At 44.5% G+C, this 144,179-nt stretch overlaps 2 protein-coding genes, 2 non-coding genes and 1 pseudogene across 10 annotated transcripts; 3 read left to right on the top strand and 2 right to left on the bottom strand.

Annotated features, from left to right (window-relative positions):
* Positions 1–564: 564 nt before the first annotated feature.
* LOC138095649 (U6 spliceosomal RNA) lies at positions 565–671 on the bottom strand. Its single transcript, XR_011146394.1, has one exon. It is a non-coding gene; the product is annotated as a U6 spliceosomal RNA (small nuclear RNA).
* A 19,270-nt stretch (positions 672–19,941) lies between these two features.
* TRNAG-CCC (transfer RNA glycine (anticodon CCC)) lies at positions 19,942–20,014 on the top strand. The gene has a single exon. It is a non-coding gene; the product is annotated as a tRNA-Gly (tRNA).
* A 21,076-nt stretch (positions 20,015–41,090) lies between these two features.
* LOC138094931 (large ribosomal subunit protein uL1 pseudogene) lies at positions 41,091–54,624 on the bottom strand (annotated as a pseudogene).
* Positions 54,625–54,917: 293 nt separating this feature from the next.
* Positions 54,918–63,275, top strand: ARPIN (actin related protein 2/3 complex inhibitor). Its single transcript, XM_068990885.1, has 6 exons — positions 54,918–55,108; positions 56,368–56,443; positions 59,764–59,896; positions 60,891–61,097; positions 61,517–61,680; positions 62,514–63,275. Exons 1-6 carry the CDS (start codon positions 55,017–55,019, stop codon positions 62,520–62,522), a joined length of 681 nt encoding a protein of 226 aa, XP_068846986.1. The 5' UTR covers positions 54,918–55,016; the 3' UTR covers positions 62,523–63,275.
* A 3,850-nt stretch (positions 63,276–67,125) lies between these two features.
* Positions 67,126–109,854, top strand: AP3S2 (adaptor related protein complex 3 subunit sigma 2). Of its 7 annotated transcripts, none has more exons than XM_068990887.1 (6): positions 67,126–67,237; positions 71,746–71,837; positions 72,529–72,640; positions 78,605–78,676; positions 105,956–106,063; positions 107,660–109,854. In XM_068990887.1, the coding sequence occupies exons 1-6, from the start codon at positions 67,169–67,171 to the stop codon at positions 107,786–107,788; spliced, it is 582 nt and encodes a 193-aa protein (XP_068846988.1). In that variant the 5' UTR covers positions 67,126–67,168; the 3' UTR covers positions 107,789–109,854. The 7 variants fall into 7 exon arrangements, with proteins under 7 accessions (XP_068846988.1, XP_068846987.1, XP_068846990.1 ...); XM_068990886.1 differs by having other exon boundaries at positions 107,612–109,854; XM_068990888.1 differs by having other exon boundaries at positions 67,166–67,216.
* Positions 109,855–144,179: the final 34,325 nt, after the last annotated feature.

The following is a 144,179-nucleotide window of genomic DNA, read 5'->3' as shown; positions in this document are numbered from 1 at the left end:
GGCTACAGTCATTTTTTGTGTCATATACCTTTTGGTGTATGTGTGTACATTTTTCTGTTGGTTATTTACCTGGGAGTGGAACAACTAGTCATCAGGGTTACTTACATACATACAGCTTTCATACCTACTGAAACAGCTTTTCAAATGATTGTACCTTCCCATCAGCTGAGAATTGTAGTGGCTTTATGACTTTAAAGTTTTTTAATTAAAAAATTTTCAGCTTTATTAAGGTATATTGACCCAAAGTATATATATTTAAGGTGTACAATTTGATGCTTTAATATGTTTACATCGTGAAATGATCATCACAGTCAAGCTAATTAACCTATCCATCACCTCACATACTATAATGTGGGAAGAGGAAAAATATTTTTTTCATCCCCTAAAGTTTTGATGACCATGAAAGTTTGGGATACCCTACTGCTGGAGTCCAGCTCCAGCCGCCAGGGGATCAGCCTGAAGGGATGAGTGGTGGTGGTGGGAAATGGTGTAGCCTCGGACTCGAGGTACGGGACTACATGTTTATTTCAAGCATCAGGTTCTCTTCTATCCTTTTTTTTTTTTTTTAATATGGAACACTTCATGAATTTGCATGTCATCCTTGCACAGGGCCCATGCTAACCTTCTCTGTATCGTTCCAATTTTAGTATATGTGCTGCTGAAGTGAGCACATACTTTTTCTAAAGCATTAGGTCAGAGGTTTGACATATTCAGTTCCCCCTTACCCAGATTATTGTCTCATCGTTGCCCTTCAAACAGCATTCCTGCTTCAGTGATTCTCTCAGAGTCGTGTTTACTTGTGATTACATTGTAACTCATGCTGATGTCTGGGCTGTATACCACATTCCTCAATTTATTTCTCATCTTTCTAAATCCTGCTTGCCCCTAGTATCCTAAGCTCATTATCTCCTAAAAGGGTTTCTAACTATTCTTAATTATTCCTAATCCCTAAACTCAGAAAATTTCCTTTGCCATAAACATTTTCCTCACAAACAGGTCTCAGATAACAATCCTTCCCAAGGCCTCAAGCTGTGGCCTACATGCTCATCCTAGGACATTCTTTGTAAAAATCCTTGAACAAATGTCAATGGTTACTTTATAGATTATTTTCTGGGCACAACTGCAGAAGGCTTTGTGCTTTCTCATGCTTCTCTCAAGAACAATAAGCACCTTAACATTCTTTCCAGCCAACTCAACCGAAGAAAGGAAGAAAAAAGTCAGAATCACAAGAGCTAACCCCTTCATCCAGGTCCGTGCCTGCGGAATGAGGAGAGGGGGCTGGGGCCGTGCCTCCATTTTGTCAGTAATGCCTAACCTGGCTCCCGACACCCTACTCATTCTGGAAACTATGAATGAGATCCTGGGACAACAAGTAAAAGCTGGCAAAAAGGTAAGAATTCTTACCATGCCAGCCTTCTGCATTTCTATCTGTGGTGTCTGGTTGAGAAAAGAAGGCAAGAATTTTTCTTTGTCTTCTTTCTCTCCAAACGTAGATTAATAGGAGAAAACATTTGTGTAGACTACTTCTTTTGGTTTGGGCAGCTTTGATTATTTGATATCAATCCAATTCTCTCCCAAGGGAGGATTTAATTTTTTTTTGTCTTTGTCTTTGGTCTTATTTGTCATAATGAAAAGAATCATAAGATAAAACATAAACATAGGTCCTATAAGCCTACCACCTGAGCTGGCCTCAAAAGTAGGTGAGTTTAATTTTCACTGGACTGTCCTCTGTTTGGATGAACTATGTGGTGAGTCATCAACTTTTTAAAATAGTTATTTATTTGTATTTATTTATTTGGCTGAACTGGGTCTTAGTTGTGGCATGCAGAATCTCTCAGAAGCTGTGACCTCTAAGTTGTGGAATAGGAGATATCTAGTTCCCTGACCAGGGAATGAACCTGGGCTTCCTGAATTGGGATCACAGAATCTTAGCCTCTAGACCACCAGGAAAGTCCTTTATCATGCCTAATTAACCTAGGAGAAGGGAAATACCCAAATCTAGCAGGCTCTAGCCTTCCACCTGGGAGAAGTGAAATCCCTAACTCCTGTGCACTCTAGCTATACCATCCCAGCTAAGGCTGGTGTGGAGATGAAGAAGCACTTATGTATGAAGTTGATAGTTCAGACGGGCTGGCTCACTAAAACACTCAGACTTAGTCATAAGACTATAGAATGCTTCTCCTCCCCCCAGGATTTAAACCACATTACTTAAGGCCTATTTACAGCAGTTATTTTTAACTAACATATCTTGCCCAGCTACCAAGAAAAAAATCACAAGAAAAAAAAAGCAAAAAACACAGTTGGAAGAGAGAGAGGGCAAACTTCAGAACCAGGCTCAGATATGACAGGGATGTTGAAATGATCAGACTGGAAATTTAAGACCACTATGATTAACAGGCTAAGGGCTCTAATGGATAGTGTAGATAGCATGCAAGAACAGATGAATAATATGAGCAGAGAGATGGAAATTCTAAGGAAGAATCAAAAGAAATGCTAGAGATCCAAAACACTGCGATAGAAATGAAGAATGCTCTTGGTGGACTTAGTAAACTAGAGACAGCTGATGAAACAATCTCTAAGCTTGAGGATCTCTCAATAGAAACCTCTAGAAGATAATGTCAGCAAGCTGGCAGAATAGGAAGTTACCAGCCCTCATCCTCCCACAAAAACTGTGATTCAGGGCTTCTCTGGTGGCTCAGTGGTAAGAATCCACCTGCCAATGCCGAAGACACCTTCCCATCCCTGGTCTGGGAAGATTCCACATGCCGCCAGACAGCTAAGCCCGTGTGCCACAACTACACAACCTGTGCTCTACAGCCCGGGAGCTACAACTACTGAAGCCCAGACATTCAAGAGCCTGTGCTCAGCAACACGAGAAGCCACTGCAATGAGAAGCTGGTGCACCGCAACCAGAGAGGAGCCCCCACTCACTGCAACTAGAGAAAACCCTGAGCAGCAACAAAGACCCAGCACAGCTGAAAAAACAAAAAAAGCCCCAAACCAATGATTTGGTGGCCATCACAGATAACAGTGCCTTTGTGGGAGCTTTGGGATCCAGGTAGGAGTTTGTAAACCCCTAGGTGAGCCCAAGACTGAGGAGGGCCTCTTTGAGAAGGCAGACCCTGCATCCCGGTGGCCGAGCCATGGACCATGGCCGCAGCGGCAGGCCCGGAAGAGCCCTCTACCCCCGTGGACTCGGCTCCAGGCCTGCTTATCTATGGTCATGTCCTCAGCAGGGGAACTAGAGTGTCACACTTGTCACGCCGCTGGAATGACCCACAGACTGGAGAGCTAACTGCACACCTGGAAGCAGGCCCTTCTGCTTTGCTCTCCCGTAGTCCTAGAAGCAGTCCTGATCACCGGGGCCCTGGGTGAGCCATGCCACTTGGCACCTTGGTAACAGGTGTGTCGACTGCAGGCTTGACTGTGGGCAGCCCCACGACCTAGCTCTGGCCCCGTGCTGTGACAGTCCAGAGGTAGTTGTGCCAGTCCAGGGGTCCAGCAGGGGCCTGCCCAGGATCACCCCATTCATGCCCCTGTCACCTGTGGGCCTGACTGTGGACCTGGGAGTGCCCATGAGACCTGGCCTCAGTCCACCTCAACCCTGGTCCCAGAGACACTCCCTTAAGTCTTGGGATCTTTGAGGAACCACTCCTGCCTGGGCCACTGGTAATAAGCCCACTATGTATGCATTTATGCTCAGTTGTTTCCATTGTGTACAACTCTTTGTGACCTCATGGACTGTAGCCCACCAGGCTCCTCTGTGCATGGGATTCTCCAGGCAAGAATACTGGAGTGAGTTGACATGCCCTTCTCCAGGGAATCTTCTTGACCTAGGGATGGAACACAAGCCTGCTGTGTCTCCTGCATTGCAGGCGGGCTCCTTTACCTCTGAGCCACTGGGAGAAGGCCAGTAAGCCCCTTAACCAGATCCAATTGCAGACCCAGTAACAATTCCATGACCCAGCTCCAGCCTGGCTTTACCACCACCCTGGAGGCAGTCTTGTTGTCCAGGGACCCAGCAGGAGAAAACCAGGAGAAAGCCCTGCCAAAACCAGTCTGTAGAGACTAGGAGAGGTATCTGTTCCTTCTAATGCACAGACACCAGTGTAAGTCTACAAGTATCACCAAAAAAAATCAGTTAATCATGAGAAAACAAAAGGAAACTAAAGAATGCAAAAAGTGAAGAATATATTCAGGACTTACCAGGATAGCATCAAATGAGATAACATACGCACTGTGGAAGCTCCAGGGAAAAAGAAAGAGAGACAGAAAGGGGCAGAAAGCTTATTTAAAGAAATAATGGCTAGAAAAGCAAAGTGGAAGTATAAGTCACTCATTTGCGTCCAACTCTTTTCGAGTCCATGGACTATAGCTCACCACGCTCCTCTGTCCATGGGATTCTCCAGGCAAGAATACTGAAGTGGGCAGTCATTCCCTTCTCCAGGGGGTCTTCCTGACCCAGGGATTAAATCCAGGTCTCCTGCATTTCAGGCAGATTTTTTTACCATCTGAGCCATCAGGGAAGCCCTACCAAGGATCAAACCTGGGCCCCCTGCGTTGGCAGCTTGGAGTCTTAATCACTGGACCATGAGGAAAGTCCTCTTGTTAATCTGTCTTTGTCAATTTAATTTTCAAATCCAGCCAGGGACCCTAAGAGGGTTGAGGAGTACCTTTTATTCCCCAACAAATATGTACTTCTAAATGAAAGAAGCCAATCTGAAAAGGCTATAGACTGAATGATTCTAACTATATATCATTCTGGGAAAGGCAAAACTATGGAGACGGAAAAAAGATCAGTGGTTGCCAGGGATTTGGAAGGAGGGACGAATGCGTAGAACACAAAGGATTTTGGGGGGCAGTGAAACTATTCTGATGTAGTGGTGGATACCTGTCATTATACATGTGTCCCCACGCATAGAATGTACAACCAAAGTGAATTTGAATGCAAACCATGGACGCTGGGTGACAATGATGTGTAGGTCCATTAATTATAACAGATGCATCAGTCAGGTGGGGGTGTTGATAGTGGAGGAAGCTATGCCTGTGTGTGTACAGGGGGTATGTTGAAAACCTCTGTACTTTCCACTGGATTTTGCTGTGAATCGAAAACTGCCCCAAGAATAAAGTCCATAAATTTTTTTTTTAATGACTCAGTGTCTTCGCCAACCACAGAATCATTCTTGTTTACTTCAGGACACTTTCAGATTCTGTAAAAAGTGAGGACATTGGGAAAATAATTGTCCTATAATTAAGAAGAAAAGGAAGGGAGAATTTAATAGTGATTGCCCTAGATTTCTGATAATAGGCAAATAGGCCGCTTGAAGTCCTCTTTAGAGGAAATCTACATCTTCTCTGTCTCCTTGAGATATACATCTTACTGAATCTTTGAAATATAAACATCCAAGGAGATAACTCTCAGCTAACAGAGCCATCTGAGACTAAAAGGAGTAAAAAGGGGGAAAAGAGGCTCTTTGGAAACAAACTGATACTTGCTTTTTCTATAGAGTTGCTGGCCCTAAATTTAGTCCACATTCTCCATAATAGTATATATCAGGGCAAATAAAAATTCTTACAATTCTTCTCCAGGAATATTGGTAAAAAGCTTTAGCCCTCATGAGCAGGTAATTTTAACTGTTCCACTTGCTGGAAACATAATTCAGATTAAGAAAAAAAAATAAGGCAAGGATGAGAATCAACTAATAAAAATTAGTGAGATATGTTTTCTGTGTTTATACCTAGCTGGTGGCCTAAAGAGAGAGGAGGGAGGGAGAGAGAGAGGGAGAAGGAGGGGGGGGTCAAGCCAGCTAAACTGACTAGTTTTATTGTAAGGATTAAATGAACTTTTATATCAATAGTGTACAAATGCAAAAGTAGATTTTTGTTTTCATTCTTTCTGTTACAAGGATGCAATTTTCTTGGATTATTGGTCTGCTGTTAATGAGAGATTGTAAAAAGGGTGCTGTTTTTGTATTTTTAAGTATGATGAATAATTTTCCTAGGAAATACAGATTTGATGGCTTATCAAAATATAATTTCCTGTGCTTCTTGTTGACTTCATTAGGTCTTTGATTAGTTATAAAACCAAATCTTCTCAATATTAAAAGAGCTAAGGTGTTTTTTTCTTTGGTCTCAAGTATTTTACTTCCTATATTTGCCTTTGATATTTTTTATTGTCACTTTGGTAAATGAATATGTAACTATTGTTTCTTAGTGATCTATGATCCTATTTAATCAAGTGTTCAAACCTTTTGCCATTTTGACAAACTTTAAAAAATAAAATTCTAAATAAAATCTTTTTGACTTCAGAGTAACTTTGAGATTTCCCAGAAGGCTCCTAGAAAATCTCAAAGGATTTGTTTACTCACCTGGTAGAAAGAGAGATGTTAAATTGATTAGATTTATTTTTTATGTTAAATTGCATGGGCAGCATTGTTAAAAAAAAAAAAGATGTTTAACCTTCTTTAGATTATATTTGTTGGATTTATGTTATTAATACAAATCTTTCAGGGACTCCTCTGGTGGTCCAATGGTTAAGAAACCACCTTGAAATTCAGGGGACTCAGGTTCTATCCCTGGTCGGGGAATTAAGATCCCACATACCTTGGAGCAGATAAGCCCCTGAGCTGCAACTGTTGAGCCTGTGTGCTACAACTAGAGGGTCGGTGTACATCAATGAAAGATCCTGCATGATGCAATGGAGATCCTGCCACTAAGACCCAACACAGCCAAATAAATAGACTCATAAACATTCTCAACTATATTTATATGTTTCAGCAATAGTGTAACACTCCTAGAAATTTGTTAATGTCCTTACTATCTATGGAAAATTCTGAAAGAAATGGGAATACCAGACCACCTGACCTGCCTCTTGAGAAACCTGTACGCTGATCAGGAAGCAACAGTTAGAACTGGACATGGAACAACAGACTGGTTCCAAACAGGAGAAAGAGTACATCAAGGCTGTATATTGTCACCCTGCTTATTTAACTTCTATGCAGAGTACATCATGAGAAATGCTGGCCTGGATGAAGCACAAGCTGGAGTCAAGACTGCCAGGAGACATAACTTCATTAACTCAGATATGCAGATGACACCACCCTTATGGCAGAAAGTGAAGAGGAACTGAAGATCCTCTTGATGAAAGTGAAAGAGGAGCGTGAAAGAGGAGTGTGAAAAAGTTGGTTTAAGCTCAACATTCAGAAAACTAAGATCGTGGCATCCAGTCCCATAACTTCATGGCAAATAGATGGGGAAACAGTGGAAACAGTGACAGACTTCATTTTTGGGGGCTTCAAAATCACTGCAGATGGTGACTTCAGCCTTGAAATTAAAAGACACTTACTTCTTGGTAGAAAAGTCATGACCAACCTAGAGAGCATATTAAAAGCAGAGACATCACTTTGACACCAAGGTCCGTCTAGTCAAGGCTATGGTTTTTCCAGTGGTCATGTATGGATGTGAGAGTTGGACTATAAAGAAAGCTGAGCTCCAAAGAATTGATGCGTTTGAACTGTGGTGTTGGAGAAGACTCTTGAGAGTCCCTAGGACTGCAAGGAGACCCAACCAGTCCATTCTAAAGGAGATCAGTCCTGACTGTTCATTGAAAGGACTGATGTTGAAGCTGAAACTCCAATACTTTGGCCACCTGATGCAAAGACTGAGTCATTTGAAAAGCACCTGATGTTAGGAAAGATTGAAGGTGGGAGGGAAAGGGGACAACAGAGGATGAGACTGTTGGATGGCATCACCAACTCAAACGACATGAATTTGGGTACGTTCTGGGAGTTGGTGATGGACAGGGAAGCCTGGCGTGCTGCAGTCCATGGGATCACAAAGAGTTGGACAAGGCTGAGTGACTGAACTGAACAATCCAAAAGTACTTAATCCTCAAAGAGATTCATGGAAAAGACTCTGACAAATACTCTGGAGTACAGTTCAGTTCAGTTCAGTCTCTCAGTCAGGTCCGACTATTGGCGACCCCATGAATTGCAGCACGGCAGGCCTCCCTGTCCATCACCAAGTCCCGGAGTTCACTCAGACTCACGTCCATCGAGTCAGTGATGCCATCCAGCCATCTCATCCTCAGTCGTCCCCTTCTCCTCCTGCCCCCAATCCCTCCCAGCATCAAAGTCTTTTCCAATGAGTCAACTCTTCGCGTGAGGTGGCCAAAGTACTAGAGTTTCAGCTTTAGCATCATTCCTTCCAAAGAAATCCCAGAATGGACTGGTTGGATCTCCTTACAGTCCAAGGGACTCTCAAGAGTCTTCTCCAACACCACAGTTCAAAAGCATCAATTCTTCGGCACTCAGCCTTCTTCACAGTCCAACTCTCACATCCATACATGACCACTGGAAAAACCATAGCCTTGACTAGATGGACCTTAGTTGGCAAAGTAATGTCTCTGCTTTTCAATATGCTATCTAGGTTGGTCATAACTTTTCTTCTAAGGAGTAAGTGTCTTTTAATTTCATGGCTGCAGTCACCATCTGCAGTGATTTTGGAGCCCCCCAAAATAAAGTCTGACACTGTTTCCACTGTTTCCCCATCTATTTGCCATGAAGTGATGGGACCGGATGCCATGATTTTTGTTTTCTGAATGTTGAGCTTTAAGCCAACTTTTTCAGTCTCCTCTTTCACTTTCATCAAGAGGCTTTTTAGATCCTCTTCACTTTCTGCCATAAGGGTGGTGTCATCTGCATATCTGAGGTTATTGATATTTCTCCTGGCAATCTTGATTCCAGCTGTGTTTCTTCCAGCCCAGCGTTTCTCATGATGTACTCTGCATAGAAGTTAAATAAGCAGGGTGACAATATACAGCCTTGACGGACTACTTTTCCTATTTGAAACCAGTCTGTTGTTCCATGTCCAGTTCTAACTGTTGCTTCTTGACCTGCATATAGGTTTCTCAAGAGGCAGGTCAGGTGGTCTGGTATTCCCATCTCTTTCAGAATTTTCCACAGTTTATTGTGATCCACACAGTCAAAGGCTTTGGCATAGTCAATAAAACAGAAATAGATGTTTTTCTGGAACTCTCTTGCTTCTTCCATGATCCAGTGGATGTTAGCAATTTGATCTCTGGTTCCTCTGCCTTTTCTAAAACCAGCTTGAACATCTGGAAGTTCACAGTTCACGTATTGCTGAAGCCTGGCTTGGAGAATTTTTGAGCATGACTTTTAGCATGTGAGATGAATGCAATTGTGCAGTAGTTTGAGCATTCTTTGGCATTGCCTTTCTTTGGGCTTGGAATGAAAACTGACCTTTTCCAGGCCTGTGGCCACTGCTGAGTTTTCCAAATTTGCTGACATATTGAGTGCAGCACTTTCACAGCATCATCTTTCAGGATTTGAAATAGCTCAATAGGAATTTATCACCTCCACTAGCTTTGTTCATAGTGATGCTTTCTAAGGCCCACTTGACTTCACATTCCAGGATGTCTGGCTCTAGATGAGTGATCACACCATCGTGATTATCCGGGTCATGAAGATCTTTTTTGTACAATTCTTCTGTGTATTCTTGCCACCTCTTCTTAATATCTTCTGCTACTGTTAGGTTCATACCATTTCTGTCCTTTATTGAACCCATCTTTGCATGAAATGTTCCCTTGGTATCTCTAACTTTCTTGAAGAGATCTCTAGTCTTTCCCATTCTGTTGTTTCCTCTATTTCTTTGCATTGATCGCTGATGAAGGCTTTCTTATCTCTTCTTGCTATTCTTTGGAACTCTGCATTCAGATGCTTATATCTTTCCTTTTCTCCTTTGCTTTTCTCCTCTCTTCTTTTCACAGCTATTTGTAAGGCCTCCCCAGACAGCCATTTGTCTTTTTTGCATTTCTTTTCCATGGGGATGGTCTTGATCCCTGTCTCCTATACAATGTCATGAACCTCATTCCATAGTTCATCAGGCACTCTATCTATCAGATCTAGGCCCTTAAATCTATTTCTCACTTCCACTGTATAATCATAAGGGATTTGATTTAGGTCATACCTGAATGGTCTAGTGGTTTTCCCTACTTTCTTCAATTTGAGTCTGAATTTGGTAATAAGGAGCTCATGATATGAGCCACAGTCAGCTCCTGGTCTTGTTTTTGTTGACTGTATAGAGCTTCTCCATCTTTGGCTGCAAAGAATATAATCAATCTGATTTCGATGTTGACCATCTGGTGATGTCCATGTGTAGAGTCTTCTCTTGTGTTGTTGGAAGAGGGTGTTTGCTATGACCAGTGCATTTTCTTGGCAAAACTCTATTAGTCTTTGCCCTGCTTCATTCTGCATTCCAACGCCAAATTTGCCTGTTACTCCAGGTGTTTCTTGACTTCCTACTTTTGCATTCCAGTCCCCTATAATGAAAAGGACATCTGTTTTGGGTGTTAGTTCTAAAAGGTCTTGTAAGTCTTCATAGAACCGTTCAACTTCAGCTTCTTCAGCATTAGTGGTTGGGGCATAGGCTTGGATTACTGTGATATTGAATGGTTTGCCTTGGAAACGAACAGAGATCATTCTGTCGTTTTTGAGATTGCATCCAAGTACTGCATTTCAGACTCTTTTGTTGACCATGATGGCTACTCCATTTCTTCTGAGGGATTCCTGCCCACAGTAGTAGATATAATGGTCATCTGAGTTAAATTCACCCATTCCAGTCCATTTTAGTTCACTGATTCCTAGAATGTCAACATTCACTCTTGCCATCTCCTGTTTGACCACTTCCAAATTGCCTTGATTCATGGACCTGACATTCCAGGTTCCTATGCAATATTGCTCTTTACAGCATTGGACCTTGCTTCTATCACCAGTCACATCCACAACTGGGTATTGTTTTTGCTTTGGCTCCATCCCTTCATTCTTTCTGGAGTTATTTCTCCATTGATCTCCAGTAGCATGTTGGGCACCTACTGACCTGGGGAGTTCCTCTTTCAGTATCCTATCATTTTGCCTTTTCATACTGTTCATGGGGTTCTCAAGGCAAGAATCCTGAAGTGGCTTGCCATTCCCTTCTCCAGTGGACCACATTCTGTCCGACTTCTCCACCATGACCCACCTGTCTTGGGTTGCCCCATGGCATGGCTTAGTTTCATTGAGTTAAGACAAGGCTGTGGTCCTAGTGTTATTAGATTGACTAGTTTTCTGTGAATATGGTTTCAGTGTGTCTGCCCTCTGATGCCCTCTTGCAGCACCTACCATCTTACTTGGGTTTCTCTTATCTTGGGCGTGGAGTATCTCTTCATGGCTGCTCCAGCAAAGTGCAGCTGGTGCTCCTTACCTTGGAGGAAGGGTATCTCCTCACCGCCGTCCTTCAGGACCTTCAACAAGGGATAGCTCCTCTAGGCCCTCCTGCACCCGCGTAGCCACCAAACTTGTACTCTGGAGTACAAGTTTCTGATAACTCTGAGATCTTATCACTGGACTGGGTAAGAATTTCCAGAACTCTAGTAAAGAAACTGATGGATTCATAAAACTGGTTAACTCAAGATAAAGCAGAACAGAAATTAACTATACAGGACTGAAAAAACTGATGAGGATGACTATAAAATTTTTATGATCTGTCTAAAACTTTGCTAGTTCTTCCCAGGTGGTTCAACGGTAAAGAATCTGCTATCAGTGCAGGAGATGCAGCTTTGATCCCTGGGTCAGGAAGATCTCTGGGAGAAGGAAATGGCCACCCATTTCACTGTTCTTGCCTGGGAAATTCCATGGACAGAGTAGCCTGGTGGGCTACAGTCCGTGGGGTCACAAAGAGTCGGGCACTGCTGAGTGACTAAAACAAAAACAACAACAGTTCTTTAATGTTTTATTTTCTGGATATAAGGGATTTTTTTTTTCTTTTTTCACGTTATTTATAACTTACAGCAATTAATAAATAATACCATTATAAACAGAAGTAAAATTTCCTTATCACTTGCATTATAATGAACTCTAATCAGATCTTCAGTGCTACCTACAGACTAATTGTTTAGTGAGTGACAATTGCTGAGTTGTGTCTGACTCTTTGTGACCCCCCCCCCATGGACTGTAGCCTGCCAGGCTCCTATGTCCATGGAATTCTCCAAGCAAGAATACTGGAGTGGGTAGCCTTTCCGTTCTCCAGAGGATCTTCCCTATCCATGGATTGAACCCTGGTCTCCCACATTTGGGGCAGATTCTTTACAGTCTGAGCCACTAGGGAATGTCTGTGCCCCCCCAGGTTTGTATGTTGGAATCAGACTCCCAGAGTGATGGTATTTGGACGTGATTGGATCATGTGGGTCGAACCCTCAGGAATGGGACTAGTGCCTTTATCAAAAGAGACTCCAGAGAGCTCCCCTACTCCTACCATGAGTACACAATGAGAAGACAGCTGCCCGTGAACCAGGAAGTGGATTCTCACCAGGCACTAAACCTCCTGGCAACTGGATCTTGGACTTCCCAGCCTCCAGAAAGGTGAGAAATACATTTCTGTTGTTTGTAAGCCACCCAGTCTAGAGTTGGAGAAGGAAATGGCAACCCACCTTGCCTGGAAAATCCCATGGACAGAGAAGCCGGGCAGGCTGCAATCCATGGGGTCACAGAGTCAGACACGACTTAGTGACGAAACCACCAGTCGAGAGTACTCTGTTACAGTAGTCTGAACAGACTAAGATACTCCCTGATCCCTCCAGGGTTCAGAAATTCTTATTGAGCCTTGTAACCAATATACTGAGGCAACAGGGAAGCTGTGGGGTTTCCCAGGATGAGTCAGAAGAAGCTTTGCAGTTTCTGCCCTGTTCTCTAAAACACGCTCTACTGAAGCCCTTAGACACCAAATTAAATATGACTGTATAAAATCTGACTGCCCACCTGGGAAGACAATGTGAGGGAAACTGGGGACTACCTAGAAAAGTAGAAAAACCAAATTGAGCCCAATTTGGTTTGCAGTTATTCCCCCCAAGGCACGAGGCATGAAAATGAAACCTTCTTGGACCTTCCAGCCTAGCCCAGCTGCCACCTGAATATCACCTAGTGACCTTGTCAATGCCATGTGAAAGCTGAAGAATCAGCCTTGCTCAAATTCTTTTTTTTGGCTGCACTATGAGGCTTGAAAGACTTTAGTTTCCTGACCAGGGGTTGAACCTGGGCCATGGCCACATTCTTGACCCAGATATTTTAAGATCTATTTCAAGGTTTTTTTTTTTTTTTATGTTTATTGAAGTATAGTTGATTTACAATACTGTGTTAGTTTCAGGTGTATAGCACAGTGATTCAGTTTTATAAATATATGTGCTGTGCTGTGCTTAGTTGCTCAATCATGTCTACCTCTTTGCTCGGCAGGCTACTCTGTCCGTGGGAATTCTCCAGGCAAGAATACTGGAGTGGGTTGCCATGCCCTCCTCCAGGGGATCTTCCCAACCCAAGGACTGAACCCAGGTCTCACATTGCAGACAGATTCTTTACTGTCTGAGCCACTAGGGAACCCAAGAATACTGGAGTGAGTACCTATCCCTTCTCCAGGGGGGGTCTTCCTGACCCAGGAATCAAGCTGAGGTCTCCTGGTAAGTAGATTCTTTACCAGCTGAGCTACCAGGGAAGCCCATATATATGTGTGTGTGTGTGTGTGTGTGTGTGTGTGTGTGTGTGTGTGTGTGTGTGTGTGTGTATAAGTGTAGGGATATATATATAAAATAGTGTGGGCTCAGTAGCTCAGTCATGTCCGACTCTTTATGGCCCCAAGGACTGTAGCCCGCCTGACTCCTCTGTCCATGGGATTTTCCGGGCAAGAATACTGATTCTTCACCACTAGTACCACCTGGGAAGCCCAACACAGCAATCTCTCTCTTGAGTATACCCTTTCCTCGCCTCACCTGCCCCAAAACTGTCTTGCAAAGGTTTCTAAGGTTTACAGCAACCTTGTGTGTCATAAAAAGGACCTGGAAGCCAGCTAGATCCAACACTAGCAGAAAGGAGGAAGAACAGGGGCTAGGTTTTAGATTGAATGATATCAGGGAAAAAGACCTAGAGTCCATGAAGCAACATGGTAAGATCTCAGAAATTTACAAGCTGAGTGTAAAAAAGTAAAAACCAGGACATCATTTAAAATAGGACATCAATTGTGTAACTTTAAAAGTATGTACATATACACCTGAAACTGGCACTACATTGTAAATCAGCTGTCAGTTCAGTTTAGGTGCTCAGTCGCATCCGACTCTCTGTGACCCCATGGACGGCAGCACGCAAAGCTTCCCTGTCCATCACCAACTCCTGGAGCCTGCTCAAACTCATGTCCATCAAATCGGTGATGCCATCCAACCATCTCATCCTCTGTCGTCCCCTTTGCCTCCTGCCCTCAATCTTTCCCAGTGTCAGGCTCTTTTCAAATGACTCAGCTCTTTGCATCAGGTGGCCAAAGTATTAGTTTCAGCTTCAACATCAGTCCTTTCAATGAACACCCAGGACTGATCTCCTTTAGAATGGACTGGTTGGATCTCCTTGCAGTCCAAGGGACTCTCAAGAGTCTTCTCCAACAGCACAGTTCAAAAGCATAAATTCTTCAGTGCTCAGCTTTCTTCACAGTGCAACTCTCACATCCATACATGATCACTGGAAAAATCATAGCCTTGACTAGACAGAACTTTGTTGGCAAAGTAATGTCTCTGCTTTTAAATATGCTATCTAGGTTGTTCATAGCTTTTCTTCCAAGGAGCAAGCGTCTTTTAATTTCAAGACTGCAATCAGCATCTGCAGTGATTTTGGAGCCCAAGAAAATGAAGTCTGACACTGTTTCCACTGTTTCCCCATCTATTTGCCATGAACTGATGGGACTGGATGCCATGATCTTAGTTTTCTGAATGTGGAGCTTTAAGCCAACTTTTTCACTCTCCTCTTTCACTTTCATCAAGAGGCTCTTTAGTTCTTCGCTTTCTGCCATAAGAGTGCTGTCATCTGCATATCTGAGATTATTGATATTTCTCCCAGCAATCTTGATTCCAGCTTGTGCTTCATCCAGCCCAGTGTTTCTCATGAGGTACCCTGCATATAAGTTAAATAAGCGGGGTGACAATATACAACCTTGATGTACTCCTTTCCCTATTTGGAACCAGTCTGTTGTTCTGTGTCCAGTTCTAACTGTTGCTTCTTGACCTGCATAAAGATTTCTCAGGTGGCAGATAAGGTGGTCTGGTATTCCCATCTCTTTAAGAATTTTCCACTGTTTGTTGTGATCCACACAAAGATTTATACACCCCCCAAAATTTTTTTTTAAATTAGACATAATAACCTATAAGAGGAAATAATCTGAAAAAGAGCATATATATATATATATATATATATATATATATATATATATATATATATCTTCTCAGGTGGCTCAGTGGTAAAGAATCCACCTGCCAATGTAGGAGATGCAGGTTCGATCCCTGGGGAGGGAGGAACCCCTGGAGAAGGAAATGGAAACCCACTCCAGTATTCTTGCCTGGAAAATCCCATGGCCAGAGGAGCTTTGTGGGCTACAGGCCATGGGGTCGCAAAGACCTGGACGCATCTGAGTACAGCACAGCATAGGGAGTGTGCATTTTCTCACCCAGTGGTTCAAACACATTTTTAAAAACTTTTTATTCTAGATTGGAGTATAGTTGATTAACGCTGTTATGATAGTTTCTAGTGCACAGCAAAGTGATTCAATTGTTCATATACATGTCTATTCTCTTTCAAATTCTTTCCCCATTTAGGTTGTTACATAATATTAAGCAGAGTTCCCTGTGCTATACAGTAGGTCCTTGTTGGTCATCCCTTTTAAAAACAGCATAGATATTGAAAGATACCATGTCAATCCCAAACTCCTTAACTATCCCTTCTCCCAGAAGTGTGTATTCCTTTTTTCTTTCATCCTTTTTTTTTTGACCATGCCATGCAAATGTGGGCTCTTAGTTCCCCAACCAGGGATTGAACCTACTCCCCCTGCAGCCGAAGCACAGCCATCTTAACCACTGGCCCACTAGGGAAATATTGGGGGTGTGCATTCTTAATTTTACTAAGTACTGTCAGACTACTGTCAGACTACTCTCCAGACAGTTGCACCACTTTATGTCATACCAGCAAGACACGAGGGCTCTTCATTCCCCCATATTCTCCAGAACTTGATAACATCTAACTTCTTCCTTTTATAAAACGGTGTCAGTTGTTTTGATTTGCATTTTTCTTGTTACTGGTAAGATGGAATATCCCTTCCTGTGTTTACTAGACTGGTGTGTTTCCCCTTCAGTGCATTATCTAGCAAATCCTTTGCCCACTTTAAAAATTGAGTTTCCTGTCTTTTTCTTGCCGATCTACAGTTCTTGAATGTTCTAGGTATGACTCTGCTCTTGGCTTTGCACAGATTTTTCTCAGACCGTCATTAGTCTGAGACTATCATTAGTCTTTGTTTCTGGAGCACTCTATGGAACTCAAACCTTTAACTGGTCAAATCCCTTTTTTTTCTTTTTGCCTTTATAATTTAAAAAATCGTGTTTAAGAGTTCCACCCTTCCCAAGCTTATAAAGTTTTTCTTCTTCTTTTTTCCCCTTCTAATAGTTTTTACCCCTGAACCTGCCACCAGACCTCTGGGACTCAGAGTCTCTCTTCAGCAAGCTCCTTGGCATCATGAACCTTTCCTCTCAGTGTTCCCTTAGCCTTTACTTTCTTTCTCTAAATGAATCCTAGCTCTCCCCAGGAATGCTGCTGAACCAAAGGCTATTGATTAGACTCTAGAGCACACTGGGATAAATTAGAAAAAGGCATCACTTCTGGGTAACAAAGGCCCAGGCACCCGAGTGGTGAAGGGAGTGTGGATAGGACTTTTTTTCCCTGGTGGCCCTCTTGCCTGGCACTCTCATGCAAGGCACATTTCTGGACAAAGTGTGGTTTTACTGTAGCCCTTGTCATTTTTTTTTTTTTATATTTATTTATTTCACTGGACTGGGTCTTCTTTGTGGCATGTGGGATCTTCCCATTGGGGCATGAAGGATCTAGTTCCATGACCAGGGATTAAATTCAGGCACCCTACATTGGGAGCTCAGGATCTTAGCCACTGGACCACCAGGGAAGTCCCACCTTTATCATCTTTTACCCCCAACATTTCAATTCTTTTTTTTTTTTTTCAACATTTCAATTCTTAAGCGCTGTACTCTCTGACCACTTCCTCCTATATTTCTTGCTCCATCAATATCTCATCCCTGTAGGAACCTGCAATGCACTGACACCACTTTCTCCATGTGCCTCTGCCATCTGGTCTCCAGCCCCCTTCCACCAGCAACCCTCATTACACAGTTTAGCCTCTAGGTATCACATCACGATAACCACTTCCTTGAACTCTCAGCTCCTCTGGCAAGACTCCAACCCAGGTTGTTTCCAACTTTCTTCTATCTCTGTAGTTGTACATGAACTGACTGCTGAAAATTCATGATCATGCTGAAAAGCCTCACTTTTAATGTGTGACCACATATCTCAACATCCTTACTGACTATTCCTTCCATGAGGAATGTTCTTCCGCCAGATAGTGAATGGCTTACTCCACTATTTAGTTTAAGGCCCTGCTCAAATCTCATCTCTCTCACTTTTGTTTTTTTAAATCAAAAAAATTTCTTTTGGCTGTGTTGGGGCTTCATTATGGCACATGGGTTTTCTCTAGTTGTGGCACTAGGGTTAATTAGTTGTGCCATGCAGGCTTAGCTTCCCTGAGGCATATGAGATCTTAGTTCCCTGATCAGTGGTTGAATCTGTGTCCCCTGCACTGGAAGGTGGATTGGACCACCAGAGAAGTCCCTCAAGTCTCCTCTTTAGAAAGGCTCTTCTTGATAATTCTATATAAGACCCCTCTCCCAGCATCATCTATTTCCCTTACTCTGTTCTTTTTCATGTGGTATTTCATCTCCCAACATAATTATTCATTATGTGCTTGCTGCCTGTCTTCCCTATCTTCCACCTGAATGGAAGCTCAGTAAAGCCTACTTCTCTATTCTGTTCCACGCTGTATCCCCAGAACCTAGAACAGTTTTGTCACATGAGATGCACTCAGTAAATAATTCTGAAATGAATGAATGATGATGGTCTCCAGAATGGATGTCCCAAAGCATTAAAAAAAAAAAAATAGAGCAGGTGTGGCCAACACTGCCAAGAAGACCCTGAACTTATCTCCTCCCAGGGGCACACCAAAATTAGAACTATTTACAGAACAATTATTTATAAAGACAACATGAATACTAGCAGAAAAGATTTTCTGCAAATAAAGAGAGAAGGAACCACAATGAGACAGGTAAGAAGTGCATAAACGCAGCATAGTTAAAACCCATACCCCTAGGCAGGTGACCCACAAACAGAAGAATAACCACAGTTGTGGAGGTTCTCCCCTGAGACTGAGAGTTCTGAGCCCTAACTGTAGAAGGGCTAACTGTGGAAGCCCTAACTGTAGCCTTCCCTACACTGGGAAGACAAGACCTGGTAACAATTGGCTTTGAAGGCCAGCAGGGCTTGCATATAGGAAAGTCTGAGGGCTGTAGAAAACAGACATTTCATGCTTAAAGGGCCCATACAAAATCTACATGCTCCGAGTCTCAACTCAGAGGCAGTAATTTGAAAGAAGCCTGGATCAGACACACTTGCTGATCTTGGAGAGCTCCCCAGAGGGGCAGGAGGCAGGAGGCAACTAGAAGTCCCCTTAGAGATGTAGATGCTGGTGGCAGCAATTTGGGGGAATGTGTTCTACCATGAGGGCACTGGTATCGCCAAGTGCCATTTTGGAGGCTTCTCTCAAGCTTATTAGCACAAGGACATTATTCACCCACCAGTTGGCTGGCACTAGCCCTGGGACCCTTCAGACTGTGCAGTATGAGGCAGGACCTCGCAGCCAACAGGCCAGGAGCTAATCCTGCCTACCAGCATGCCCACAGTAGTCAGCCCCAGCACAACAGAAAAGTTCACAAAACTATAGTAATCAAAACAGTATGGCATAAAAGCAGACACCTAGATCATAGAATAGAGAGCCTAGAAACAAACCCACATTTATATGGTAAATTAATTTATGACTAAAGAGGCAAGAATATACAATGGGAAAAAGAAAGCTTCTTCAACAAATGATGCTGGGAAAACTGGATTGCTACATACAAAGGAATCAAACTGGACTACTTTCTCACATCATATACAAAAGTAAAATCAAAGTGGGTTAAAGACTTAAATGTAAGACTTGAAACCATAGAACTCCTAGAAGAAATCATAAGCAGTCTGCTCCTTGACATTGGTGTTAGCCATATTTTTAGATATGTTTCTTCAGATGAGGACAACAAATGCAAAAATAAACAAATGAGATCACACCAAACTAAAAAGCTTTTCCACAATGAAGGAAACTATCAACAAAACAAAAAGGCAATCTACTGAATGGAAGAAGATATTTGCAAATTATATATCCAATGAGGGGTTAATATACCCAATACATAAAGAACTCATACAACTCAGCATCAGAAAAACAACAGCAACAACAACAACAACAGTTAAAAAGATGGGCAGAAGATCTGAATAGACATTTTTCCAAAGAAGACATACAGATGGCCCACAGAAAAGATGTTCATCACTAACCATCAGGAAAATGAAACCAAAACCACAATAAGAGAGGACTTCCTTGCTGGTCCACTGGTTAAGAATCCACCTTGCAATGCAATGGTTTCTATCCCCGATAGTGGAACTAGGATCCCACAATCATGGAACGGCTAGGCCTGCACACCACCGCTAGAGAGTCTGGGCACCACAGTGAATGATCCAACATGATGCAGTCAAATGAAAAAAATATTAAAAACAAACCTGCAATGAGATATCACCTCATGTCCACTAGGATGGCTACCATGAAAAAAACAAAACAAACAGAAAATGAATGTTGATGAGGACATGGAGAAATTGGAATCCTTGTTGGGAATATAAAATGGTGTAATAATATGGTGGTGCCTCAAGAAATTAAAAACAGGAGACATCCCTAGTGGTCCAGTGGCTAAGACTCTGCACTCCCAATGCAGGGAACCCAGGTTCCATCCCTGGCCAGGGAATTAGGTCCCACCTGCTGCAACTAGCAGTTTGCTCACTGCAACTAAAGATCTTCCTGCACACATACTGCATGGAAAATCCCACAGGCTGCAACTGAGACCGGGTGCAAATCAAATGCATAAATAAAAATTTTTAAAAAAAGAAATTAGAAACAGAGTTTCCATACAATCCATCAATTCCACTCCTGAGTATATAATTCAAAATAATTGAAATCAGAGTGTCAAAGAGATATTTGTACACCCACATTTATAGCAGCGTTATTTACAATAGCCAAAAGGTGGAAGCAACTCAGTGTCCATCAATCAGTTCAGTGCAGTCGCTCAGTCGTGTCTGACTCTTTGTGACCCCATGGACTGCAGCACGCCAGGCCTCCCTGTCCATCACCAACTCCCGGAGTCCACCTAAATTCATGTCCATTGAGTCAGTGATGCCATCCAACCATCTCATCCTCTGTCGACCCCTTCTCCTCCTGCCTTCAATCTTTCCCAGCATCAATGTCTTTTCCAATGAGTCAGCTCTTCGCATCAGGTGGCCAAAGTATTGGAGTTTCAGCTTGAACATCAGTCCTTCCAATCAATAGGTGAATAGAAAACAAAACGTGGCGTATCGACACAATGGGAATTATGGTCTTAGAAAGGAAGGAAATCCTGCCACCTGCTACTGCTTGGGTGAATCTTGAAGCCACTATGTTTAGTGAAATAAGCCAGTCTCAAAAAGACAAATACTGTACAATTCCACTTAGATAAGGTACCTAGAGTCATCAAATTCATATACATAGGAAGTAGAAGGGTGGTTGCCAGGGGCCGGGGGAAGGAAGAGCTGGGAACTATTGTTTACTGGGTAAGGAGTTTCAGTTTTGTAAGATAAAAGGAGTTCTGGGGATGGATGGTGGGGACTGTTGCACAACAAAATGAATGTACACAATCCCATGGAATTCTACACCTGTAGTATTTAGATGGTGAATTCAATCCTATGTACTGAATTTTTTTAAACACAATTATTTAAAAGGTGAGATCATTGTTCTCTTACAGCAGAACATATAAAATTTGTAACATATGAAGATTTTATTTTTATTTTTTTTAATTAATTTTTTTAATTTAATTTTAAAATCTTTAATTCTTACATGTGTTCCCAAACATGAACCCCCCTCCCACCTCCCTTCCCATAACATCTCTGTGGGTCATCCCCATGCACCAGCCCCAAGCATGCTGTATCCTGCGTCAGACATAGACTGGCGATTCAATTCTTACATGATAGTATACATGATAGAATGCCATTCTCCCAAATCATCCCACCCTCTCCCTCTCCCTCTGAGTCCAAAAGTCCGTTATACACCGCTGTGTCTTTTTTCCTGTCTTGCATACAGGGTCGTCATTGCTATCTTTCTAAATTCCATATATATGTGTTAGTATACTGTATTGGTGTTTTTCTTTCTGGCTTACTTCACTCTGTATAATCGGCTCCAGTTTCATCCATCTCATCAGAACTGATTCAAATGAATTCTTTTTAACGGCTGAGTAATACTCCATTGTGTACATGTACCACAGCTTTCTTATCCATTCATCTGCTGATGGACATCTAGGTTGTTTCCATGTCCTGGCTATTATAAACAGTGCTGTGATGAACATTGGGGTACATGTGTCTCTTTCAATTCTGGTTTCCTCGGTGTGTATGCCTAGCAGTGGGATTGCTGGGTCATAAGGTAGTTCTATTTGCAATTTTTTAAGGAATCTCCACACTGTTCTCCATAGTGGCTGTACTAGTTTGCATTCCCACCAACAGTGTAGGAGGGTTCCCTTTTCTCCACACCCTCTCCAGCATTTATTGCTTGCAGATTTTTGGATCGCAGCCATTCTGACTGGTGTGAAGTGGTACCTCATTGTGGTTTTGATTTGCATTTCTCTGATAATGAGCGATGTTGAGCATCTTTTCATGTGTTTGTTAGCCATCCGTATGTCTTCTTTGGAGAAATGTCTATTTAGTTCTTTGGCCCATTTTTTAAACCAGAAACTATAAAACTCCTAGAGGAGAACATAGGCAAAACACTCTCAGACATAAATCACAGCAGGATCCTCTATGATCCACCTCCCAGAATTCTGGAAATAAAAGCAAAAATAAACAAATGGGATCTAATTAAAATTAAAAGCTTCTGCACAACAAAGGAAAATATACGCAAGGTGAAAAGACAGCCTTCTGAATGGGAGAAAATAATAGCAAATGAAGCAACTGACAAACAACTAATCTCAAAAATATACAAGCAACTTATGCAGCTCAATTCCAGAAAAATAAACGACCCAATCAAAAAATGGGCCATATGAAGATTTTAAATAAACAGGGGCTTAAATTGTATTTTAAATTTTAATGAAATAAAATAAAAACTAGGTTGTGTTATAAGCGAACCATGCCTTTAATAAATTGGTCCTTATGAAACTCAAATAGTATTGTAAATTTGTAGATCTACTCAAATTTTCTGTGGATCACAGTAAACTGTGGAAAATTCCAAAAGAGATGGGAATACCAGACCACCTAACCTGCCTCTTGAGAAATCTGTATGCAGGCCAGGAAGCAACAGTTAGAACTGGACATGGAACAACAGACTGGTTCCAAATAGGAAAAGGAGTACGTCAAGACTGTATATTGTCACCCTGCTTATTTAACTTATATGCAAAGTACATCATGAGAAATGCTGGTCTGGAAGAAACACAAGCTGGAATCAAGATTGCCAGGAGAAATATCAATAACCTCAGATATGCAGATGACACCACCCTTATGGCAGAAAGTGAAGAGGAACTAAAAAGCCTCTTGATGAAAGTGAAAGAGGAGAGTGAAAAAGTTGTCTTAAAGCTCAGTATTCAGAAAACGAAGATCATGGCATCCAGTCCCATCACTCCATGGGAAATAGATGGGGAAACAGTGGAAACAGTGTCAGACTTTATTTTGGGGGGCTCCAAAATCACTGCAGATGGTGATTGCATCCATGAAATTAAAAGACATTTACTCCTTGGAAGAAAAGTTATGACCAACCTAGATAGCATATTCAAAAGCAGAGACATTACTGTGCTGACTAAGGTCTGTCTAGTCAAGGCTATGGTTTTTCCAGTGGTCATGTATGGATGTGAGAGCTAGACTGTGAAGAAGGCTGAGTGCCGAAGAATTGATGCTTTTGAACTGTGGTATTGGAGAAGACTCTTGAGAGTCCCTTGAACTGCAAGGAGATCCAACCAGTCCATTCTGAAGGAGATCAACCCTGGGATTTCTTTGGAAGGAATGATGGTGAAGCTACAACTCCAGTACTTTGGCCACCTCATGCGAAGAGCTGACTCATTGGAAAAGACTTTGATGCTGGGAGGGATTGGGGGCAGGAGGAGAAGGGGACGACCGAGGATGAGATGGCTGGATGGCATCACTGACTCGATGGATGCAAGTCTGAGCGAACTCCGGGAGTTGGTGATGGACAGGGAGGCCTGGCTGCTGTGATTCATGGGGTCGCAAAGAGTTGGACACGACTGAGCGACTGAACTGAACTGATTGAAATTTTCTACTTACACTTTCTGGGTAAAATTTTCAAAGTGTAATAGTTCTGTATTTATTATAGACAAAAACAGAAATACATTATATTTTAATACTCACTTGATTTTATTTTTTGACACTCATGCTTTGGAGATTTGGGACAAAAATAATTATATGTATATGTTAAATTTTAAAAATGAGTCTGTATCTGCCTATCAATTCAGTTCAGTAGCTCAGTCGTGTCCGACTCTTTGCGACCCCATGAATCGCAGCACGCCAGGCCTCCCTGTCCATCACCAACTCCCGGAGATCATTCAGACTTGCGTCCATCGAGTCAGTGATGCCATCCAGCCATCTCATCCTCTGTCATCCCCTTCTCCTCCTGCCCCCAATCCCTCCCAGCATCAGAGTCTTTTCCAGTGAGTCAACTCTTCGCGTGAGGTGGCCAAAGTACTGGAGCTTCAGCTTCACCATCATTCCCTCCAAAGAAATCCCAGGGTTGATCTCCTTCAGAATGGACTGGTTGGATCTCCTTGAAGTCCAGGGGACTCTCAACAGCCTTCTCCAACACCACAGTTCAAAAGCATCAATTCTTTGGCACTCAGCCTTCCTCACAGTCCAACTCTCACATCCATACATGACCACTGGAAAAACCGTAGCCTTGACTAGACAGACCTTAGTCGGCAAAGTAATGTCTCTGCTTTTGAATACACTATCTAGGTTGGTCATAACTTTTCTTCCAAGGAGTAAATGTCTTTTAATTTCATGGATGCAATCACCATCTGCAGTGATTTTGGAGCCCCCCAAAATAAAGTCTGACACTGCTTCCACTGTTTCCCCATCTATTTCCCATGAAGTGATGGGATTGGATGCCATGATCTTCATTTTCTGAATGTTGAGCTTTAGGCCAACTTTTTCAGTCTCCTCTTTCACTTTCATCAAGAGGCTTTTTAGTTCCTCTTCACTTTCTGCCATAAGGGTGGTGTCATCTGCATATCTGAGGTTATTGATATTCCTCCTGGTAATCTTGATTCCAGCTTGTGTTTCTTCCAGTTCAGCATTTCTCATGATGTACTCTGCATATAAGTTAAATAAGCAGGGTGACAATATACAGTCTTGACGTACTCCTTTTCCTATTTGGAACCAATCTGTTGTATCTGCCTATACAACAACCTAAAACACAAAAGGAGAATTTTGTCTCAACTCAAAGTGTATTTCTCTATATTCCAGCCTTTATTATACATATAAAACTCTGCCAACAAATTGGTATTCTCCCTAATATGTCCCTAAGAGTATTTTTGTACATGTAACGAGTGTTGAACCAACGAGAGGCTGATCCAAACTCTTGTACCTGATATCTCCTGTTTTCCACCCATCTCCTAAATAAGATTTCTCTTCAGGTTAGCAATAAATACATCTGCCAAAAAAGGATAAGTAGCAGAAAGCCTCTACCAGATATAAACTATAAGTTCAGAGTAATGATAAGTTACTAGAACACTATCACCTCTAATTTGAAAACAAATGCAAACAACTGGATCAAGTTATGCAAGTGTTTATACAATCATAGCAGAATCAGGAATTATTACTGGTACCTATCATACCTGGCAAGTCTGTTCACCATACGGCCGCTGAGAACAATACAGTTCTATTATCAGTGCTGATATTACATTTTATCTTAGGAGAAAATGAACAATTACAGCTTGAGTCAAGATTGTTAGTGAAGGCTCATCAACTTATAAAATGAAAAGAGCAACACATTTAAGCATTGACAACAAAAGACTTTTGAAAGACCCATCCCCCAGCTGGGATGCACTTGCCCACAGATGGTATAGGGCCATGAACATTACTAGCCAGATTATAAAGGGAATCTTCATCACTTGGAATTAGTGGAAACCTTGGAATATAAGACAGGATTTTAGAAAATAAACGGAACAAGTTTTGCACAAAACTCTAATTCACATGGTGAAATGCTTTATCACTTGACAGTCAACAAAATGATAGGGCTCTCGCTCTGCAGAGTCAAGGCAAAGCCCTTGTCTCTTGTCTACGGATATTTATCTAATGCAATCATATTCACTGATCTATTGAACACACACTTGCCTGTATTTTTGAACACACTGAAGGTTTTTTGTTCAGATGTATTGATTATATTTGAACATGACTATATTCACAAGAATCTTAAACCACCCCTTGAGATGTGCCTCTCTGTGAAACACAACATTCCTCAAAACAATACTATAAATATATTCACTGTATTTATATATTTTCCTTATGCCATGGATTTTTTTTACACCAGAATATGGTCTGGATAAGCTAGAGTATAAATAAACTGATTACCTATCGGAGAGGAAGGGAACAGCGTGGAGAAGACAAGGGGAGAAGCTATACTTGTCTGAATGTAACTTGTTTTGCAGATTGGACTTTAGACTTATGTGGATGTTTAACATAAGAGTAAAACAAACTTAAATCAAAATGCGTTGGCAATTTGTGTCTTCCTTTCTTTTTTCTTGATCAGTTTTATTGATCATCTCAGAGAACCAGCTTTTGGCCTCATTGATTTCCTCTAATTTTGCCTGTCTCCTATTTTATTGATTTCCACTCTTATTTCTTTCCCTCTACTTATGTTGAGTTTAATTTGCTCTTCTTTTTCTAGTTCCTTAAGGTGGAAGCTTGATTTTAGACATTTTTTCCTTTATAATATAAATATTTACACAGCTATAAATTTGCCTCTAAGAATGTTGCCTATGTGTATGTGTTTGCAAAGATTTTGTTTTTGAATGATAAACCCAAAGTCTTTACTAGATACAAGAATATTCAGATTGCTATTTTCTTCTTATACCAATTTCAGTCAGTTGTGGTTGTCAGTAGCTTTTCAAGGGACACGCTGGGTGTTCAGTGCAGCTCCTCCACCCAGGCTGGCTGGAACCCAACCATCTCTGAGACTGAGTGAGCTGTGGGAATTGTTCAGCTTACAGCTTCTCATAGTTGTTCCTTCGCTGCTCTGCAAAAAAGGACTCAAGGAGTGTGCATAGCTTTAAGGGTGTTACTTCTCCCAGGCTTTCTGGGTGGAGAGAGCTAAGGAATCTGTTAGCGTATTTCTTTTCAAGATTTTTTTTTTTTGATGTGGACATTTTTAAAGTCTTTATTGAATGTTGCTACTGTTTTATGTTTTGGTCTTTTGGCTATGAGGCATGCGGACTCTTAGCTCCCCAACCAGGGATCGAACCTGCACACCCTGCACTGGAAGGCAAAGTCTTAACCGCTGGACCATCGAGGAAGTCCCTCTGTGTACATTCTCATATCTGTGTCTATTTCTTTATGTATGTATACTGAAAACCATAAATCACACAGTAGCTTCAATTCCAGTCCCATCCTGCAAGGTACCCTTTCCCTTTTTTTAGGTGTTCTCCGTTTCCCTTACCATGTTTTTAAGTCCTTTCTTTGACAGTGAGAATCTTGATTCCCACTGTCTTTGATACAATAAATTACATGGTGAATCCTGCTGGGGTTCAGCCCTGGTGGATCCAGGGAATTCGAAGGTGGGGACGGCGTTGGCGTCTTTGGAAAAATACATATTTAATTACAGATATAGAGAGAGATTAGAAACGGATAGTGTAGTAGGAGATAGTGTAGAAAAAGAGGCTGAATAACTTGGATTACGTGGAATAGCATCCATGCTCCAGATGGGAATTCAGCCAGAAAAACGGGAGCAAGAAAGAAGCGACATGGGGGATTCAGTCTTTCCAGAAACTAATCCGATTTCTTTATTTTTGGGTTTGCTTATATACCTTTTGTTACATATAGGGATGAATACAGAGTCACGTGGGGGTCAACAGTCCTGACCTTTATCAAAATCAGATGCTTTACATAAAAAGGTCTTAGGGATTTTATGATCCTTTATTTCTGATAACCAAAAAACTTATTTTTTCCAAGGGTGTTTTTTCTTAAACCAGGCACCACCCTCCAAATAAAGTTGCATTCCTATAGGGTGAGGGTGTAGTGAGTTACAATCAAGAAAGGAATTTATTTAACCCAAGGTTAACATGATTAATCTTAAAGGTTAATACTTATTTCTCCTATATGCTTAAAGGTTAATGCTTATTTCTCCTATATGTTAGTTATATTCGTTATAAGGGCAGGGAACATGGAGATTTAGCAGCAAACATTAGCCCAACAAAAGAAAATCCTTTCACCAATGCTCCCCTTAAGATTTATTTAGTCTTAAGATAGTGATAAAGTTACATTTTTACATAGCAAGGACACAGTGATTTATAACAAAGTACAGTGATCTATTACAAAAGAGAAAATTCATTAACTCAAAAAGTCTAGTATTGCTAACCTTAAAAACTACTATATTTCCTTTTCTATATTCCAAATACATTGATTAATATATTCCCAGGTGCCTAAGGATATGGAGGCCTGGCGGCAATCATTGACTCAACAAGAAGAAAAAGCCTTATGCTAATTAAGACTCTCAAAATACTCCAAAACTCTCTGTGCTGTTTATGGTTAAGAGGTAGTGGCAGGAGTATGGATAATCCTGTCACACAAGCTAGTCTGTCAGCAGAGAGGTGTGACCTGAGACATCCTTGTCCCACCCAGAGCAGGGAATTAGCAGCAATTATTGACACAACAAATGAAAAACCCTTCACCAATATAATTCCTAACCAACCCATTATACGAATAATTTCTAACTCCCCAAAAGAATTTGCCTTTAGTAAGTCTAAAACATCTCGTGCCTCTCATATTGGGAGGCTGTAAACAAACACATGTGGCCAGACGAACCTATACAGGTGGGCTAGATAACATTCAGAGGAGTCCGTAAGCTGAAACAACTCTTGTCATGCCCAGGAATTTTTATTGCCTTGGAGCTGCACGTTTACTCCTTCTCCGAGAAAAACGGTTATGGGGGAGAGCATAAAACAGACTCTGGTTTTGGGGTAGATGCTCGGGAACAGGGGGTTTCCTGAGGCTTGATCACGCCTTTGCGTATGCCAAGGCTCCTTCCTCATGACCTTTGCCATGGGCGGAGTTCCTCACGCTGGCCCCCGGCAGAATCCCCTTGGATGTAGCTAGCCTCTTATTGCTACTGCCGCTTCTCCCCATGCCCCCAGGCATCCACTCCCCTTGGGCTCTGTCAGCCCCTGAAGGATCACCTCGCTCACAAGAACTCTGTCTCATCCTTTATCTCATGCCACGTTGAACCTCTGCTCCACAGCGCTCTCAGCCCTGCTCAGACTCTGATGTCCCACTCCAGGCCGTCCCTCGGTGGGGACACCCTTCTTACCCTGCCCTGTGCATTGGCTCCCTCGTGGAGACTCCTCTCGCAAAGAGTCGGACACGACTGAGCGACTAAGCACAGCACACAAATATCATTAACCTATCACCTAAACAAAAGTAAGAGTCATGACAATAATTTATATCTAACATATACCCCTCCCCCTCATATCGCTCCTTCCAGGTATCTACCAAGATATCCTGGGGCTGGAGGGATAAATTCGGAATTTGAGATTAACAGATACACACTACTATATATAGAATATATATGTAAAATAGATACACAACAAGGTCCTACTGCATAGCACAGGGGACTATATACAGCATCTTTTTATAACATTTAATGGAAAAGAATCTGAAAAAGAACATATATATATATTATGCATTTATAATATATTTTTAACTGAATCACTTTGCTGTACACCTGAAATATTAATCAACTATACTTCAATTAAAAAAATAATTTAGGGACTTCCCTGGCAGTCCAGTGGGTAAGACTCTTCACTCCCAATACAGAGGGCCTGGGTTTGATCCCTGGTTCAGACTTTATTTTTTTGGGCTCCAAAATCACTGCAGATAGTGACTGCAGCCATGAAATTAAAAGATGCTTACTCCTTCGAAGAAAAGTTATGACCAACCTAGATAGCATATTGAGAAGCAGAGACATTACTTTGCCAACAAAGGTCCGTCTAGTCAAGGATATGGTTTTTCCAGTGGTCATGTATGGATGCGAGAGTTGGACTGTGAAGAAAGCTGAGCTCCAAAGAATTGATGCTTTTGAACTACGGTGTTCGAGAAGACTCTTGAGAGTCCCTTGGACTGCAAGGAGATCCAACCAATCCATTCTGAAGGAGATCAACCCTGGGATTTCTTTGGAGGGAATGATGGTGAAGCTGAAACTCCAGTACTTTGGCCACCTCATGTGAAGAGTTGACTCATTGGAAAAGACTCTGATGCTGGGAGGGATTGGGGGCAGGAGGAGAAGGGGACGACTGAGGATGAGATGGCTGGATGGCATCATGGACTCGATGGACGTGAGTCTGAGTGAACTCCGGGAGTTGGTGATGGACAGGGAGGCCTGGCGTGCTGCGATTCATGGGGTCGCAAAGAGTCAGACAGAACTGAACCGAGTGACTGAAAAGAGCAACTGAAGTGAACTGAACTAACTAGGGAACTGGAGTCCACAAGCCACAACTAATACCTGGTGCAGCCTAAACAAATACATAAACAAAATAAAATTTAAAAAATAAAAAGTGGAATGTATTAAAATAAAGGTTAATAGAGATGAAAATCACTACTCTGAAAAAAACAAAGCATCCTGAATCCAATGTTCATCATTCCCTTGATTTCCTTTGTATAATTTTATTGCATTTATATGTGCATGAAAAAAGTACGTATTTTTTAGTTGTTTTTCAGCTTTACAGAAAAGACACAGATGTATGTAAACTTTGGGGCCTTACTTTTTATCTTTGTATTTTATTTCTAAGACTCATCTATATTGTGTGTTTCACTATAGTTTACTCATTTTTTTGTTGTTTGTTTGTTTATTTGGCTGAGTCAGTTCTGAGATGTGGTACTCGGGATCTAGTTCCCTGACCAGGTATTGAACTTGGGCCCTCTACATTGTGAGTGCAAATCTTAGACACTGGACCACCAGGAAAGTCCCTAGTTCATTGATTTTTAACTGGTCTATATATTTGAGTGTATGAATTTACCATAGTTAATTCATCCATTTCCCTATTGGTGGGCAATTAGTTTATGTCTAGGTTTTGTTTGTTTTATAGTTTTGTCATTTCCTTGGAATTTGAAAACTTTTTCAGAATGTGACAGTGTGTGAATCTTTTTTATGTTGCTCAGAAAATTTTCTAACACCTGTGTGACTTTTCCAACTTGACCCTTTTTATTTTTTCTAGTCTGCTGCTGCTGCTGCTGCTGCTAAGTTCAGTCGTGTCCGACTCTGTGCGACCCCATAGACGACAGCCCACCAGGCTCCGCTGTCCCTGGGATTCTCCAGGCAAGAACACTGGAGTGGGTTGCTATTTCCTTCTCCAATGCATGAAAATGAAAAGTGAAAGTGAGGTCGCTCAGTCTTGTCCGACTCTTCGCGACCCCATGGACTGTAGCCTACCAGGCTTTTCCGTCCATGGGATTTTCCAGGCAAGAGTACTGGAGTGGGGTGCCATCGCCTTCTCCATTTTTCCAGTCTACAGCCCCTATAATAACTACTTCCACATTTTTTATATTTTCAGTAACGCTGCTATGCACATTCTTACATGTCTCTGGATGTGCGTGTCTAACAGCGTAGGTATATATCTAAGAGTGGACTTGCTGAGTCATAATAATCTTATTGTTTTCTAAGGTTGTTGCCTGAACTTACATTCCCATCTTCAACGTTTAGGAGATATTGTGGGTTTAGATCCTTTCTAATGCTTGACTGCATCAACCTTTTTGCTTTTGCCAATCAAATGTTTGCAAGAGTATCTCCTTGTGGTCTTGATTTCCATTTATCGGATCATTTGTAAAATCTCTCTTCATATTTTGTTGATGTATGTGGTTCCCACATCTTTTGCCTATTTTTCTATCAGACTTTGTGTCCCTTTCATATTAATTAAATAAAGTTCTTTATCCATTTTTGAGCTGAATTCTTTGTCAATGTGTGCCTTTTATTTTCTTAAGTTTTCCTTTGAAAAAAAAATTCTAAAGCTTAATGTAGTCAAATTGTCAATTGTCAATGTGTTTCATAGCTTGTTTGAGAAAATTTTCCCTCCTCCATGTTCTAAAGGATAGGTCTTTAAGCTCTCTGCTAAAAATTTTCCCATTTTGCTTTGGAATCTAAATTCTTAATTTTTTCTTTTTTTATCTCCTTTTTTTTGGCCACACCACAGGGCATGGAGGATCTTACTTCCCCAGCCAGGAATCCAACCCATGCCCCCTGCATTGGAAGCTCAGAATCTTAAACCATTGGATCACTAGGGAAGTCCCTGAAGTCTTGATTTTTTGTAATTGAGTTCTACATATCATATGAGCAGGGGTTCAATTTTTCCCTACATAGATAATCACTTTTTTCAGCTCCTTTTCCATTTACCTACCACATAAAACTATTCACTCTGTCTTTAGAAATGTCCTGGCTATCTTTGGACATCTACTTTTCCATGTACTTTTTGTAATAATCTTAACAAGTTCTATGCAAAACCATATTGAGATATTGATTGAAATTGCATCAACTATAGATCAATTTGGGGAAGATTGACATTTTAGAATAATATGCCTTTCTATCCATAAGTGTGATATATCTCTCTACTTATTTTAGGTCTTTTAAAGTATGTTCTAATAAAGATTTATTATTTTATCTTAGAAGTCTTTTATTATTTTCTCTTTAATTACATTTTCTAGCTGTTTACTGCTGGGGTATAAAAATGCAACTAACCTTTTGTGTATTAATCTTATATATTTCCATTTTGTTAACTCTCCTATTGTTTCTAATGATTTATCTGTAGATTCTTTGGGGGCTTCTATATTATTATTTACAAATAATAAAAGCTTTATTTCTTTTTTCCAATCATTATGCCTTTATTTTTCTCACATTATTACATTGACTAAAACCTCATATACAATATTGATTAAAAATAATGATAGTGGGCATTCTTATCTTGTTTGAGTTTAAAGGGAATACTTTTAAAGTATCCCCTTAGAATCACGTTTGCTCTGTTATCATTATTTTTAATATTCATTTATTTGGCTGTGCTGGGTCTTAGTTTTGGCATGTGGGATCTTTAATTGCAGTGTGTGAACTCTTAGTTGCAGTACACTGGATCTAGTTCCTGATCAGGAATTGAACCAGGGACCCGGCATTGGGTGTGCAGAGTCTTAGCCACTGGACCACCAGGAAAGTCCCATTTTTTAAAATAGACATACTTAAGCAGATTTAGAAAGTTTCTTTCTGTTTCTAATTTACTATGAGTTAAAAAATAATGTATGAATATTGAATTTTATCAAATAATTTTTCTGTACCTATTAAGTATTTACATGGATTTTGGAATCTTTTAACTTAGTAAATTACATTTGCAGATTTTCTAGTCATTCTTTCATTCTTTGGATAAATGCACCTTGGTCATTGTGTATTATATTTTTTATACACTTTGGGTTTGGTTTGATAATATTTTATTTAGAATTCTTACATCTATATTTATTGCCCTTTCTCATAATCTCAGTTTGTCTTTAGCATCAAAATTATGTTGGCTCTGTAAAGTGAGTGTGAAAGAGTTTATATTAACTTGGGTTGATCTGTTCTTTGAAAGTTTGATAGACTTTTCCTTTTTTTTTTTTTTTTTTATAGACCTTTCCTTTAAAACTTTGGGCCTAAAAAAACCGAGAAAACCAAGACTGTGTGCCTGGGATTTGCTTAATGGAAAGATTTCAACCACTGATTACTTTTAAAACATTATAATGATCTTAGAAAGATAGCAATGAGTGGTCCCAGAGAGAGATCTTAGTTCCCTGCCCAGGAATTGAACCTGGATCAGTTCAGTTCAGTCGCTCAGTCGTGTCTCTCTGCGACCCCATGAACTGCAGCACACCAGGCCTCCTTGTCCATCACCAACTCCCGGAGTCCACCCAAACCCATGTCCATTGAGTCGGTGATGCCATCCAACCATCTCATCCTCTGTCGTTCCCTTCTCCTCCTGCCCTCAATCCCTCCCAGCATCAGGCTCTTTTCCAATGAGTCAGCTCTTCGCATGAGGTGGCCAAAGTATTGGAGTTTCAGCTTCAACATCAGTCCTACCAATGAACACCCAGGACTGATCTGCTTTAGGATGGACTGGTTGGATCTCCTTGCAGTCCAAGGGACTCTCAAGAGAATTCTCCAACACCACAGTTCAAACGCATCAATTCTTTGGTGCTCAGCTTTCTTTATAGTCCAACTCTCACATCCATACATGACTACTGGAAAAACCATAGTCTTGACTAGATGGACCTTTGGTGTCAAAGTGATGTCTCTGCTTTTTAATATGCTGTCTAGGTTGATCATAAGTTTCCTTCCAAGGAGTAAGCGTCTTTTAATTTCATGGATGCAATCACCATCTGCAGTGATTTTGGAGCCCAGAAAAATATTGTCAGCCACTGTTTCCACTGTTTCCCCATCTATTTCCCATGCAATGATGGGACCGGATGCCATGATCTTCATTTGAGCTTTAAGCCAACTTTTTCACTCTCCTCTTTCACTTTCATCAAAAGGCTCTTTTGTTCCTCTTCACTTTCTGCCATAAGGGTGGTGTCATCTGCATATCTGAAGTTACTGATATTTCTCCCGGCATTCTTGATTCCAGCTTGAGAACCTGGATAGCCTGGGTGAACACTAGGAGTCCTTGTCACTAGAACACCAGGGGCTAGCCAGGAGACTTTATCTCTGGATAAAGAGCAAAGTTCCCCTGGCTCTTACCCCCACTGGAAACAAGAATGTTTCAAGGAGGCAAGAAGTATAAAAACAAGTACAAAATTTATCTTCAGAGACAAAGCACAACATACCGGAGAGCACACAGAGAACCAGTTTGTTTGTTTAAGACAGAAGCAGGGCTGAGATAACACACCCGGAGATAAGGGCGTCCTCTCTAATGAGCAGGAGAACAGTAAAGAGGACAGTCCTTCAGGGTCTTGTTTCAGTTCAGTTCAGTTCAGTCGCTCAGTTGTGTCTGACTCTTTGCGACCCCATGAATCGCAGCACGCCAGGCCTCCCTGTTCATCACCATCTCCCGGAGTTCACTTAGACTCATGTCCATCGAGTCCGTGATGCCATCCAGCCATGTCATCCTCGGTCGTCCCTTTCTCCTACTGCCCCCAATCCCTCCCAGCATCAGAGTCTTTTTTACCTTCAGCCAATTACCTTTTTTCTTTCTTCACACCTGAATGGTCCTAGGATGCTCCCCAACATGTGTGTGAATCTTTTTGCTAAGATAGATCCCACCACAGAGGGCTGTGGGTGCATGTCCACTCTTATGGGGTGTGGCCCCATTCCTTTTTGACCCCCAAGGAGTCTTCCTGCACATGTGCAAACAGGGAAGTCTTCCTTGACCTCAGGAGCGGTCACTTTATCTCTGCTTTAACAGAGCTCAGCTTCTGCCACCAGCTTTGTCCTTGGAGTGTCTGGGTAAAAACTGAGCTTCAGTTTTACTCCATTTGACAAACACCAGATATCCAGCCCAGGGGTCCCTCTATCTCCTACCTAGAGTATAAGACTACTCTAATTTTTCATTTCTTCTTGAGTCAGTTATGATTAAATATATTTTTTTGGAAAATCTGAATATTTTGTGCAAGTTCTGAAAATTGTTGGTGAATAGTTGTTAATCACAGCCTCTTGCCCTTTTAACCTGTACTTTATCTGTGATTATGTCTCTATTTACATTCACAGTACTTGTTTGCATCTTATCTGTATCTTTTTTCGTGATCAATATTGCTAGAAGCTTGTCAATTTTATTCTTTTTTAAAAATTCTTTTATTTATTCATTTTGTCAGGTTGATTCAACATTTGGGATCTTAGTTCCCTGCCAGGGAGTGAACCTGGACCCCTTGCATGGAAGTGAGGAGTCTTAACCCCTGGAGTGCCAGGGAAGTCCTGTCAATTTTCTTCTTCTTCTTTTATTGCTATGTATTTATTTTGCCTGTACTTGGTGTTTGTTGCTACGTGTGCTTTTCTCTACTTTTGGTGAACGGGTGCTACTCTCTACTCACCGTGCATGGGCTTCTCTTACTGTGGAGCACAGACTCTAGGCTCCACCGGCTTCCCTAGTTGCTGCACTGGGCTCGAGAGCACAGACTCAACAGCTGTGGTACATGGGCTTAGTTATTCCGGGGCATGTGGGATCTTTCCAGACCATGGATAGAACCTGTGTCTCCTGCATTGACAGGTGGATTCTTTACCACTGAGCCACCAGGGAAGTCTAATTTTATTCTTTTTCAAAGAACCAGTATTCACTTTTTGATCAACTCTGTTGAATCCTTTTTTTTTTTAAATCTTTTATTGGTTTCTGCTTTTGTTATCTTTTTTGTTTTATTTTGTTGTTCTATTTCTAGTTTCTTAATGAGACCACTTAGCTCAGTAATTTTAAACCTTTCCTCTACCTCAATATAAATATTTAAACAACCTGAAGCAAAGATTTGCTGTACCCCATGCAATTGAGTACAATATTTTCTATCATTCTGTTTTGGTTATTTTAAATTTCCATGATGACTAATTGTGTGTGTGTGTGTGTGTCTGTGAGTCTTTCAGTCGTGTCCAACTCTGTGTGACTCCATGGACTGCAGTCCACCAGGTTCCTCTCTCCATGGAATTCTCCGGACAAGAAAACTGGAGTGGATAGCCATTCCCTTCTCCAGGGGATCTTCCTGACCCAGGTCTCCTGCATTGCAGGCATATTCTTTACCACTGAGCCAGCAGGGAAGCCCAGATGACTAATTTTACACATGCTATTTAGTAGTATGTTTAAAGGTTTCCAAGTAAGTAGGGATTTAAAACTTACCTTTTTGTAATTAACTTCTAACTTAATGAAGTTTTACGCAGAGATTAGGATCTACATAACACCAATGCATTGAAAAATGTATTGGGGTTTTCTATATCAATTTTTGTTAAGTGTTTTGGGTGACTGAAAAAAAGGAATTGCTTTCTCTCACTGTTAGATACAGGACACTCTCCATATTTATTATTATATCAAATTTGTTAATCATGTTCATGTTTTCTATATCTTTGATAAATATTCTTCTGCTTGACCCATCAATATTCAAGAGAGATATGTTGAAATCTCCCACTTTGATGATACATTTATGAATTTCAGGAGTTCCCTGGTGGGCTAGTGGTTAGAATTTGGTGCTTTCACTTCTGTGGCCAGGGTTCAATCCCTGGTCAGGGAACTGAGATCTCACCAGCTATATAGCCTGGCCAAATAAAGAAAAAGAGTTCCACCCTATATCTTTATCCATTTGTCTTATATACTTTATTACTTGCATACAAGCTTAAAGTTGCTATAACTTCTTAGAGAATTATGTGTCATCATATGGTGAATGTCTCCCTCTTAATAGCATTCTTTATCTTAAAGACCATTTCATCTAATAATATCATTACACCCATCTTTCTTTTAGTTTATATTTGCCTGATACGTCATTATCCATCCTTTTACCTTTAACATTTGTGTGTTTTTATGTTTTTAGGAGCATTTTACGTGAGATTTTTTTTTGTTTTCTTTTGGCTTCACTGAGTCTCAGCTAGGTCATGCAGGATCTTTAGTTGTGGCATGTGGGATCTAGTTCCCTGACCAGGGATCGAACCCGGGCCCCGTGCAGTAGGAGCACAGAGTTTTAACCACTGGACTGCCAGGGAAGTCCCTGTCCTGATTTTTTTAGCTCAAGTGTCCATCTTACTACTCCTGACTACAGGCAGCTGCCTCTGCTGTCCTCTCTTTGCCACAAACAAGGGAAGAAAGCAGAGAACTCGTCTCCTATTCCTACTGTGATGCTTCAACAGATCATCTTCAAGCACCCCCAAGCTTTCTTCTGTTTCCTGTACCTAACATTTCAGCTTAGAGCCTCTACAGCAATATTCTCTTTCATGTGGTTGGTGTTGTGGTTTCCTCCTCCAGTATAGCCTCATTCTCCTCTGTCTTCCAAGTAGTTCCTCGTCAAGTCCAGAACACTCCTTGTTTTCCAGTGTTGCATAGTGTTCACGTGTGTACGCATACACACACACGTGAGCACATGCCCACGTGTGTGTGTCTGCCTACCTCTTGTCTGATCCAATAACTGTGATGTATATTCATGAAAAGAATGCAAGTGTGCTCAATCACTTCAGTCATGTCCGATTCTTTGCAACCCCATGGACCGTAACCGCTAGGCTCCTCTGTTCCCGGGATTTTCCAGGCAAGAAAACTGGAGTGGGTTGCCATGCCCTCCTCCAGGGGATCTTCCCAACCCAGGGACTGAGCCTGTGTCTCACACATTGTAGGTGGATTCTTTACCCACTGAGACACCTGAGAAGCCCTCATGAAGAGAATAATCAGTCTTATTTTTAAGTATCTAAACCTATTCTTGGACTTTATCTGAAGAAACAACAGAATAGTAGTCAGTTTTATTTCAAAGATCTCCTTTGTATCAGTACTTAGATAATAGAATTAATACTTGAGAAAGTAGCAAATCATCTTTCCAAGTACTTGCCTTTCTTTCTATTTGGCTTGAAGCATTCACCTGCCTAGAGGTGGAAGAGGAGGTGTGAAAAGGAGAAACAGTACTAGTAAATTTCATTGTAATTCATAATTTCTAAGACTGACATGTCGGGATTTCCCTGGCAGTTAGTGGTTAAGACTGTACTTCCACTGCAAGGGGCATGGGTTTGATAACTGGTGGGAACTAAGATCCCACGTGCCTCACAGTGCAGCCAGGGGAGGAGGAGGAAAGACTTAATTTCTTTCTTTGAAATTCGGGTGTGTTCTACAATCAGTGTTGTCTGACAACAGTTGTTGGCTAGGCAACAGCCATAATATGATTGTCATTGTCTGCACAAACCCAAACTTGGTCTGGAAACCTATTGATATCTTCTACAAGCCTTTTTAGGGGGATGGCTTAAATGGTAAAGAATCTGCCTGCAATGCAGGAGACTGTGCTTTGATCCCTGGGTCAAGAAGATCCCCTGGAGAAAGAAATGGCAATCCACTCCAGTATTCTTGCCTGGAAAATCCAAAGGACAGAGGAGCCTGGTGGGCTACAGTCCATGGGGGTGCAAAGAGTTGGACACAAACTGAGTGACTGACACCACAAATCTTTTTAAAGACTGGGGAGGAGCAGCATAAAAACTTGCAGGATCGGTGTCATCAGTTTGTAAGAAAATCCCAGAAGCCGTAGCAGATCTCTTAGCTCTGGGTTGAGACCCTGTGTCAACAACACTTTTGATGCACAGAAAATACTGTGGAAAAGACATGATCATCACTAACTCTGAGTTGAAAGGGATTCAGAAGAAACATTCTCTGCATCAGCTTCTTCTGTAAAGAAGTTACAGGAATACTTTCCAATTTACTTTGCTTATATTTTTCTTTCTACCTATGCACAAGAGTGATCCATGATAAAAATGTATGTCTGAATAAGTCTAAAAAGAGCTTTTCCAATAAATATAAACCAACATTCTAAATGATAAGAAACCATTGTTCATAACATAATTAGCAGCTTGTTTTTCTTCCTTAGAAGTAGCTAAAATAACAGTGCATTTTACAACTGATGTCATTCATTTCAGTGAAATGCAAAATCGTGGATAGACTGAAGAGAGAAGAAATTAATATCCAGCTTCTGACATTCAAAATAAAATTATGCAGCAAGATATTAGCCTTGCAAAATGAGTGTTTGTCTTAAGAGAAGATCTTCTAAATTCTTTTCTTTTGATACTAGGCACATGAGCATTTCAACAGCCAAGCCCAGAGGTTTCAGCCTGTGGGGTCCTCTATCTCTAAGAGGAGAAGATAATCTTTCTGGCTCTGGAAGGCAGGCCAGGAGTCTTGCTGCCCCGCCCTGAAGGGAGGTGAGGGAGAGCAGGGCAGAATGTCATCTGTCTCAGGCCCTGGGGAAAGTAGGAGATGAAAGCGATGAAGGAGGAGAGGAGGAGAGCAAGACAGGCTGAAAGGAGACCCAAGTTTGGTAAGTCAATTACACAGTGACACCCATGATGAAAGGGGCTATGCCTCTCTTCTGGCTTGGAGCTCCTGGCGGCGGCTTGCTCAAAGAAAGCCCTATGGGACTTCCCTGGTGGTCCAATGGTTAAGACTCGCCCTTCCAATTCAGGGAGTATGGGTTCGATCTCTGGTGCGGGAGCTAAGATCCCACATGCTTCATGGCCAAAAGACTAAAACATAAAATGGAAACAAATTCAATAAAAACTTATAAAAAATGGTCCACATCAAAGAGAAAGAACGTCCTATATCAATGTGACGCACAGTCACATCAAATTAAGGTGTAGTTTGGCAGGTGAAGGGGCCCGGCCGTTAAAGCTCCTGGGCTACTGCAGCACACACCTGGGAGGATGGGATCCTGACCTAGCCAAGAGGGCCTTGTGGGTTCCAGCATCCTCTTGTCAATGGTTGTTCGGCAGCTAGTTGTGATTTCAGCGCTCTCGCAGGAGGAGATAGGCACATGTCCTTCTACTTTGCCATCTTGATTTGATTTGAGAGTGCCTGGTGAAGTTGCTGGAGAGGATGACTGTGACGTGACATCCCCTACATTCAGAAGGGACCTGAGCCAATGACGGCGAAGGCCCCCGAGTCTCCCTTCCATCCCTGTCCTGGGGTCCCAGAAGCCACACCCCGTCCCCTTCTGCTCCTCAGTCACCATCTTGGACAGGAGTGGAAGACAGACCATTTTTCTTAGAAAGCCTGACCTTGCATGTAAAGTAAAGTTTTTTTTTTCCTTAGAGGCTGGGAGACTGACACCAGCCAGAAAATAGGACTTAGGAAGACAGGGGAAAATGAAAGAGCTATATCTTTTCTTCACATATCAGCTAAGTCAAGACTCTGACGCATTTATAAAAATAAAAGCTTGGAACTGAAATATACTGCAATAGGAGAATGGTTTAATAAATTATTTCATAACCATTTTACATGGCTATGACAATTATCTTCGTGGGTTATTTTAATTATACAATAAGTTGATGTCATGGAATCAATGTGTATATACTGAAAGATCTCAGTTATATATAAAAAACAGATGAGGAAAGTCATAAAAATGTTAACAATAGTTATTTTATTTTAAAAAATATTCATTTGAGAAATCCGTTTAGTTGCAACATGTGAAGTCTTAGTTGTGGCATGTGGGATCTAGTTCAGGGATAGAACCCAGCCCCCCTGCGTTGGGAGCACAGAGGATTAGCCACTGGACCATCAGGGAAGTCCCAACAATAGTTATTTTGAAAGAAGTTATTTTCTATAATGACTGTGTAGATCTGAAAAAAAAATAGATAAAAATTTAAAACAAAATCTTACAGAGCAGTGTTACAAATGGATTTCTAAAGCCCCTTGTTCTTCTCAAATCAACATACACCAACCGGAACAGGATGTGGGTGACGTAGCTGTGGGAAATGGTCACTCTTCCCTGTTTCCCAATATCTAGTCCAAGCAGGACAGTTTGCAAGGAAAAGTCAACAGGATATCTCTATAACACCATCCCTCAGAGCAGAAATATAACATTTCTCAAAGATCATTGTCACACATTGTTGTTTAATACCACCCTTTTTTTTCTTTGATGGTTTAGTATGGTTTATTAACCTGTGCCTTAGTACAGACGCTGGGGCTTGCCCATGGTGCTCTTAATGTACAAGGCCCTGACATTCTGCCAATTTTTCTTGAGCAATGATACCAGGAAGTTGACAGCTAAGTGGATGTTGTACACAAGCTCATCATCTGTCATCTTCACGTGGCCAACAGCCACTGCCAGACACAGCACCTTCTTCATCTGGAACTTGATCGTGGACTTCACTTCATCACCTTTGGCCACCATGTTCTCATTGTGGGTCAGCAAGGAATGGAACTTGCCAGCCTTGTTCAGGCCTGGGCCCAGGAAGACATCATATTTCTTGGCCAGCTTCTTGACCAGTTTCTTATTCTTGTTGAGTTTTTTCAGTGCCTCGATGTCCATGTAGGGGATATCCACAGCCTTGGCCTCATCACAATGCTGCTGGTCCCCCAAGACACACATGGAGAACTTGGGGCGGGGAGTGGACTTATGCCTGACGGTGCCCGAGAAACGTTTGTCCTTCTGAGGTCATAGTTCTTCAGGCTGATCTGAAGCTCCACCGTCTCCAAAAACTTTCTGCGCTTGCGCTGGTTCCCATTCAGGACTTCCCCACCACCTTGTAGAGGGTGTTGTGGAGACTTTGCTGCTCATAGTTCCCTATGCCGCAATAACCGAAAAAGAGAGCCACCCATTTCTTTATGAACAAATTAGTGAGCAGTTTTCCAGTCAGACTGGCATGCATCCTGGCAGGTCTAGGAAAACCCCTGACTCTGGCATTCTGACCCTCAGAGATGATTTACTTCTGCCTGGGGTACCTGCTTCTCTGGTGGCTCAGTCGATAAAGAATCTGCCTGCAATCCAGGAGACCTGGGTTCGATCCCTGCATAGGGAAGATCACCTGCAGAAGGAAATGGCAACCCACTCCAGTGTTTTTGCCTGGGAAATCCCACAGACAGAGGAATCTGGTGGGCTACAGTCATGGGGTCACAAGAGTCAGGCATGTCCTAGTGAGTCTGAGTAAACTCCAGGAGATGGTGATGAACAGGGAGGCCTGGCGCGCTGCGATTCATGGGGTTGCAAAGGGTTGGACACGACTGAGCGACTGAACTGAACTGAACTGATCACCATGGGGTATCTAAGACAAATATTTAAACACAATCAAAATGTGACCAGATACCCAAGCAGATAGCCTGAGAAGAATTACAAAAGGGAACTTGCCCTACTTGTTTTTGGAATACTTCATAGAACTACAAAAATTAAAACAGTATTGGTACTACACAGATCAGGGGACCAGAATAAAGAAGGCAAGAAATATTTACACATAGTTTCCATATTACGAAAAGAAAACTGATATGACAAAGATGGTATTTCAAATAACCTCTCAGGGATGTATTTAGTTCTGAATCAGGAGGAGCTATTACAGATTCATAAGAATTAGCTCACATTTAATCACTGTGAAGTCAGGTGGGCCTTAGGAAGCATCACTACGAACAAAGCTAGTGGAGGCAATGGAATTCCAGTTGAGCTATTTCAAATCCTGAAAGATGATGCTGTGAAAGTGCTGCACTCAATATGTCAGCAAATTTGGAAAACTCAGCAGTGGCCACAGGACTGGAAAAGGTCAGTTTTCATTCCAATCCCAAAGAAAGGCAATGCCAAAGAATGCTCAAACTACCGCACAATTGCACTCATCTCACACGCTAGTGAAGTAATGCTCTAAATTCTCCAAGCCAGGCTTCGGCAATACGTGAACTGTGAACTTCCTGATGTTCAAGCTGGTTTTAGAAAAGGCAGAGGAATCAGAGATCAAATTGCCAACATCCGCTGGATCATCGAAAAAGCAACAGAGTTCCAGAAAAACATCTATTTTTGCTTTATTGACTATGCCAAAGCCAGCCTTTGACTGTGTGGATCACAATAAACTGTGGAAAATTCTGAAAGAGATGGGAATACCAGACCACCTGACCTACCTCTTGAGAAACCTGTATGCAGGCCAAGAAGCAACAGTTAGAACTGGACATGGAACAACAGACTGGTTCCAAATAGGAAAAGGAGTACGTCAAGGCTGTATATTGTCACCCTGCTTATTTAACTTCTATGCAGAGTACATCATGAGAAACGCTGGGCTGGATGAAGCACAAGTTAGAATCAAGATTGCCGGGAGAAATATCAATAACCTCAGATACGCAGATGATACCACCCTTATGACAGAAAGTGAAGAGGAACTGAAAAAAGCCTCTTGATGAAAGTGAAAGAGGAGAGTGAAAAAGTTGGCTTAAAGCTCAACATTCAGAAAACGAAGATCATGGCATCCGGTCCCATCACTTCATGGCAAATAGATGGAGAAACAGTGGAAACAGTGGCTGACTTTACTTTTTGGGGCTCCAAAAATCACTGCAGATGGTGATTGCAGCCATGAAATTAAAAGACGCTTACTCCTTGGAAGGAAAGTTATGACCAACCTAGATAGCATATTGAAAAGCAGAGACATTACTTTGCCAACAAAGGTCCATCTAGTCAAGGCTATGGTTTTTCCAGTAGTCCCTTTGCCAGCAAGAAGATCAAACCAGTCAATTCTAAAGAAAATCAATCCTGAATATTCATTGGAAGGACTGATGCTGAAGCTGAAGCTCCAGTATTTTGGCCACCTGATGCCAAGAGCCAACTCATTGGAAAAGACCCTGATGCTGGGGAAGATTGAGGGCAGGAGGAGAAGGGGAAGACAGAGGATGAGATGGTTGGATGGCATCACTGACACAATGGACATGAATTTGAGAAACTCTGGGAGATAGTGGAGGACAGAGAGCCTGATGTGTTGCAGTCCGTGGGGTTGCAAAGAGCTGGATGTGACTTAGCGACTGAATAACAACACATTCTGCCTCTGATACTCTGATAAATGGAACTGGACAAATGAATTATCTATACAAGTAATAAATTGCATCCCTCCCTAAAATCAATACCAAAAAATCAACTCAGTTTATTATAGACCTGAATGCTTGGAGTAAAACTTAAAAACATTTTTAAAAAATATAGGGAATATCTTTCTAATTTTAGAATAGGGAAAGATTTCTTAGACAAGATGCCAAAAAATTCTAACTCTGAAAGAAAAGATTTGTATGTTGCATTTAAATTAAGAGCACTTATTCATCAACAGACACTGTAAAAAATGAGAGGAAAAAAGGGAGAAAATATTTACAACATAAGTATCCAAACAAAGAATTGCTGCCAAGAATGCATAAAGAATGTCTTCAAATCTATCAAGAAAAAAATAAACAACTTTATCAGAATATGGGCAAAAGACACAAACAGGCATTTTACAAAAAAGAAAATACATATGGTCAATAAGTACATTAGTTTCCATATTAATCAGGGAAATGCAAATCAAGACCACAATGAGATAACTTTTAACAACCATGACAAAAATTAAGAAATCTGACTATACCCAGTGTTGAAGAAGGTATGGATTAATGTGACCTCATGAATGTTGCTGGTGAGAGTATAAATTGATTTAACTACTTTGAAATAATCTGGAATTATTGTGTACATTTGAGCATTCTTAAATCCTATGGCCCAGTGACTCCTAGGTGGATAGCTGAGAGGACTCTTATACACATGCACCAAGAGACACATAGGAAGTGTTCACACATGTATTGTGCAGTGTAGTAAAAAACTAGAATTGATGTAATGCCTGTTGGCAGAAGAATGAATGAATAAACTTTGGTATATTTACACCATGGAATATTATACAGCTCTGAAAACAAATGAACAAATGAACTAGGTGTTAGACAATAGGTATGAAGCTGGACAGCATAATGATGAGGGGGGAAAAGTACTTATCAGATGACCATATAGAATGCAATACACATTTTATAAGACTTTAAAACAAAGGAAACAATACATTGTTTGAAAGTGAAAGTCACTCAGTCGTGTCCGACTCTGCAACCCCATAGACTATACAGTCCATGGAATTCTCCAGGCCAGAATACTGGAGTAGGTAGCCTTTCCCTTCTCCAGGGATCTTCCCAACCCAGGGATTAAAGCCAGGTCTCCTGCACTGCAGGCGGATTCTTTACCAGCTAAGCCACAAGTAGGCAGCCATATATATGATAAAACCATTTTTATAAAGCAAGGACTGTACGTATATGAAACCAGAAGCACAGACAACAACAAAAACCTACCCAATAAAACATGGGCAAAAGGGAATTGCCTGGAGGTCCAGTAGTTAGGTTAGTGGTTAGGACTCCATGCTTTCACTGCTGGGGCCTGGATTCAACTCCTGGTCAGGGAACTAGATCCCACATGCTGCAACTAAGACCTTGGCACAGCCAAATAAATAGTAAAGAAATAAATATTTTTAAAATGGTTAAGACATTAAATTTTATATGATATGTATTTTACCACAATTTTTTTTTAGTGAAAAAAAGCAAAGCAATTGTAAGCATGAAATTCAGGATGGTGTGTACTTTTGGTTGTGGAAGGATGGGGATGGGAAAGGTGAGGAGCCAACTAGTTATTGGTAGTATTCTAGCTCCATGGTGGATTTGTGGGGGTTCATTATAGAAATGCCCACATAAACAAATCAAAGTAAATAAAATGAAAATGATCATGCATGGAGTAAACAATGATAGTGTGTTCTTATCTAAGAATTAAAATCTAAATACATCCATTTGAGGTCCAAAAAATAAAAATCATCTTTAAAATGCACTTCAAGCAAAAAGAAGAGACTGTAAATCACTCCCTATTTACTATTGGAATATTTTTGCAGTCCTTCTCTAGATGTGTGTATAGATACATACATATATTTGTGCTAACACTAGAAAATGGAACACTCTCTTTTGTATCATTTTGTAACATTTTGTAACGTTTCACCTAACGATAAATTGATAACATGTTTGCATGTCATTAAATATTTTAAGAGTATTTTAAATATAGTCATAAAATTCCATTGTATGGATATACCATAGTTTATTTAAATAAATGACTATTGTTAGAATTTAAGTTGCTCCTAAAATTTCCCTATTAGTAACATGCTAGATTTAATATTCTGATGGTTAATCTTTGTACCTATTTTTTCTTTTTTTTTTTTTTTTTGGATTTTTTTTTTTCTTTTTGGCCACGCCAACTGGCTTGGGGCATTTTAGTTCCCCAGCCAGGGATTGAACCCAGGCCACTGCAGTGAAAGTGCTGAGTCCTAACCACTGAACTGACAGGGAATTCTCTTTGTACCTGTTCTTAACTCTTTCTTCTGGGGAAATTCATAGACATTAACTAGCTGAGGCAAAGATACTGGAAAAAATTTAAGGAGCTTAATATCAAAAAAAGTTCCATGATCCTTCGGAAAAGTTTACCAAGACTCATTCCCACCAATAAAATAAACAAACAGTACACAAGTCCATTTTCTCATATCCTCATTGACTCTGAGCTTTATGAGTTTTTAAATCCTTTCTAAAAAGTCTTATTTCCGTGAAGTTTTAATTTGCAATTCCCTGATTACAACTGACATTGAATATTAAGATGTTTCCATAGCTTAAAACATTACCTAGTTTTTAATTGAAAAAGTAATTCATGTACATGGTAAAAACATAGAACAGCATAAAAAGATACACTATGAAACATAAGTCTCCTTCCCACCTTGGACTGCAGTCCCCTCCCTGAGCAGCCACCATGACCAGTTTCTTATTTCTCCTTCCCAAAATATAATGTGCAGAAGCAAGCACACAAGTAAGAAGAAATGCATTTATGTACAACCATATTCTCCTTTTTAAAAGCCAATGAGAGGGACTTCCCCGGTGGTCCAGTGGCTAAGATTCTGCGCTCTCAATGTAGGAGGCCGCTGTTCGATCCCTGGTTGGGGAACTAGATGTCACAACTGGAAAGAGGCCAAGAGGCCCTTTGAACTATGTTTCATCACAGTCTGAACAGGGAGAGAAAGGAGGAAGAATTTGTCTGCCAGCTGCTGTTCCCCATTGGTCAAAGATTCTCTTCACAGTGTTCACCCCTCTGCACTTAAGGGTTATACAAGCCCTGGTGCCCAGAGGGCCCTGGTGCCTTGTGCTTCAGCCTCAACAAGGACGCCCCAGGATAAGAGTGGGGACAAGTGACGCAGAAGCATCTGAGGCATTGTTGGGCTGTACCCACATGAAGTGAGTTGAAGCACTTGTGGTTGGTTGCTATAGCAACAGCTGGACCGGAACAAGAGGCCAAAGCCCCCAGAGACAGGTGGGGCTAAAGGTCCAACCCTAGCACAGACACCCAGATCTGCTTGGGCTGCCCACCTTGACTGCAACATGGGGGCTCCATTTTTGTTTTTCTTTTAGCCAAACCATGTGGCATGTGGGATCTTAGTTTCCCGACCAGGGACTGAACCCATGCTCCCTGCAGTGGAACTGCCCAGGAAAGTCCCAGACATGAGAAAAGATTCCTTAGTCTCAGAACTGCCTTCAAGGCGGTGGCCAGCCACACTTCCCTGAAAAGACTTTTACCTGGGAATCTAGTTTCCTGGTGGTGCCCATGTATCTACTCCCATCAGTCCCACGGGGCCTCAGAAAGATACCAACTGGTGGCCGTGTTCTTCCTCAGTGTCCTTGGGCCTTCCTGGGCCTAGTCAGAGAGTGGGTTCTCAGTCTTACATAGTAAATTCCTTCTTACATTCTCCTCCCCCTGAGCTTTGTAATCACCTTGTCAATACTGTGTCAAGGAGGTTCTGGCATCGTCATGTACAAGTTTTGTAGCCATCTTCACATACAATTAAGACCAGCTCCGGGGCTTCCCTGGTGGCTCAGTGGTAAAGAATCTGTCTGCCAATGCAGGAGACATGAGTTCAGTCTCTGGGTTGGGAAGATCTCACATGCCAGGGAGCAACCAAGCCTGTGCTGTAGAGCCCACGTGCCCAGTTACTGAAGAGTGAGCCCACGCTCCGCAGCAATAGAAGCCACCACAATGAGAGGCCCGCACACCGCAGCTAGAGAGGAGCCCCTGCTCGCCACAACTAGAGAAAGCCCAGCAGCAGCCAAGTTCTGGTATGTGAAAAACAAACACATAAATTATATATATAAAAAAAGAGACCAGCTCCAGGCATCTTCACTATAATATTGAAGGCCATCTCTCAGGCAAATACCACATGGCAATACATTCTCTCAAGACTTCCCTGGTAGTCCAGGGGTTAGAACTCTGCACTTCCAATGCAAGGGGGCATGGATTTGGTTCCTGGGAACTAAGATCCTGCATGCTGCATGGCGCAGCCAAAAGTACATACGTTCTCTCCAGCCCAGCTGCATGTTTTACTCCCCCGGTCGATCACCTCGATTCTACTGCCACACGGCTTCTCTTTGTTCCAGATGGTGCGTGTGGACCAGGTCCTGTGACTCCTCGGGTGAATCAGCTGAGCCTCTAGGAGGAAGGACTGTGTAAACTCCTGCTCAGGTTGTGGTGAGTCCTGATTCTCATTATGGGCCTGGAGACAGTGAGTGGTGATGGAGGCAGATCGTAAGAAAAGCAAATGACATCTTGCGAGGCATCTGCTTCCAGTGAGGTCTGCACACTGTCTCCAGATTCTGGTGACAGGGGGCTGCTTCTGCTGGTCACGAACACTCCTGGGAATCTGTGGGATCAAGGTTTCCTTTCTCATCCCCGCAACACCCCCATCCAAGAGTCCCCTGCTTTTCCAAGCGGAGCCTGATTTTGACAGATTTGTCAAAGCTACCCATTCAGTCTCCTTTGGCAGCACAGGCACCTTTACAATCAGCTGCTGAGCCTGACTTTTAGCAGTTGGCCCTGAAGCTGCAGGAGATGAGTCTCCTTAAAAACTGCCATAAAGCTCTAGTGGCTTTTACACAATCTTAAGTTGGCTGTGAGCTACTCGAAGCCTATCATTTTCTTTTTTTTGCAAGGTTTCTTACGCTCTTACTAAAAGCCAGCCTATTCTACATTTCTCATAATTATCATTGCCGACATACAATCAAATACTGTGTCCTGTTCTCCAGCTCAATCTCACCTTCCACTTGCACCTCACCCCCGATTAACCCCAGATGAAAACCTTAGTCATTCTGATACCACTTCATGCCATGGGTTATTACCACCACCCACTTAACTGTGATCAATATTGTCCCTATTGCAGTCAGAACAATAGGAAATCCAGTGTCACAATCCTATCCTTTTGTGGGATCTTAGTTCCCTATCCAGGAGCCCAACCCTCATCGGCAGCATGGAGCCTTAGCCACGGACAACCAGGGAAGTCCCCACAGTCCTATCCTGATCACCCTTAGGACCAACCGTCTTTGGGGGCAAGTGGCGCAGTGTGGCCTTGAGATGACGTATGGGGCATTGTTTCTGCGAAGTCAGCTGGAGCCCAGGTGGAGCTGGATCACTATGGAGGGGCTAGGACAGGACAGGTCAAAGACACTGGAGGCTGAGAGGCTCTGATACGGCATTGAGAGATGTCTGCTACAAAGGCTCAGCATAGATTTTCTTTCCGAACTAGGTTTACCCTATTTGCATGTATTGATTCGATGTGATGGATAGGTTTAGTTCTCATTCTGGCATCCTGTTTGACGATACGCTTTCCTCTCTCGAGTGCTCCCTTTGTTTTGCATCCTTTGCTCTGTGGTGGTGTATATGTGTGTTTTCTTCAGGCTATTTCACTGCACTGGTGGTAATTTAGCACACTGTTTCTTCTGGAACCCCCAGACTTTGTCAGGACAAGATGTGTCAGATATGCTAAAATGTGATCTGAGGCACAAAAGCCAAGAATCCACATACACTCCTCCTCCTGGTTTGTTTTACTGTTACATATTTGTGCCCAATGGAAATATTGATAAAGTCCATTTTTGCTCTCCATCAGAGGATGAAAAGAAATTTGGTGTGTTTATGATTACATGCACAGCTTTAGTGAGAACACTCCTGAAAGTGCTTCCGTTTTGAGTAGGGTTTTTTATTGTTGTTACTGCCGTTGTTGTTTTTTTCCTTATTTTTTCCCTGGCTACTGTGCACAGCTTGTGGGATCTTAGTTCCTCGACCAGGAACTGAATTAAACCCACCAGGCCCGCGACAGAGAGAGTATGGAATCCTAACTGCTGGACCACCAGGGAATTCCCTTGATTAGGGTAAATGAGAACCAAATCCTTTGTTTACAATTTTACCTGTCTGCCAAGCGGAAGAATTCTCTTCGCAGCCGCTTCTGGCTCCTTAGTTTCACACTTTGTTCGTTCCCTCGACACTCCCCACAGTCGGAGCATGTTTTCCTGTAATGGGACTCCTTGACCTTCTGCCCTGTGTCACCCACTCTGTGCCGTACACCAGGTGCATCATCACAGAGGGTGGCAGGGCACTCCTACACCAGCACAGCTGTCAAAAACTGAATTATGGGTGGGAAGGACTACTGTCCACATAAATTTACTCTACAAAACTCAAACTAGATGCATCTCACGTCAGCTTTCACTCCATTATCTGACATAAGGCAAATAAAAATTTGGGCCAAAGGAGGTAGTGTTCTTAACTGACTACGCCAAAACTGCCTTCTTACCTATGAAAATTTTACAAAAGCAGATACCCACGTGAACACCTTGTTAGGGACCTTCAAATCCTCCTTAAAAGAGACCATGGATCTGAGGAAGTGTGAACGATCTCCATGTTGTACCTTATGTGTGCTCAGTTGTGTCTGACTGCTTTCGACCCCATGGACTGTAGCCTGCCAGGTGCCTCTGTCCACAGAATTATCCATGCAAGAATACTGGAGTGGGTTGCCATTTCCTCCTCCAGGGGATCTTTCCAACCCAGGGATTGAACATGAGTCTCCTGAATTGGCAGGTGCATTCTTTACCACTGAGCCATCTCGGAATCCTTATGCTGTACCTCATGGTTTATAATTTAATATAGAGTCATTGATAACTCACAAATAGTTGTAAGAAAGTCCAGCGAAGCTCTGCTGTTTTTTTTTCCCCATGATGATTGATGCTTTTTTAGGAGAAGAATATCAGAACTTAAAAAAAATTTTTTTTTCTTGTTCTTTTTGGTTCCCTGTCTTGCTGGTGCCTGGTCAGCTCACTGTGCTGATGAAGTCACAGAGCTCAATAAACAGATTACCCTTCCTAAGAAAGGATTTCCAGCAGTGCAGTCTAATAGGACTTTCTGTGATGATGGAAAGGTTCTTATCAGAACTGTCCTACATGGTGGTCACTGATCACATGTTGCTAGCTTTTAAGCCCTTGAAATGTGGCTAGTGAGACTCAAGAATTGAACTTTACATTTTAATTAACTAAAAAATCCAGATGTTCATGCTGGATTTAGAAGAGGCAGAGGAACCAGAGATCAAATTACCAACATCCATTGGAACATAGAAAAACCAAGAGAATTCCAGAAAAACATCTACTTTTGCTTTATTGACTATGCCAAAGCCTTTGACTGTGTAGATCACAACAAACTGTGGAAAATTCTTAAAGAGATAGGAATACAGACCACCTTACCTGCCTCCTCAGAAATCTGTATGCAGATCAAGAAGCAACAATTAGACCTGGACATGGAACAACAGACTTGTTCCAAATTGGGAAAGGAGTGTGTCAAGGCTGTATGTTGTCACTTTGCTTATTTAACTTATATGCAGAGTACATCATGCGAAATGCTGGACTGGATGAAGCACAAGCTGGAATCAAGATTGCTAGGAGAAATATCAATAACCTCAGATATGCAGATGTTACCACTGTTATGGCAGAAAGTGAAGAGGAACTAAAGAGCCTCTTGATGAAAATGAAAGAGGAGAGTGAAAAAGCTGGTTTAAAACTCAACATTCAAAAAACTAAGATCATGGCATCTGGTCCCATTACTTCATGGCAATAAGATGGGGAAACAATGGAAACAGTGAGAGACTTTCTTTTCTTGGGCTCCAAAATCATTGCAGATGGTGACTGCAGCCATGAAATTAAAAGATGCTTACTCCTTGGAAGAAAAGCTATGACCAACCTTGACAGCATATTGAAAAGCAGAGACATTACTTTGCCAACAAAGGTCCGTCTAGTCAAAGTTATGTATGGTTTTTTCCAGTAGCCATGTATGGATGTGAGAGTTGGATTACAAAGAAAGCTGAGAGCCGAAGAATTGATGCTTTTGAACTGTGGTGTTGGAGAAAACTCTTGAGAGTCCCTTGGACTACAAGGAGATCCAACCAGCCCATCCTAAAGGAAATCAGTCCTGAATAACCATTGGAAGGACGGATGTTGAAGATGAAACTCCAATACTTTGGCCACCTGACGTGAAGAGCTGACTCATTTGAAAAGACCCTGATGGTGGGAAAGATTGAGGACAAGAGGAGAAGGAGACGAGGATGAGATGGTTGGATGGCATCACCGATTCGATGGACATGAGTTTGAACAGGCTCTGGGAGTTGGTGATGGACAGGGCAGCCTGGTGTGCTGCGGTCAATGAGGTTGCAAAGAGTCAGACACGACTGAGTGACTGAACTGAACTAAAATTTAAATTTAAATAGCCACATATAGCTAATGGCTGCCATAAAAGGCAGTGAAGATTTGGAGCCATTTAAGGAAAAAGATGATACAGAAAGGGGAAGGAGGTGGTGGGGGCGGTATTCTGGCCATGGGGCTGTGACCAACTGACCAACCTGAGAATATTTTGGTTGGTTTGTTTTTTAAATCATTTTATTCAGGTTTCTTTGTTTGTTGCCCCTTGGTGCAGCATGTGGTATCTTAATTCCCTGATCAGGGATCAAACCTGACTCCCTTGCATTGGAAGCACAGGGTCCTAACCACTGGACCACCAGGAAGTCCCTGGGTATGAGTGACATACAAAAAGTGTACATATTTAAGGTATAGACTTCATGAGTTTGGAGATAAGTACACACTCATGAAACCATCACTACAAGCTATGCTGTAAACATATTGTCATCTCCAAGTTTCCTCAAGTCTTATTATTATTTTGTAGTGTGTGTGTTTGTGCATGTGTGGAAGAACACTCAATGTGAGATCTACCCTCAGTTAATGTTTAAGTATATACTATCGTTAACTACAGGCACTCCGTAGTTATAGATCTCCAGGTATTATTCATCTTGTACACCTAAAACACTGTGCCCTTTGACTACTACCTGCCTGTTTCTCCCTCCCCCTTTCAGCCCCCGACAGCCTCTGCATTCTCTGCGTCTGATTATTTTAGATTCCTCATGTAAATGAGATCACACACGACTTGTCTTTTTGTGCCTGGCTTCTTTCATTTCCAGGTTCATCCATGTTGCTGCAAATGGCAAGCTCTCCTTCTTTTTTTCAACCCAAATAATATTCCATAGTATGCGTACACCACATTTTCCTTTGCCATTCATCCATTGATGGACATTTAGGTTGCTTCTACTTTTTGGCTGTTGTGAAAGAAACATGGTAGTGTGGACCTTCCTTTGATGTCTTGATTTCAGTTCCCTTGTGCATATACCCAGAGTGAGATTGCTGGATCATTTGGTGGTTTTCTTTTTAATTTCATGAGAAACTTCCATAATGTCTTCCATAGTGGCTGTACCAATTTACATTCCCATCAATGCCATACAAGGGTTCCCTTTTCTTCATATCCTTGCTAACACTTCCCTTTTGTCTTTTTGATAATAGCCATTCTAAAAGGTGTGAGGTGATACCTCATTGTGGTTTTGGTTTGCATTTCTCTGATTATTAGTGATACTGAGCTACTTTTCATACATCTTTTGTCCATCTGTATGTCTTCCTTGGAGAAATATCTATTTAGTTCATTGGCCTATTTTTAAAAATCATTTACCCTGCCTTTTCTATTGAGTTATGCAAGTTCCTTACATCAGCCTGGGGAGTATTTTTTTTTTTTTTTGGTTTGAAAACTGATTTTATTTACCAGCAATGTGATTTTGGTTTAGTGACAATTTTTTAAAAATTTTTATTGGAGTATAGTTGATTTACAATGTTGTGTTTCAGGTGTACAGCAAAGTGAATCAGTTCACATACACATATACCCTCTTCTTTAGATTCTTTTTCCATATAGGTCATTACGGAGTATTGTCTAGAGTTCCCTCTGCTATACAGTAGGTCCTTGCTAGTTATCTATTTTATATACAGTAGCGCACAGCGTGCATGTTTAGTTGCTCAGTAGAGTCCGACACCTTACGACCCCAAGCACTGTAGGACCCGCCAGGCTCCTCAGTCCATGGAATTCTCCAGGCCAGAATACTGGAATGTGTTGCCATTTCCTTCTCCAGAGGAACTTCCCAACCCAGGGATCGAATCTGTGTGTCCCAGGTTCTTTACTGGCAGGGTCTTTACCACTGAGCCACCAGGGAAGCCGTTAAACCCTTACAACCCCTCTGATTCGGACCCCGTTCTACAGAGTAAGAAGCTCAGAGAGGTTGAGGCACTTGCCCAAGCTCACACAACGCGGATTCCAGCCTTGGTAGGTCAGTTGATCTGACACCCAAGCCCAGGCTCCTTCGTGACAGATCCCAAGAACCCCTTCCTCGGCCACTGTGAGACCTCACCCGGGCAAAAAGAGCAGCTCGGCACTTACCACCCAGCCGCCTCAAGGGCCGTTCTCTTCTTTCTATTCTTGCTCTCTGGAAACGCATACTATCAGAGCTGATCCTATGCGCTCTCTGAGCCTCGATTTCCCCTTTGTGCGTGTAAGGAGTAGGGGTCTCCCACTAGTAACAAGGACGAGGGAGAGAAAGGAGAAGAGAGGGGCTCTCTCCCTCATCCCACCCCCACCAGCGGGCTAAGGCCCCAGCCCGGTCCTCCCGGAAGCCCACTTCCCACCAAGCAGGGTCCTGCGGGCAGGAATGGGGCTCGGCCCCTTTAAATCCCGCGCGGGAACGCCCGGGGCCGGGCCGCGCAGTCCCGGTTCGGCCGCCGGGAATTGCCGGCCTCGGCGCGTCCTCCGGAAGCTTCCTCTCTCGCTGCCCCCAGCCCCGCGAGCCCGCTCGGTTTGCCAGCCCTCTAGGGCGCCGCGGCCGTGGGGAGGATGAGCCGCATCTACCACGACAGCGCCCTCCGCAACAAGGCGGTGCGGAGCGCGCGGCTGCCGGGGGCCTGGGACCCTGCCGCTCACCAGCGGTAGGCTCCGCCCGCGTCTCTCCACCGCCTCCCGGCCCGGCCTCCGTCGGCTCGCGAGCATCTGCTTTGAATCCAGGCTCCCTGATTGCGCGCGGGGGTTGGGGTGGGGGTGGCGCTGCCGGGATGGGGTGCGGGTGGGAGGGAAGGCGGGGCTCGCCTAAGACCTCCGGGGCCTCGGGATCGTCTCTCACAGTGTTCCCCTCGGAGCGCACCCCACAGAGACCGATCGGCGTGAAGCTCACAGACGGTCTGTCTCGACTCCTAAACGGGTCTCAAAAGGCGGTGCTTACTCACCTCCACCTTTGTCTCTACCCCGCCCCGGTGACTCCGCGCGCCGCCACTTGCCCTTGCCTTGTCTTCAGGCCTTTGCACAGCTCCAGAAGGACAGTGTTCTGCAGGGACGGGGATAGCGGGTGGGAGTCGGCCTGGAAGGGTTGCGGGAGCGCAAGGCCTGCCCGGTGGCCTGTTGGATCGGGAGGGCCCAGCCCTGCCATTATGGACCCGGAGGTTATGAGAACGAATGGACCATTCCATTTGCAATGACAAAACCTAAAGAAAGGAGTCTGAGCAAACTCCGGGAGACGGTGAAGGACAGGGAAGCCTGGCGCGCTGCAGTCCATGGGGTCGCCAAAGGTCGGACACGACTTTAGCTACTGAACAACCAACCACCACCAAAGAATGAAGGGCTTAACGGGGGTGGGTAGGGACAGGTAAGGTCCAGGGAGGTTTCATTTCATTCCCATCCCTTCAGTTGCCCCCACCCCTCTTCCATTTCCATAGTTCCGAAGGTGGAAGTCCCTAGGTTCTGCTTTTATGAAAACTGGAATTGGGAAGGGAGGGTCCAGTTCCACTCAGTGAGGGACCCTGTGACCTTGGGCTTCTCAGGAAACTTCTGAGTCTGGGTTTCTCCATTCTAAAAATGGATAAGAATGAGAACAGAAATATGAAAGTGCTTTAAAACAGGTGAAAAGGGAGGATACTTTATAGCAGCTTAGACCTTAGAACCCCACCCCCAAATTTGGTTACGCGAAAAAGTAAAGTTCTTTATATTTTTAAACGCTTAATAGTTTACAAAGCACCTTCGGGTAGGTAGTCGTATGTCACCCCCATAGAAGCAAGTGAGGTGGTTGTTCTCATTTGGCGGATGTGAAGACTGAGGCTCTGGTCACAGTAACGCCCTGCAGGTGGGGCCACTGGACTTGTGGCTCTTTCCTGAGGACGACAGAGCCAGTGACGCCCTCATTCTCTCTCTCCCTCAGGGGAGATGGCGTCCTGCTGGAGGGAGAATTACTCGACGTATCCCGGCACAGCATCTCGGATGCCCACGGCAGGAAGGTGAGGATGTTTCCCAGGGGGCCCCCTCAGGGCACTGGCTTCAGGGTTCCCACCCACCAGGGTATCTCCCTCTGCTTGACTCTGCCAGTGCCAAGACTTGGGGTCCAGCTGTTTCCTTGTGAGGCTCACAGGGCAGGTAGAGGGTTGGCTGGGAGATTGGCAACCAAAAGGGGCCACGGATGGAAGGGATCAGTAGGGCTGTGTTGGGTGGCAGACAGACCAGGGTGGGGGGTGGGGACTGGGTTCTTGATGAGAAGACAGACCAGGCCCTAAACCAAGGGGTGTGTTTGGGGCCAGGACTGGGAGGGCTGAGAGCAGAATGGGGTGAGGTCAGTGGTTCAGGACTCAAGCTGTGGGTTCTGAGTGGGCTGGAAGGCCCTCTGAAGAGGTCCTGTCTCCCGATGGAACAGAGCTAGAATGCCGGGAACTTCTCTGGGTAGGCAGGATGAGTGGCTGTGGGCGAGGGCCTGGCCCCGCTCCTCTGGTCTGGTGGTTCCCACTGCTTCTGGAGCTGATGAACAAGGTCAGAGCAAAGTTACCTACCTCTATGGGTGCGAGGTCAACAGTGACCTTCCCCTTTGGGGTACCAGCTGTGTGGCTGGGAAATCATGTGTACCTTGAGTTGTTTGGAGTTGAATTACTTTAAATGTACTATTGGAGTCTGCTTTCAGAAGGAGCCCTGAAGCAACTTCATCTGCAGAGTAGTGAATATCTTAGCAGGGCTTTCTCATCCTTTTTTTTTTTCTGTCCACGTATAGCTCGTTTTGCAGGGATCTTAGTTCCCCAACCAGGGATCAAACCCGGGTTCCCTGCAGTGGAAGTACGGAGTCCTAACCACTGTACCTTCAGGGAATTCCGTTGCTCATCTTTTAATATCCCTGTGTGGCTGAGTGTTTTGGAATGCTGGATTTTTATAAAGCAGGTCACCAGTGTGGACCTGGACATTGGCGTGTGCATGAGTGTGGAACCCTGAGGTGGGAGGAGGGTTGCTGTGTGCTGGGCCTTTGTTTCCAGCTTGAATGTGAAGTCTACCTTGTGGATACCACCTGAGGCTTCAGCTCCCATGTCCATGCCCTTCTCTTCTTGTCCTCTCAGCCTCCTAGTGTCACACCCTTTATTGCCCCCCATCTCAGACGTCCATGGACACACCTGGCTGGCATTCACCATCCCCTACTAGCAAGGGTTTCTTTCCTGAGCACGAGTTCTGAAAAGCTTTTTGAAAGAAAAGCTATGACAAACGTAGACAGCATATTAAAAAGCAGAGACATCACTATGCCGACAAAGGTCCGCATCGTCAAAGCTATGGTTTTTCCAGTAGTCGTGTATGGATGTGAGAGTTGGATCTTAAAGAAGGCTGAGTGCTGAAGAATTGATGTTTTCAAATTGTGGTGCTAGAGAAGACTCTTGAGGGTCCCTTGGACTGCAAGGAGATCAAACCAGTCAACCCTAAAGGAAATCAACCCTGAATATTCACTGGAAGGACTGATGTTCAAGCTGAAGCTCCATTACTTTGGCTACCTGATGCAAAGAGCCAACTCACTGGAAAAGACCCTGATGCTGGGAAGTACTGAGGGCAGGAGTACAAGGGGGTGACAGGATGAGATGATTAGATAGTATCACCGACTCAATGGACAAACTCTGGGAGATGGTGAATGACAGGGAAGCCTGGCGTGTTGCAGTCCATGGGGTTGCAAAGAGTCAGACATAATATAGCAACTGAACAACAAGTTCTGAATCTGTACGCCCCCCCCCCCTTCCAAATAACCCCAGATGTACTGACCAACTTATCTCCTTGATCTCTAGAACTGAGCTCAGCAAGTTCCAGAGTCCTGTGGCTACTTGGAGCCAGTTTCTCACCCAGACCCCTTGTGAACCTCAGCTTCCAGCTCAGCACTAGTTTCAGGCCAGGAGATGCTTTGCTTCGCCCTCGCTTCCTTAGCACACGGATCAGCAGAGTGAGCACCCCAGTCCGTAACCCCAGCCAGCCTGCCCAGCAGAGCCCAGCAGGAGCTGATGTGGGGTTGGACTGCCCCGGCTGTCCTCTGCAGGCAGGGTGTTCTCCAGCCCCTCTCCAAACCTCCTCGTTCCTAATAACAATCACTATATGCCCCCAACCACCAGCCTGCAAGCCTCCAGTCTCCTCCAGCCCTCCCCCAAGTGGATAATGCTTGGTCCTACAGGTTTCCTACCTTGACCATGTCACACCTCCCCTTCCATGTCCCCACATGGGCCCTTAGGAACTCACCCTGTCCTGATTAAACCTTGCGCCCCTTCTCCTGCCTTCTGGCTGCACCCAGCGCCCATCCCTGCCCTGCAGCCTGCTGGTCTCCTGAAAGACACCTGTCATAGTCTAGGTGCTGTTCAGAAACCTTTCAGGATTCCCTCTGGTCTGCCATGTAAAACCCAAACTCCAGATGCCAACTCAAGGCCTGTCTTATATCATCCCCCACGTGCTTCCGCAGCTCAGACTCCCATGAGGCTTCCAAGGCCCCTCCGCTGTTCAGACGTCCACATGGGACCTTGGCTTTTGTCTTATGTGCCTGTCCAGGCCTTTAAAATCCTTCCTATACCCTTACTCGCACAGTTGCAGGTTTCTCCACACTATGAGAACTTGCCCTCCCTGTTTGTCCCAGGTGGTGGTTTCCTCTTCTTCAGTCTCTAGTTTTTGTTTTGGATCATAGTGTTTATTTAAAATTTTCTTGATGTATAGTTGATTTACAACGTAGTCTCCTGTTTTGATTAGGACAGCTGGCAGATAGCACGTATTGCACACTTCACGTTTACACGGTGCTTGCTCCTTTGTTACCTCTTGAACCCTTACAACGTGCCTGAAAGTAGACCTCACGTTGTCTCCAGGCAACAGGGGAAACTGAGGCTAAGCGTCACATGCTGCAGGACCCACGTTTGTTGGAAGGGGAACAGTGGCAGCCCTCACTCAGAACTCCATCTCGGTGCCCTTTTTGTGGCATCTCGGCAGCTACTACTCCTGCTTCGTGGTATTTGGGGTCCTTGGGTTATGGTTTCCTGTTCTTTCTGGCTCTGACCACGTGGAGGCCGTGGGGTTGGGCTCTGAGCCTGCCCTCTCACGGACGTGTGGCCATGGTTCATCATGTGTGGCCCATGCTCTACTCAACATGTGAATGAATGAATGATTATTGGGAGTTGGGGGCCCTCTGGGCAGCTTGAATATCTTTTGGAGCCAAGGTGGGATTCTAGAGTAGAGAGTGAGGCTGGGGGGCTGCAGCCGGAGCACGTGGGGAGTGTGTGCGTTGTGGGGTGAAGGGAGTGAACAGCCCCTCACTCTCTCTGCTTGGCCCCAGGAGCGCTACTACGTGCTGTATATCCGGCCCAGTCGCATCCATCGCCGAAAGTTTGACCCCAAGGGAAATGAAATTGAGCCCAACTTCAGCGCCACCAGGAAGGTGAACACAGGCTTCCTCATGTCCTCTTACAGTAGGTACCCCCTGCCCTTCCTGCCCCGGGGCCGTCCTACACTGTGGCCTTCCTTTGCCTCCAGAGGTCTCTTAGGCACCCCAAAGTGTCTTCTCAGCATGATTGAAGTCCGTGTCTGGTCTGGGGGACATCTGGCTGGACTCTTCCTGCCCTCCGTTCACTCAGAGGGTCCCCAGTGCCCCGCCTCCGTGCTGAGGGCCTGCTGCCTTCCCAGCGCTTCTTGTCTCCTGCAGTCTGGTGGAGTCATTCTCCCCACCCCCAAGCTGAGATCAGCAGATTTGGGATTTCCAGGGTAGGCGGTGAGAGGCTGTTGGAACCCTGGCTGAGCCCCTGTGCTCTGCCCAGGCCAGGATAAGCAGCCCAGTAGAGAATCTGAGGACCATCCAGATTTGCTGCTGGTTCCAGCAGACCCCATCCCAGCCCGGGGAGACCTCTGCCTGGTCCCTGGGAAGGCAGCATTGTGTGAAGGGCTTGAATCCTGCCTCCTCCGCCGACTAGCTGTGTAACCTTGGGCAAATCACTTAACCTCTCTAAGCCCTAGCTTTCTCATTTGTAAATAGAGATAGTAAAAATACTGACGCCTGCTGAGGGTTTGCTGTGTGCTCGGCCTCATGCTAAGCACTTTATGTACACTAGCTCTTTTACACCTCATGTCAGTCCCGTTGGGTAGGTACCGCGTTTCACCCTGTTTGTCAGGCACAGAGAGGGTAAGTAACTTGCCTGTGGTCACACAGCATGTAAAGCAGATGTACACCAGGCAGCCTGGCTCCAGAGCCCTTACCCATAATCCTCTGCATGTGCTCCTAGATGAGCAGGGGCAGGATGGGAGCGCGGGTGTGTGTGAGCAGGTACAACAGTCAGCCCTCAGCTGGCTTCTAAAGAGCCCTCCCAGAGTGCTTGCTGTTACTCTGGTAATGACCACCTCGTGCTGGTGGAAGCCCACAGGGACAGCTGGCAGAGAGCATTTATTGCACACTTCACATTTACACTGCAGAGGTGGAAGCCAAGGGTGACTCGGACAGACTGACGCCCGAGGCGCTGAAGGGGCTGGTGAATAAGCCGGAGCTGCTTGCGCTGACAGAGAGCCTCACCCCCGCTGAGACAGTGGCCTTCTGGATGCCTGAGTCAGAGATGGAAGCCATGGAGCTCGAGCTCGGGGCTGGGGTACGGCTGAAAACTCGAGGCGACGGCCCCTTCCTGGGTGAGCAGTGCAGCCCTCACTGTGGCCTGATGTCCCTGTATGGCCTGTGGGGGGGCTCCTGCCTTCCTGTCTGAGGGCCCCCTACCCCTCCTGCTTAGGGCTCACGGAGCAGGTCAGGTCTGGCCTCCCTGCAGACATGACCCCTTGAGATTGATTTCTCAGTTCCCTGGACAAGTGGCCTGGGGGCAACAGCCTGGACGTTCTGGATCCTGGGGTGCTGCTCAATCCTCTGGTTCCTGTGGGTGGCCTCTCCTATCTGGGGTCCCCTCCAGGGGCTCCCTGAGCACACTCAGGCCTAGAGGAGCCCAGCAGAAGGGCCGGGCCCCACCAGGTTTCCACCACGTGGAGAGAGGCCAGACAGTGTGAGGGAATTCTCAGGGAAAGGAAGGGAGTCTGAGGGAATTGTGAACTTCTTTCAGATTCATTAGCCAAACTCGAGGCTGGAACAGTGACCAAGTGTAATTTCGCTGGTGATGGGAAGACGGGAACATCCTGGACAGACAACATCATGGCCCAGAAGTCTTCGGAGGCGGCTGCAAGCGAGACTCGAGAGCAGGGGGATGGTGCAGCGGATGAGGAGTGGGTAGGTCCAGAGAGACGGCTGTGGGCCTGGCGTTGGTGTGGTTTCTCTCTTGGCGGGAGTTTTGTATGGACTGGTTGCGGTTGGGTGGTAGCAGAAAGAGACATCAATGTAACTTTACTCCCAGCTTTGGTGGACTTCCTGAGTGTCAGCCTGATAAAAAGTCCCTTAAGACATGAAGGGACCTTTCTTTCTGGTGGGCCTGAACTGTGCCAATCAACAAGAGAGCCCCACAGATTTATAAAAGTAAAGGACAGGAAAAAGAGAGTGCAGAGGGGAAGCAAGGAGACTTAATGCCAGGAAGGCTCCAAACATTTCCACTTCAAGTGAATACATTAGCCGTGTTGAGCCGCTGAATGAACATTTCCCCCCACTCTGTTCTGGGCTTCCTGCCCAGAGTGGCTGGAAAATGGCTGACTTGGACCTTAATAGTTTTTTTGGCTCAAAGGTCAGCCCCCTAGTTTATCCTCAACCAATTCACAGTTGATTTGGTTTTTTGAGCTGTATTTCACCCGAAGATTTGAATTGGTGTCAAAAGACTCCCAAATTGAACGTTTAAAACCAAGTCTCAAAAAAACAGGCTGTCTGTCTAGCTGATGAAGTGAAGACATTAGCCAGAGAAAACAGGGGCAGATAGAGGAAATGGATTCCCTTTTGTCTTAATAAAGCGAGTCTTGGACTATAAAACAATGGGAATTGCCAGGCTGGCTCCCTGGGCCAATGCTAATGAGATGAGGCCAAGGGAGGCAGCCGAGGGCCCCACTCGAGCGAACCCTTGTTTGATGACAACAGAAGACGTTTATGAAATACACTCTGTTCTCTCTCTTTACCTCTAGGACGACTGAGGTCAGGGAGAGATGGGCTACCTCCCGGACCCACCGGCACCATTGAGCATTTCTTCCATCAGCTTTCACTCTGGAGCTCAGGGGAGCAGGTCCACCCAGCCTTACCTGGTTTTTCCCTACGGCCACCGTGGAATATACTCTTCAAACAAGCTCTGCTAAAATCAAATCTAAGACCCCGATGTTAGCCGTGGGGCGCCAGGCTGTGGCTCATGGCGGGTCACTCCCTGGCTGTGAGTCTAGCCTTCCCCAGACATTTTCATGGGGGCCCTTGCCCTGAGCGGTAGCCTTGTTTGTGGAGGCAGGCAGGGGGCCAGCCCCCCCGGGGCAGTCAGAAGATCTGGACTTGCTGCAGAACTGGGGGCAATCCCTCATCTGTACACAGAGTGGCTCCGAGGAGAAGTTAGCCTCCTTCTGTCCTATTTCCTGCTTTCCTCCTGCAGCTGCCCTCCTCTCCAGTACTCTGTGTTAGGGGCCTCTGCTCTCCTGCTCAAGCCTCCTCTTCCCTCGTGCCCTTCTCGGCTCCCAGAACTGCCGGTTCTTTTTCTTCCTCTGGTTCTCTGCTACCTGGGGGGTTCCTGTCTCCTGACCTCCCTTGGCTGTTTTCCTGGGGATGCTGTTTTTACGGAGGCTAAGCTCGTTCATAGGCATGGCTAGCTCATCTCCTCTCTGATTCCCTCCGCCAGGCCACATGCCACATTTTGGATAACACCTTTCTTTCTTGTTTTGTACCTTGAGAATTTTTTATGAATGAGTAAAATTTCAGGAAAGGATTCCTCTACACTGACTCTTTTATTATTAGGTATAAACTGAGCTGCTGCTGCTAAGTCGCTTCAGTCGTGTCCGACTCTATGCGACCCCATAGATGGCAGCCCACCAGGCTCCCCCGTCCCTGGGATTCTCCAGGCAAGAACACTGGAGTGGGTTGCCATGTCCTACTCCGATGCATGAAATTGAAAAGTGAAAGTGAAGTCGCTTAGTCGTGTCTGACTCTTAGCGACCCCATGGACTGTAGCCCCCCAGGCTCCTCCGTCCATTAGATTTTCCAGGCAAGAGTACTGGAGTGGGGTGCCATTGCCTTCTCTGATAAACTGAGCAACCTCCCTATAAGAAGACAGCTATATCTTTTTTTTTTTTTTTGGCTACACCACACAGCATGTGGGATCTTAGTGCCCCCACCAGGGATCGAACCCACATTCTCTGCATTGGGAGCTCAGAGTTTTAACCACTGGACCATCAGGGAAGTCCCAAAAGCCATATGCTTTTGATCATGAACATTATCTTGTGGGGTGATATGCCCACATCCACATCAATGAAGAGATCAGGTGTTGAAATCTACATATCCTAAGAATAGGTAGGGACTTAGAATGTAGATCCTGCTTGCCTCAGGGAAAAGGGGGTGATGGTAAACTAACGAAGTCCTCTAATGGGTCAAACACAACACTAGATGCTTTCTGTAATGATAATTATAGTCACTGACTGAGGAAGGCCTCTTGGTTCTAGTACTTGTGCCAAGTACTTGCAGTGTTTTACTTGTTACAACCATCCCAAGAGGCACAGGTGATTATTATTTCCTTTTTTTTTTCATATGGTTTTCATGGTTGAGGTCCCAGCATGTATTATCATGGTTCAAACTGTCATTTGCCTCCTTGTATATTTGAGCCTGGACTCAACAATATGGCTGTGAGGCTTGGGATTAACACTTCACTTAGACTGACTGAAGTTACAGGTGGCTGGAGCGCTCCTGAGTCTCTTCTGATCTTGCTGCCCTTGTCTCAGTTCACATCTTGTTCTCTCATTCCAGCTACTATAGAAGCCGCTTCCCTAGTGTCCTGTGCCTGAATGGGGCTGGCTCACCTTGAGCATGCTGGGACCTCAAGCATGTGGTGGCCAGGGAGGGCTTAAACAGGAGGAGGAGTGGGGACACTGACTTGGGGAGAGGCACCCAGCGTGGGCATCCTGCTGCCCAAAGGGTAGGGCAAGCTCTTGTGGGCAGGCCACCATCCTAAATAAGCAGGCATGGTGTGTCAATCGGGGAAGCCCGGGGCAACAGCTAGGTTCCAGGGTCTCAGCAGGTTGGGGACGGGCTTCTGGAAGGAAAAGGCCATCATGGCTGGAGCTCAGAGAGTGATGGGAGTGGAACTGCATTGGAGGAGAGGCTGGAGGTCAGGCATGGCATCTTCAGCATGTTAAGTTTTAGGACATTATCCTTAATATCTTGGAAGCCAGTGATCCCAGGGAGAGTAATATGATCTGATTCGTATATTTCAAAGATTGCTTGACTGCAGAGAAACTGAAGGCAATGAGCCCAGATAGGAGACCGCTGCTGTGGCGGGGGTGAGAGCCTAGAGTGATCTGGTCTATAGCAGCAGCAGAGGAGATGGAAAGATATTCAGGCAGGCTGGTGGAAAGGGACTTTCCAGCAAGAGAAAAGGACCCACAAAGCCATGGAGATAGGAGAGTGGCCTGACCTTGGAATATACAATTTCTGTACATGGTTACTGCAATATTACACCAACACATAAAATTTGATAATCCTTTTTCAACTGATTATATAACCGTTGTCTATATTGCTACATAGTCTTCATACTGCTGTTTTTAAGATTGATTGCCTTAATGAAGATTCCCCTGGAGGAGGTCATGGTAACCCACTCCAGTATTCTTGCCTGGAGAATCTTGGGGACAGAGGAGCCTGGACAGGACTGAAGCAACTAAGCAGCAGCAGCAGCCTTAATAGTTCTGTCATTTTCCAAAATTTGGGTAGTTAATTGATCCCTATTTGGAGCTGGGTCAAAAGCTATTTTAAGTTATATAGTTCTCTCACCCGCCTGCCCCTTTGACTATACTTGACTATATTTGGGGGTCATTTCCTTAGGGATGGATTCCCAGGAGTCAGATTACTGGAAATCTAGGGATTCTTGTGTAAAGATCTTGTCATATTGCCAGGATGCTTTACTAAATTATCTCACCAGCAAGGCAGAAAAGGACTATTTTCATGCTACTCTTGCCAGATTTGGATGTGATATTTTAAAAATTGATAAGGTGAAAATAATACTTTAATTTTAAAGTTAATACTTTAATTAGCCTTTTCCCCCATTAATAGTGAGCTTAAATATTTTTTCATCTTTGTTTCCTAGATGTATATCCTTGTTTGTTATTCAGTTCCTTTGCCTATTTATTACTGAGGGGGAAGGTCTTTTGGGTTGGTCAGTTACATTTTAAATATAACCATTTTCCATATTTTAAAAACTTTTCCATTAAAAATTGATTTACAAACATAAAAAATTTATATATTAGTAGCTATGCTGCTGCTGCTGTTTAGTTGCTAAGTCATGTCCGACTCTTTTCGACCTCATGGACTATAGCCCGCCAGGCTCCTCTGTCCGTGGAATTTTCCAGGCAAGAATACTGGAATGGATTGCCATTTTTCCCCCAGGGCATCTTCCTCACCCAGGGATCAAACCTGCCTCTCCTGCTTGGCAGGTGGATTCTTAACCACTGAGCCACCAGGCAAGACCTTTGGTGTATATACTTCTAGTCTTTTACAAAGTACAGTGTCCCTGTATATACTTCGAGTAATCTTTCCACTCACAGCTATGCCATGAACATTTCGCTAGACCATAAACCTTTCACAACATGATTTTTTATAATGTCAACATTTCTCGTATGCACGTGGATCGATGCATTTAACCAATTTCTCATTTTGGAATAATGAGTTGTTGCTTCCCACTTCCCCCGAAATAAGACTACTGAGATGCACGTTCCTGAGGGTAAATCTTTTCACACATCCACAGTCGTTTTATTATAAATTCTAAACTGCAAATGCTGGGTCTAATGCTCAATATATTTTAAAGGCTTTTTTATACATATTGTCAGTCCTTTGGGCAGCTAATTCCCATTTGCAGCTCTATCTGCAATATAAGGACGTGCTCCATTCACCCCCCACTAAGGTATTAAAAGAAAATACAAACCCTACCAATTTGGGGTCGCAGGTACCTTTTAAAAGGAACTGCATTAAAGATCCCTTAATTCCACCATTCGCTATCTACCATGGAGAGACAGCCCTTTTGCACGAAGAGGCACATATGTAATTCACTACAGCACTGTTTGTAATACCAAAAAGTAAAGATGTTCCCTAATGTTCGGAACGTTCTGCAGTGTCAAGCGAAAGGCATGACCGTGCGTGTTAACGCAGACCCCAACAAAGGGAGGCGCCCGCTTCGTCTTCACCTGGGAGCGCGGCTGCTTTTGCGGTTTCTGCTTCTCCATCCCATCCTTTTCCGACGGGCTCGGCTTTGCGCAGGGCCAGGATTCTGCGTCAAGCAGTCACTCTAGACAAAGGGCAGAGAGCCGCGTTCGCGTCCTGGCCAGGCCCTGAGTGGGCAACCCACGCCTGCCAGGTGTCCTCAGCAGCCCTCCCCAGCCTCGGTGTCCGCAGCAGTCTTTCGCCGCCATCCAGCCGCCCATCCTAGAGAGCCTTCCTCCAAGGCTTGCCGGAAAGCCGGACTCTTCGTGGTCAGGCCCCTGGGCGCCGGCACATGTTTCCGGGGACCACTCTCAGCAGCGCACCAGCCGGAAGCGTCCTTGTTGTGGCGGAAGGAGAGGCTCTCTGGAGGCAGCCGGTGCCGAAAGGAGCGTGGCGGGCAAAGATGATTCAGGCGATTCTGGTTTTCAATAACCACGGGAAGCCGCGGCTGGTCCGCTTCTACCAGCGTTTCGTGAGTGCGCAGCTTCGTCACGTCCTTTCAGGGCGCCTGCGCCCCCTTCCCTTTTTTGGGGCCGTACGGCGCTCGCGGGCACCGCCCGCTGACCTCGGGGTCCGGCAACATGAGTGACCCCAGACTCAGCCTTCCGCGGACGGCAAGTCCCGGAAGGACTCTTCCAGTCTCAGGCCTTGGGTCCCACGCCCCGCTTCACTGGCTCTGTCCTCCCTCTTCCTGGACCCCGACATTTCTGTGCCATTCTGGGACACCTCTCCTAGAGTCTCGGGGCACTTTAAATGGTGATGGGGGTGTGCCTCCTTGACAGCTTGAACGAAGTCTTATTAATCTTGTTGGTCGCTAAACGCAATTTCCCGAGGCGGAAGAAATATACAGCTTTTTAATGGTTTTGCTTTAGCCAGAGGATTTGAAAAATGCTTTTTTGGAATTATTTTACTTCAGTGTAGGCTAGAAGTGCCCAGGGACTAGGCATCTTTCATTCTGTAGAATTGAAGAAAGTTTCAAAGTGGGAAATATTGAGAAATTATAAATGCTGCCGCGTGAGGGCTCAGTGAGTGATAATGCAAGTTTGAATTTTCCAAAGACGTTCCTCTGAAAAAATAAGCATCATCATTTGCCTCCTGCACTCCGATGTTTTATTTCTTCGTGGCTAGGTTTCAAAATGTTACGTACATAATTGGTGGACTGAGAAAACCATAAAGGGGAAAGTGTCAGAAAACTTACGTTCAGGCCTCAGCAACACCTTTTTTTTTTTAATCCTTGTGTCAAGTCAACAAACCTCTTTCAGACTTTATTTCCTCTTGTTAAATAGAATGCATAGAAATGAAAGAAATTTTGGGGGGTACCTTTTAAATAGAATTTTATAGCTTGGTTGCATTTTATTAAATCATATCATTTATATTAACATTCAGTAACTATTCAGTTTGCATTTGTGGGTCATTTTTTCTCAGGTTTTTATAAGTGTTATGTGATATGTTACATACCTACTGTTCACCTTTTAAAAATATACATGGAATGGTTTTTACTACTTTAAAAGTTATGCAACCATCACCACAATTTTAGAATATTTTCATTATCCCCAAAAGGAATCCCTACCCATTAGCAATTATTCTGTATTTCCTCCTCAATTCCCCTAGTCTTAGGCAACCAATGATGTGTTTTCTCTCTCTCTAAATTTGCCTGTTCTGGACATTTCATGTAAAATGGAATCATACAATATGTGGGCTTTTATTACTGACTTCTTTCTTTTAGTATAATGTTTTCAAGGTTCATCCATGTTGTAGTGTTACCAGTTCTTTATTCCTTTTTATTGCCAAGTTACATTCCATAGATAGGTTTCCCAGGTGGTGCTAGTGATAAAGAACCTGCCTGCCTATGCAGGAGACATAAGAGACCTGGGTTCAGTGACTGGGTGGGGAAGATCCCCTGGAGGAGGAAATGGCAACCCACTCCAGTATTCTTGCGTGGAGAATCCCATGGATGGAGGAGCCTGGTGGGCTACTGTCCACAGGGTTGTATTGAGACGCTAGTAAAGTGTCTTGGCACATATCGCCTTGAGCGGATCTGTCACATTTTGATTATCCATTCATCAGATGCTGTTTCTACCTCTGGCTCTTGTGAATGATTCTGCTGTAAACATTCATGCACAAGCTTTTTGTGTGAGTGTGTATTTTCATTTCTCTTGGGTATGTGTCTCGGAGTAGAATTACTGAGTCACGTAGTGACTTTGTAGTTGTCATTTGGATGAACTGCCAAACTGCTTTCTAAAGTGGCTATGCCATTTTACATTCCTATCAACAATATATAAGAAGTACAGCTTGGGACTTCCCTGATGGTCCAGAGGTTGAGAATCTGCCTTCCAATGTAGGGGACTCAGGTTGAATCCTTGATTGGGTTCTAAGATCCCATGTGTCCTGGGGCAACTAAGCCCATGCCGCAACTACTGAGCCTGTAGGCTGCAACTAAGACTCAACGCAGCCAAAAATAAATATTTTTTTAAATTCTAATTTTTCTACCTCTCTGTCAACATTTTCTATTATCGTTTTGATCAGAGACATTTTAGTAGGTGTTAAGTAGATTCTCCTTGTGGTTTTGGTTTTTTTCTAATGACTGATTTTTTTCGTCCCCTTACTGACATTTGTATGTCTTCTTTGGAGAGCGTAGGATTTTTAAGAACTAAATTAGCTCCTTAGTGAAAATAACCTTGGAAACTGCAAAGTACTAAAAGATATGAAGGATTATGAAAATCACTGACAGATGTAAGCATTTGGTAATTTACTATTTTGTTGAATTAGAAATTAGGTAGCCTCACCATTTCATACTGCTTACCCACTGACTACCATCACTTCCCGGTACAGTCAGATAAAAGACTATAGTTTTCAAGATTTTTTTTGGTTTAAAAATGCTGGTGCTTAGCGTGTTTTGTATTTCTGGGTACACAGAGTTAAACATTTACAGCATCCTGGCATCTGTGAACTTTGTGAGTTCTTTTAAATGGAAACCAAAAAATAGTGATTGATTTACTTAAACTTACAGTGACCAGTTATTAGCAAGTTTTTATTATTCATCCATTCATTAAATATGGAGAGCCACTGTGTACCTGTGTAAGTCAAAGTTATGAAAAGTAATTGCTCCACAATGATGTTTCCTCTTTTTTCTTCTGTTTCTTTTAAATAACCAACCACTTTTAGCCTAAATTCAGTGCTGTAGAGGGAAAGGGGTTAATGTTACTTGAGTTTATTTTCTGACTCTGAGGGTAAGTCCAGTCTGATGGTTTTCTTAAGCTTTGCTACTCAAAATGGTTCTCAGATCAGCAGCGTTCTTATTACCTGGAAACTTGTTAGAACTGCAGTCTCAGGACCTACCCCAGACCTACTAAATTAGCCTGCATTTTAACAGTATTTCCAGGTGATTCATTATTCAAACTCACTGAGTTGTTGTTGTTGCTTTTTTTGGCTGAGATATCTTAGTTCCCCTGCCAGAGACTGAACCTGTGTCCTTGGCAGTGAAAGCGCAGAGTCCTAACCATTGGACTGCTGGGAAAATCCCATTATACATTGAGATTTGAGAGCACTGGTCTAGAGCTTTTAATTTTGTCTTTTTTTTTTTTTTGGCCAAGAGACATGTGGGATCTTAGTTCCTCAACTAGGGATTTGAATCCACACCCCTAGCAGTGGAAGTGCAGAGTCTTAACCACAAGACTGCCAGGGAAGTCCCTGTTTTTGTTTTAATAACTGATTTCTCCATATCCTTTTTTTTAACATACTTAATATGAACCTCTTATGTATAAATAGAAATCAAATGTGGGTCATCAAGAGATCCCATCACATTTGAGCTTTCTGGTGTGTAGTAAGTGAATAGTAAGTGAGAAAAGCTATTTATAGTTCTGCAGTTGTTCAAGATTCAAATCTCTCAATAGAATATTTTCTGCTTTCTCAGTAGTACTTTGTTGGTCACACAGCATCTTATATATAATGTCTGTATTACCGGTATTCAGTTCAGTTTAGTCGCTCAGTTGTTTCCAACTCTGCAACCCCATGGACTGCGGCACGCCAGGCTTCCCTGTCCATCACCAGCTCCCAGAGCTTGCTCAAATTCTTGTCCATCAAGTCGGTGATGCCATCCAACTATCTCATCCTCTGTCGTCCCCTTCTCCTCCTGCCTTCAGTCTTTCCCAGCATCAGGGTCTTTTCCAGTGAGTCAGTTCTTCGCATCGGGTGGTCAAAGTATTGGAGTTTCAGCTTCAGCATCAGTCCTTCTAATGAATATTCAGGATTGATTTCCTTTAGGATTGACTGATTTGATCTCCTTGCAGTCCAAGGGGCTCTCATGCAGGTTTTTAAAACATGTACATGATTACATCTTGAGTTCCTTACAGTGGTAGATCTATTGACATTTGTTATTTGTCCTGGCATAGATGTTTTCTTGGAGAAGGCAGTGGCACCCACTCCACTACTCTTGCCTGGAGAATCCCATGGGTGGAGGAGCCTGGTGGGCTGTAGTCAATGGGGTCACGAAGAGTCGGACACGACTGAGAGACTTCACTTTCACTTTTCACTTTCATGCATTGGAGAAGGAAATGGCAACCCACTCCAGTGTTCTTGCCTGAAGAATCCCAGGGGCGGGGGATCCTGGTGGGCTGCCATCTATGGGGTCGCACAGAGTCGGACACAACTGAAGTGACTCAGCAGCAGATGTTCTCTAGAGTAATATAAAATGTTTCAGGACTGTGCCTTCTAGGTATTCTTTAACCTTGTATGAGAAATATCAGCTCACCTAGCAAGACAGTAATGGTTAGGGACTAGATATCTAGGTAAATATACCCTATTCTATTTCCTGTAACAGAGCCTTTTCCATTTTCTATGGCTTCTCCTTTTATTTTTCCTTTACTCATCATTTCTGTCTTTTCAGGAAGCTGGTACCAAGTGTTCAGATCATTCCTGTTTGGAAGGGATATAGTTTTTCAGGCTTTTCCACTGACTCGCTTTATTTCTTTTATTCCATAGCCAGAAGAAATTCAGCAGCAGATTGTTCGAGAGACCTTTCATCTAGTTCTCAAGCGGGATGACAACATCTGTAACTTCTTGGAGGGTGGAAGGTAAATCATCAGTTTTCTCCCCATATATCCAGTTTCAGGTGGCCTTTATCATGCCATTATTGCTTCTTCAGGCAGTGCTTAAGTGTCTGGTGAGTATCTGATGCATTTGAGCTGAGCTGATCATAGTCTGCTCAGGGAGAGACTCAGCTCTGTTTGGGAAGCTATTAAATGATTGTGCTTCAGATATTTATATGTTTGGTTCCTGGGAGGATGCTGCTGTTCAGTCACTTCAGTCGTGTCCAACTCTGTGCAACCCGATAGACGGCAGCCCACCAGGCTCCCCCGTCCCTGGGATTCTCCAGGCAAGAACACTGGAGTGGGTTGCCATTTCCTTCTCCAGTGCATGAAAGTGAAAACTGAAAGTGAAGTCACTCAGTCGTGTCCGACTCTTTGCGACCCCATGGATTGCAACCTACCAGGCTCCTCCACCCATGGGATTTTCCAGGCAAGAGTAGTGGAGTGGGGTGCCATTACCTTCTCCGTCCTGGGAGGATGGGTAGAAGTAAAAATGAAGTAAAATGGCTTTAGGCACCTCTGCCAAATTTGGTTGTCCTTCAGCTGGTGGAGATGGCCTATTGTTTGGCCTACCCTCCTGCTTTCTATTGGGCCCGTTTTCATTCCTTGGCACAGAGCTTCTCTTTGATATGTTCAATTCACATACAAGCTTTTAAATGTTTCCCATCTTCCACAGTTTGATTGGTGGCTCTGACTACAAACTGATTTATCGGCATTATGCTACCCTCTACTTTGTATTTTGTGTGGATTCCTCAGAGAGTGAACTTGGGATCTTGGACCTCATCCAGGTATGTGTAGCAGGTAATGATGGTAGCCACTTCAGAAAGTTTGGTCTGGATTTTTAGTAGCTAAAAATCTGTAGTAGCTAAAAATTTTTGATCTGTATGTAGATCCTTAAGTCAGTCTCTTTATCGATACTGGTAAACATTGCTGCATGTCCACCAGGTGGTGCTGTGAGAAAGCTCCTTAGCAGCCCTCAACCATTCTTAGCGCTTTTAGGTTCTCTGCTTCTCGAGCTCTCACTGCCCTTGGCTTTCTTTTGAGTCTGACACCAATTCCTATATGTATACTCCCCCCCACCCCGGACCTGAAGCAAGTAACTCAGTTCTCCATGGACACTCACCAAGGGTCCCCCAAATTTACTCAGTTCTGACACTTATCTACCTGAAGATGGACATTGACGTCAGGTCTGGGTTGTCTGTCGCCTGTGCATTTGACTGACAGCCTGTAGATTGACTAGGCCCAAGATTGCCTCCTCACATGATTTCCTCCTCAGGTTCAGTTAATTTGCTAGAGTGGCTTACCTAACTTTATAGAGAAACATTTTACTCTCTGCTAGCTTAATGTGAAAAGATATAACTTAGGAACAGTCAGATGGAAGAGATGCATAGCACAAGGCAGGGGAAAAAGGGCGTGGAGCTTCTGTGCCCTCTCCAGGCGTGCCAACCTCCTCAAATCTCCACGTTCACTAACATAGAAACTCTGAAACCTATCCCTTTTGGGTTTTATGGAGGCCCCTTTACATAGGCATGATTGATTGTGTCATTGCCCATTGGTGATTGATTGAGTCTGCATCCCCTCTCCCCTCCCAGAGATCAGTAAGTGGGACTCAAAGTTCCCAGTCATACAGTTGGTTCCCATGGCAACCAGCCCCTATTCTTTGATGCTTTCCAAAAGTTAACCTTATTAGCAGAACAAGGCAACCCTATCACTTTGGAAATTCCAAGGTTTTTAGGAGCCAGCAACAAGGATGAATACCAAATACTTGTCATTATAAATTATAATATCATGTCATGTTTTGAAATTTTTTTTCAAGTATCAAACTAACTGATATTTTAAAATACATACTTTATATTTTCACTTGTAATTCTAGCCTGAAACAAAGGAACTTGATGTTTTGTCTAATACGTACAGTCTTGACATAGGTAAACATGATTTTTTAAGGCTTTTTGAAAATTAGAAATGGCTTACAGATTTGTTTTCATTACTTTCATGGAAATTGAGGTATGTGGGACCCTATACTGGGAACCATTAATTAGGACAATTCCATTATTTGGTACATGATATTCTGGATAGACTTTGTGTGACTTCAACAAGTCACTTTAAGTTGAAAGCACTCAAAAAGAGCATGTATAAAACCTAATAACACCAATTATAGAAAACTCTAGCTATAAAATATAAACTGTACTTCTTTACAACTATATTTTGTTAAGATGAAATTAAAGAAGCTAAATTTAATAAACTTTAGGGTAAAGAAATAGAAATTTTAAATGTGTATTTTTATTTTACATATACTGTACTCTTCCAAAAAGTTATATTCTTAGATATAGCAACTTTTCATTTTATTTATATATTTTACCCATTCACATTCAGAAAATGATTTAGTATTAGTTTAGAAAGTTCATGTATCATATTCATTTATCATATATAAAAGTATAAATAAATACTGGAAATAGCCAAAAGGGACTCATCTCTGTGGTAGTTTTAAATGCTTTCTTAACACCCGAGTCAGATTGGGTATTGAGAGTCAGTGTGGCATAACAGAAAGAGTTCAAGATCTAGAATCAGAAAACCTGGGTGTGAGTCATGGATCCCCCATCTGGTATAGAAATCTTAGGTTGTAAAGATGGAAACAGACTTGCAGAGAACAAATGGATGTTTGTCAGGGATGGAGCATGGAGGTGGAGGGCAGCACAGGCAACGGGGACTGAGAGTGCAGACCTCTGGGTGTCAAACAGATGAGCCGGGGATATAGTATACAACTTAAGGAATGTGGCCCATAATATTGCAATAACTGTGTTTGGAAACAGATGGTTACTAGTCTTACTGTGTTGATTGTATCATAATATATGCAAATGTCAAATCACTATGTAGTATATCTGAAGCTAACATCATGTTGTATGTCAACTATATTTCAACTAAAAAAATCCAAAATACTATGTCGTAGAATTCAATTGTGACAATGTATTAAGCATTTTACACTATAGAATGCTATAGGAATGTGCATGTAACACATGTATTAGAAAATAAATGAAACATAGTGGTAATCTATTTTTTAAATTGAGATGCAGTTTTTGGAGGAGATGCACTTCAGACATCTATGTTAACAAGACAAAGAGAAATGTAACTTCATAATATTATGGACATTTATTAAATACTTAGGGTGTATTGGATTTGGGAAGATAGATAAAAAGTGAAAATAATAGGAAGTAGGAGGTTTGATCTTTTAAAAGACAATAAAATCAATAGTTATCCTAATAAAAAGAGAATAAAAGTCAGAAAAAGAAGCCATCAAAATGTTTTTAGAGGTTGAAATACATAGTTATAATGTCAATGTATTTGACATAACTGACTCCAAAAAATAAATATCCAAAGTAGGTCCACAGAAAGACCTTGAATCTAATATACTGATGAAATAAGAAAGGTTAAATGAAAAACTGACTCCCTAATAGACTCAGTAGATTTTTTTAAAATGTTAAAGTACATGAAAACCTCTATTATGTAAGTTATTTTTTAAACTCAGACTAAAAAAAGTCATCCTGCTTAAGTGTATTTTATGGAGTAGATTGGTTATGATCCAAAATCCTCTCAAAAAGAAAATATTAGTTAGATATTACATATTACTATTGGACAGAATCATTAAATAAAATCTTAGCCAGTTATTTGTTGAAGCAAGGAGTCATGAGACCTGTCTCTTGTTTTGGATTCTCCTATCAACAAGCAGTATGATCTTAAATCATTCATGTTTTGTTGGTGTAAGGGTTTTTGTTTCATGTTTTGGCTCTGTGTATATGAGCATTTGTTTTGATTTATAAGTAAGATGTTCTTTTCTAACTAAATTTTTTTTCTCTCCGGAATACTGCATACTAAAAGAATTATTCATTATGTTCTAATAGTTTTTATTCCAAGGATACAAGTCAGATTAACATTGAAATATTCTTGTGTGTGTGCTTAGTTGCTCAGTCATGTCCAACTCTTTGCAGACCCATGGAGTGTAGCCCATCAGGCTCCTCTATCCATGGGGATTCTCCAGGCAAGAATACTGGAGTGGGTTGCCATTTCCTCCTCCAGGGGAATCTTCCCACCCCAGGAATCAAACCCAGGTCTCCTGGATTGCAGGTGAACTCTTTACCATCTGAGCCACATCTCTGTTATAGCAATAAGAAAGATAGTAGAAACTAATGTAATTTCATCCAGTAGATGCTCAGAGAAATAATTATCCAAATTATTTTTCTGAAGTACTCTTAAATTGGAATAGAAAGTATTTTTATTTGGTTATTTAGTGTGTGTTTATTCAGTGTTTATTGTTGAAGAAATAATACACTTATGTGGCTCAAAATTCAAAAGGTATACTGAGAGTATATAGTGAAAACTGCTTTTCTTCTCCTCTCCCCCAGTCACCCAGAAACAACCAATTTTAGTTCTAAAACCAAGAGCCAGAGTTTTCTCAGGGGAGAAATCTACAGACATCTTTCAAAAGGGTGTCTCTTACTGTTCACTCTGATTTGAGCAAACATTTGTAATGAGTGATTAAAGAAGAAATGAATAAGTAACATAGTTAAGGAGGAGAGCGGTAAGTTATCACTGTAAGATGGCCTGATATTGTACCTAGAAAACCTTAAAAAAAGAAAAAAAGTGAGCAGAGATTGTAACAGGTAATGAATGATATGAGCAAAATGGCAGAATATGAGATCAGTTTATCAAAATTGAATTTCCTCTTTCTTGTGAAAGCAGCTAGAAAATTCGTAATTAAAGAAATTTCACTTACGGTAGTGACAAAGGATATTTAATGTTTGGAAATTAACTTAGTATGGAATACTTGACATTGAGTCCAATAAAACTGAAAAATCCTAAAGGAAGAACATAAAGGAATTCTTGAAATAAGTGGAACTACAAGCCCTCTCTTTACTGGGAAGAGAGCAAAGATGACAGTAGGGATCAATAGATGAAATGGGAAACCGAGTATAAATCCAGGAACTCTTGTTGAACTTGGTGAAGAGAAAGTTTATCAGGAAAAATGAATGGCCAAGAAATGCCGAAATATGTTTTGAGAAGAAAAGGGCAGTAATGAGTGATTGGCTTTACTAGGCTTCAGAATATGTAATGGTTGCAGATGAAATTCTTATCCACCTGGAAAATCCAAACAAACTGGAAAACAGAACTAGTGGTAGAATTCAGGGACTGGATACAGGTTTAATGTATAAAAATTAGTAGCTTTCCCTTAGCAATAATAAGTTAGAAAACATAAAATTTAAAAGGGGCCTGCTCATGATAGCAAAAAATTCCTTCAGGTACCCAGGGATAAATGTAAAAATGTAAGATCTATATGGAGAAAACTTTGAAATTCTGCTGAAAATATGATAAAAGAACAAAATAAATTAATAAAGCATACATACCCTTTGCCTTTGAGAAAATTATTAAATTATATATATACATACATAAGTTACTTTTAAAATGTCAGTACAGTTGACCTTTGAATAACACAGGGGCCAGGGGTGCTGACCCTCCATGCTGTTAAAAATCTGCATATAACTTACAGTGGACCCTCCTGTATACCCAGTTCCTCTGTGTGCACAGTTCTTCTGTGTACACATTTCCTCCATATCCATGGTTCCTCATCTTTGGATTCAACCAAATAGAGATTGTATAGTACTATAGTGCTTACTATTGAAAAAAATCTGAGCAGAAGTGGACCCGCACTGTTCAAACCTTTGTTGTCCAAGAATCAACTGTGCTTCCAGCTTATATATTACTAAAAACCCAATCAGAATCCCAATAAGATTACTGTTGTTTTTAAGTAATTTTTATTGTGAAACATGTATACATAACAAATAAGGAAAACATGCCTATATAGTTTGAAGAATACCAATTTAAAGAAGAAACTGTCACCCAGATTAAGAAACAGTACGTTGCTAGGGCCTTAAATCTCCTATATGTCCCTCCTCAATTCTATCCTTCTCATTCACTTTTTCAGACTTTCAAGTTAATCATTGCTTTGCTTCTCTGTATAGTTTTATCATGTGATATGTATTGCTTAAATGATACTTTGCTAGTTTGGAAAAACTTGAGTGTAAGGAGCAATGTAAGGAAAGGATAATTTCCCACCTTTTATGTAGATTCAGGGGCTTGCAAAACTAAATTGATGTCAGGAGTTAGGATGATGGTTACCTTTGGAGAGAGGGCTTCTAGGGAGCTCTAATGCTGTATTTCAGTATCAGGATGGCGTTTACATGGTATGTTCATTGTGAACTCATTCAGCTGTACCCTTATCATTTGCACACTTTTCTGTTTAAGTCTTATATTTAAAGGTAAATTAAAATTGTTAAGCATGTTAATTATGTTGATTCATGGAAAAGTATTTTGAAGTTAATGTTCATTGAAATTCGCCAGACAGAGCTGTTAACACCATCATAATGAAAAATTCTTTTGCATGTGTAAGTGGCGGCTTGGGGAAAGGACATATTATAAATAGTTATTTTGTTATTCTTTTTTATATTAATAAATTAGCATCTTATGAAAGGGGAAAGAAAGCCACATGTGTCTGCTGGTTATGTTGCTATACTGAAAACAAGGTGGTCCTGTCCTAAGTTGCCCCCTTCAGATTGGGATAAGTGGTTTGGAGTGCATTGTGGTTTTTTGTTGTTTTTTGAGATTTATCATAAGGCAAATAGTATTTTGACTGCCCCCTCTACTTTCTCATGTGACATTTTATGAAGATAGGAATTGTGTATCTATTTCTCCTTGTTTCCTAGGTTTTCGTGGAGACTCTGGACAAGTGTTTCGAGAATGTTTGTGAATTGGATTTGATCTTCCATATGGATAAGGTACTACTCTCCCAAGCCAGGGTTGCTGGGAAGCTAAGAACTTTGACCATCTCTAGCCATCTGGTTTATAGTTTTGGGAGTACTTTGCTAAGATTTGTTACCAGTTTTAACACACATAGGATTATTACTGGGCCTGTATTATCGTTCATTTTTCACAGACAGACTTGTTGGTTTAGGCCAATGATGGCTACCAGGCCAATGGTGAGATAAGTAGGTTTATGTTGATTTTGAAATGAGTATACTCCAGTCACAGTGAAGCTTTGAAATAAACACTGCGTGGAGTTGTTTTGGGTTTTTTTTTTACTGCTCTGCAGGGTATCTTAGTTCCCCGACCAGGGGTCAAACCCATGCTCCCTACATTGGAAGCACAGAGTCTTAACCACCAGAACGCCAGGGAAGCTCTGGCACAAGGGTTTTTGACTTACTGAAATTTACATTTTTCCTATAGTGACTGAGACATCAGTAACATATTTTGAGGTCAGGTGATTGATATTCTGTAGCCTGCCAGGCAGAATTGAAGTGGGCCAAAGTACATGTCCACAGTTACGAGTTGCTAGCATCTAACAGTGACATGGAGAGGGCAATGGCACCCCACTCTAGTACTCTTGCCTGGAAAATCCCAGGGACGGGGGAGCCTGGTGGGCTGCCATCTATGGGGTCACACAGAGTCGGACATGACTGAAATGACTTAGCAGCAACACCAACAGTGACATGGCTAACGTCCTCATGTGCAAAATTACATGTGGGAGATAGCCAGGAAGGGGATAGATAGGGGCTTCTTTTATCCAGCTCAGCACACGCTGTACCCAGTGCTGTTCACTGGTGGAGGTGGGTGCATCTTAGGTTTGCTTGGCTCTGGTCTTTCTCCCACCGATTATCATCTCTATGGTCCATGGCCCTTGGAGGGAGATAAAGATGTTTAGGAGACTATTGCTCATTGCTGAGCCATGATCCTTTATTAGTCTGTTCTCATCATGACAAGGCAGGTTATTTTTAGATCCATCATTGTCATCGTGAGGACTTTGACATCTCAGTAGAATCTTCAGTCTCGGTTAACTTTCCCCGAGTTTTCCTGGGGCACTTTCTGTGCCAGTGCAGTGGGTGTTGAAATGGAGTGACGTTTTCTCTCTCAGCATCTGGCTTGGCTGTGTGGCTCCCTGAGCAGCCTGGTACAAGAGAATCACAGAACCTCATTCCTTTTGTATTAATAGGTACTTGACTTGGGGCTCCCTGATAGCCTCACAAGGCTTCCGGGGCTCACCAATGCTTTTGAGGTGGTCAGTCTCTCTTTTCATATGAAAGGATCTTAGAAACTTCAGAGACCTCTTACCCCTCCTCTTTGCAGCTAATAAGAGTTGTTGTAGACCAGGGCTTCCCTGGTGGCTCAGCTGGTAAAGAATCTACCTGCAATGCAGATGACCACAGTTCGATTCCTGGGTTGGGAAGATCCCCTGGAGAAGGGAACAGCTACCCACTCCAGTGTTCTTGCCTGGAGAATTCCATGGACAGAGGAGCCTGGCGGGCTGCAGTCCATGGGGTCACAGAGTTGGACACGACTGAGTGACTTTCACTGTCAGTTGCTAAAGATGCTGCTCTCTGGTAACTTCTGTCAAGGAGAGGCATAGCTCAACTCCATTTTCCTTCTGTACCAGTGGGGAAAAAGGTTAAGAGTAAAGAGACTTGAGAATATGGAAGGAATAGAGGAATGCCTTCCATAGGCCTTATTGTTACTATTATTTTAAAGCAATTAAAAAAAAAGTGAAATATAAGGTGTTACCATGGGGTTACCACCTGGTTTCAAAGTGGATTCCTTTTCAGTTGTCACCTGTTGCTTACCAAGGCGGATCCACATCTTAGCTCATGATTTTAGGGATAGGTTTTATCAGGGAAAGGAAATTCCCAAGCAATAGAAGAGGAGGCACTGGTCTTCCATCCTCCCGTTGTCCCCATGGGGAGGGCCTGTCTGCTAGAGTGGTGCCCCCCCACCTCCCCGCATACCCTCCCCCTTCCCCACAGTGCTCTCTCTTTTTATTAGGCAGGTAAGGGAGCAAACTTACTAGTGAGATACACAAACTGCCTGGATAGTAGACAATCTGTGTTTGGGTGCCAGATTTCTGTAGAAGTTGTCTCAGAATGCCAGCTGTCTAACATCCGAAAACTCAGGGGCCTATGGGATGATATACCTGGAGGAGGCAGTTGAGGGTCCTGTGGGAAGTTGAGCTTGGGTCCTTTGCATTTTAGTTTACAATTTAGGGTCAGTTTTTAAGTTACAAATGTGCTCATGCACACACACACACATGCCTGTTGGAGTTTTGATTGGAATTGCACTGACTCTATAAAACAATGAGGAGAATTTACTTTTTATAATATCGTTTTATCCGTGTTATGGTATATCTGTTTCTTTAGGTCTTTGAGGTCTCTGTGAACTTTTACAGTTTTTCCCATAGAGATTTTACATATCTTCTATTAAATTTGTTCTTAGATACCTGTTTTTTTATGTACTGATGTTTTAAATATTCATTTTTTCCTTTATTGCTGCTGTCGTCATATAGAAATCACTTTATTTCTGCATGTTGATGTTCGATTCAGAATTATGTTAGACTCTTACTAATTCTGATATTTTATCTGTAAACATTTTGATCATTTCTTTTCAATCCTGTACATTCCATGTCTTTTTCTTGCTCAACCCTACTGACTAGGAACTCCAATGTAATGTTGAACAGAAGTAGTGATAGTGCTCATCTCATTTTGATCCTGATTTCAAAGGGAAGTCCTCTTCCTGTCAGTATTTGCTGTATATATAGTATTTAAAGTATAGTAAATTTGGAGGTAAATGTTCTTTATTAGGTTAAAGGGAGTGTCTTCTCTTTTTAGTGGCTAAGAATTTTTTTGTCATGAAAAGTTGTTAAAATATATCAGGAGCTTTTTCTCCATCTACTGAGGGAATCACTTTTTTTTTTTCTGTATTATTCTAATATTGTTTTTTAATTATTTGTGAGGAAACTTGCTAAAGCAGTAAAGTAATCTCAGTCCCATCTATTTTATTGCACATGACTTTTGCAGGAAATAAAAGGCCATAAAAATATTGTTCTTTCTCGTATGTCTTATCTTCAGATGAGTTCTATACAGTGCTTTGCTGTGGCTGCACATTTCTTTTACAAGTTGTAAAACTGTTTTATTTTTAGTTGCCCTATGACATCAGGAAATTGCTATCCATATCTCCTAAGGTTTTTGAAAAGTGATGACCCAAGGAACCTGAATCTCACTCTACTCACCGTATAATGTCAGCAGGTATCTTCCAACAGGTGGCTTTCTTTCAGTGGGATTTCAAGCTCACCTTTGCCCTCAATGTAGAGCAGCTGCTAATCCAGGCATATCTTCTGTTGATAGAAGAAAATGGTCTTTTTACTTAGATAGGGAAAGGATCTATCATAAGACAATAAGAATGTCACCTTTAATGCCATTCTTCTTAATTGAAGAGTCTCTCCACCTCAAGTCAGGATTCCCCTCAGATGGTTTTACACTGTGCATTGGGTCGTCACGGGTAGCTGCCCCATTCCTCTATGCAGTGGTGGCTGGATCAGGAGGCCTGTGTAAGGACCAGAAATGACTGAATTCCTGCGGTCCTGGGAGGTTTTTTTTTCTTTTTTCTTCCTAAGGTTGAGATTTCTTTCTCACCTTCTAAGTTATTTTTGTCAATGTCCTGTTTTTATTACTGCGGCTCTCTTCACCTCTTCTCTCACCCTTTGTTCCTGTATTAAAGAAAGTTTAATTCATTCCATTTCTAGAACTAAGTTTTCTTCCTGTCCCTAATATACATCATAAATCTCACTTCTTCAGCTCACCTCTGAGATGTCTTTATTTGCTCTTTCTTCTGTAACTGCAAATTTCCCCAGATTGCCCAGTCCCTCACAGAATACAGCTCTCCCATGCTTCTGCTGCTCCTTCTAACTGTCATTTCATTTCCATCATTTCACTGAAGGTAAACTTCTTCAGTGAGTGAGTGATTTATACCCAGTCTTGCATTTCTACTTTATCTGTTCTTTTTCTGGAGCTTATAGCCTGGTTTTCACTTCTACCCAAAATTCACTGATTATTTCCTAATTCCGCTTGCCGGTCATCATCTTCTTTAATGTTTCTGCAGCATTTGATGCTGTTGATCATTCCATGGATCACTGCCTTAATCCTTTTCCTGCCGTAGTTTCTGTCACATAGAACTCTCCTGGTTTTTCTCTTATCTCTTCCCACCTTCTACCAGTAAATTATGTCAGTCCTCTCTCGCTTTACTCCTTTCCTTCTCATGCTTCCCTCTTAGGTCCCAGTTGCTCAAAGACATTTCTTTCTCATTTCATTCTAGTGTGGTGTTTCTTCTTGCCCCTTCTTACCTGTAGCCGGGTTCAACGTGTCTCCTGAAAACTGTTTCTTCCCTTAGCTTCCCTTTTTTGGTGGCAGTACCAGTATTCTGTGTCAGGTACATGCAATACCTTTCCTTCTTCTCTCGTGCCCCCAACAGCCAGTCAGTCACTAAAACCTGTGCTTCTTTCCATAGAGTCCTTCTTATATCTTGTTCTTAGATTCACCAATTATTAACATTTGTCACACTTGCATTTGTGTTAATATCTCTCTAGATATATACCTTTTTTTCCTGAACCATTTGAGAGTTGCAGACATTATAACTTTTCAACCCAAAGTACTTCAGCAGACATCTCCTAAGGACAAGACAGCATGTTATATAATAGTTGTGCATAATTCTCTAACATACTTAATTACAGCATAATTAATTATTAACCACAACATAATTAACTCTCAGGAAATTTAACATTAATAAATCCTGTTATCCAATATATAGTTTATGTTTAATTTTCCACATTTGTCCCAGTAACGTCCTTTATATGTATGTATATTTTATGATCCTAGTTTTAGTTATGAGTCAAGCACTGTCTTTAGTTATGGTAGCTCTTGATTTCAGTTGTGACTGTCAGATTTTCTAACTTTATTTTCTCTTATTGTTGGTCCTACACACTGGAATTAGATTCATTTTCTTTCTTTTTTTTTTTCTTAGATGTTTTCAGTTCATTTATTTATTTATATTTATTCATTCATTTATTTTTTTGTGCCATGTGGGGTCTTAGTTCCCTAATGAGGGATTGAACCAGTGCCCCCTGCAGTGGAAAGCATGGAGTCATAACCACTGGACCAACAGGAGGTCCCCTAGATTCATTCTCCAAGCCCTTTAAATGAGCTCCCTTGATCACAAACCTGTTTTGGTCCCCCATTATCAAGCTTTGACACCGTGGCCGGGCATGCAGGGTTCTCTACAATTTGTCCCTGTTCTGTCTTGCCTCACTTACCATTACTTCTAGCCAGATACCTTCTGGCCTAGCCAGACTGAATCAGTCTTCATCTCTTTGTAATTCCTGCTCCAGAGCCTCTGCCTGAATTGCCTTTCAACATCTTAAACAACTGAATCCAGCTTGTCTTTTAAGCTCAGCTCAAGTCCTACCACCTAAAGATTGTCCTGGTTACTCTGGCCTGTTGTCATCTCTGTGAACAATATGTAGTGCTATTTCTGATTTGTGTACCTTAGTTTATGTAAGTTTGTATGTTTTTCCTTCTTCATTAGACTGTTCTTTTCTTTGTGTTTGCCCTTTTCTCCCTCTCTGGATCTAGCATGGCCCCTTTCACTGTGGGAGGTGTCTCCAGGTGTGTGTCAATAAAGAGTTCTCATGCCTCCAGCCTCACAGATTTCTTCATGACTTAAAGTGTTGCAGGTTGGAGTCAAGTTTGTTTTCATAACCTCTGGCATAGTCCCCAGCTCTCTAGACTGTGCCATTTGGAGCTTATCTTGCCTGGGGCAGTTGGTTCCCTTCCGCTTTCAGAAATCCCACCGAGTACATCCTGGCTGAAGTGGGAATTGGCGTTGATCTTGGTGAATTGAGTTTTGTTCAAAGAAAGTCAATGTGAGTAGCCTCCTATTCTATTCTACTGGTGTCTCAGCAGGAAAGCTGGAACTCATTTGTGCTTTCACAGTTTTGGTCATCAGAGTCGTGATTCAGTGGCTGTGTCAAGGGAGTGCATCTGGTTTTTATAGATTTCAGTCTGCAGTGGGCTATCTCAGGAGATTTGGAACATATGTTTTGGGGCAGGTCTGAACCCAAGAAACCTTGTAGTACAGAATTTAAAATCTCTGCTAAGTATAGGCTGCTGAAATGGGAAAATGCTGACAGCTCAAAATTGAAATGAGCTGTTGAGCCTTAAGATGAAAGGATTGTAGATAGTAATAATGCATGGTGCTCCTTAAGTGTCCCTTCTGAGAACAGAGGCTGTGATAAGAAAGCTCATTAACACTCTCTACACCAGTGATGTTTGAAGGAGATATCCTGATTTCTGTCTCAAAAATTGGAAGAAGAGTAAAGGACACATGTTTTGTGTGGTTTCAGTGAGGAAGGAGGGGCTGTTTGGGCCCAAAAGGGCAAGACATTCTGTTTGAGTTTCAGTTCTTATGAAGGGTGGTAGGTGGCATATCTGGCTACCTGTGTTTCTGTTTCTGAATGGTCCCAAGAGAGTGGAGGGGAGCTGAGGCCTGCCTTTTGCCCCATTGCATCCCGGGCTCTTCTCTACTGATGCTTGAGAGAGAATTTTGTGGCAGAATATTTTTCAGAGGCCAGTATCTCATTCCATCAGGACAGCTCAGAGATTAGCAATAATATTTTCTTAAATTTCTAACATTGCTATACTTGGTTTAAAAAAAAAAAAAGAAAAGCTCAGTTCAGTTCACTCAGTCCTGTCCGACTCTTTGCGACCCCATAAATCGCAGCACGCCAGGCCTCCCTGTTCATCACCAACTCCTGGAGTTCACTCAGACTCACATCCATCGAGTTGGTGATGCCATCCAGCCATCTCATCCTCTGTCGTCCCCTTCTCCTCCTACCCCCAATCCCTCCCAGCATCAGAGTCTTTTCCAGTGAGTCAGATCTTCACATGAGGTGGCCAAGTACTGGAGTTTCAGCTTTAGCATCATTCCTTCCAAAGAACACCCAGGGCTGATCTCCTTTAGAATGGGCTGGTTGGATCTCCTTGCAGTCCAAGGGACTCTCAAGAGAATTCTCCAACACCACAGTTCAAAAGCATCAATTCTTCAGTGCTCAGCTTTCTTCACAGTCCAACTCTCACATCCATACACGACCACTGGAAAAACCATATCCTTGACTAGACAGACCTTTGTTGGCAAAGTAATGTCTCTGCTTTTGAATATGCTGTCTAGGTTGGTCATAACTTTCCTTCCAAGGAGTAAGCGTCTTTTAATTTCATGGCTGCAGTCACCATCTGCAGTGATTTTGGAGCCTCCTAAAATAAAGTCTGACACTGTTTCCACTGTTTCCCCATCTATTTCTCATGAAGTGATGGGACCAGATGCCATGATCTTCGTTTTCTGAATGTTGAGCTTTAAGCCAACTTTTTCACTCTTCTTTTCACTTTCATCAAGAGGCTTTTTAGTTCCTCTTCACTTTCTCCCATAAGGGTGGTGTCATCTGCATATCTGAGGTTATTGATAGACTGTTCCAAACTACACTTAACATTGGCTACAGTACACACTATCACTTTCCTTACTTGAACTTTGCACTGCCTCAGCGTGCAGTGTCATTGATTCCCACTTGAAATTGCAGAGAACCGTTTTGGTTTGTTTAATCGTTCCTTGTTGCCGGTTAAGGGCATTAGGATGACAGTGTACACAAAACAGCCAAATTTGACCTTTAGTAAAACCAGTGTTTGACAAGACTGTAGTTAGAGCAGAGCGTATTACTGATGATGTTACTTGGTTGTGTTGCTGCTGCTGCTAAGTTGCTTCAGTTGTGTCTGACTCTGTGTGACCCCATAGATGGCAGCCCACCAGGCTCCCCCATCCCTGGGATTCTCCAGGCGAGAACACTAGAGTGGGTTGCCATTTCCTTCTCCAATGCATGAAAGTGAAAAGTGAAAGTGAAGTCACTCAGTCATATCCAACTCTTAGCGACCCCATGGACTGTAGCCCCCCAGGCTCCTCCGTCCATTGGATTTTCCAGGCAAGAGTACTGGAGTGGGGTGCCATTGCCTTCTCCAGGTTGTGTTGCAGATAAAACAAATTGTATATCCCTTGATAGCTAATGTGTAGGTGCCCTAGAAGTTTGGAACAGAGATTTAGTTGTGTTGTTCTTGCTGTTGTCCTTTAGGATACACAAGAGGATTGGCCTGCTCTGAGATAAAAAACAGAATTTCTTGATCCCTAGTTGAGAACCCTTTTTAGACCTGATGTTTGTATCAGTCTCGGTAGACTTGGTCATATGTGCTGTGTGTGCTAAGTTGCTTCAGTTGTGTTCAACTCTTTGTGACCCTGTGGACTGTAGCCTTCCAGGCTCCTCTGTCCATGGCATTCTTCAGGCAAGAATACTGGAGTGGGTTACCATTTCCTTCTGCAGGGGATCTTCCCAACCAAGGAATCGAACCCATGTCTCCTGGGGCTCCTGCATTGCAGGTGAATCCTTTGCTGCTGAGCCACTGACTTTAATTTTCAATAGGTTATAGCAAAAAGGTTCACTTCTCACCCATGCTGTGTGGCCATTGCAGTGTCTCGGCCACTGTAGTCACTCGGGTCCAGGCTGATGGAAATCTTCATCAACATGTACTCCACCTGGGCACTTGATGTGTTGGCTCTTAAAGTGGCATATCCATCACACTCACATTTCATTGGCTAAAGGCAAGTCACACGGCCATGCTTAAAGACCTGGGGAAGTGCAGTCCTACCCATGTGCCCAAGATGGGGGAGAACCTGAAATAGTTTTGAATATACTAATGACTACTACAGGGTTTTTTTTGTTGTTTTCATTTATTTTCTTAGAGGGAAAATAAATCTGACATTTGCATCACTTTATAGGTGAAAACTTAGAAATTTTTAGTATCAGAAAAATAGAGGAACACACTTGTAAGAAGGAAACATGATTGACTCTTAGTAAAAGACATCTAATGTAGCCACTTTTCACTTTCTCTGATGAAATACTTGGTATTTGTCTCTTCAATAGTTCTCAAACGAATTTCAGGTGACTTACCAAATTAAAATTCCCTAGTAGAATAAATTGCTTCCATATCTGCAAATACTATAAGATATGATATGTAAAAAAATTACTGAATTTGTTAATTTCTGTTTCCAAAACCAGAATTTCAGGAGACCACATGGTAGGAACAAAGGTTAAAGGTATGGCAGGGGATAAGGAAGCATGGGAACATTGGGAGTGAAGGCCACTGGGACTGGGAACTTTGCATCAACCCCGGCTAGTCAGAGGGTCTGCCAGCAGAGGCATGAGTGGCGTTTCGGTGCAGTGCAGTTTCTCATTGAACTGCTGATGTCCTTGACTCCCTCTGCTGAATGCCAGTGGGGCCTCTGCCTGATACATTTCCAGATTCCCTCTGGGATGCGAACATTGCTGCCCTAGATGGAGAGCAGTGAGTTAGAGTATGGAGTTTATGTATGGAGTTGGTCAGAGAGAAGTTTGAGGAAGTAGTTGATGGTCAGATTGTGGAGGGCCTTGACCCTTGCATTTCTGAGTCCAGTGTACACTCCCCACTGCCCTTCTCGTCAAGCACTTTTGATATTTCCTCATGCTTAAAGTAGTCTTTGTTTTTAGTTTCCATGGTACCCATTCACCTGATGTTTTTCTACCTTCCTGGCTGTTTCCTCTAGCACTTTGAGCTTCTTACCTCTTAAATGATCTCTCTTCCTTTAGGCATTGACTTCTTAGGACATCTTACACAGTCTCATGATTTTAGTTATCTTTCTGCTGGTGGTTCCTAAAGTACCATCTGAACTCACTTCACACTCAGGTATGTCCATTTCCAGACGGCCAGTTCTGGAGAGGTTTTTAGGGAAACCTTTCTTGCATTCCCCTTCCTGCCCATAGACTGAAATAGGTGTGTGCACGTGTGTGTGCTCAGTCACTTCAGTCGTGTCTGACTCTGTGACCCCATGAATCGTAGCCCACAAGGCTCCTCTCTCCATGATATTCTCCAGGCAAAAATATTGGAGCGGGTTTGCCATGCTTTCCCCCAGGGGATTTCCCAACCCAGGGATCAAGCCCTTATCTCTTAAGTCTCCTGCATTGGCAGATGGCTTCTTTACACTAGCGCTGCCATTTCCCCAGCACCCTCAACTGCTTTTGCCGTGACATTTAACACAGTGTATTGTTTTTGCTTACTTGCCTGGTTGAGAGCACATACCGTGTGTGCTGGGACCTGATTCCTGGCTCTGCCACTTAAGAACTGTATGGCTTGTGCCTTTGGAACTTATATGTAGACAGGAGCTCGTGATAGTACCTAGCTTTTATGGTGGATAGCAGCTAGCTTAAATGGAGCATTAAATGTACAGCAAGTGCTTAGAACAAAGCCTGTATGTAGTAAGTATTTCATTCTTTAATTTGTTGCCCATCCCCACTTCAAAATACTGTTAAGGTAAGGACCAGACTGTCTTGTTCACCCTTGTATTTCCAGATAATAGCACAATACTTGACACATACTGCTTATTTATTGTTGACTTCATTTGTCCATCTGCTAATAGGAGAATAGTTAATCAAACTTTCGTTTTCTCATGGACCTTTTATCTATTAGAGAGAGACAATAAATGTTAGGTCGTGATAAGTTCAGGGGAGAAAATAAGCATGCTTAGGCATGGGTTGGTAAGGCTTGATGTTTTATACAAGGTGCTTAGGGAAGGCATCACTGATACAATGGCATTTGAGCAAAAACCAGAAGAAAGTAAAAGAAGTCAGAGATAGGTTCTTCCCTGGAGAATCCAGGTCAGTGGATCCAGTCCAGAGACCTTGGGGCCAATATACCTGAGTGGAAGTGAGAAAGGGGGAAATTAACAGGAGATGAGGGAGGGATGGGGAAAGTGGGGCAGGTAGGTCATCGTTACAGAAGAGATTGACACAACTCCCTGCCTCTGGAGAGGGCAGCTGGGTAAGTGTGGGGACTCACTTTTCCAAAATGTTGGGCCATGTGCATTTATTGCCGGTTTATCACCCTGGGGCTTTAGGCCCAGTGCACTGAAGTCCTCTCTTCGATTCAGGCTTTACTGCCTAGGAGAGCAAAGAGTTTAGATTGCTCTCTGCTGCTCTGAGACAAAGTCTGAGCTTGAAGCCACATGAGTTGGTAGGTTGTCTACAGATGACCCCTTTCCCCTAGCCTAGGAGCTGTGGTTAACTCCAGGACGAGTGGGGAGGGCTAGTGAGTGTGCACAGCAGCTGTCACGGCCCGGAGTACACCTGAGGTCATAGTTATGAGTCTGAAAGATCGCTCCCGATGAGGAAAACAGTACACTACGTCTTGGTCCTTGATAAATCTTGTGGCTTTATCTGCATATGACCCCAAAATTAAAGTCCACATTCTGTAGAGAATAAGTTGCTCTATTTCTGAAGTTAGCCAAGTCTGTACCACGAGACATTTTAAGTAGCTTAGGGGCAGAGGGAAGCCCAGGCCCGTCTGCCTGAGGTTTTAACTCCAGACAGCCCTGAAGGGAAGTACCCTGTCATAGCCTGGAGCCGAGCACTTGCTGTTTTTTAGCCCAGTCACTACACGATTACATGCTTTTAGATTTTTGGGATCCATGTATCTGAATTTACCCTACAAGAATCATGTTCGTGTTGATTAGAGAAACCTCAGGAAAGGAGTGGACAGTTCCTTTTACTGCACCTGACCCCTTGGGCTTTAAAGCTGCTGCTTCTTATCCTACTTACAGAGTGAGAGAAATGGGCGTGTTATGCACAGGTCTGTCCCTGGCACCCTGCTGGCTTTCTCCCCATACCCTCACCCTTGGGCGCTCGTCTGCTTTGATGCAGACAGGGAACAGATCCACCTGTCATTCTGACCCAGGCTGAAGGCCTGTGTTTCCATGGGTGTTCAGCACCTTTCCATCTTTATGAGCTGGCACCGCTTCCAGCTTCCTGTACGCCCACAAGTCCGCTCACTTTCTCCTCCCTGCCTTCCTCCTTTCCTGCCCCCCTCCCCCCACTCACCCACTGAGCTGTTGTCTTCCCTTCCTAACTCTCCTCATTCTGCCAGTGAATCAATACCGTCTTTCTTCAAAGTATGAAATCTCAGGGATGCCTGCTTTGCTTTCTGTTTCCAAGTGGTGACAAAATGATACTGGTTCTTTCTTCAGGTCTGCTTCAGGCCCACCTCTGCCTTTCCTTTCCCTTTCCTTTCCCTTGCCAGATAACTAACAGATCGGCTCTAGGAAACTACAGCAGCTAAGCCAGTCTTTCTCCCACTGTTTTCACTCAGTCTAATCTTGCATAGAAACAGTTTCCCCATTTTCCCTTCAGTCTCCATTCTCCCCCCCCCCCCCGCCCCCACCCCGGCCTCAAAGGATCTCTGCCTTGTGGATTCTCTCGCCCCTTGGGCTCCCTCTGCTTTAGAGCATGGACCCCTGGGGCCCATTGGGCACATCTCCCTGTTTTACATATGTGCGTGATTCACTCCCGTCTTTCTGCCTTTGCCCATGCCTTGTCGCCACCCTGAAATACCCTCATCCTCCCCGCCAACAAGCTTTGGAGATTTCAGAACCCAGCTCAAGTTTTACATTTGATGGAGTCTTCTTTGAACTCCACTGTTGTAGGTCTCCGACCTATTTCTCTTCTTACTCATGCTTTAAAGTTTGTATTCCTAATTCTTTCCAGTAGGTTTTAAAGTCTTGGAATAATCTCAGTATGTGATTCTTTGTTGGTCATCTGGACAGGACAGGGCACTCAAATATAATTGATGGGTTGATTATTACAGTTGATTGATTGTCCAAATTTGGTGTGGTTTTTAATTTTCAAAGCACTTTTCAGATACAATGTCTGGTTCATACAGCTAAAGGCTTGTTTTTAAAAGCTGGATTCTAATTAGACCTCCACTTTCAAGATTATGACCTGTGTGACTGGTTTCAGGGCATATATCAGTGTATCACTTAACTTTGCTTTTGCTCCCTTGGGAGGTAACATGTGGTAGACTCAGGAGGAGCCCTGTGTTCCTTGAGTGGGATTCTGCCTGAAATGGCTTCAGGGGTTCTGGCTCTGACAGAGTCTGTGTGACTTAGGCAGCCCTCTTGAAACCTTCTTGTACCTCAGGTTTTTTGGTTGTAAAACAGGGGTGACACCATCTTTACTTGACTCTTAGACTCCCTTTTTTGGGTAATATTTATAGTTTTAGCATATCAAATCCAGATTTGCCTTACAGGCAATGACATTTCATAGTTCACTAGCATTTCAACATTGTCCTTTTTAGTGATACATAAAATAATGGTATGATTTATAATCAAAGACTCTTTGCTTTGATTAAATACATTAATATTCACCATTCATGGTTATTTTGAGGACTGAAGTTGGTAATTGCTTAGCTTAATAAATGATGGCTTTTGCCTTTATTTTTACAGTTTTCCTACTATTCTCTCCGCTTTCAGAATTACCCGCTTAAATCCATCCTTCACACACCTGCCTGATGACATATTCCAGGTGTGTTTGTGACTGACGGCCTCCCCTGTTTGGATTATTCAGTGGCTCTCTACCCCTCACAGCAGTGATTCCTTACGGGAAGGAGTACGTGCCTCACTCCTTCCCCCACCTTCCTCAGAACCCTTATGGACGCTAAATGACGCTGGGTGCTAGAGAGAAGTGTGTTCTACAGGTGAACTTCGGTGAACGTAGGAAAAGAGCTGGGGACCACTGCCCCAAGGATTGAGCTAAGGCCCTTTAACATCATCTGCAAAGACCTCCAAGACCACCTAATAACTTGCCTTTAGGGATGTTATAGCTTTGTAAATTTTTGACTCAGCATATAAAGGGTTACAGAAGATGGGCAAGGCCCAGGGCTGTTCCAGGAGCAGTGCTTTAGGAGGAACAGAAACTGCCGGGATGGGGATCATCTCCTCAGATACAGGTTTATGGACCCAGGCATGGCATTTGGAACTTTTTCTTGATGGTCACAATAAATTGTGCTTCCCTTTCCTGCCTGCCTGCCATTTGTTCAGATTAGAGAGAATGACAGTAGTTCTCCTCATTTTACAGTTGAAGAAACCGAGTTTTAGAGCTGAGATGACTCAGTAAGTGGCAGAGGCAGAATTCAGACCCTGGACTCTGATTTCAGAGCCTGTAGTCTCACAGCTATGCTGCCTGTGGTGTCCTCTCCTGATTTAGCATCCTCAACATGGTAAAAAAAATATATTAAGCACATGTATTGCTTATTATTATTATTATTTGGTTTCACTGCAGCTTAGCTGGAGCATGTGGGATATCGTTCCCTAACCAGGGATTGAATCCGGGCCCTGTGCATTGCGCATGTGGAGTCTTACCCACCGGACCAGGAAGTCCCTAAGCTCATGTTTTGTTAGTAGATAAGAGAGAGGATAAAATTGAGGAGAACAGGCCTGGACCATTTTTTTTACCCAGTGTTGTACTTAGTGCATTTGGGACCAGTGTTACAAACAGGCAGGAAATGGCAGAGGATGAAACAGTAGACAATAAAGAAAAGGTCCTGCTAGAACATTTTTTAAAATTACTTTAGAGAGAACTCTGACTCATAATAGGAAGTTTTTTTTTAAGGAAGGAATAATATGCAATGAGTATAATTTACTAGTCAACGATATATATGTAAGGGCACAAAACATAAAACCTGCACACGAGGGACTCCCTGGTGGTCTGATGTTTCACACTCCGTGTTTCCACCACAGGGGCCATGGGTTCCATCCCTATTCAGAGAACTAGGATTGCACATGCTGCACAGCCTGGCCAAGGGAAAAAAAAAAAAAGCAGAAAGTGAGTAATCCTTTTTTCAAGAAGAAGAATTACTAGCAGAGCACACAGAATAGTTAATGAGTTACTGGGTAACTTTCTATTCCCCTGCCTGGATAGCTTCTCTTTCGTTTACCAGTAAAGGCCCACCCTCATCCAGACTTCCATAGCATTTTATACTTGGGTCATAGTACTTATCACAGTCTTTCCTTTATTATAGTTAATTCTATACATGCTTTATCTCCCCTACTTGACTATAAGCCCTTTGAGGACAGGGTCCAAATATTATCTTTATTTCTTCCTTCTGTCTCTTAACATTCTGTGATGTTAAGCATATTTTAAAATAGACATTGTTACAGATCACATTCTTTTGATGAAAACCAGTGATTACTTGAATCTAATACATTCTCTCGTGTGTGTGTGTGTGTGTATACAGTGGACTCACATACAAATAGTTTATACAAATTCATCTCTAAACCATTTGGCAAAAAGAAAGAGAATAAAAGCTGTAAATACAGAATGATTCCGCCCACGATTCTCCTCCATTAGTCTGTGTCTGGAGTGAGTGTGAGATGGAAGGTTTGAATCTTTGCCTCTGCCCTCATGTGCCTGTCATGCGCCTCCCATGAGCAACGTATGGTCTCTGGAGTGATTTTAATGCTTAAAGATACAGTGCAGATTTTCAGTCTTTGTAGTCCTTTAAGGAACCAACCACTTCATCTAGCACTTAACTGGAGAAAAGAAAAGGAACAGTAATCAGGAGCAAAGACTGTCTGGGTTGGACCTTCGGTGATCTTAAGGGCTTTTGGCCATGTATGCTTTCCATCTTACTTCCTTAGAACTTGAACCTTATACAAGATGAGACTCCACTAGTTTCTCGTTTTTTTTTTCATTGAAAATATGTGTCGTCATGTGAGTAAAAGAGAATGAAAGACGGGAAGTCAGGGGCTAAGTATTGAGTCTTATGGAATTTCATGACAAGGCATCTGAAGAAAACTGGAAAAAGTTCAAAGACCAAGGAAGTTCATAAGGAGTTCAGGAGACACTAATAGCAAGGAAAAGAGAAAAACAGAACTTTATTAAACAGGTTGCTTTGTTTGCCTGTTTTCTTTACTTTAGCAGAGGATGCCATGTTTCTGGAAGGTGTTTTTATGCCCTCTTCCCCTTTTTCATTTCTTTTTAAAATGGATAATACGGGAACTAGAGACTGGCTCTGGGCAAAATGATTCAGATGATTTTCCCTTCCCCTATCAGTGAGGGTCCTCCTACCCATTGACCTGTTAAGAGCCACCACACCCGCTAACACAGACGAGGAGATGATGTATGCATACCCCATCTTACCTACAATCTCTTCCTTCCTTACTCTCTGGAGGCGTTTCCTAGGAATTGATGAAACCAACCAGGCTTTGTGACTTGGGGTAGAAAAAATTATCAGCACTTAGCTTTTATATAGTAGACTAGATGTTTTATTAGGGATTAACAATTCTCTTTCAGAACTTGAGTGTTGCAGTATTGGCATCCTCCTGTTCCAGCGCAGGCTCTGTGACCCTGCTTTCTTGTTTGATTAGTGTCTTATTGTCTTCTCTGTGGTGATTGTTGTTTTTAAAAAGATACGAGAGTATGGATAGCCAGTGGGGATGTGAGCCCTGTGTCTTTTGTGCACGGCAGGCTTCTGTCCTCCAGTGTGAAATACCTGATGAGGGTTAATCTAGTTGAGAGGTTTCTGTGGATATGAGTGAACTTGCAGCGTGGTATGTGTTAACGTGCCACTAGTGTCCTGGAAGCTCTTACCTCCCGCCTCTGCCTGTGGAGTTGCTCCAGAAGGCTTCCTGCTGTCCCCATATAGAACTGGATTTCACTGTAGGAACAGTGTTATTCATGGTGCTTCGTTTTCACTGGACGGCTGCTCTGTGGTACCATGTCCTGACTCAGCCTTTGTGTCCTACTGGCATGAGAGCCTTGTTTATTATATCTGTAAAAAATACATCGTTAAGTTTAATACTTAAACATTTGGAATTTAGTCCACAGTCCCTGGAGACAGTATTTTTACTGGAGGAAAAAGAGTAATGTTTGTTACCAGGCTCCAGATCACTTTGCTTTTAGTGATTCCTGGAGGACCAAGGGAAGAAGTGCCCACTGAACTGAGAGGGTATCTTGAGACTGAAAGACAAGGCAGGTGGCTCTATATAATCAGTGGATCAGTTCATTATTATAGGGTAACTTACTCACAGGGTGGGGTTGGGCAGACAGTGCTCCGGAAGCTTTTGTAGCTGCAGTCCACACAGCTGAGGGGCCATTGAGACAATTTCATAGCTTACCTCGTGCAGGAGGAGGTGTATGCTTGGAAACAGTCATGTGTTCCTAAATCAAGACTTATGAATGGGTTACTAGTCTCATGGGTGCTAAGTATAAGTGAGCAAAGGTCTTCATCATTGTTTGGGGATTAACAGAACATAGAGGCCACCTGGTTCTAATGATTATTAAACACTATCTATTACATTCAATTCCCAACAACAGAGAAGTGATTACCACATAGTACAGTCCTGGGAAGGGCCAGCAGAAGGACAGGAGGAACTGTGTGGGCCCACGATGGCATCAATTATGCTAATGGCCATAGACAGTGGTGGCTTCTGTTCACCTGGGATTGGATTCAGGATGCTTTTGACTTCAGTGACAAACATAACCAAGGATGAACTTTTGAAGATCCTAGAATCCTCTGTTCTTGGATAAGGTTGTTGAAAGTAACTTGCCTCCATTCCCTGCAGTTCCAGAGCTGTGTCCCCAATGAGCACATCTGTCCTCAAAATGACACTTTTATTTTCCCTCTTAGATTGCATCAATCCTGGCATGAAACAAGTAAGCTCATTTTAACCCACTTTTACTTGTAGAGGTTAACTCCTATGTCCAGGCAGTAGAGGGTGCTTTTCAGTGCCAGGGTGGGAAGCCAGGCCAACTCAAAAGGCCTGTGTCCCCTCAAAATCAGGACTTGTGAACCATATAAGCCTCTTTCATCCATTCAGCCAGATTTGTGAGGGACCAGTGTAACCACCACAGCGCTTGGCAGTGCGGACCCAGAGGTGAATGTGACATAGACTCTGCCCTCAAGATCATGAACTCCTTATTGCAAAATTCAGATTTAAATTGAAGGAAGTAGGGAAAACCACTAGACCATTCACGTATGATCTAAGTCAAATCCCTTACGATACAGTGAAAGTGACAAATAGATTCAAGGGATTATATCTGATAGACAGTGCCTGAAGAACTATGGACAAAGGTTCGTAACATTGTACAGGAAGCGGTGATCAAAACCATCCCTGAGAAGAAATGCCAAAAGGCAAAATGGTTGTCTGAGGAGGCCTTACAAATAGTTGAGAAAAGAAGAGAAGCGAAAGGCAAAGGAGAAAAGGCTATATCCATCTGAATACAGAGTTCCAAAGAATAGCAAGGAGAGACAAGAAAGCTTTCCTCAGTGATCAGTGCAGAGAAATAGAGGAAAGCAATAGAATAGGAAAGACTAGAGATCTCTTCAAGAAAATTAGAGATACCAAGGGAACATTTCATGCAAAGATAGGCACAATAAAGGACAGAAATGGTATGAACCTAACAGAAGCAGAAGATATTAAGAAGAGGTGGCAAGAATACACAGAAGAACTATACAAAACAGGTCTTAATGACCCAGATAACCAAGATGGTGTAATCACTGACCTAGAGCCAGACATCCTGGAGTGCTAAGTCAAGTGGGCTTTAGGAAGTATCACTATGAACAAAGCTAGTGGAGGTGATGGAATTCCAGTTGAGCTATTGCAAATCCTAAAAGATGATGCTGTGAAAGTGCTGCACTCAACATGCCAGCAAATTTGGAAAACTCAGCAATGGCCACAGGACTGGAAAAAGTCCGTTTTCATTTCAGTCCCAAAGGCAATCCCAAAGAATGTTCAAACTACTTCACAGTTGCTCACATCTCACATACTAGCAAAGTAATGCTCAAAATTCTCCAAGCCATGCTTCAACAGTACGTGAACCATGAACTTCCAGATGTTCAAGCTGGATTTAGAAAAGGCAGAGGAACCAGAGATCAAATTGCCAACATCCGTTGGATCATAGAAAAAGCAAAAGAGTTCCAGAAAAACATCTACTTCTGGTTCATTGATTTTGCTAAAGCCTTTGACTGTGTGGATCACAACAAACTGGAAAATTCTTACAGATGGGAATACCAGACCACCTGACCTGCCTCCTGAGAAATCTGTATGCAGGTCAAGAAGCAACAATTAGAACTGGGCATGGAACAACAGACTGGTTCCAGATTGGGAAAGGAATACGTCAAGGCTACTGTCACCTTTTTTATTTAACTTACATGCAGAGTACATCATGTGAAATACTGGACTGGATGAAACAGCTTGTGTTTCAGCTGGAATCAAGATTGCAGGGAGAAATATCAATAAACTCAGATATGCAGATGATATATCTGTGACCCTTATGGCAGAAAGTGAAGAGGAAGTAAAGAACCACTTGATGAAAGTAAAAGAGGAGAGTGAAAAAGCTGGCTTAAAACTCAACATTCAGAAAACTAAGATCATGGTGTCCAGTCCCATCACTTCATGGCAAATAGATGGAGAAACAATGGAAAGAAGAAACATTGGCAGACTTTATTTTCTTGGGCTCCAGAATCACTGCAGATGGTGACTGCAGTCATAAAATTAAAAGACGCTTGCTCCTTGGAAGAAAAGTTATGACCAACCTAGACAGCATATTAAAAAGCAGAGACATCACTTTGTCAACAAGGGTCCACCTAGTCAAAGCTATGGTTTTTTTCATTAGTCATGTACGGTTGTGAGAGTTGGACCATAAATAAAGCTGAGCACCGAAGAATTGATCCTTTTGAACTGTGGTATTGGAGAAGACTCTTGAGAGTCCCTTGGACTGCAAGGAGATCAAACCAGTCAGTCCTAAAGGAAATCAACCCTGAATATTCATTGGAAAGACTGATGCTGAAGCTCCAATACTTCGGTCCCCTGATGTGAAGCACTGACTCATTGGAAAAGACCCTGATGTTGGAAGAATTGAAGGCAGGAGGAGAAGGGGATGACAGAGGATGAGATGGTTGGATGGCATCACCGACTCGATGGACATGAGTTTGAGTAAGCTCTGGGAGTTCGTGATGGACAGGGAGGGTTGGCGTGCTGCAGTCCATGGGGTTGCAAAGAATGGACACAACTGAGCAACTGAACTGAAGGTCTCCCTTCAAGGAGAAGAACAGACAAGTGAAAAATATGACAGTGCACTGAGCTGAGTGCCTCGGGTGAGATGCATGCTGGACACAGCAGTATCACTGAGTAGAGGTGATTACCTCAGCCCAGAGAGGTCTTTAGTCTTTCTTGAATTTACTTCACCAAAGTCTTGGGTGTTCATCACCTCAAATCTTGGAAGGCTCCTTTTGCAATCTCTGATTTTTACAGAACTGCTGAAGAAGATCAGCATGAAGAATAGTGGAAGGTAGTGAGGGTTAGGATTAGCAGTTCTCAGCAGAGTCAGAAGCACCATAAGCCCTTGTTCCCATTAAAGAAGTGCTTTCTTTCCATCAGGAAATCCCAGCAGGTTAGACAGTCATTTAACTCTCCTTCAACACCTCCCAGGGCTGTTTTCCCCTTTCTGTGCATTTTCACAGTGCAACTGCTTACCAAGCCTTTGTTGGCACAGAACTTCTGATTCAGGTCCTTCAGAACCGAAGAGTCACACCTTCCAGGAGTCCCAAAGCTATACCTAAGCACTAGTGAATGCTCAGCCTGCACCAGATTTGTTCTTCTTATTTTCTGTATCAGTAAACTGGGTCACAGGAAAACTTCTGAGAGAGCCCAGGGTACAAACTTACATTCTGGTCAGGACCTTCATCTTTCCTCTGGGGAATGAGATGGGGAAGGCCTCAAACAGTTAGCTTATACTGACAGAAAAGAATAGAGGGGCCCACACTGGATGCCCGGTGGGGCCAGTTAGAGAAGCAGGTACCTCCTCTGGAGAGAGGGTGATGTGACAGCTTCCTGGAAAAGAAAGATGGGAGACAGATGTCCCCCTGTGGGGGGAGGGGGAGGGAAATGGTCTTAATAGCAGGTTAGATTGCTTTTCAGAGCTGTACACCTCTTGACTTGAAGTCATTCCTGCGTTCTGACTGTTGTGAGGGGACTCTTGAAGACCTTTGCGTCTGCTTTCCTCTCTTCTTGTGCCCCCTCCCTGATGCAGGCTTTGGGTTTCTTCTTGCTCCACCTCCCTTTGTTGGTTTGCTCCTTTAGCTCTCAGTGTTCTCTGAGCTTTTACCTACATTGCTGCTGGCATCCTCAGGTTCAGTCCATCAGTCAGCTCGTGTCGTTTGTCAGAACCATTCTTTGTGATTTGTCACCTCTAGTTTTTTAGGTACGTGAGTTTGGTGCTGATTCTCCACTGTCTTCTTTCTCCCCACACTCATGCTTGGCAACCTCCAACTTTCTCAAGGCTCCTCTGTCTCCACTCAGAGAAAGCTCACCCACCTTCCATGGTTCGCTGCAGGTTCAGTAAAAGCAGGTCTTCACCGACTTGTCAGGTTAACCTGGGCAGCTGGTGAGCTAATCCCCCGTGGCTCAACCTCGGTTCATGGACACCACATGAGTCACTGTGGTTACCAAAGGTCAGTTGTGATAGCTCCAGACCTGTTGATGTCAGTTATATTGGTATTGTGGTTAAGTCATTTATCATAATTAATAATATACAGATAAACCATATGTGAGAAAAGAGATTTGTTCTATAAAACTTATCTTGCTTTGGAAAGGCAAGTTACTTAAAAGAGGAATGAAGTTGAATTGGTTTGGACAAGATAACTAAAGGAGACCAGAGCATTAGGACTCCTAAAGTCTAGAATAATTCCATACTTCCTGTTTCCCAGAAATCTGAGTCCTCCCTCTCCTTTAGAGGAACTGGAAATTGTAAATGATACATTATGAGTGAATTGTATACAAGAGAAATTACATAGATGTTGTTTAGTTGCCAAGTCATGTCAGACTCTTTGCAACCCCCATGGACTGTGGCCCACCAGGCTCCCCTGTCCATGGAATTTCCCAGGCAAGAATACTGGAGTGGGTTGCCATTTCCTTCTCCAGAGGGAGCTTCCCAACCCAGAGATTGAACCCATGTTCCCTGCATTGGTAGATGGCTTCTTTACTGCTGAGCTGGCAGGGAAGCCCTCATTGATGTCTAACCGGTAGAAAACATCCCGTAGGCTCTACACCAAAAGTTTTGTGGCTCTCAGAGTAGTGTCTGTAGTAGATGATTGTAGTAGAAGCTTGGACTTTGAGGGAAAAGTCACAGTCAAAGTCAAAAAAACTGTCTTCATTACGTAAGTTGTTGGTTTAAAATGCTCTTCATTGGGGGTAGAGAAATCAGTGTTACTAATCTGCTGCCTCCCTCTCCCCGCCCCCCCCATCTTCCTAATTCTGCTAGCTGTCATTTTTCTGCATTGTCAAAGCATATAGCATTGACATTCTCTTGTCACTCTAACCCCATTTGTCTTAGTCCTACCAGTAAGGATATCCAGTGCTTGCTGCCGGTCTCTCTGCCACGGTTTTTCCAGTCACCTCTTGGTTGGCAGAAGTTTTTTCTTCAAAACAGAGGAATTTCCTATTACCTAGGTGTAAAATTCTTGAGTTACCTTTTCTTTTCTTGGGAATTTTTGTAAATACTGCTTCTTTTTCTGCCAACATTGGATTTTACTGTGGGAATTTTCAAGCTTGTGTCCCTCTTTTAAGTGATTTGATCATTTCACCTGCTTGTGGAAATTGAGAAACCTTACCTTCAAGGTCTGTCTCGGCACTGACTGTTTCGGATCAGTTTTTCCCTGGAATGCAATGTGCGTTTTCGGGAACATCTTGAAAGCATTTTTGCATCATCTTTATGAGCTGAGTCTTTACATCCCTCTTCTGTTCCATGTTACAGGTTTCTTTTACATTATGTTGTATCTCCTTTGCTGTCTTCTGTAACTCATTTTCTCCCTATTGCTGTTAACTCTTCTTTTTGTCTGGTTCCTTTTATATGCTTTTTCAAAATTTCTCTCCTTTTTGCTCCTTCCTGTTTTTTTAGCAGTGTCTCTTCTCCCTTTCCTTCCTTCCAGATTCTTCTTAATTTCTCTGTGTTTTATTTTTTTCTTTCATTTATGTCTTCTCTTCTTGTCTCCCTGTTTCTCCCATATAAGCTCTTACACTTCAGCTTTAGGCTCTTGCTTCATAGTTTCCTTTTTTCAATTCTGTAAAATATGTTGTTGCATTTTGTCTGCTCTATGACAGCATTTTTCTGGCATGTAGTCTTAGTCTGCCCTATGGTTTTCCTGTTTCTCTCCTAATTTGTTTCTTGTTACATCTTTATATAGATCCCATGCAGATTTCATTTTTATAACTTATCTTTAAATAGGTGGGTTTTTCAGGGACCAGCTATTTGCAGGATGCTGTTTAGGGGAAGTACCAAGTCTGTGTTCCAGGCTGACTGCAGTTGTTCTCATGATTTCAGGTTCCAGGTGAGTTTCTTTACTTTAATTTCTACCCAGCCAAAAGAGGTAGACATCTGTGATTTTCCTACCACGCAAAGACTGCCCTCTCTGCTCCACAGAGACCAGCCCTTGGAGGCAAAATAGAGCTCATTTGGATGACTTTTCACTTAGGCCCAACTTCAGGCCCAAGGAAGCGCTTATCTTCCAAAAATCAGGAAACTGTTGGGTCACAGAGGGTGTATCCTTCACCTATAAGAAGCATGTTTTGCAGGCCTTCCTGAGTTCTCCAGCTCCCATGCCCTCTCTCTATAGCATCCTTTCTTTTCAAAAGGAAAGGAGCCCTTGCTTGGGCTCCCTGCTTTTGACAGCTTTTACACCCATTTAGGGGCCTGTTGTTCAGTCACTCAGTTGTGTCCAACTCTTTGCAATCCCATGGACTACAGCACGCCAGGCTTCCCTGTCCTCCACTATCTCCCAGAGTTGGTTCAAACTCATGTCCACTTGGTCGGTGATGCCATCCAACCATCTCATCCTCTGTCATCCCCTTCTCCTTCAGTCTTTCCCAGCATCAGAGTCTTTTCCAATGAGTTGGCTCTTCGTATCAGGTGGCCAAAGTATTGGAGCTTTAACATCAGTCCTTCCAATGAATATTCAGGGTTGATTTCCTTTAGGATTGACTGGTTTGATCTTGCTGTCCAAGGTACTCTCTAGAGTCTTTCCCAGCACCACAATTCAAAAGCATCAATTCTTTGGCACTCAGCCTTCTTTATGGGCCAACTCTCACATCCATGCATGACTACTGGAAAAACCATAGCTTTGACTAAACAGACCTTTGTAGGCAAAGTGATGTCTCTACTTTTTAATTGGGAGCCTGGGATTATGGTTATCTTCAGTTTGTTGAAAATGGAGTTTGCATTTTTGTTTATTTCTCCTTGCACTTGAATACCTTTATGAATAACATTTTAAAATTATGACTTCACAATGCAGTGTTCAAATCAGACTAATGTTTTCTATTAACCAACCACTGGTCCCCTTATATCCTCTGTTAGGCCTTTTACTACACCTTCCCCATAAAGCCTCTCCACCACACTGTCATCCATCTTTCAAGCACTAAAGCCCAAGGAGGATTCTGTTCAGATTTATGAAAAGCCTGTTATTCATTCAACACGCCTACTCCACACTGGGCATTGTTCTAGGCCTTGGGAAGAAAACATGGAAGAATTCCTGCTTTATCTTTGACACACCCAAGACAAGTCCTGAAACAATTCCATGTAGAGTCTTCCTCTATGTTTAGAAGAAGAAAGTAAAAGTCAGTTTGGGATTTTGAGGACGTATGGTGGAAACATGAGCTCTGGAGTCAGACCTAGATTCAGTGATCAGGTCACTAACTATGACCTGCTAAATATGTGAGGTTGGGACAGTTTATTGACTTTCCCATGTATTAGTTTCCACATATCAGTTTATCTCAGGTAGATGTTATAAAGCTAAAATAAGTTACATATAAAGTGCTCAGCACATAGTAGATGCTCAACAAGTACCACTTCCCCCATGAAAAAGGTATTTATTACAAAGAATAAATACCAGGAGTACTGGTATAGAGACCCCTAATTTTTAAATTGTGGTAGCATTTACATAACATAAAGCTTACTGTCTTCATTTTTAAATGTACTGTTCAGTAGTGTTAAATGAGTTCACATTTTTGTGCAGCCCACCTCTAGCGCTCTTTCTCTTGCAAAACTGACACTGTGTACCCGCTGAAGAGCATCCCCATTGCCTCGTCCCCACAGCTCCTGGAAGTCACCATCCTACTTTCTGCCTCTATGATTTTGACCACTAGGTACCTTATATAAATGGAATCATACTGAATTTGTCCTTTTATGTCTGGCTTATCTCACTTAGCATGGTGTCCTCAAGGCTCATCCATGTTGGAGCACGTTGCAAGATTTTCTTGTAATGCTGAGTAATATTCCATTGCCGTGTATATGCCACATTTTGTTTATCCGCTCACTCATTGATTGGGTTGCTTTCTACTTTTGACTATTGTGAGTAATGCTGCTGTGAAGATAGGTGTACACGTCTCTCTTTGAATCTTTTGAGGATAATCCCAGAAGTAATAAGGTAATTCTGTGTTTAATTTCTTAAGGAAACATCATACTGTTTTCTGAAGCCTGTTTCTTGATGGGGAAGTATAAACAGTGTAGTTCCCCAGAGACTAATTTTAAAACCAATCTTGTTTAATGTTTTATAAACTATCTGTATATGAGAGTTTCACTATTAAATCTCCTTTGCATATAGATAATGAAATAGTTCATATTCCGTAAAATATAAGAACACCTCATGTGAGTGTAGACAGAAAAGTGGTTAATAAGCCTTAATTAGTGTAGGGAAACATACTTGTATTTGAATGTAGGCTTTAGTATACTCCCTCAAGGTCAGAAGGACTCTAGTTGCAGCTGTCAGTGTATTTCCGCACTTACTGTGAACAAAACATGGAGAACTGATGGGCCAGTAAACTTCGTATGTCAGAAGTACACAGACACACGGACATGTCTTTTTCCTTGACTCTCCATAGCAAGACTCTCCATACAGTGGAGTATATTGGCCCTCAAATCCTCCGTAGTCTAGTCTAGTCTAGACCAGTGTGGTCTCAACTGAAGACAGTTGTTGCCCCTGCAGACATTTGACCGTACCTGGAGACATTTGTTTTGTCTCAGCTGAAGGGGTGCTCTGGAATCTTGTGGACGGAGACCAGGAGTGCTGCTACACCTGCCGCAGTGCATGGAGCAGCTCCCCTGCCACAGAGAACTCTCCAGTCCCAGGTGGCAGCTTGAGAGACCTGCCTTAGACCCAAACCAGCCCCTCAGCATTGTTCTCAGCCTCTCTCACATGTAAACCTGACATTCCAGCCGGGCCCAGGTGCGCCTCAGACCATACACCAGCTGAAATCTTCCTGCTTCTCTGGTGTCAGGCCCAGCTGCAGGTCTCTCACTGTCTCAGTGAAGCTAGCTGGCCTCTCTGACCACGACTCTCTCCCTTCTTGGACTTCCTGTAGGACTGTCCCACTAATTTGGCACTTGGTTGACCATACAAGGTGGTCTCTTTCCAAAGTTGACTAAAGTGCCTTGAAGGCCATGTTGATATGAACTTGATGTAAAATGTGACATACCAGCCCTTACATAGCCCAGTGGGCACCTCTGACCTGACCCACCTGGGGCTCTATGAAAGCTTTCCTGCATGTGTAGTGTAGAGTTGCTGAATCGGCACAATACTCAGCCATCACCGCAGTCTGAGAACGGTGAGCTGGGTGGAAGGTCCACATGGGAGCCCCGTGACCAGAGAGGTGTTCATGCTGAACCTAGTTTCCTCGCTAAGCTAGAACATATGAAGAGGGTGCCAGAGGATGGGCCTGTTATGAAGCCTGGAGGATAACGTGTTTCACATGGAAATGTATGTAGACAGGAACTGTTCTGTCATAGCTGGGCTAGTTGAATGCCAGTCGGTATTTATAGTGATCAGACTTGTAATGAAAGCCATCATTATTTATTTAGAGCCCAGTGTGTGCCAGGCACCACGTAGGTGCTTTATACAGCTTATCGCATTCAGCCCTTACCACAGTCCTGGAAGGAAGCTGAAGCACCGAAAGGGTCATTTGCCCAAGCTCATTCAGCTCACAAATAGCAGAGCTGAAATTTGCACACAGTCTGACTTCGTGCAGCACCACCCTGCCTTGAGTGTAGCCAGGCCTTCTTGCCACTGGTCCTGAGGGAGAACTGTGTCTTGACACGCTGAAATGTGGGGGAGTCCCCTGTGGCCTCACCGGAGAGGTGGGTGACCCATGGGGCTGAGGCGTTCGTTGCTCATCAGTGCCAGTGTCGTGCCTGGCCTTTCTGCTTCTGCAGGAGAGCCCACGGGGTTTCCTCTGGGGCCACAGCCTCACAACCACAAGGGGCTCTGACCTTCTCACTTCTGCTTCCCCTGCAGGTACACTACATCCTTCAGGAGGTGGTGATGGGTGGGATGGTCCTGGAAACAAACATGAATGAGATTGTGGCTCAGATTGAAGCCCAGAACAGGCTGGAGAAGTCCGAGGTGAGACACTGCTGGATTCTGCCCCGGCTGGTCAGAGAAGACCTGGGAAGAGGGAGGAATGGCTGCTGTGTGGAGTTGGGTTACTGTGGAGCCTTAGGAGTGTTTTCTGCTCCATCCTCTTTTTTTCCCTGAGTCCACTGACACTCATTGGTTTGAAGATTAAACAGGTGAGAATGAGGCTAAAGGTGTGAATGGAAAGCCAGGTGGCACAGGAGGGCAGACAGCTTCTGGCTTGGGGGATTATGTGGGTTGTAATTCCTCCTTTCATAACCACATGTTCCCTGGGGTACCCAGAATCACCTTCTCAGATTCTAGTGTGGTTTCCTAGCTTGTGTGCCTGAGAGTCTGTCTCCCAGCAGCCACTTCTCGTGGCATCTATCAAACCTCAGAATGGCCAGTTTCCAGTTAGCCTGATAAAAAGCTACAGTAGAATTTGGGCTGAGTTTGAAAATAGCTTCCTCCCAGTCCACCCCCTCCTCATGGTGCTGAGTCTGATGCAGATGCTCCCAGTACGTTCTACCCTGTTCCCCTGAGGGGTCTCCATCACCTTTGTCAGCTGTACCAGGGAGCAGAGGTTACCGGCACACACCTTCGCAAGTGGGAGAGCAAGCACAACAAGTTACCTCTGTAGTTATCTGAGCGTCTTTAAGAGCTTCACCGCTTTGTGTATCAGAGCTTGATCTTGCGAAACCAGGGATTCTTTGTGTGAGGACTGGCAGTCCTGCTGAAGAAGCTTTTCCAAACCGCAGCTATTGTGGCAACTAGAGTTCTCTTAGAAATGCAGGCTGGGAAGCTTCCAGGAATAGTGAGTGAGTCAGAGGCCAGAGATTTGGAAACTAGAGGAAACAGAGACTTGCCGGGCAAGGGTGGGGTTGGAGTCAGGATCCGGAAAGTGGTCGAGAAGGAGGAAACGGTTTTGAGAGTGTCCTCGTCAGCTTCTCCCCTTCTCTGCACGCCTGGGCCGCTGGAGGGCTGGGGCTCGCCACGGGCACCTTTCCTCCCCGCGCTGTCTCCAGCCCTTCCGTGTCTGTGTGTGCTCCGCCTCCACTGTGGCCTCCCCCCATCTTGTGGCCACATGTCATTTCCAAAGCCAGCTCTTCTCCATCTCACGTTATTAGTTGGCAAGCTGTTGTCCTAAGCTGTGACATTCCTTTTTCCATTAAGAATGTCCCTGTGACTGCACTCGTCTGTTAAGAGTCTTCAGTCTCTTGAGGAAAGTCTTGTATTTTTGTTTCGTAACCTGAAAAGTGACCCTGATACTGAAGACAACTTGGTTAAACCATGCTGGTTATTTCAGCGGGCGTCTGTTGAGCAGCCCCTTGTGCCAGGCACTGTGGGTGCTGGGGCCAGGAAACTGCACGAGACACAGCACGTGTTCCGGGGTGCAGAGTGTGGGCCCCTTTACTGCGGAACCCACTGACCTAAGAGCTGTGTTGGCCACCTTTGAGGCATAAAGATGGAAAAATCAAAGCTTGTGTTACATGTACTCAGTTTGGACATTTTCTCTCCCTCTTTCACTTGTTTTTTTGTTGTTGTGAAATCATTAAGCAGATGACAGCGAGAGTTTATCACACAGCCACCTTTATATCTCTGCAGGGTGGCCTTTCAGCTGCACCTGCCCGGGCAGTGTCCGCTGTGAAGAACATCAACCTGCCAGAGATGCCCCGGAACATCAACATTGGCGATCTCAACATCAAGGTCCCCAACCTGTCCCAGTTTGTCTGAGGGTGGAGGACAGCTGAACTGAGTCCTTGGAGCCAGCAGAGCCAAGCCAGCCCTGCAGCACAACCCGCTCTACACCCTCAAGGAGTCCAGCCTTGGGCCCTGGCCCCCACTGTCCTGGAGCAGGAAAGAGCCCTGTGTCCACTGCCAGCCTTCTCACATGTGCGGCCTTGCCCATCTCTCGGACACACGGCAACTGCGGATGTGAGGGGCCCTGGCTACCTCAGTGGGGGTCAGGTGCCTAAGTCATACGCCCCCTTTCCCTCCCGTGTGCAGCCACTCCCAGGGATTGGGGACTGTAGTGAGAGCCCTCTCCCCACCTCGATCCCAGAACCCCATCCTGAGGATGTGTGCTGACTCGAGGCTTCAACCTTGAGTTGAAGGCTCCCTGAGATCCTGCAGTGTTGACTGTGATGGCGAGGTGCCGTAGCTGGGAACAGATTGACCCTCTAGATCTGGAAACATGGTGCATGGCAGACAAGGACAGGAGTTTAAGGCGATCCAAAGTGGCCTGCTGGCTCTCCTAGGGTTGGCACACCCAGAATCCTTTGGCACAGCCCAGCCTTCTCACCCCCACCTACGTTCCCCACAGCCACAGTCCCAGCTCTGCTCGCCCAGCTGTGTGTGTGTATAGGACACAGTCCACTTTGTAAGCCTGTTGCTTGCCTGCCTGCACATTTCTGCCCATAGGGAGGGTACTCCCACAGCCAGAGTGGTCCCCGTCAAAGGGGCGGCGCCCCATGTCTGTAGAAGGCAAAGCTGGCATGGGGAACATCTCAGAATTGTGACTGTGCTAGGTTTAAAATACATTCTCCTCCCGAGCAGTAGATGGGTCAGTTGCTGTGTTCTGAATGATGGGTGTTCTCTGGGTGGAAAGCCACTGCAGTCTGCACCAGCTTGTGGAGCATGAGAGCCTGAACCAGGGCCCCTGTTCTGGACCTGGGACACAGGCAGTGTGCTGGCTGAGACCTGTGGCAGCGCAGCATCTTTTCCCCACATTCAGAGGGTCCCTCCCTGAGCTCGCTCTGGGCTTGCCCTGCGCCCTAAGGTGACAGTTCACTAGAGCTCGCTGTGGAAACCCATAAATATTTCCCATGTGGTGAGGGTCTTTGTGCCTGTGGTTGGTCATCTTAGAGATGGAGCTGCTCCTCGGAGCAGTGCCTCTTACCCCTGCACTGCCTCGGGGCCAGGCTCAGGTGCCTTGATGAGCTGCCTTGAGGTTAGGGAGCTCTCTGTGCCACGCTACTAAGTCTCCCAGCCTGGGGACTTCTTGTGCTTGCCGGCTGGTAGCCCAGACTGTTTCCTCAGGCCTCCTGATGTTGTCGCAGAGCCTGTCTGAGATGTGCCCAACAAGACCATGTGTGGAGTCACGTCTTCTCCTGCTTTGAACAGTGCTTCCTGTGGTGGGTGTCCTTTATTCCCTGTAGCCTCTTGACTCAGTCTTTCGGAACCTCTCCAATAACCTCAGAGATGGGCAGTGTTGCTCAGAAGATAGACACTTATGTGGGAAGAGGGAAATGTAGGTAAATATATCTATCCAATGTCAAAGCCTCTGATGTTCTTTTAAAAAGTTTTCTTTTTTTTTAACAGACATTTCAGCCTATTCACATTCCTCTTTCATAATTTGCTTAAAGTGAAGTAGGAACAAAGAAGGAAAATGTTATTTATTTTATACTTTCTGTAAGATAGCATAAGCAAGATCCTTCCACAATCCTTACAACGGACATTATTATCTCTCATTCTGCAGGTCAAGAAAGTAAGACTTGGAGAGGTCAAGTAACTTGCTTTAGGTCACACAGGGCTAAGAGTTGAGACTGACTGCCTAAATCTGTGGTTCATTTTTTTTTTTTTTTCTGCTGCTCAAGATGGCTTCTCCCAATTTTATTTTCTTTCTTATGGATAAGGAAACCTCACAATTTGTAGATAGCTTCTCAGAAGCTGTGATTAAAACAGGTTCAGTTTTCTAAAGCAGCCAGTGAAAGCATGAAAGAGTGTAAGAACTGGAAGGTCCTCCGCGTGCCTGCAGTGAACCGATGAGGAAACCGAAGCCCAGGGTTTCGTGTTGAGGGTCACAAAGCTAGAACCGAGTCTCTTCTCCTCTTTAAAATTTTTATTGGAGTTGATTTACCAAGTTGTGTTAGTTTCAGGTGTACAGTAAAGTGAATCGGCTATGTGTGCACCCACCAAGTTGTTTTTCTTGGTTGCTTTATGGCCCATTGCATTGCTACAGCACAGCCACATGTCCTGGATTTCCTGGGATACTCTTTTAATGTCTCGCCTGCCAGAAACCAGTGATTTCCCCCAAACCATTGACTGGTCTGGAGACTCCCAGCAGTGGAAATTCCAGCCTCATCCCTTGCACTGCCTCTAAAAAATGACTTGAGCCTAGTCTGTGGTTTGGAACACTTGATCCCTTTGGATGAGCCACAGTAATTGTTCATTAACTACTTGAGGTTGCCTGTGAATCAACCTTTCTGGCCTGGTATCAGCAAAGCCATAAACTTTAATAATAAGGAAATCTTTATTGGCCTTTTTTCGGAGAGGGACACAGATATTGCTGCTGAGAGATGTCAGTTGTGAAGAGGGGCCAGGTTTGAATTTGGGGGTCCTTGGCCCTGCGTGGCTCACACTGAGGATCTTCTAAAGTGGTACAGAACACTGGGTTTTCAGTGCTCACTGCCACTAATAAAACTCATATTCTTCCATCATTCAACTTCTAAGTGCCTGGTGAGTGCCAGGCCCAGTTCTAGGCCCCCAAAGATGGAGAGAAAAGAGGATCTGCCCCCTGCAGCTGTCTGCTGAGTGTCTAATGCTCAGGTTGCATCTGACGGGCAGCCTGAATGTGGAGACTGCAGTCAGTGACTGTGTTACGTGGAGTATTTAACAGTCTCTCGTCTCCCAGCCCTAGCTGACCCCACTGTGCCCTGCTGCCCATGCTCTATCTTCAAGCTGCTATCTCAAAAATACCATAGGCCAGGTAGCTTAAAAAACGATGTCTTACAGTTCCGCAGGCTGGTCATGGTCAAGGTGCTGACAGATTTGGCGCCTAGTGTGGACCAACTTCTTGTTTCACAGAAGGCCATATCCTTGCTCTGTCCTCACATGTTGAAGAGAGAGCCCTGGGTTCCATCCCCGTATAAGTGCACCATACCCACCGTCAGGGCGCCCCCTCATGATGTCACCCAAACCTAATCACCTCTCAAAGGCCCCGTCTCCAGATACATTCACATAGGGAACTGAATGTCAGCATACGAATCTGGAGGACAGTGAGATAGATGGCATCACCAACTCGATGGATGTGAATTTGAGCAAACTCCAGGAGATAAAGGACAGGGAAGCCTGGCGTGCTGCGGTCCATGGGGTCACAAAGAGTCAGACGAGACTCAGCGGCTAAACACCACCACCAAGCATTCAGTCCGTGCAGCGTACCTAATGACCCCCTCTTCTGCTAGGCCTGGTCATAGCCCTATGCTTGTCAAAATTGAGGACTCTTAGGATATCTTGAATCTTCTCAAATCCTTGTTACTCAGGCTTCTGCCACTTACAGAGCCAGCCTTTCGTCCCCACCACCTCCACCTCCATGGAGCCAGCCCAGGGAAGCCCTCTCAGCCCAGGGAAGCCCCCTCCGCTTCACCACAGAAGAAAGCAGAGAGTTAGGCTGAAACCAGGCTGCTGGCTAAATCTGTCTTCTGGACCAGTATTTCCTAGGGGATGTCAGTGTGGTTTGTGGGTTTCCAGATAGAATGCAGCAGAGATTGGTGACTTAAGATAAAGGTCAGGAGAGAGTGATAGCCAGGAGAGAGCCTCTCAGGGATGGGCAAGACCTTGGGAGGAGGATGTTGGCTCCTAGCAAACATCCTGGCCTTCAGCTTCCCGAGTCTCCTGCCCTGCCACCAGAAGGGTGTCCATCTCACTGTGGTCATTGTAAGCCTGGTGCCACAGGCTAACAAACAGCTGACCTCGCGGTTAAGTTGATGCTGGCTGGGAGCACTGGGGATCCTACATCTGCAGTGCTGGCAGCAGTTAGCAGATGGACAGGCCTCCTTTAAGAAGCAGTTCCATAGAAGTGATTACTCTTTCCGAAAAGATTCTTTCCTGTTTCAGTACATTCATGTGGACAAAAAATAAGGAAAGGCTGTTGAGCCAAACTCCCACTCCAGTTCCCCCAAACCACCGAGCACCTCCCACCCCTATCCCTGGTAACGACAAGTGTTTCCAATTTAAAAGATTAGGAAACAAAAGCCCCTGGAGTTTTATTACCAAAACAGAGTATACTTTCCTGAGTTCTGTTCCCTTTGACCTTGGTGGTTGACCCCAGCCCTCTACACCCAGCCATCCTCTGTAGGGAGGCAGGGCCTCCCAGACCACCCCATTTTCCATGGGACTCTGATGTCCTGTGTGTTAGAGTTGTTAGTTTTCACCTCCCCTACTAGAATGAACGCCCCTCAAGGGTGGGGTACGTCTCTCCTGCTGAGTTCTGTGTCCCAGCTGCTATGAGCAGTGTGCGTGGTATGTATCAGTAAATAACTGTGGAATGAGTGAGTGGTTGAGGTCAGTGGTAAATCATTCTAGCAGTCATCGTAGCTTCTGCTCCCGAGGGCCCTGCTCGGTCAGCATTTTGGGTAATGGCAGTGGGAACCGCCAGTAGAGAGGGACCAGGTGATGGCCTGTGCAGCGAGGGGAGAGGAGAAAGGGAGAGCCGGTGACAGTGGAGCCCAGGTGGCAATGACACAAGAGGAGGAGGTGGTTTGGGAGGGAGGAAGACCGGAGTCTGGAAGTGGGTGTGTGAAGCCGGACTTGCCTGACAGTGTCTGGGGCAGATGTCTGCCAGCCAGCTGGGAACCCGGGAGAGGACAGAGAGGAAACGAACATCCACCCCAGAGAGAGGGTGGTTGGAGCCTTGGGAGCAAGTCATGTGGCCAAGGGAGGAGAGGAGAGGGTTGAGGGCTCAGCTTAGAGGAAGGGAGAGGAGAATCGAGATAGAGCTGCTTCAAGTCAAGGGAGGACTCTCAGTGGGAAGGGCCCTTGCGAGACGCCAAGGAGTGGAGACTGAGAAGAGATGGCCTGTCTCGGTCCTGCCGCTGCCCCCACCAGGTTCCCTCAAGGAGGAAGCAAATGAGGGAACTGGGAAAGGGTGGTTAGCCTGGTGGGGCGGGTCTAGACCACAAGGTGGTCGTGAAAGGGTGGGTCACAATCCAGCTCTGTGACGTACAGAGCCTTCTTTGGAAGGTCAGCATCTGCATCCATAAAGGGGTGCCAGTTACTCCTGCCTCGGGAGGTGTTTGAGGGTTAACTGAGGATTGATGAAGACCACGGAAGAGTCCGTAAACACAGGCTGCTGTCACCACTGGGGCTTTTGCAGAGGGAATGGGAACCTAAGTAGATGCAGTTAGCTAGGAGAGGTTTGGTGGTGCTGGGATGCGAGACCAAAGTTCATGGTGCTTGAGTCCTGGCAGAAGGCCTCAAAGGTGGGGCCGCAGATAGCTGCTGGGGACAGAACCTGCTGGCCTGTCCCCCCCGCCCTCACAATGCACCCCATGGACTGTACCTGCCCGGCTCCTCTGTCCATGGGATTCTCACAGCAAGAATACAGGAATGGCTTGCCTTTCCCTTCATCAGGGGATCATCCCAACCCAGGGATTGAACCCAGGTCTCCTGCACTGCAGGCAGATTCTTTACCATCTGTGCCACCAGGAAACCCCACATCTAGAGGCCACCACTGGATAAAGTAGGGGTAGGGGAAGCAGTGGAATCTGGAAAGTGAAACTTCCCTTACAACGAGGGGTTTGAAGGCACCAGAGAACAAATGTGTGATTGGTGGGACCAGAAGTGCAGGGGACACAGCCTAGAATTCACGCCCCCCAGAGTCAGGGCCATGGAGAGACCCTGAAGGCGCAGTGGCAGGAGTCGGCACTTGGCCAGGACTGGGATGAGGAACTCTGGCCATGTGGGTCTGGCCAAGAGTTGGGGTCCTAGAGGGACATCATGCTTCCCATGAGACATGGGAGCTTTGGCCTTTCTTAGGCGCTAACCTGAGAAGGCAATGGCACCCTACTCCAGTACTCTTGCCTGGAAAAGCCCATGGAAGGAGAAGCCTGGTGGGCTGCAGTCCATGGGGTTGCTAAGAGTCAGACACGACTGAGTGACTTCACTTTCACTTTTCACTTTCATGCATTGGAGAAGGAAATGGCAACCCACTCCAGTGTTCTTGCCTGGAGAATCCCAGGGATGGGGGAGCCTGGTGAGCTGCCATCTATGGAGTCGCACACAGTTGGACACGACTGAAGTGATTTAGCAGTAGCAGCAACCCAACTTTTTTTTTCAACACTGATATCAGCCTGGCCTCCTGAGAGCACCTAGGATAGAGCCACACCTATAAGAGGGTAGGTTGAAGGTTATCTCCTGTGTTGGTGATAACAAATGCCTTTGACAGACCAAGGGAATAAAGGCACAGCTGACATAATCTGGGGAAGGAAATGGCAACCCACTCCAGTACTCTTGCCTGGAAAATCCCATGGATGGAGGAGCCTGGTAGGCTACAGTCCATGGGGGTCACAAAGAGTCAGACACGACTGAGCGACTTCACTGACATAAGAGGAGGAGGTACTGACCAATGTGTACTTTATTCATTTTTTGGTAAGAGTTCAACTTTTTATATCGAACGTGTTACAGAAGAGGTTTAGTCAAAAGCCCAAAGCCCATGTCATGATCAGACTCCTCAGGCCCTTCTTTCTCAGCTGTCTTCTCAGATGGTGGGAGCGGCAGGAACTCCTGCAGCTGCAGCCCAGGCGCTGGGCAAGCCCATCAGCCCGTGCCCTGCACATGAGGTTCACAGTGTCAACACCGGCCAGAGCCTTGGCAAACTGCCCTGGCCAGAAAGGGTCAATGTTTATACCAGCCGCTTAATGAGGGCATTGCTCCTCCGTGACCATCACCTCGCTGTGGAGGGTGAGGGCCGAGGTAGATGCAGGCAAGCTTCAAGATGGAGGCCACGATACAAGCAAATGTGAAGCAGGCACCGCTGGGCAAGGTGCTGGGCACTGGATGAAGTGAGGGCCTCCCCGCAGCGCGACCCGAGCTTCCTCTGTGGGACTCAGCACCTTAGTGGCAGCTGAGAAAGGGAGCCAGGTAAATATCTCAAAGACTGGATCCACGGACTCCCCAGGCTCAGATGATATTCAAAATATCTACCAACTAGGCTTGGCTCAGGCACTGATGAGTGGAGCTACCAGACCAGGGCTTGGCGGTGCTACTGGTGGTCCATGGTGCTCCTGCCTCTCCTGTGGCAACAGAGAGGAGAACCCAGGAGGCTGTCACACCTGGAGCTACTGCAGCTCCATCCTCTGCTGGCCTGCGTGGGGCCTGGTTGGTTGCAGTTGTGGCTTGGTGACTCAGCGTGCCTCTTCCTGCTTGGGTCCTGAGGTGGGAGGGACAAGGAACCGTCTCATACCCCATCCCTCGACCCTTATGAACTGGCAGTGAAACTGGAGGTCAAGAGATAGCCGCAAGCTAGAGCACCCATTGCAGGTCACTGCCTTGGCCCTGGGCAACCAGGGAGTGAAGTTTTCCTCTAGCCACGCAGACCTGAGCTCTTGAGCCCCCTGTCCAAGCCTTCACGTGGCTCCTCAGCTGGCTATAGACCTCACGAATTTCACTCTGGCTGGCAGGCAGAGGGTAGCTGCATGCCATAGATGGCAACATGCATGGCCTGGGAGGTAAGCCTTTCTTGCTAGGAAAGAGCTTATCTAAACTGAGGCAAGGTAGGATTTGATCTGCTGAGTGCTGAGCCAGCTTTTCTGGAACTTTTGTGTGTCCAGCAGGTACAGCTGCTCCACCAGGAAGTGGCTCCCACTCAGATGCTGGCCTGGGCACTTCTGGGTGTTTTCTACTGAAATTCCCCCCCTTTTTTTGCCGAGTTCCCCCAGCCTCTACCTGCCTCTTTTCCACCAACTGGCCCGTTGCCTGGACCCTAGGAAGTGTCAACCAACCCATCATTGTTTAAAGTGCACGATGATTTACAAGATTAGAAGGAATCCCTGGGTCCAAGGTCTGTGCCAAACGGGAAAGTGATACGGTAATACCACCTGGCATTGCAAGTTACTTGGCACAGGTTGGCAGCCCATGGCAGTGGACTCTCCCTGTCAGGCCCCTCCCTGAGCCACAGTGCTCAGGGTGACAATCCTTTCCTGTCAAGTCACCCACTCCAGCCCAGCCCCGCCCCGCTGAGCTGCTCTGGGTTCCTGTGGTCCCAGAAAGGCCTCAGAGGCCAGGCCAGGCCAGGCTTTGGCCCTGGCCATCCCCTCTGCCTGTCTTCAGGCCTTCCTCACTCCCTCACTTCAGGAGAGTCTTTGCACAAATGTTGCTCTCAGACCTTCCCTGCCCTTCCCTGTTTCTCATGGCGCTTGTCAAACTGACATCATCATGTTTGTAACATCAAACTCTTTTTTTTGAACTATTTTTTGCTGCTGTTTTTGCTGTGTCTACCACAGCACCTGACCCACTTTTGCTGCCAGTTAAATGATTGTTTGTGAGTGAATGAATGAACACCTTTGTTTCTCTCTCAACGTGCATGGAGCTCCACACCCACTCCAGGCTTGGGGGCTCTGTGGGAGGGAGTCTGGGGCCTGGCTTCTTGATTCCCCATGTGAGCCTGAGTGTGTCATTTAGTGCCTGCTTCTTCCCTAACAGTTGGTAAAGAATCTGCCTGCAATGCAGGAGACCCCGGTTTGATTCCTAGGTCGGGAAGATCCACTGGAGAAGGAATAGGCTACCCACTCCAGTATTCTTGGACTTTCTTTGTGGCTCAACTGGTAAAGAATCTGCTTACAATGCAGGAGACTTGGGTTCAGTCCCTGAGTTGGGAAGATCCCCTGGAGAAGGGAAAGGCTACCCGCTCCAGTATTCTGGCTTGGAGAATTCAGGGTCACAAAGAGTCGGACATGGCTTGAGCAACTTTCACTTTCTTCCTAGTTATAAGAATAGTGTATGAGAATACACTTAACATAGAGATGTAAAGAAAGCCCTGAATGGAAGGTAAAACAGGTTTGAATCCTGGATTCACTGCTTGCCAGCTTTGTGGCCTTGGGCAACATACCTAACCTCTTTCTGCTTCAGTTTCCTCATCTGTGAAATAGGATTAAAACAGCTTCCTTGAATCAGTCAAAGTTCTTGATTGCAAACAATAGAATTGACCCAGAAGCTTATAAAGTGTTATTGGGGAGGTTCAGCAGGAGGATGGAAAGCCTAAAACGGCTGACCAGGTCACAAGGAAGACTATTCTCAGGAGTATGCCACTAGCATCGCCAACACTGGACCTGGGGCCGCAGACCCTGCTGGCCTTCCATGAAGAGACAGACTCCTAGCAGTGCCTCTGATCGGTGGAGCTCAGGTCCAGAGACCAGGACAGCAAGTAGAGGGGCTGGCTCAGCATCACACAGTGGGGAGCTCGCTGAGCTAGCGGGGAAGAGATGCCATCGCCCACCACATTGCATGCAGAAGGTTGTCCTAGCGATTAGCAGTTAATCCAAAACCCTGTACACAGCTGATGGGAAACTGGTGGAGTCCACTGAAGTTAGTGCATGCTTATCCTGTGACTCACTGATGCCAAGTGAGTGTGCATGTCCTCTGGAAGACGGGGACAAAAAATGTTAACAGCAGTGCTATGCATAATCACCAAAAACTGGGTATAGCCAGATGCTCATGAAAAAGGGAATATATGGGCCCTTCCTGGCAGTCCAGTGGTTAAGACTCCACACTTCCAATGCAGGGAGTGCAAGTTCCATCCCTGGTCGAGGACCGAAGATCCCACATGCCTCGTGGCCAAAAAACCAAAACATAAAAAAACAGAAGCAATATTGCAACAAATTCAATAGAGATTTTAAAAGTGGTCCACATTAAAAAAAAAAAAAAACTTTAAAAAAGGAATACATGAATAAATAAGTACCCTGGAATACTACAAAGCCACAAGAAAGAACTACAACTACATATAACAATGTGGAAAGTGAAAGTGAAGTAGCTCAGTCGTGTCCGACTCTTCGCGACCCCGTGGACTGTAGCCTACCAGGCTCCTCCATCCATGGGAGTCTCCAGGCAAGAATACTGGAGTGGGCTGCCATTTCCTTCTCCAGAGGATCTTCCCGATCCAGTGATCGAACCCAGGCCTCCCGCATTGCAGGCAGACACTTTAACTTCTGAGCCACTAAGAAACACAACGCCAGGCATAAAAAGCCAGGCCAAAAACCATGTAGGTTGTATGGGTTCATTTATTGCCACTTCAAACAGAGGCAAAATGGACATATGGTTTTAGAAGCTGGGACAGTGAGTGTCGGCCTAGAAAGACAGAGAAGGGGCTGGGGTGGGGTTCCTGGTGCTAAGAATGCTCATTTTCTTCAAGTGGGTGCTGGTTTCACAGTGTGTTCTTGTGAAGTTTCACTGAGTTCCTCATTTATGATTTTTTTTTTCTCTAGGCTTGATATACTTCTATTTAAAAAATAACTTACAGAGCTTCCCTGGTGGCTTACTGGTACAGTCCATGTGCCAATGTAGGAGACATGGGTTAGATCCCCAGTGCAGGAGGATTCCACATGCTGAAGAGCCACTAAACCCATGTGCAACTACTGAGGCTGTGCTCTAGAGCCTGGGATCTGTAACTACTGAACTCACACGCCCTAGAGCCCATAGTATGAAGAGAAGCCACGGCAATGAGAAATCAGTGCACTGCAATTAGAGTAGACCCCAATCCCTGAAACAAGAGGGGAAAAAAATCCACATTGCAACAAAGACCCAACACAATCAAAAAATGAAATGATTAAAAACGGCGTTAGAAAGTGTTCTGGTTTCATTCTTTTACAAGTGGTTGACCAGTTTTCCCAGCACCACTTGTTAAAGAGATCGTCTTTTTTCCATTGTATATTCTTGCTTCCTTTGTCAAAGATAAGGTGTCCATAGGTGTGTGGATTTGTGGATTTATCTCTGGGCTTTCTGTTTTGTTCCACTGATCTATGTTTCTTTCTTTGTGCCAGTACCATACTGTCTTGATGACTGCAGCTTTGTAGTATAGCCTGAAGTCAGGCAGGTTGATTCCTCCAGGTCCATTCTTCTTTCTCAAGATTGCTTTGGCTATTCGAGGTTTTTTTGTGTTTTCATACAAATTGTTTGTTCTAGTTCTGTGAAAAATACTGTTGGTAGCTTGATAGGGATTGCATTGAATCTATAGATTGCTTTAGGTAGTATACTCATTTTCACTATATTGATTCTTCCAATCCATGAACATGGTATATTTCTCCATCTATTTGTGTCTGCTGTGATTTCTTTCATCAGTGTTTTATAGTTTTCTATATATAGGTTTTTTGTTTCTTTAGGTAGATTTATTCCTAAGTATTTTATTCTTTTTGTTGCAGTGGTAAATGGGATTGTTTCCTTAATTTCTCTTTCTGTTTTCTCATTGTTAGTGTATACGAATGCAAAGGATTTCTGTGTGTTACTTTTGTATCCTGCAACTTTACTATATTCATTGATTAGCTCTAGTAATTTTCTGGTGGAGTCTTTAGGGTTTTCTATGTAGAGGATCATGTCGTCTGCAAACAGTGAGCGTTTTACTTCTTCTTTTCCAATCTCTAACACCATACACAAAAATAAACTCAAAATGGATTAAAGATCTAAACGTAAGACCAGAAACTATAAAACTCCTAGAGGAGAACACAGGCAAAACACTCTCTGACATAAATCACAGCAGGATCCTCTATGACCCACCTCCCAGAGTAATGGAAATAAAAGCAAAAATAAATAAATGGGACCTAATTAAACTTAAAAGCTTTTGCACAATGAAGGAAACTATAAGTAAGGTGAAAAGACAACCTTCAGAATGGGAGAAAATAATAGCAAATGAAGCAACCGACAAAGAATTAATCTCAAAAATATACAAGCAACTCCTGCAGCTCAATTCCAGAAAAATAAATGACTCAATCAAAAAATGAGCCAAAGAACTAAACAGACATTTCTCCAAAGAAGACATACACATGGTTAACAAACACATGAAAAGATGCTCAATATCACTCATTATCAGAGAAATGCAAATCAAGACCACAATGAGGTACCATTTCATGCCAGTCAGATGTCTACAAACAATAAATGCTGGAGAGGGTGTGGAGAAAAGGGAACCCTCTTACAATGCAAACTAGTATAGCCACTATGGAGAACAGTGTGGAGATTCCTTAAAAGACTGGAAACAGAACTGCCATATGACCCAGCAATCCCACTGCTGGGCATACACACTGAGGAAACTAGAATTGAAAGAGACACATGTACCCCAGTGTTCATTACAACACTGTTTATAATAGCCAGGACATGGAAGCAACCTAGATGTCCATCAGCAGATGAATGGATAAGAAAGCTGTGATACATATATACAATGGAATATTACTCAGCCATTAAAAAGAATACATTTGAATCAGTGCTAATGAGGTGGATGAAACTGGAGCCTATTATACAGAGTGAAGTAAGCCAGAAAGAAAAACACCAATACAGTATACTAATGCATACATATAGAATTTAGAAAGATGGTATAACAATGACCCTATATGCAAGATAGCAAAAGAGACACATATGTAAAGAACAGTCTTTTGGACTCTGTGGGAGAGGGAGAGGGTGGGATGATTTGAAAGAATAGCACTGAAACATGTATAATATCATATGTGAAACAGGTCACCAGTCCAGGTTCGATGCATGAGACAAGGTGCTCAGGGCTGGTGCACTGGGATGACCCAGAGGGATGGAATGGGGAGGGAAATGGGAGGGGGTTCAGGATGAGGAACACATGTACACCCATGGCTGATTCATGTGAATGTATGGCAAAACCCACTACAATATTGTAATTAGCCTCCAATTAAAATAAATAAAATTTTAAAAATGGTAACATACAGGTTTAAAAGAAAAAAAAGAATTTGTCTCCAGGAAGCACTGAGGATAGTGCCCATGGTGTGAGCTAAATAAATGTTAGGTCATTGTTGTTAGCATCATCCTAGTCACCAGTTGGTCTTTCTCTCACCTACCACACCATCCTCTTAGACTAGAAGAGACCCCTGTGTTTTCAACTCTCAAATCCATCTGTAGACAGAGCTGGTGCCACAAGTTTAGGCATTTTAAGCTTGTTTGTAGGTGGTGGGAAAAGACCTCCTGGATCAGTGCCACCCAGTCACTCATCAGGGAATCAACCACTTCGTGCAGAGGCTGGGAGGCTGCAGAGAGTGAGAACTAGGCACACCAAGGGGCTGCAGGTAGCTGAGGACAGGAGTGGAGGCTGAGATCTGAAAGGTGATGGAGAGCTGGGGCCTCAGAGGCAGGGAATAGGTTGGAGGCCATCCTGAGGACAGCAGGAAGCCTGGGAAGGAGTGGTTGTGTGTGTGTGTGTTTGTTGGGCACAGGGGAGGTGTATGTGTCCCGTTTTGCTCTGGCTTCAGTGAGGAGAATGAATGAATGAAAAAGGAGACCTTATCACAAAGAGCAGGGCAAGAGGGAAGGGTTATGAAAGGGCATGAGAAAACTTTTGAGGTGACAGATATGTTTATTATATTAATTGTGGAGATGGTTACATGAACATACATGTGTCGGAACTTATGGAATTCTGTTGTTATTATTATTATTGACTGGACCATGTGGCATGTGGCATCTTAGTTCCCTGGTCAGTTCAGTTCAGTCACTCAGTCGTGTCCGACTCTTTGCGACCCCATGAATCACAGCATGTCAGGCCTCCCTGTCCATCACCAACTCCCAGAGTTCACCCAAACTCATGTGCATCAAGTTGGTGATGCCATCCAGCCATCTCATCCTCTACAGTCCCCTTCTCCTCCTGCCCCCAATCCCTCCCAGCATCAGGGTCTTTTCCAGTGAGTCAACTCTTTGCATGAGGTGGCCAAGTACTGGAGTTTCACCTTTAGCATCATTCTTTCCAAAGAACAGCCAGGGCTGATCTCCTTTAGAATGGGCTGGTTGGATCTCCTTGCAGTCCAAGGGACTCTCAAGAGAATTCTCCAACACCACAGTTCAAAAGCATCAATTCTTCAACGCTCAGCTTTCTTCACAGTCCAACCCTCACATCCATACATGACCACTGGAAAAATCGTAGCTTTGACTAGATGGACCTTTGTTGGCAAAGTAATGTCTCTGCTTTTGAATATGCTGCTAGGTTGGTCATAACTTTCCTTCCAAGGAGCAAGTGTCTTTTAATTTCATGGCTGCAATCACCATCTGCAGTGATTTTCAAGCCCCCCAAAATAAAGTCAGCCACTGTTTCCACTGTTTTCCCATCTAATTCCCATGAAGTGATGGGACCAAATGCCATGATCTTAGTGTTTTGAATGTTGAGCGTTCAGCCAACTTTTCACTCTCGTCTTTCACTTTCATCAAGAGGCTTTTTAGTTCCTCTTCACTTTCTGCCATAAAGGTGGTGTCATCTGCATATCTGAGGTTATTGATATTTCTCCCATCAATCTTGATTCCAGCTTGTGCTTCCTCCAGCCCAGCGTTTCTCATGATGTACTCTGCATAGAAGTTAAATAAGCAGGGTGACAATATACAGCCTTGACGTACTCCTTTGGAACCAGTCTGTTGTTCCATGTCCCGTTCTAGCTGTTGCTTCCTGACCTGCATATAGGTTTCTCAAGAGGCAGGTCAGGTGGTCTGGTATTCCCATATCTTGAAGAATTTTCCACAGTTTATTTTGATCCACACAGTCAAAGGCTTTGGCATAATCAATAAAGCAGAAATAGATGTTTTTTTGAAACGCTCTTCCTTTTTCCATGATCCAGTGGATATTGGCAATTTGATCTCTGGTTCCTCTGCCTTTTCTAAAATCAGCTTGAATATCTGGAAGTTCACGGTTCATGTATTGCTGAAGCCTGGCTTAGAGAATTTTGAGCATTACTTTACTAGCATTACTTCCCTGGTAGCTCAGAGGTTAAAGCGTCTGCCTACAATGTGAGAGACCTGGGTTCAATGCCTGGGTTGGAAAGATCCCCTGGAGAAGGAAATGACCACCCACTCCAGTATTCTTGCCTGGAGAATTCCATGGAGGGAGGAGCCTGGTGGGTTCCCCGTGCAGTCCATGGGGTCTCAAAGAGTTGGATACCACTGAGCGACTTCACTTTCCCTTTTACTAGCATGTGAGATGAGTGCAATTGTGCAGTAGTTTGAGCATTCTTTGGCATTGCCTTTCTTTGGGATTGGAATGAAAACTGACCTTTTCTAGTCCTGTGGCCACTGCTCAGTTTTCCAAATTTGCTGGCAGATAGAGTGCAGCACTTTCACAGCATCATCTTTTAGGGTTTGAAAGAGCCCAACTAGAATTCTATCACCTCCACTAGCTTTGTTCATAGTGATGCTTTCTAAGGTCCACTTGACTTCACATTCCAGGATGTCTGGCTCTAGATGAGTGATCACACCATCATGATTATCCGGGTCGTGAAGATCTTTTTTGTACAGTTCTTCTCTGTATTCTTGCCACCTCTTCTAAATATCTTCTGCTTCTGTTAGGTCCATACTATTTCTGTCCTTTATTGAGCCCATCTTTGAATGAAATGTTCTCTTGGTATCTCTAATTTTCTTGAAGAGATCTCTAGTCTTTCCCATTCTGTTGTTTTCCTCTATTTCTTTGCATTAATCACTGAGGAAGGCTTTCTTATCTCTCCTTGCTATTCTTTGGAACTCTGCATTCAGATGCTTATATCTTTCCTTTTCTCCTTTGCTTTTCACTTCTCTTCTTTTCACAGCTATTTGTAAGGCCTCCCCAGACAGCCATTTGTCTTTTTTGCATTTCTTTTCCATGGGGATGGTCTTGATCCCTGTCTCCTGTACAGTGTCATGAACCTCCATCCATAGTTCATCAGGCACTCTATCTATCAGATCTAGGCCCTTAAATCTATTTCTCACTTCCACTGTATAATCATAAGGGATTTGATTTAGGTCATACCTGAATGGTCTAGTGGTTTCCCCTACTTTCTTCAATTTAAGTCTGAATTTGGCAATAAGGAGTTCATGATCTGAGCCACAGTCAGCTCCTGGTCTTGTTTTTGCTGACTGTATAGAGCTTCTCCATCTTTGGCTGCAAAGAATATAATCAATCTGATTTCGGTGTTGACCATCTGGTGATGTCCACGTGTAGAGCCTTCTCTTATGTTGTTGGAAGAGGGTGTTTGCTATGACCAGGTGTTTTCTTGGCAAAACTCTATTAGCCTTTGCCCTGCTTTATTCTGTATTCCAAGGCCAAATTTGCCTGTTACCCCAGGTGTTTCTTGACTTCCTACTTTTGCATTCCAGTCCCCTATAATGAAAAGGACATCTTTTTTGGGTTTTATTTCTAAAAGGTCTTGTAGGTCTTCATAGAACTGTTCAACTTCAGCTTCTTCAGCGTTACTGGTTGGGGCATAGACTTGGATTACTGTGATATTGAATGGTTTTAGTTCCCTGACCAGGGATCAAATCCACACTCTGCGCTGGAAGAGCAGACTCTTAATCACCAGACCATCAGGGAAGTCCAGAACTTAAAGACTTTGTATATAGCTTGTTGTATGTTAGGTATACCTCAATAAATGGTTTTTAAGGAAAATCCAACTCTGCTAGACTAGAATTCTAATAAAATTCTTATCCTTATTTTACAGATGAGGAAAATGAGCCTCTTTGGGATTAAATTACTTGCTGAGGGTCGCTCAGCTCTTAAAGGCTGGATCCAGAGTCTGAATGAACCAGGTGTGCCCTAATTCAAAACCTGAGCCTTTTAATCCCAAAGGAGTCTGGGTGGCAGGCCAAGGGGCCAGGAGTGAGAGCCCTCAGGTCTGAATACAGCCCACCTATGGAACCCCAGAGACAGCCCCTGCTTAAACACAGTGTTCCCCAAGAGGCCCCTCGTTGGGGAGGTAGGCAGGTGCCAGGCCCCACAGTTTTCAGAGCAGCCCCACGTCTCCTGGGAGAGTGGGCACAACGTGGCAGCAGCAGGTTCTGGAGCCAACTGGTACCCACTTGGGAGGGCTGACTTAAAATTTTAGGAATTTCACAAATCAGTTGCTAAGCAGAGCAATTATTTTTTCCCCATAAATCAGAATATAAACCAGACATACAGAACAATCCGCATAATCCCAAACAAGTTTTCAATTTTCCCCTGCTAAAAGTTATTACCCAGAAGTTATTCAATAAGCATTTGTTGAATTGAAAAATAGAAAATTTAAAACTGTGAATTTTAGTAATTTTTGACTTACTCACTTACTGGAGCAAAAAAAAGAAGAAAAAAGGCTAGTAGAGAAGAGTATCTTCAGATAGGCCTGTATCATTTCCACGTTGATGCCCTCTGGTTATCATCAGGCTGCTTCAGCAGAAATGTCAGCTCCCAGTGACTACTTGATACTTTGGTGACCTAATGGTCCTCAGTCCATTTAACACGGGAATTCTGCCATAGAATTCCCACATCTGAAGAGAGACAGAAGATTAGAAATTTGCTACAGAGTTAAAGTAAATTAAAGGAAAGCAAAGAAGTGTTTGTGCAACCAAACAGCCAAAGGAATCCTTTAGAGTCAGTATTTCCAGATAGCAGGAAAACATAGCCATGATCAAAAATTAAATTAGATATGTTTACGATTAACTCAAATATGTAAAATACAAAGGTCATAATACTCAAAACTCATGACCTCCTAATTATGTTCCCACTTCTTTTTTTTTCCCCCGAGTTTGGGAACCTATAGTAAAGATGGAAGGGTCTGGGTTTGTAACAAATGATAAATATGGCTGTAGAGGGAGTGACTGGATGAAATAGTCGCCCAGGTTGGAGTCCCTTGACCTGACGGCAGCAGTGATGGGAAGCCAGCATTAGCTGCCCCCGCCGCCTGTGTTCCCACTTCTTCTGTGTGTGATTGGCTACACAGCGGCTCACCCTGCCTGTGCCCACCGGTTCACAGCCCCCAGCACGTCTTGGATAAGCTGAACATCATCAATGGCATCCTCTTCATTCCTCTCCAGTGAGGCCCCACTTGGACATTAGCCTGTACTTTCTTGGACTTTTTAAACTATATTAGTTGGCATGGCTCAAATTGAGAAGTATATGCCATGGGAAGGAGTTTTTCTTGAATCCTTCCAGAAATACTCTGCATAATTGGGCAAACACAGATCTGTAATCTTTTTTCCCTTAAGGCACAAAATCGTAGCAAACCACGCATGTAGATATTTTTCTCCTGCACTGAATCTGCCTTGGTGATCATTTCATGTCAGTATATAAAGAGCTGGTGGTAAAGAACTCGCCTGCCAATGCAGGAGATGTAAGAGACGTGGGTTCGATCCCTGGGTGACGAAGATCCCTGGGAGAAGGGAATGGCAACCCACTCCAACATTCTTGCTTGGAGAATTCCATAGACAGAGGAGGCTGGCAGGCTAGAGTCCATGGGGTTGCAAAGAGTTAGACACAACTGAAGCAACTTCACACACAGGTGTGTGACTTGCTACATTTTATTTAGCACTTCTCTGCTATGTTCCCACTTCTGACCAGTATTCATGCTCTTTCAGTTCTGTGCACCATCATGTCTATTAGGCAGAGACCGTCTCTTCCCAACTCCTCTCCCTGTGGTAGCTCGAATTTGGACAGGAGGGATTATTTACACCCTAGAGATGGGAAGGGGCTTCCCTTGTGGCTCAGCTGGTAAAGAATCTGCCTGCAATGCGAGAGACCTGGGTTCAGTCCCTGGGTTGGCAAGATCCCCTGGAGAAGGAAAAGGCTACCCATTCCAGTATTCTGGCCTGGAGAATTCCATGGACTGTGTAGAGATGGGAAGAAGCTAAATCAACACAAACCCCTCAAGCTCCCCACATCCCCCTCACCTGTGGAATGTTAAACATCTAATCATCACATCACTGAGCCCTAGGATCTTGGGCAGGAGGCTCAGATCTGGCGTTGAAGGGAGAGGCAAGCCCAGACAGAGGCTGGAAGCCCCGGGCTGCCTGTAAAGACAGTGATAAAATGATTATCGTGCCTAGAGCCCAGCCGCCTGACCTTTCATGTATTTCCTCACTTAATCTCACCACAAAACCCCAAGAGGTAAAGTCCTATTACTACCTGCAGAGAAGTTTCTTGCCCAATTAATAAGTGTCATGTCTAGTCAAAACTATGGTTTTTCCAGTAGTCATGTACGGATGTGAGAGTTGCACCATAAAAAGAGTTGAACGCTGAAGAATTGATGCTTTCGAACTGTGCTGCTAGAGAAGACTCTTGAGAGTCCCTTGGACTGCAAGGAGATCAAACCAGTCAATCCTAAAGGAAAGTAGTCCTGAATATTCATTGGTTTCATGCTGAAGCTGAAGCTCCAATACTTTGGCCACCTGATGTGAAGAGCAAAGTCAATGGAAAAGACCCTGATTCTGGGAAAGATTGAGAGCAGGAGGAGAAGGGGACAACAGAGGATGAGATGGTTGGATGGCATCATAAACTCAATGGACATGAGTTTAAGCAAACTCTGGGAGATAGAAAAGGACAGGGAAGCCTGGCATGCTGCAGTCCGTGGGGTCGCAAAGATTCAGAAATGATTGAGTGACTGAACAACAATAAGTGTCACTGCCCAGTTACAAAGCCTAATCCTCTGCTGCTGCTGTCCACACAGCCTACCCCCTGCAAGCATCAGTGCTGGACACAGGGTCTGGGTTGACCCTTTCCTGAAACCTTCAGCCGGGTGCAGGCAGGAGCCTGGTATAGGCTCCAGTGACCTCTAGGCCCATGGCCCCACTTCTCCTGTGGATAGCCTGTCTGGGGGGCCATGTTTTGTGCAGATCTAAGAACCAGGGAGAGGACAGACCCATTTCCCATGACTAAGGCCAAGGTCAGGTTGCCTTCTTTCCAAAACCACTTGGGCCTCGAGGTGGGGGTGGGTGGGGTGGGGCCTTGTGGTGGAGGCCCCACAGCCTCCTGAGGGCTCTGAAGAGGAGAAATTCCAGAACGCTGAAGCCTGAGGGGCCTCTCAAATCCTCCTCTTCACGTGTGAGGAAAGTGAAGGCTTGGAACTGGAAAGGTCCCTGGGGCTGAGAAGGGGCCGACTGTCCAGTGTCTGGGGCTTCAGAGAAGGAAGTTCAAGAGAAGGTCTCAGGCTGCCAGAGCAAGAGGAGGAAGCCCTGGGTGGCCATACAGGTTGGAGCAGGTCTCCCAGGGGCCATGAAGGTTATGGGTGAGGAGGATGCCTGCGACTTTCCCTCTGGTGCTGGGTGTGTGTGGGAGCCGGGAGGGGAGGCTGTGGTGCAGGGCTGGGGGTGAGCGGTGGGTGAGCTTCAGGTGAACCACGTGGGGAGTGGACGGGGGCTGGCCTGGAAGAGACTTGGGGGCGGGGCTGAGGGAGGCCTCAGGACACTGCTGAGTGGAGTGGGTTCAATGATGTTCCCCCAGAGATATGCCCAAGCTCCAATCTCTGGAACCTGTTAATGTGACCTTATTTGGAAAAAGGCGAATGTGATGTAATTATATGGGCTTCCCTCATGGCTCAGATGGTAAAGAATCTATCTCCAGTACAGGAGACACCGGTTCTATCCCTGGCCCGGGAAGATCCCCTGGCGTAGGAAACGGCAACCCACTCCAGTATTCCTGCCTGGAGAATTCCGTGGACAGAGGAGCCTGGCGGGCTATGTTCCATAGGGTCGAAAAGAGGTGGACTTGACTGAGTACACATGATGTAATTAAGTTAGTTATTTAAATGAGATTATTCTGGATTATTCAGATGAGCCCTAAATCCAATGACAAGTGTCCTCATAGGAGATACGCAGAGTCGAGGGACTTGTGAGCCCAGGCAGAGGCTGGAGTGAGGCAACCACAGGCCACAGACCGCCTGGGAGGCAGCAGAGGCTGGACAAGCCACGGAAGCACCCCTCCCGAGCCTTCAGAGGGGGCACTGTTGCCGCTGCGATTTCAGGCTGGTCGCACTCCAGATCTGTGGGTAACACATTACTGTTGTTTCCAGCCACTCAGTTTGTGGAGATTTGTTACAGAAGCCCTAGGAAACGTCAGTGTGGGGTGAAAACGGGCAGTTCCAAAGGTTCACCCACTGCACAGGGAAAGGAGACTCACAGATCAGCAGTTGGAAGGCGGTGGGTGCAGGCTAGGGGTGCAGAAGGGAGGCCTGCAGAAGGGGATGGATGGAGAAGACTGCAGGTGGGACGCGGCAGAAGCGTGGTGCTCTCAGAGCAGACGGGAGAGCCGGGGTCCAGGAGGGAACTCAGGAAAAGGGCACTTTCAGGAGACGGAAGGGGCTGGGAAGAGATGCGGGCGGGCTGGCCGAGAGGGCAGAAGCGGAAACCCCCCCGGAGCTGAGCGTTTCTAGAGGAGGAGGCTGATGTGTCCAAAGGAGAGGGATGGCCAGAGGAGGCATGGGCCACGTCAAGTGGGCCAAAGGCGAGCCCTGCACAGACATCACCACCGAGGGAGTCATTACTGAGGCCTCCCGTGGGCCGGACGCCAGTAAACACCACGCACAGCTTTTCTTGAGTAACTCTCACAACAGCTCTAGGAGAGGTTTTCCCATTTTACAGACCAGGAAGGTAAAGGTCAGGGTTAAGTAAACACCCAAGATAGTTGCCCAGGTTATGTCAGACCCTGACTGGAAGGCATGTTAGTTAGTTAGTTGAGTCACTCAGTCGTGTCCCACTCTTTGCAACCCCGTGGACTGTAGCCCACCAGGCTCCTCCATCCATGGGATTCTCCAGGCAAGAATACTGGAGTGGGTTGCCATTCCCTTCTCCAGGGGATCTTCCCAACCCAGGGATAGAATCCAGGTCTCCCACATTGCAGGCAGAAGCTCTAACCTCTGCGCCACCAGGGAAGCCTTGTAAAGCTGGCCTCCTCGAGAGCACTCTGCCCTGCCCTGGGGGGGGCTTCTGGGGGCAGCCTGTGGCCAGGGCGTGGAGGGTGGGGATGCAGAGGGAGCCCTAAGCTGGGAGCTGGCCTCCCTGCCCTCCCTGGCCATCCCTCCCTCTCACCCCTCCTCAGGGGCCTCTGTGCCTCCCCCTATGTTCCCAGTCCATCCTGTCCCTTCCACGCCTGGGACCCCGCTGGGATCCACAGCAACAACAAGCTCTTTCCCACTTCCGGTCTTGCCCAGACAGTCTGCTCTAAAAGCTGCTCTTTGTCCTTTTTTTCCCCGAAAAAATGTGTTTTTGATCTATTTTATAATAAAACCCAAACTGAATTCTTGCAAACAACAGCAACAAGAAATAATAAAAGAAAAAAAAAATTCTCAGCTCCAGGAAGTGCTGACTCCAGCACCATTCTCCCCAGCCCAAGCTACACTGTGGTTCCCTCCCCTCTCAGCCCCAAAACCCAACCTCCCCCAACTCCAGCCTCCAACCTATCCATAGTTGGAAAAACCCAAAGGAACTTTTTGGCCAACCCAATACTTTGTTTAAATGGCACTCTATGGACACTCTGGCCTTTTTTTCTTTCTGTAACAACGAATTCTGCAATAAACTTCCCCCTCCACGTCTTTTGAGTTCTGGTTGTGTTTCCCCTGGGCTTAAGATAAATTCTGCCAAAGCAGAGTCACTGGGTCAAAGGGGATATACATGTGAATTGTTAATTTGATTCTTTGCCACCCCCATGGACTGAAGCACACCAGGCTCCTCTGTCCTTCTCTATCTCCCAGAGGTTGCTCAGATTCATCTCTGTTGAGTCAGTGATGCTTTCTAACCATCTCATCTTCTACCACTCATTTCTCCTTTTGCTGTCAATCTTCCCCAGCATCAGGGTCTTTTCCAATGAGTTGACTCTTTGCATTAGGTGGCCAAATTGTGAATAGGTCTTGCCATTTTGCTTTCTCAGATGGTCAGAGCATTTCCCAAGAGCTCCAGAAGCGTATGAAAATGTGAGTTCCCCACACCCTGGCCAACTCTAGATGGTATCGATAATCTAAACCTTTGCCAGTATCATGGGCAAAAAATGACATCTCATTGTTTTGAAATTGTTTTTCCTGACTACAACTAAGGTAGATCATCTTTTCATGTGACAGCTGGCCTTTTTTATTTCTTCTTCTGTGAGTTTTGCCAGTTTTCAATTGTGGTGTCTTTGTTTTTAAAGATCAACTCGTAGGAAGTTTTTTGAACATTATTGACGTGAATTCTTTGTTGCATATGTTGCAGATATTATAGTCTGGTGTAATAATTGTCTTTTGCCATACAAGTTTGTATATACTTGAATGATTTTTAACTCTATTACAAGATATAATGAACTCTCAATGTAGCTACTTTTAAGCTCCAATAGTGATTAAGATAAGGGTAATAGATTTTCCCCCAGTATGTAGTTTTCCTGTTGACATTGTTTGTGGTGGTTTTTGCATTGCAGAGATTTTTTGCTTCTGTGGAGTCAAATTTATGCCTTTCCTTTTGTGACTTCTAAGCTTAATACAATATATACTTAGAAAAGTCTTCCTACTCCACAATTATTAATAAAACAGATTCTTCTAGTCCTTCTAAAACACGATTTATTATTTTGTAAAAGATGGCACAGTATTTTTTTTCACATGGAGAACCATAATTTATTTAATCAATCCTCAGCTACTGAACATTAATTTATTTCTGTTTTCCCTCTCTTCTTTTTTCCTGGCCTCACCTCTCCTGGGTCGGTGGGGTGGGGATCTTCCCCAAACCGGAATTAAACCTGTGCCCCCTGTCGTGGAAGTGTGGAGTTTAAACCACTGGACCGCCAGGGAAGTCCTCCCCTATTTTAAAAAATATATATATTTTTTTACTTACTTATTTTTGGCTGCCTCAGGTCTTAAGTTGCTGCACCCAGGCTCTCAAGTTGTGGCACAAAGGCTTTGCTGCCCCAAGGTATGTGGGATCTAGTTCCCGGACCAGGGATGGAACTGGAGTCATCCCCTGCATTGGAAGGTGGATTCTTAATCACTAGACCACTAGGGAAGTCCCACCCCTATTTTAAATCATGTTCTATTGAGCCACCAGCCCTGACTTTCCTCACCTCACTTGGATTATTTCAAAGCAAACCCCAAACATCAAATCATTTCATTCATAAACATTAAAGTTGAAACATTTTTATATCATAAAATCTATTAATCCTCTGCTCTTCCTGTCTTATACTTCTAATTTTCTTTATATTTTGAATAGCCAGCTTATTCATGTGGTTCAACACTGAAAAGGACCAAAGGACATATTGAAACCTTTGTTCCCACCCTGTCCTCTGGGGGCTCAGTGTCCACCTGCAAGACAAGCTAAAGAGCCACTGTATACATTATGTAAAAGTGAATTATGTGCTGTTCCCTTTTTAGGATACAACTGATAAACTACTTGAACAATAGTCTGCACCCAGCTTTTATTAGTTAACAATATGTCTTTTTGTTTTCTTTTTAGAGATGGCATGTCATATGTAATTAGTAGCATTGTTACTTTCATAATGGAGAGACATAATGTTACATAAAATAATTGTGTGTCTTACAATCTAGACTATCTTAGAATCAATTAAATAGCATATTTCTTCCCTCTTTCCTTTTTATTTATTTTTCTTTATATATGTGTGTGTATATATATATATATATATTTTTTTTTTTTTGAGTTGCTTCCCTGATGGCTCAGACAGTAAAGAAGCTGCCTGTCTTGCAGGAGACCCAGGTTCAATCCCTGGGTCAGGAAGATCTCCTGGAGAAAGGAATGGCAACACCCTCTGTCATTCTTGCCTAGAGAATTCCATGGACAGAGGAGCCTAGCAGGCTACAGTTAATGGGGTCACAGAGTCGGACATGACTGAGCAACTAGTACACACTCATAGCTGACTTACAATGCTTCAGGTGGACAGCAAGGTAATTCATCTATACGTACACACATATACTATTTTTGAGGTTATTTTCCATTATAGGTGATTACAAGATATTGACTACAGTTCCCTGTGCTATTCAGTAAACCTCGTTTCCAGGAGTGGAAGTCCTGAGTCAAAGGGGACCTGTGTTTAGATGTTGAATAAATATTACCAAATTGCCTCTGTCGAGTTGAGTCGGTTCACACAGCAGCCAGCAGTGCAGAGGCGTGGCTGCCTATGTGTGTGGGTGCTTGTTCTCGTCCCACCCTTGACAATATATGGTGTTTCCAAGCTTTACTGTTGCTGTTCTGATAAGTGAAGAATAGTATCTTTGGAAATAATCTTTACTTTTTATTTAGTTATTTATTTTTTTAACCATGCCACAAGATATGTGGGATCTTAGTTCCCTGACCAGGGATCAAACCCTTGCTCCCTGCACTGGAAGCCCTGGAGCCCTAACCACTGGACCACCAGGAAATTCCCCTGGAGATACTCTTTTAATGAGTTATTGAGCATCTCTTGACATCTTTAAGGGCCCATTGAAATTTCCCCCTTTCCATTACCATTAACTGTTTCTTCATATTCTTTGCCTATTTTCCTCCATTTGAGTCATTGGTGGTTCATTTAAAAAAGATTTGTGGGGGACTTCTCTGGTGTTCCAGAGGCTAAGACTCCTTGTTCCAAATGCAGGGGGCTGGGGCTCCATTCCTGGTCAGGGAATTAGACCTTGTATGCAACAACTAAGAGATCCCATGTGTCACATAAGATCCAGCAGAGCCAGATAAATTCATTAATTTTTTTTTTAACCACTAAAAAAATTATTTGTGGAGGCTCTTCACATATTAGAGAAATCTACCCTTTGCCTGTGTTATGAGTTGCAGTTTTCCCCTCAGGTTTAAAGTTTTCCTTGGACTTTGCTTGTGGTGGTTTTTTGCAGAAAAAAAAAATTTTTTGGTAGTCAAATTTATCAATCTTTTCTTTTGAGGCTTCAGGTTTTGTATAATATTATAAAGGACTTCCCTACTCTGGGATTAAAAAAAAATTCTCCCATGGTTTCATTCAGTAGTTATAAAATATGATTTGTTTTTCATGATGGGATAGTATTTCATCATATGGGAAGACCATAATTTACTCAACCAATCACTGATAGCTGAATATTTGAGCTATTTCTGATTTTTTCTGAACTATAAATAAAACTGCAGTAAAATACTTTTCCATAAATATTCTATTACACTAGGCTAAATTCCTGAAAGTGACCTTCATTTCCATCCCCAAACTGCCCTCCAGAAGGTCAAGCTGCCCTTCTGCCACAGTGGCCTGTGTACTACTCTCAAAATGCTCTCAGAGCCTTCGGTCAGAGAGGCAAGGACCCAGGATGGAAGATGCTCTCCATATGGCCTCACTGAGTCTTTCTTTGGCTTGTCAGCCATAGAGAAGATCATGTCAAATATGCTAGAGGAGGAGCTCAGGCAGCATGAGACTGGAGGGAGAGGAGGAAACCCCAGAGTAGTGGCAAGAGGGACTCCCCTGGTGATCCAGGTGCTAAGGTTCCATGCTTCCAATGTAGTGGGCCCACGGTTCAATCCCTGGTCAGGTGAGATCCCACATGCTGCAACTATAAAGATCTGATCTCTTTGGCTTCCCTGGTGGCTCAGTGGTAAAGATTCTGCCTGCCAGTGCAAGAGACATGGGTTCAATCCCTGGTCCAAGAGGATCCCACAAGCCTTGGAGCAACTAAGTCCATGTAACCACAACTACTGAGCCTGTGCTCTAGAGCCTGGGAGCCACAGCTACTGAGCCCATGCATTGCAACTACTGAAGCGTGCATGCCCTAGAGCTTTTGCTCTGCAACGAAGAGAAGCCACAGCAACGAGAAGCCCGAGCACCACAACTATAGAGTAGCCCCCGCTTGCTGCAACAGGAGAAAAGTCCAGGCAGCAACAAAGACACAGCACAGCCAAAACTAAAGATACATAAATAAAAGTAAATATATAAAAAATATATTTATATATAAATATGTATATAATTATATATATACACAAAAGATCTGATCCCACATGCTGCAACTAAGATGTGGTACAACCAAAAAAAAAAAGCTGCTCGAGTTTTACTCAGAGCAGACTTATTCTTATTTTACATAAAATTCTATTCTCCAATAAACCTGTGATTCTGTTTTAAGACCACAGAAACAAAATAGAAAGGGGAAGCAAGGCTGCTACTTACAGCATCCTAGCCCACGGTGCCACTTCTAAAGGAAGAGCAAGTGCAAGTGAGTCAAAAAGCAACCACTTCGGGCCATGTGGTGCAAGGCTAAACTGTCCCACAGATTCCAGTAATGGATGATGACGTCGATTAGATTGGGTGATCTCTAAATTTGCTTGTAAACCTGAGATTCTGGAAGGTGTCTTGAACGTTGTGGTTGGCAGAATGTTGTGGTTGGCCGAATGTTGTGGTTGCCCCCTCTGCAAAGACGCTCTCGTCCTAATTCCTGTATTCTCTGAATATGCTTTGCTATGTGGCAAAGAGGAATTAAAACCGCAGATGAAATTAAAATGGGGTTATCAGCTAACCTTAAAATAGGGAGAAACCTTGGATTATTGGGGTGGACAAAATGTAATCACAAGGAGCCTCTAAAGTGGATGCAGGAGGGGAAAAAAAGAATTGATGTCGGAGTGATACAATGACAGAAAGAGTGGATGGGCCACTGTTGACTTTGAAAATGGTAGGGGGCCACAAGCCAAGGAATGCGGGTACCCAGAAGTGGTTCTGTAGAACATCCAGAAGGAAACCCTGTGGACACCCTTGAATATACATAGCCTGATGAGATCCATTTTGGACTTCACTTACAAAACTAAAATAATAAGCGCATTGTTTTAAATTTGTTACAATAGCCATAAGGAAAAAGTACAAATATCATCTGATCCTGCCCAGTAAAAAGATGCCCAGGGAAGAGGAGTGACTTGCCCCTGGACTCTCAGCCTCTAAGGAACCAGCATACCCTGACTCTGGTCTGGCTTTTTTCTTTTTTGCTAGATCCTGCAGCTTCTCTTCCTTCCTAATGATGAGCCCCAGGTATCAGGAAAGTTAAATTGTGTGCTGCAGAGATTCAGTTATCTGGAACGGCCATCTCCATGGGGATGCCCGGTTTGTTTTTTCAATGAGTGGGGCTCCCCCTCCCCTCGCCCCAGATGGAAGGGTGGGCCTCTGTGCCCTTCCCCCAGGGGCAGATGCTGTCCAGATGTGGGCGGGGGCGGGGCCCTGGGTCTGCGGCCACAGCGGGACTGTTTGGGGAGCAGGGGAAGGGCAGTGGTTGTGGAAGCTGGAGACCTGAGGAACCAAAGAGCAATTCCAGGGCTGGCGGGCGGGCCGTCGCTGGAGCAGCTCCCCTCGGGGTGCTCCGGGGAGGCTGCGGGAAGGCAGGGGAGGCGTTCCGGCGGAGCTGCGGGCCGGCAGGGGTTAACCCGGGAGTAGTGGTCGGGTCAGGTTACTTCCCTTTAAAAAGAAGGGGAAAGGAGGAGTCAGGCCCTGGTGGGCAGTGTCCGTGGCTGGTCCGGCTCGTCTATCGGGGGAGGAGGCTCGCAGCCGGCCAGGGTCGGGCGCCTGGCAGCCGCAGGCAAGTCGAGCGCGGTGCAGAGGGGACCGGGTGCGCGGACGGGCCGCGGGGCGCAGCCGCGCTGAGGCAGGGAACTCGATGCAAGCGCGCGCAGGACTCCGACGTCCCTGCCGACGCCCCCTTCCCAGACCGGCTCACTGAGGTCCAAGGCGAGCGAAGGAAAGAGACCCCTCTAGGATCGCGCCGCCAGGATGGTCCCGCAGCGGGCTTGTCAACCGGTCGGGGGTGGGGGGTCGCCCCTCTGGAGAGGCGGCCCCTAGGGTGGCGAGCGCGGCTGCTGGCGCCTCTGAGGGTGGACCGACGGAGAGACACCACTGGTACAGCGGACTCAGCCCTGCTGGGGTCCCGGGCCGGGTGGGGTGGAGACAAAGCGTGGTGGCGATAGTGGTGACTGGTGGTGACTGTGAGGCTCAACCGCTCAGACTCGCAGTGGGTGGGGCGGAGCCAAAGATGCGCGAGGTCCTGGCCAAGGCTGGGGGTCTGTTTACACAGCCCCCAGAGGGGAGGGGGTCGGGGTCAAGACTCCAGCAGGAGATCCCCTTAGCTAGCCTTAGACGTCTTGCCTCCCTCCAGAGCCCTCCACCCGACTACTATTTTAAAGGGAATTCCTATCTTTAGTGAAAGTTGCTCAGTCGGTGTCCTACTCTTTGAGACCTCATGGACTATATACAGTCTGTGGAAATCTCCAGGCCAGAATATACTGGAGCAGGTAGCCTTTCCCTTCTCCAGGGGGTCTTCCCAACCCAGGGATCGAACCCAGGTCTCCTGCATTGCAGGCAGATTCTTTACCAGCTAACCCACTCCCCTGCTCCTTACAACACCACCACTGGGGTGAGGGTTTTCCTGATGTGGGAACAGAGTGCTTGCTCCAGCCTTACCCCGAAGCCGAGACGATCAGTGTTCCTACTGCTATCGGCCTTTGCTCTGGTAAGGGGCTTCCAAGTAGAGCCAGTGGGGCCCTAACCTTGCACTTCCCCACCCCCCAGCAGTGCGGTGGGTGGGGCTGCCCAGGTGGGTCATGCCTTGGGTTTTATGACTTGAATCCTCCTCCTCCTCCCTTCATCCCAGCCCAGGGCAAGGTGCTAGTTACTGGAATCCGTGGGACAGTCAGGCAGTGTGGCTGGCTGGTCAGAGTGCAGTTCTCAGGCAGACCTGAGGTCTGAAGCTGGCTTAGTCCCTGAGTCTCTCAATGACCGGACATCTCTGGGCCCTGCTTTATTAACCTGTAAAAGAAGAGTGTGGGCCTTCCCAGGTGGAGCTAGTGGTAAAGAATCTGCCTGCCAATGCAGGAGACAGCAAGAGACAAGAGTTTGCTCCCTGGGTCAGGAAGATCCCCGGGAGTAGGTAATGGTAACCCACTCCAGTATTCTTGCCTGGAGTATTCCACAAAGGAGCCTGGCGGGCTACAGAACACGGAGTCGCAAAGACTCGGACACTACTGAGTGACACAGCACACACAGGCACACACGCACACACACACACGGTAGTGTCTGAAAGAGGAGTCTTGGAGCAGATGGGCCTTCGAGTTGACTGTGATTGAAGAGTTGGCTGCAGACATGTGAGGTGGGGGAGGGGAACAATGGAAGCGCAGCCAAGAGGAAGTGGGAATGGGCCTCGGATCCGCCAAAGACCCCCTCCCTACACACTGGGGGCTGAGGAGGTGGGGAAAGCAGGGTGACTTGCCCAACTCTGGCAGTAGGCTGGTATCCTCCCCTTGCCCCCCTCCCTAAAGAGCCCTAAAGTCTAAGGCTAGACTATGAGTGGAAGGAAGCTTAGCCCAGAGAGCTGCCTCTACTTCACAGATGGAGACACAGGCTTAGCTGTGTGAGGCAGCCCAGCGCCTGCCCTGTGATTTCCCCCCAGAGTCTGCTAGAGAGTGGGGCATCAGCTCCCCACTTCCACCACCCTTAGGCCAAGTTTTCCAGCCCCTTTGCTTCAGGAGTTTTATTGCTAAGCATTCCAAGAAGAAAGGTTGGGGTCCACACGTGGGAAGGCAGCAGTCTTCCCAATATTGGAGTTGGGCTTAGTTCCTGGGCATCTGCCTTTAGTGAAAGACCAGGACCCCACTCTTGGGACTCTTCCAGAATCTGGGAAGGACGGTGTGGATGGTGGGCCAGCCGCTCACATGGAGCCCTCTGAGTGCCTTCCTTCACACAGGCCACCAGCCATCACCTCCAGCCTGGGCCCAGGCCTGGGTGTCTGTCATCAGAGGCGCTACAGTGTTTCTCAGCTGAACCCTGGAGGCAGACCAGGGTCCCCCACAGCGGCCTGAGTCTGGGAGCACTGCCCTCCCCTTCTGATAAGAAGTTCCACTTCCTAGAGCCCCCGCAGCTCGGGGTCCTGGTCTAGGGGCAGGGAGTTGCTGGCCCCTTTGTAGAGCCCCCAAGCTGACTTCCACCAGATTTCCAGTCTCTCCTTGCAGCAGCCACTCCCGCCATGTCCCTTAGAGTGCCTATAAAATTCAGAAGGGACACACAGTTCCCCTAAAAGATGATCAGATATTTCTTCCTGCCTGGCCTTCTTTAAATTGCTGTCCTGTGCTGTCTCTTCCTGAGGTCTCTTGAAAGATGTATGTCTCCTCCTGAGGTCTTTTAACCCTCTGGGGCACTGCACAGCAGGAAATGTAGGGGCTGTATGAGAGGATGCTTTCGGGAGGCGTGTATAATCCAGCAATAGAATCTGCCACAACTGTCTGTGTGACCTTGGGCAAGTCACTTAACTTTGTGCTGTGGTTTCCTCAAGAGCCAGTGGTGGTGATTATCCAGGTGGTGATTGTCTGGTGGGTCACACAGAAGGGAGTTTTCCAAGCAGGATCTGCAGCCCAGAAAGGCCCTTCCAAGGCTGGTGTCCTTCCACCCACTCCCCTCGGTCCCCGTCTCTCCTTTGCTCCTGAGTGCCCTGCATTGGCTTCCAGAGGTCAAAACAGGAGCTGACTTCCTATGGCGGCCTTCTGTGGTTCTCACAGGATGGACAAGGTCCAAGGCTCCCAGAGGAAGCACCCTGGGGGGCTGGCCTAGGCCCAGGCTCCTGCAGCTGTGGGTGGAGACCTCAGAAGCCTGGGAGAAAGCCAGGAGCCTCAGGGGCCAGAAAGTGCCGGCAATGGGGCCCCAGCCTTATTCCTGCTCTTCACTGTCTGCTCCTTCAGAGCAGACAGCTGGCCTTCGGTTTTTCCATCAATCCCAGCCTGCCCAGCCCTGCAGCTAAAGGGGACGGCAGGGGAGGTGCTGAGTGAGCCTGAGCAGTAGCTTACCCCCAGGGCCCAGTGGTCTGGGAGGGAACCTGGGCTGCATAGTTGCCTGACTTCTGATCCTGGGTTTCCCCATCACAGTCCCTCCCAGGCTGCTGGTGTTTTCATGTTTGAATACAAAGTAACTTGCACTCCCATATCTGAGATAAAGCTTTATCTTCTATAAGAGTGGCTATGCCTCAAATATTCTCTAACATGAGTGTTAGCCTTTCTTTTTTTTTTTAATTTATAACTTTTGTTCTCTGGACCAAAGCATAATCAGGTTAGAAACATATAAACCCACAGGTAGAAAGGCAGCTTTGGTTGAGGCAGGGGCTGGGGACTCAGCTTCTTCCCCATCCAGAGATAAATAGTGAAAGGGATGCGCACATCTGCTCACTGGCAGAAAGCTTCCATTCCAAAGACCCTTTGCACATGGCGCCTCCCCAGAATCGTACGGGATGGAGCAGTGATTCCCAAAGTGAGCGCAGCTGAACAAGATGATTTTGTTGGCTACCTAGATGAATGATTTCCATTTATTTATTCATTTTCAATAACTGTTTATCTTTGGCTGTGCTGGGTCTTCGTTGTGGCATGGACCTTTCTCTCGTTGCAGCGAGCGGGGCTACTCTCTAGCTGTGGTTTGTGAGCTTCTTACTGCGGTGGCTCCTCTTGTGGAGAACCGGCTGTAGGACACAAGGGCTTCAGGAGCTGCAGTGCCTGGGCCCTGGAGCACAGGTCAGTAGTTGGGGCATGGGGGCTTAGTTGCTCTGGGGCATGTGGGAGTCTTCCCAGGTCAGGGATCAAACCTGTGTCTCCTGTATTTGGCAAGTGGATTCTTTACCGGTGAAGCACCGGGAAAGCCCCTTTATTTATTTTTAAATTTTTATTGTATAAGTCATTTTCCTTTTTCAAAGCAACCTCACCTGTGGTACTTTGTTACGATGGCCTGAGCTGACTAATACATTGATTTTATTTTTATTTATTTATTTTAGTATTCATTTGGCTTTGCCGGGTCCCGGCTGCAGCACATGGGACCTTCAGTCTTTGTGGCACCATGTGAGGTCTTCAGTTACGGCCTGCGAACCCTTAGTTGTAGCATATGGCCTCTAGTTCCCCGACCGGGAATGCGACCCAGGCCACCTACATTGGGAGCATGGAGTCTTAGCCACTAGACCAGCAGGGAAGTCCCGAATTATCTTATTGCTGCATCTGTTCCATGAGCATGTGTTACCTGCCTGCTGTGCACCAGGTGCTTGCCTGGTGTAGAGGATTCTACCCTCATGGCACTGAGTCTTGGGGGTACCGGGAGGACTTCCCTGGGGTAGCATCACTGAAGTGAGCTTCCTGGGTGAGTGGATGGCAGGTGAGGGAAAGACACAAGCTTTCCAGGCCCAAAGAGCAGCTTGGGGTGGAAGTGAAGGGTGGAGGAGGGAAGAGATGATAGGCTCGAGAAACCAAAAGAGGACAGTGGGGCAGAACAACAGGGGGCAAAGGCTTGAGATGAGACCACAGACTCACTGGAGGCTAGATCATACTGGACCTATAGGCCATTGCAAGGAGTGTGGACCTTGTCGTTCATTCAGCCAACACTGGGCTTCTCCCCTGTGCTAGGCATGGTGCAGTCTACAAAGTCATGGCACCCTTGGGGTGCCTTGGTCTAGTGAGAAGCTTTTGAACAACATAGATGGCCTTTTCTTAAGTTCTGTGATAGAAATGTGAGCCAGAGGCCAGGGAAACACCAGGGGAGAGGAGCTGCCTCTGCTTGAGAGGGCAGTGACATTTGACCTGGGTTTTGAAGGATGAATAGGAGTTTGACAGGAAAGAGAGGAAAGGCATTCCCAGCAGTGAAAGCAGGCACAGAGGTATGAAAAAGTCCAGGGAGTTTGGGAGAAATGCCAACAACTGAAGTCACGCTGGGCACCGGAAAGAGGAGAGGCCAGAAGGTCAAGTCCACAGATTCTCAGGCTTGAGCCAGAGGTGAGCTTTCGTCCTCCAAGCAGTGAGGAGAGGGACGCCAGGTGTGAGCAGGAGAGGAAGATCTCTCTGCCAGGTTGTGGGGCAGGTGGGGCGACAGGAGGGGAGAGCGAGGTCACTGCTACCCAGTGGGCTGTAGCCATGGCCATGCGGGGGCTGTGGCGGGGGCTGGGAGAGAGATCTCTTTTTATTTTCAAAGAAGGTGGGGGCTGTGGAGCTTGCCCCTCTCTGTGTCCCCAGACTGGGCCGGCACAATGCCCAGAAAAGGGACCTCTCATTCCAGGGCAATGGGCTGCCTGCTGCGCCAACTTTGAAGACCAGAGGCTCTTTCCAAAAGAGTAAGGATTCCAGCCAGCTGGGCCCATGGGCTGTGTCCAAAGCAAACAGGAAAAGGCCATGGTGGGCCAGGCAGGGCCTCTTTCTTTGTTTGGAGTCGGGAACAGGCCAAGCAGGCTTGTGTGTCTCTCTGCTGCAAAGGTGGGAGCAGGCTGCAGGCCCTACAGAGTAAAACTTGTTGCGGGGGGAATACATGGCCCCTGGGTGCCAGCCTTCAAGGGCACAAGGTGCCCAAGCTGGAGCCCTCCCCCGGGGTCTTGGTTTCCCACTCTTGCCCTTTGGTCATCAGCCCAGGCCTAATAGGGGTGGCTGCAGGTCACTGCAATGGAAAGTCCACACTGCCCAGACCAGGGCCCCGGGGGCATGTTTCCAGAGAGAAGGAGGGAAGTGCTGACTGCTCAGAGCACCCTCGAGCCCAGGGCACCTGGGATTCCCCTGAAGACTCTATCCTGTACTCAGACCCAGGCCAGATGACAGGTGGCAGTCATTCAGTCTCCCTGGGATGCCTGGATGAATTAACCTATGAATATATTCAACCCACTCACGCATTTCTTTCCCAAGCCTCCAGGCAAGCTCAGGGGATGGCCAACCCAAGCCAGGGCAGGGAGTGGTAGAGGAACAGGGTCTTCAGGGAGCTGATGGAGGAGGCAGACTCAAGCCCTGAGATGCATCTGGCCCAAGTAAGAGTCTTGCCTGTCTGCCATGGTTGGAGAAGGGCTCAGAGAAGGAGCAGACCATTCTCCCAGGGCAAAGTGGGAGTAGAGATGGGTGGAGGAGGGCTACAGAGACTCCAATAAGGTGTGACTCCTGAGTAGACTCACTCATGCATCCATGCACCAGTCCCTGCCTGTGTGCATTCACTTCAGTTCAGTTTAGTCGCTCAGTCATGTCCGACTCTTTGTGACCCCATGGATTGCAGCACGCCAGGCCTCCCTGTCCATTACCAGCTCCCGGAGTTTACCCAAACTCATGTCCATCAAGTCGGTGATGCCATCCAGCCATCTCATCCTCTACAGTCCCCTTCTCCTCCTGCCTAAAATCTTTCCCAGCATCAGAGTCTTTTCCAATGAGTTGGTTCTTTGCATCAGGTGGCCAAAGTATTGCAGTTTCAGCTTCAGCATCAGTCCTTCCAAAGAACACCCAGGACTGATCTCCTTTAGGATGGACTGGTTGGATCTCCTTGCAGTCCAAGGAACTCTCAAGAGTCTTCTCCAACACCACAGTTCAAAAGCAACAATTCTTTGGCACTCAGCTTTCTTTAAAGTCCAACTCTTACATCCATACATGACTACTGGAAAAACCATAGTCCTGACTAGACGGACATTTGTTGGCAAAGTAATGTCTCTGCTTTTTAATATACTGTCTAGGTTGGTCATAACTTTTCTTCCAAGGAATAAGTGTCTTTTAATTTCATGGCCGCAGTCACCATATACAGTGATTTTGGAGCCCAAAAAAGTAGTCTGTCACAGTTTCCACTGTTTCCCCATCTATTTGCCATGAAGTAATGGGACCAGATGCCATGATCTTAGTTTTCTGAATGTTGAGCTTTAAGCCAACTTTTTCACTCTCCTCTTTCACTTTCATTAAGAGGCTCTTAAGTTCTTCTTTGCTTTCTGCCATAAGGCTGGTGTCATGTGCATATCTGAGGTTATTGATATTTCTCCCTGCAATCTTGATTCCAGCTTGTGCTTCTTCCAGCCCAGCATTTCTCATGATGTACTCTGCATATAAATTAAATAAGCAGGGTGACAATATACAGCCTTGACTTACTCCTTTCCCGATTTGGAACCAGTCTATTCCATGTTCAGTTCTAACTGTTGCTTACTGACCTGCATACAAATTTCTCAAGAGGCAGGTCAGGTGGTCTGGTATTCCCATCTCTTTCAGAATTTTCCATAGTTTGTGGTTATCCATACAGTCAAAGGCTTGGGCATAGTCAATAGAGCAGAAATTGATGTTTTTCTGGAACTCTCTTGCTTTTTCGATGATCCAACAGATGTTGGCAATTTGATCTCTCGTTCCTCTGCCTTTTCTAAAACCAGCTTGAACATTTGGAAGTTCATGGTTCACGTACTGTGGAAGCCTGGCTTGGAGAATTTTGAGCATTACTTTGCCAGTGTGTGATATGTGTGCAATTGTGCGGTAGTTTGAACATTCTTTGGCTTTGCCTTTCTTTGGGCTTGGAATGAAAACTGACCTTTTCCAGTCCAGTGGCCACTGCTGAGTTTTCCAAATTTGCTGGCATGTTGAGTGCAGCACTTTCACAACATCGTCTTTCAGGATTTGAAATAGCTCAACTGGAATTCCATCACCTCCACTAGCTTTGTTCGTAGTGATGCTTCCTAAGGCCCACTTGACTTCACATTCCAAGGTGTCTGGCTCTAGGTGAGTGATCATGCCATCGTGATTATCTTTGTCATGAAGATCTTTTTTG

This window comes from Capricornis sumatraensis, chromosome 19 (assembly GCF_032405125.1).
Source record: "Capricornis sumatraensis isolate serow.1 chromosome 19, serow.2, whole genome shotgun sequence".
Taxonomy (NCBI): Eukaryota; Metazoa; Chordata; class Mammalia; order Artiodactyla; family Bovidae; genus Capricornis; species Capricornis sumatraensis.
Note: the sequence above shows the minus strand (reverse complement) of the source record. Positions and strands in the feature narration are given on the sequence as shown.

Bases quoted from the DNA above. Each gene is read 5' to 3' on its own strand.
- AP3S2 (XM_068990886.1), top strand. From the start codon at position 67,169: ATGATTCAGGCGATTCTGGTTTTCAATAACCACGGGAAGCCGCGGCTG. The intron at 72,641-78,604 runs GTATGTGTAGCA...CTTGTTTCCTAG, and splicing joins GGATCTTGGACCTCATCCAG to GTTTTCGTGGAGACTCTGGA. The intron at 78,677-105,955 runs GTACTACTCTCC...CTTCCCCTGCAG, and splicing joins TGATCTTCCATATGGATAAG to GTACACTACATCCTTCAGGA.
- ARPIN (XM_068990885.1), top strand. From the start codon at position 55,017: ATGAGCCGCATCTACCACGACAGCGCCCTCCGCAACAAGGCGGTGCGG. The intron at 55,109-56,367 runs GTAGGCTCCGCC...TCTCTCCCTCAG, and splicing joins GACCCTGCCGCTCACCAGCG to GGGAGATGGCGTCCTGCTGG. The intron at 56,444-59,763 runs GTGAGGATGTTT...GCTTGGCCCCAG, and splicing joins CGGATGCCCACGGCAGGAAG to GAGCGCTACTACGTGCTGTA.